Consider the following 144,179-nt stretch of genomic DNA (forward strand, 5'->3'; position numbering starts at 1 on the left):
ATGGTGCGAAAGGTGGCAGTTGACCCTGAATAAGGAAAAGTGTGAACTTATCACATGAGTAGTAAAAGAAATCGGTTAAATTTCGATTACGCGATAAGTCACACGAATCTGAAGGCTGTAAATTCAACTAAATACTTAGGGATTACAATTACAAATAACCTAAATTGGAACGATCACATGAATAATATTGTGGGTAGAGCAAACCAAAGATTGCGATTCATTGGCAGAACACTTAGGTGCAACAGGTCTACTTAAAAGACTACTTACACCACGCTTGTCCGCCCTATTCTGGAGTATTGCTGTGCGGTATGGGATCCACATCAGGTGGGACTGACGGATGACATCGAAAAAGTACAAAGACGGGCAGCTCGTTTTGTATTATCGCGAAATAGGGGAGATAGTGTCACAGACATGATACGTGAATTGGAGTGGCAGTCATTAAAACAGAGGCGTTCTTCGTTTCGACGGGATCTTGTCACGTAATTTCAATCACTAGTTTTCTCCTCCGATTGCGAAAACATTCTGTTGGCACCCACCTACATAGGGAGAAGTGATCATCGCGATGAAATAAGAGAAATCAGGACTCGTACAGAAAAATTTAAGTGCTCTTTTTTCCTGCGTGCCGTTCGAGAGTGGAACAGTAGAGATACAGCTTTAAGGTGGTTCATTGAAACCTCTGCCATGCACTTTGTTGTGAATAGCCCAGTAATCACGTAGATGTAGATGTAGATGGACTACGGTGTGGAGCAGTAATTCGCAAAGTGGTCGCCACGACAGAGATGGTGGTTTTCTGAATTTTGTCCACAAAATTTTTCTACGCTTACTTTTTATTTATTGTGCATGGTCTAATTTAAGATACTCTCCTCCACAATTGGTACACGCCTCCACGTCCGGAAACAGTCTCGGTACGCCTCGTGGCTGCATTTCACGAAGAGCCGTCTCCGAATTTTCTTTTATCTCGTCTATCGTTGCAAATCTTCGTTTTTTCAAGGGGGTTTTCATCCCTGAAAATAAAAGAAAGTCCGCAGGGACCAGTTCTGGAGAGTACGCAGGATGAGGCAGCCCAAGGATTTCGTTTTTTGTCCAATAGTCACGCACCAACAGGAATGATTGTGCGAGTGGTTTATTGTGATGCAAGAGCCACCAATTGTGTCGCCACATTTCAGGCCGTTTCGTTCTCTCAATATCTCGAAGGCGTCGTAACGCATCCCGATAGTACCATCGACTAACAGTTCGTCTGTGTGGCACGAATTCATGATGAACTGATCCTTCAAATTCAAAGATAACTATCAGCATGGCTTTGACATTTGGCTTGCCCGGTGACCGTTTTTTGGTCTTGGAGAACCATTGTGAAGACTGAATCTTGGTCTTAACATGATAACCGCAGATCAATTTCTCATCACCAATTATGATTCCATTATGGAACATCTGGTTCTCATTTGCACGATCCAAAACTTCTTCACAAATTGCGAGGCGAAGGTCTTTCTGGTCTTGACTCATGAGCAGTGGGAACTTGGCGGCAACACGATTTATTCCAAGACGCTTGTCATAATGCCATGACATGATGCATCTGAAATGCTACATTCTTCTGCAATCTCTTGGTCACTCAGTCTTCGAGTGTCGCGCACAATTTCGTTGACGCTCCTGACACGAGCATCGTAGGTAGACATGGAAGGGCGTCCTGAACGAGGGTCACCTTTAACTTCCGTCCGGCCATTTTTAAACCGTCTGAACCATTCTCAACACCGAGTACGGCTTAAGCACTCATCACTGTAGGCTTTCTGCATCATTTGTGTGTCTCTGTAAAGGTCTTATTGAATTCTTGCAAAATTTATCATAGACGCATTACTAATCTAAAGCTCCCATCTCGAAATTCCTGAACTGTACGACACATCGCATTACTCAGTAGAGAACTGTACAGGTAACAGACATACAACAATGAAACTTCCACCAGTTACACATTAAACACAGACTGAGCGAGGTGGTGCAGTGGTTAGACACTGGACTCGCATTCGGGAGGACGACGGTTCAATCCCGCGTCCGGACATCCTGGTTTAGGTTTTCCGTGATGTCCCTAAATCGCTCCAGGCAAATGCCGGGATGGTTCCTTTCAAAGGGCACGGCCGACTTCCTTTCCCATCCTTCCCCAATCCAATGAGACAGATGACCTCGCTGTCTGGTCTCCTTCCCCAAGCAACCCAAACCAACCCCAACACTAAACACAGTCGCGCGCAGGGATGCCAACCGCATTTTGCTCCAACACACCATTGGCGCGAAATTACGTATGTTCCGCATATGTGAAAATCACTCCCTCCCCCCCCCCCCCCCCACTCCCTCCGTTATCACGCCACAGTAGGCCGTGAAATAGAAGCATAGGCTCCTTTTGCTGCTTTGGATCACTTTCAGACTTCGCCGATTATTTGCTGTACGTCATACAGTGGTTCCAGCACGTACAGAAGAGCAAATCCATCTGCCACGCTGCGCTCCAAACGCAACGTTATGAAAAATGTCTCCGTGTTTCTCTTCACATTGGGAAGTTGCAGCATTAGATATGCAGGAAGATCTGCAGCGGGTAGGCACTTGGTGCAGGGAGTGGCAACTGACCCTTAACATAGACAAATGTAATGTATTGCGAACACATAGAAAGAAGGATCCTTTATTGTATGATTATGCGATAGCGGAACAAACACTGGTAGCAGTTACTTCTGTAAAATATCTAGGAGTATGCATACGGAACGAGTTGAAGTGGAATGATCATATAAAATTGTTAATATGGCGGGTGCCAGGTTGAGATTCATTTGGGGAGTCCTTAGAAAATGTAGTCCATCAACAAAGGAGGGACGGCTGAAGTCGCCATGCGGTTCTACGCGCTGCAGTCTGGAACCGCGAGACCGCTACGGTCGCAGGTTCGAATCCAGCCTCGGGCATGGATCTGTGTGATGTCCTTAGGTTAGCGTGGTGTGCGTACTGTAAGACCTTCGGTACACACACCATCACATTATTTGAGCTGTCGCTCTAACGAAGTAGGCGAGTGTCAGCAATATGTCTTGTGGTCTTATCGTGGCGTGTTTATCTTCTGCCGTTAGGTCGGACGATAGAAATGCCACTTGCACGCTTAGAGTAGCAGACTGACAGTGACCAACTCTAAACAGAACTTGATTAATTTTCACACACATTTATTAAATTAATAAAAATCATAGACATTACGTAACTTGATTCTGGATGCTGTTTACAATTGCCAATCTGAAGTTCCTTTAGTCTTGGTATGTTAATATCTCTGATACTTGACATAGTGTCTATTCATTTATCTTCATGGCTATGTACAGGAATATGGTAATCTTATTAGGCGCAGACTGAATCTTGACTATAGACTGGTACAGAGAAATGTAGAACTCGTACAGACTGGTGCAGACAAATGCAGACTGACTAATCGGAGGTTTGTACACTCGTTATATTACCTCGTGTGTTCATGTATCACTGCATGAGTGTGATCTGTGAGGAGAAAAGGTGCTACGTTAGCAGCAATCTCATTGGCTGCATGACATATTAATACGCGGATCGGCGGAAGAAGAATTTGGTCCGTCTCTAAGGCAGCGCCATCTCGTAGTGCGGAGACAGACGAGCGCTGCGCCTGCGCTGTTGTGCTTAGCGGGGCGCGCTCTAGTGGGAAAGTTGTGTACGCGCTGACTACGCGGAACTATGTACACAACAGTTAGTTAGGTTTAACTAGTTCTCAGTTCTAGGGGACTAATGACCTCAGAAGTTGAGTCCCATAGGGCTCAGAGCCATTTGAACCATTTTTTGAACAAAGGAGGTGTCTTACAAAACACTCGTTCGCCCTATACTTGAGTATTGCTCGTCAAGGTGTGATCTGTACCAGGTCGGGCTGACACAGGACATAGAGAACATCCAAAGAAGAGCGGCGCGTTTCGTCACAGGGTTATTTGTTAAGCGTGATAGCGTTACGGAGATGTTTAGCAAACTCAAGTGGCAGACTGCAAGAGAGGCGCTGTGCATCGCGGTGTAGCTTGCTGTCCAGGTTTCGAGAGGGTGCGTTTCTGGATGAGGTATCGAATATATTGCTTCCCCCTACTTATACCTACCGAGGGGATCACGAATGCATTTAATTAGAGAGATTCGAGCGCGCACGGAGGCTTTCCGGCAGTCGTTCTTCCCGCGAACCGTACGCGACTGGAACAGGAAAGGGAGGTAATGCAGTGGCATGTAAAGTGCCCTTCGCCACACACCGTTGGGTGGCTTGCGGACTATAAATGTAGATGTAGAACTGTCGTTTTCGACCGCGAAATGGTTTCATTGAGGTAGTTTATGCGACTTCCTGAGGCCTTTTCCAGCCGATTCTTAACAGCGGTGAGTTCGAATTTTTTTGTCGACGACTCATACGAAAATCGCGTGGCTTCAACTATGTATGCCGCTGTTCTGACCTCCATCGCAGAGCCGTCTAAACAAGGGATGGCATATGGATGAAAGGGGCTGTGACGACCTTCGCAGGGTGTCGGCGTAATTGTGGTAAAGTTTGGTGACGTCATTAACACACCATCTTGTCAGACACGGTTGCGGGACTCGGCTGTTGGATATAGCATGTCAAATGAAACACCTTTCAGCCGTATAGTTTCCAGACATTTTATTTGGCTAGCAGTTTCGGCGATTTACTACGCTATAGCAAGCAGAAATCTACTATTACATGTATTGCTGGCCCCTGGCTTGACCAGAACCGAGGTCGAATCTTCCTACACGCCCGCCAGGGGCCTGAAGATGACGTAGCAAATCACCGAAAGTGGTAGCCAAACAAATTAAGTTTGGAAACTAGAAGCCTGAAAGGTGTTTTGTTTGACACCGTTAACACACGTCTCAGCCTTTCTTTCGTATGTGTCGAACCCTTCTGTTTCAAGAGTCGTCGAAACTGACGCAGGGCACCATGCCTTTGCACTATTAGAAAGGAATGTTGCACGCACCTCTGACCCAAATTTGAAGCTTATGTGTAGCAAAAACGTGACTCTTTAATTCTACGGAGCAGTGCAGCTTTCCTTCAATCGGAACAACTCGATTCTTTAAGGAATCGGGGAATAACTTGCGTGGTAAGAGAGGGAACTCAAAATGGTTCAAATGGCTCTGAGCACTATGGGACTTAACTGCTATGGTCATCAGTCCCCAAGAAGTTAGAACTTCTTAAACATAACTAACCTAAGGACATCCATGCCCGAGGCAGGATTCGAACCTGCGACAATAGCGGTCGCGCGGTTCCAGACTGTAGCGCCTAGAACCGCTCGGCCACTCCGGCCGGCGAGAGGGAACTGTAGAGGAGACAAACTGTAGGGAAAGACAGACGTCGGATCATGGACTAAACAGTCAAAGAAACTGATACATGCCTAATATCGTGTAGGGCCCCTGCGAGCACGCAGAAGTGCCGTAGCATGACGTGGCATGGACTCGACTAATGTCTGAAGTAGTGCTGGAAGGAACTGACACCACGAATCCTGCAGGGCTGTCCATATATTCGTAAGAGTACGAGGAGGTGGGGATCTCTTCTGAACAGCACGTTGCAAGACATCCTAGATGCACTCTCTAATGTTGATGTCTGGGTGTAAGTAGGCTATTTAGGTTTCTATGTTGGTAACGCCACGTAGCGCTCTGTATGAATATCACTGACTGTGGTGTATGCAGTCTGTGGCTGGTTGGCATTGTTGGAACATTCGCTTTTGTTATTTAGGGATACTGGATGTGAACAGTGCGTAGCGTTGAGCAGTTGGAGGTGAGCCACCAGCAGTGGTGGACGTGGGGAGAGAGATGGCAGAGTTTTGAGAGCGGACGATGTAGACGTGTGTCCGTTAGGAAAACGAAATTTGTAAGACCGGATGTCATGAACTTATATATATATATATATATATATATATATATATATATATATATATATATATATATATATATATATAAAGACTTTTGAACACTATTAAGGTAAATATATTGTTTGTTCTCCATCAAAAGTTTTCATTTGCTAACAACGCCTGTCAGTAGTTAGTGCCTTCAGTAGTTTGAATCTTTTATTTAGCTGGCAGTAGTAGCGCTCGCTGTATTGCGGCAGTTCGAGTAACGAAGATTTTTGTGAGGTAAGTGATTAATGAAAGGTATAGGTTAGTGTTAGTCAGGGCCATTCTTTTGTAGGGATTATTGAAAGTCAGATTGCGTTCGCTAAAAATATTGTGTGTCAGTTTAGTGTTGATCAGAATAAGTAAAGCGAGTAATGTCTGAGTACGTTCAGTTTTGCTCAGCTATTTGACAATCAAATAACGTAAGAGGTTTACCAGCACCGTCATTCTTAATTTTTCTAAGGGGATGTTTCATAGGTAGTCTGGTGGCCAGAGCAAGTGTTTAAATTCAGTTGAGTGTTCCTGGAGCCACTCTGTAGCGATTCTGGACGTGCAGAGTGTCACATTGTCCTGCTGGAATTGTCGGTCGGTGTGGCCGAGCGGTTCTAGTCGCATCAGTCTGGAAACGCGCGTGCGCTACGGACGCAGGTTCGAGTCTTGCCTCGGGCATGGATGTGTGTGATGTCCTTAGGTTAGTTAGGTTTAATCAGTCTAGGTTCTAGGGGACTGGTGACCTCAGATGTTAAGTCCCAAAGTGCTCAGAGCCATTTGAACGATTTTTCCTGCTGAAATTGCACAAGTCCATCGGCATGCACAAAGAACATGAATGCATGGAGGTGATGAGACCGGATGCTTACGTACGTGTCACCTGCCAGAGTCGTATCTAGACGTATCAGGGGTCCCATATCACTCCAACTACACACGCCCCACACCTTTACAGAGCCTTCACCAGCTTCAACAGTCCCCTGCTGACATGCACGGTCCATCGATTCATGAGGTCGTCTCCATACTTGTACACATCCACCTCTCAACGAGGTGAAAGAAGAGGTTCATAACTTTCTGAACAGTATGGCGGCGAACTGGTATGACATGGGCATGCAAAAACTGCCACAGCTAAATGTTCAAGCTGTAAGCTGATGTAAACCATTGTAGAAATAAAGAGCTCTATGTACTTATAAAAAAAATAGTAGACCTTACTTCTGCGATTATCCTCGTAAACAACTGCGCCAGACACTTGTTGGCTTATCTGGGTGTAGCCGACCGCAGCGCCGTATTCTGCCTGTTTACATATACCTGTATTTGAATACGCTCGGCCATAGCAGTTTCTTTGGCGCTTCAGTGTATTAAAAAATAACTGAGGACGTATGTTGAAAGTGCCTCCCTGAGATGAAGAAGTCATCGCAAGAGATGCATTACTGGCGCGTAGCATCAAAACGCATACGACCACAATAGTAAACATTTGAGAAATTTGTAATTGTGCACAGTGCCACATTCTCGCGCACAATCTGTGAATAGCCGGCCGGAGTGGCCAAGCGGTTCTAGGCGCTACAGTCTGGAACCGGGAGACCGCTACGGTCGCAGGTTCGTATCCTGCCTTGGGCATGGATGTATCTGATATCTTTAGGTTAGTTAGGTTTAAGTAGTTCTACGTTCTAGGGGACTGATGACCTTAGCAGTTAAGTCCCATAGTGCTCAGAGCCATTTGAACCATTTGAACCAATCTGTGAATAGAGCAGGAAGGGGTGAATGACTGTGGTAAACAAGCTGTCCTGTGCCACACGCAGTACGATGACTTGCAGGCCACATATGTAGATGTACGTTCACAGACGTACACAAGAGTGGATTGAAAAAAAAATTACAAAATAGGAAGCAATTAGGAGCACATTGAGATGGAACAGGTTTTTCCTATTTCGCGTAATAGCTGCTGGAATATTGATGTCCGCTGGCGATCCCTCCCACAGTATTTTTTTCCCGTTTCTCATTACCCTTTATCAGTCCCATCTCTGAGGGCAATATATGTTTGACAGCGGCCGAATCCTATCTCGTATTCCGTGAACTGCGGAATGAATAACTGGTAGTGCTTGGTTGGTATAATCACGGGCCGAGACCAAGTGCACATTTCGCCACTCCTGACAAAATTCTGTTCGTCAACATATTTACACGTGGCGTCGCTACACTGCCGCGGCTACATCAGGGATGTACAGGGTGATTGTAATTAAACTTTCGAAACGCTGTAGAAATAACATTGGTCAATTTGGAACGGACTATTATCGGAGACGTGGAAAAAAGTATGTCAGAAGAAAGAAATTGATGAATAGATGGTTCTGTATGTGTCAGAATACGTAAATGAAAACACATGTCATGCAAACGACCCATTGAATTTGGTATAAACACGCGGGGTACACGGCTTTTCCTCCTTTCGCGTCTACATCTACATCTACATTTATACTCCGCAAGCCATCAAATGATGTGTGGCGGAGGGCACTATGCGTGCCACTGTCATTACCTCCCTTTTCTGTTCGAGTCGCGTATGGTTCGCGTTAAGAACGAATGCCGGAAAGCCTCCGTGCGCGCTCGAATCTCTCTAATTTTACATTCGTGATCTCCTCTGGAGATATAAGTAGGGGGAGGCAATATATTCGATATCTCATCCAGAGAAAGACCCTCTCGAAATCTGGACAGCAAGCTACACCGCGATGCAGAGCGCCTCTCTTGCAGAGTCTGCCACTTGAGCCGGCCTAAGTGGCCGTGCGGTTAAAGGCGCTGCAGTCTGGAACCGTAAGACCGCTACGGTCGCAGGTTCGAATCCTGCCTCGGGCATGGATGTTTGTGATGTCCTTAGGTTAGTTAGGTTTAACTAGTTCTAAGTTCTAGGGGACTAATGACCTCAGCAGTTGAGTCCCATGGTGCTCAGAGCCACTTGAGTTTGCTAAACATCTCCGTAACGGTATCACGTTTACCAAATAATCCTGTGACGAAACGCGTCGCTCTTCTTTGGATCTTCTCTATTTGCTCTGTCAACCCGACCTGGTACGGATCCCACACTGATGAGCAATACTCAGGTATAGGCCGAACGAGTGTTTTGTAAGCCACCTCCTTTGTTGATGGACTACATTTTCTAAGGACTCTCCCAATGAATCTCAACCTGGCACCCGCCTTACCAACTATTAATTTCATATGATCATTCCACTTCAAATCGTTCCGTACGCATACTCCCAGATATTTTACAGACGTAACTGCTACCAGTATTTGTTCCGCGAATACGTAGAAAGAAGTATCCTTTATTGTATGATTATTCATACAATAAAAGATCTTTCTTTCTATGTATTCACAATACATTACATTTGTCTATGTTAAGGGTCAGTTGCCACTCCCTGCACCAAGTGCCTATCCGCTGCAGATCTTACTGCATTTCGCTGCAATTTTGTAATGTTGCAACTTCTCTGTATACTACAGCATCATCCGCGAAAAGCCTCATAGAACTTCCGACACTATCTACTAGGTCATTTATATATATTGTGAAAAGCAATGGTCCCATAAGACTCCCCTGTGGTACGCCAGAGGTTACCTTAACGTCTGTAGACGTCTCTCCATTGATAACAACATGCTGTGTTCTGTTTGCTGAAAACTCTCAAATACAGCCACACAGCTGTTCTGATATTCCGTATGCTCTTACTTTATTTATCAGGGTATAGTGCAGAACTGTATCGAACGTCTTCCGGAAGTCAAGGAAAATGGCATCTACCTGGGAGCCTGTATCTAATATTTTCTGGGTCTCACGAACAAATGAAGCGAGTTGGGCCTCACACGATCGCTGTTTCCGGAATCAATGTTGATTCCTACAGAGTAGATTCTGAGTTTCCAGAAATAACATGATACACCAGCAGAAAACACGTTCTAAATTTCTACAACAGATCGATGTCAGAGATAAAGGCCTATAGTTTTGCGCATCTGCTCGACGACCCTTTTTGAAAACTGGGACTACCTGTGCTCTTTTCCAATCATGTGGAACCTTCCGTGTCTCTAGAGACTTCTGGTACACGGCTGTTAGAAGGGGGGCAAGTTCCTTCGCGTACTCTGTGTAGAATCGAATTGGTATCTCGTCAGGTCCAGTGGACTTTTCTCCGTTGAGTGATTTCAGTTGCTTTTGTATTCCTTGGACACTTATTTCGATGTCAGCCATTTTTTCGTTCGTGCGAGGATTTAGAGAAGGAACTGCAGTGCCGTCTTCCTCTGTGAAACAGCTTTGGAAAAGGGTGTTTAGTATTTCAGCTTTACGCGTGTCATCCTCTGTTTCAATGCCATCATCATTCCAGACGCTGTGACTGTCTCAATGTAGCATCACGCTCTAATTGTAAACCTGTATTACAAGGATGATGACTGTGCACCCGTAGCTCTGCATAAGTTCCGGACACTGAAGGATTTGCAAAAAGGCGTTGGTCCGATGACTGCCGTGGGTCTGGAGAAAACGATTTCCAAATTCGAAAGGACTGGTTCGTTTGGTGTGCAACCTGATAGAGGGAGGAAACGGATTGATTCGACGTCAGTGGAAGCAGTGGCCACAGCAATGCAGGGGGAGACGAGTGGTGGTGTACAAACCTGTAGTGCACGGAGAATTGCCCGAGCATTCGACATACCCGTGAGCACGGTGCGCAAAATCCTACGAAACAGCCTTCTTTCCTATCCATTCAAAAAATACCCGTGTGCACGAGTTGCTTCCCGTTGACCTGCCAGCAAGAAAGAGCTTTGCTTTAGAATTTCTTGTTCGCATGGAAGTGGACAATGATTGGCCGTGGAAGATTTTGTGGACAAACAAAGCCCACTTCCATCTGACAGGATATGTCAACACACAGAACTGTCGAATATGGGCAGCAGAGAATCCACACGCAAATCAACCAGTACCACTTCATCCTGAAAAGGACACGGTGTGATGCAAGTTAACTGCATCGTTTATCGTAGGGCCATATTTTTTCGGAGACGCGCGATTCCGGTCCTGTTACCTGTACCGTCACTGGTAAGCAGTATGAGTGTGTTTTTTTGTCTTTTGCTCAACCATGTCATTACAGCTCGCCAACAGCGTGGATGTGTGGACGGGTTCATTTTTATGCAAGATGGCGCACCTCCTCACATTAGAAATCCAGTTAAGCAGCTGCTGAAGCGCCACTTTGGAAATGCTAGAAATATCACCCGCCATTTCCCTACAGCCTGGCCATACCGATCAGCTGATCTTAATCCGTGTGACTTCTGGCTGTGGGGCTACCTGAAAGATGTTGTGTTCAGTGGTCCGATGGCAAACTTAGCTGCACTGAAGGCACGCACTGCGCAACACATTCTGAACGTGACCGCGGAAACACTTCCATCAGTTGCGCAAGATGCTGTTTCTCGATTTCAGATCGTTGGAGAAAACGGTGGACAGCATATTAAAAATGATTTGCGCCCGTCACACGTAAATTAATAATCCGATCTGATTTTGAGTGATGCTTTTTATGCGGTTTTTGTCTTCAGGACAATTAAAAACCGAAATGAGTTATAGTTTTTTTGCTCCCAAAATAGCAAAACTCATATACTACAGGGTGATTCAAAAAGAATACCACAACTTTAGGAATTTAAAACTCTGCAACGACAAAAGGCAGAGCTAAGCACTATCTGTCGGCGAATTAAGGGAGCTATAAAGTTTCATTTAGTTGTACATTTGTTCGCTTGAGGCGCTGTTGACTAGGCGTCAGCGTCAGTTGATGCTAAGATGGCGACCGCTCAACAGAAAGCTTTTTGTGTTATTGAGTCGGCAGAAGTGAATCGACGACAGTTGTTCAGCGTGCATTTCGAACGAAGTATGGTGTTAAACCTCCTGATAGGTGGTGTATTAAATGTTGGTATAAACAGTTTACAGAGAATGGGTGTTTGTGCAAAGGGAAAAGTTCTGGACGGCCGAGAACGAGTGATGAAAATGTAGCACGCATCCAGCAAGCAGTAACTGGACTACAGTATCTGGAGATGTTAGAGAATTGGCTGTTCCCTCAGCTCGAACAGCAAGCACAACAATTCATATTTCAGCAGGATGGAGCGCCACGACATTGGCACTTATCTGTCCGTAACTACCTGAACGTCAACTACCCGAGGCGATGGATCGGCCGCCAGGCAGCCCGTGACAGAGCACTTCATCACTGGCCTCCAAGAAGCCCTGATCTTACCCCCTGCGTTTTTTTCTTATGGGGGTATGTTAAGGATATGGTGTTTCGGCCACCTCTCCCAGCCACCATTGATGATTTGAAACGAGAAATAACAGCAGCTATCCAAACTGTTACGCCTGATATGCTACAGAGCGTGTGGAACGAGTTGGAGTATCGGGTTGATATTGCTCGAGTGTCTGGAGGGGGCCATATTGAACATCTCTGAACTTGTTTTTCAGTGAATAAAAAACCTTTTTGAATACTCTTTGTAATGATGTATAACAGAAGGTTATATTATGTTTCTTTCATTAAATACACAGGTTAGGTTAGTGTTGTTTAACGTCCCGTCGACAACGAGGTCATTAGAGACGGAGCGCAAGCTCGGGTGAGGGAAGGATGGGGAAGGAAATCGGCCGTGCCCTTTCAAAGGAACCATCCCGGCATTTGCCTGAAACGATTTAGGGAAATCACGGAAAACCTAAATCAGGATGGCTGGAGACGGGATTGAACCGTCGTCCTCCCGAATGCGAGTCCAGTGTGCTAACCACTGCGCCACCTCGCTCGGTCATTAAATACATATTTTTAAAGTTGTGGTATTCTTTTTGAATCACCCTGTACATTAAGTGTCTCATTTCATAATCTAATTTCCTCAGACTCACCTGATTTAATGCCACTACATTGCACTATCCTCGTTTTGCTTTTGTTGATGTTCATCTTATATCCTCCTTTCAAGACACTGTCCATTCCGTTCAACTGTTCTTCCAAGTCCTTTGCTGTCTCTGACACAGTTAAAATGTCATCGCCAAACCTCAAAGTTCTTATTTCCTCTCCATGGATTTTAATTCCTACTCCGAATTTTTCTTTGGTTTCCTTTACTGCTTGTTCAGTGTACAGACTGAATAACATCGGGTATAGGCTACAACTTTGACTCACTCCCTTCTCAACTTTTGCTTCCGTTTGATGCCCCACAACTCCAATAACTGCCTTCTGCTTTCCGTACATACTGTAAATAGCCTTTCTCTCCCTGCAGTTTACCCTTGCCGCCTAGCCCTTTATGGCCTAGAATGCTGAAATATAACAGAAGGGGTGAACTAAGAATCTCTGAAGTGTAAGGTAGCTATTACTTCTTGTCAACAACTCATGGTCGCTCCATCATTTAATGCTATGAAGGGAGAAGATGTAAATATGACCTCTCTATGAACACTGCTCCTACAGGGAGAACCTCAGACCCAAGGAAAACAAGACCCTGATCAGGGATATTTTCTGAGCATTCTGACTTCATAGATCCATAGTCACCTCTCGCTCGGTACAGAATAATTGCATTTCGTTCGACTTATTACTCCCACTTACCTTTGTATCAGTATATCAATGAAAATATCTTACAGCAAAGCTCCTCTACTTCCGCTGTGTCTCATTTCGTTATCTGATTCCCTCATCATCGCCTGAATTCAAATACATTCCATATCCCTTGTTTTACTTTTCTTATGTTCATCTTATGATCTATTTTCAAGTAGCTGTTCTTTCCATTCAGTTGCCATCCCAAGTTCATTGCTTTCTGTCACAAAACTGCAGTGTCATAGGCATTCCTCGAACTTTTTATTTCTTCCCCCTGAACTTAAATCTGCTTTACAAATTTTTCTTTCGTTTCCTTTACTGCTTGCAGAATGAACATTGAATAACAGCGGGGAGGTGCTTAAATCCTGTCACGTCTCCTTCATAACCATAGTTTCTGTTTCGTGCCCTTCGCCTCTTATAAGTGCCGTTCGGGCTCTGTACGAGTTGTGAGTAACCTTTCAGACCCTGTATTCCATCCCTGGTACGTTTAGTAATTAAATTAGTATGTGGAAATAACACTTTCGAAACCTTTCTCTACATCTACAAATGCTACGTGCGTACGTTTTTCTTACATTAACATGCCTTCTGAGACAAATAGTAGGGTCAGTATTGTCCATGGACCATGAACTGATCTTCCCCAAAGTCGCCTTCTACCAGGATTTCCAGTCTTTTGTACACAATTCGTGTCAATATTTTTCAACCGTGACTTATTAAGCTGTTGGCTTGACAGTATTCAAATCCGTCTGCATCTGCCTTATTTTGGATTGTCGATATTACAATCTTCTTGAAGTCTGAGGGAATTTTTCCCGTCTCGTATATCGTGTCCCCGAGCTGGAATAGTTTTGTCATGACTGATCCTCACAAGGATATAAATACTTCTGAGGGAATTTCGTCTAGTCTAGGAGACATTTTTGACTTTGGCATTTCACTGCTTTATAAAAAAATTTCTCGCCTTATCGTATGTCCTGTCTCATCTTCATCTACTTTCTCTTCCTTTTCTGTGTACAATATTTCCTTCAGCATCATTTTCCTTGTATAGTCTTCCCGCATATTCCTTCGGCATTTGACTTTTCCCCTCTTTGCTTTCTACTAGCTTCCCATCTGACATCTTCATATTCATGCACGTGCTTACTTACTCTCCAATGAATCCTGAATTCTTCTGTGGATGTTACCTGTCTTTCCCCCATTATACATGTTTCTACAGCCTTCTCTAGTCATTTTATTCTTAGCCAATTTCCGCTTCCTGCCACTGCTATTATTTAAACATCTATCGGGTGATCAAAAAGTCATTATAAATTTGAAAACTTAATAAACCACAGAATAATGTAGATAGAGAAGTAAACATTGACACACATGCTTGGAATGACATGGGGTTTTATTAGAACCACCCCATATTGCTAGACGCGTGAAAGATCTCTTGCACGCGTCGTTTGGTGATGATCGTGTACTCAGTCGCCACTTTCGTCATACTTAGCCTCCCAGGTCCCAAGACCTCAGTCCGTGCGATTATTCGCTCTGGGGTTACCTGAAGTCGCAAGTCTATCGTGATCGACCGACATCTCTAGGTATGCTGAAAGACAACATCCGACGCCAATGCCTCACCATAACTCCGGACATGCTTTACAATGCTGTTCACAACATTATTTATCGACTACAGCTATTGTTGAGGAATAATGGTGGACATATTGAGCATTTCCTGTTAAGAACATCATCTTTGCTTTGTCTTATTTTGTTATGCTAATTATTGCTGTTCTGATCAGATGAAGCGCCATCTGTCGGACATTTTTTGAACTTTTCCATTTTTTTGGTTGTAATAAAACCCCATGTCATTCCAAGTATGTGTGTCAATTTGTACCTCTCTATCTACATTATTCCACGATTTATTCAGTTTTCCAATTTATACTGACTTTTTGATCAGCCGGTATATTCCAGTTCATATGCTTCATTTGCAGCAATATTATATTTTCTCCTGTGGTCACTTAAGTGATATGTAAAATGGAATTAGCTATACATTTTTTAATTAACTTAAAAAGGGCGTGAAAATTCAGTTTCCCGACCTGCACCTAAAACATTTAATGACACTTATCTTTTGCTGGAGGTCAGTGTGATAAAAAAAACTGGCTGTTTCTGATCTCTACGCAATCACTAGACGGTAAAGACATCACTTAGTTCGGTAAATGTAGACTTCTCTCCAGGCACATTCTCCTCATTAGACAAGTGTTTCTTTTTTTGTAACTCACAATGGTACAGATAATCTAATGGACGCACTGAATGTGATGCGCAGTCCTGGCCAATAAGAAGTCCTCATGGACGTTTTTGAAGACTTGTTTAAGACACATACATTTAGAGAATGCTATCAAATTTCCGCCTTCGTGTTTCAAACTGAAATGGCGCTCTGGAAGGAGACAGAAAATTTTCACTATTTTCTCGCCATGGTTATTCCGTGAGGTGTATGCGGAGAGGAATTATACAGTCCCATTACCCCCTATCGCGCCTTCAAGTTTTCATAGATGGCCGGATTGTATTAATGTGGGATCACGGCAGAGGACTATTTCGAGGCAGTGTGACTGTTCTTTATTATTTATTCCAGAGCCTCTGTGTGTACACCATCCTTTTCATAATGGAGTGTGATTCTCCACCATGTATAATGTGACGTTTACTTCAAAATTACTGGCGTAATGATGATAAATGCACGTCGAAGAGCACCGTTAAGTTCGTCCGCTGTGGCAGAAATCTGTTTAACGAATCCCATAACACGTTGTCGCCAGATGGCAGATAAGGACTCCTGGTGTGGTCACTATAAAGGTGCAGAGAATCGGACAGAGCCACGTCAAATCCGTTTATCAGGAAACATCTCACTGATATATTCTCTAAAGGCAATAGCATCATGGGCTGGTGCTCCATCCTGGTAGAGCCATACACGATTGAACGATCTTCCATATTGCAGATGTTGGCTTAACCAATCAGATGACGCGGTGAAACATGCCAAGTGATTCACAGCACCGTCGAAGAAGTACTCTATTTTTAATTTTATAAGTCTATTTCCGTAGGACAAAATTGAGGAGAAAATTTCCCTGGTCATGGAGCGAGTCAGTACATGAAATTGCAACCGAAATGTAATAATAGACAAAATAAAATATTTATGAATACTAATCAGTACACAATCAGTTTGTATAAACGTAGTCACCAATGTAAGACAGGAATTACCTTAATTTCCCAAGGAACTTCTTGGCGGAATAGTTGTTGTTGTGGTCTTCAGCCCCTAGACTGGTTTGATGCAGCTCTCCATTCTACTCTATCCTCTGCAAGTTTCTTCATCTCCCAGTACCTACTGCAACCTACATCCTTCTGTATCTGTTTAGTGTATTCAGCTCTTGGTCTCCCTCGATGATTTTTACCCTCCACGCTGCCCTCCAATGCTAAATTGGTGATCCTTTGATGTCTCAGAACATGTCCTACCAACCGATCCCTTCTTCTGGTCAAGTTCTGCCACAAATTTCTCTTCTCCCCAATCCTATCCAGTACTTCCTCATTAGTTATGTGATCTACCCATCTAATCTTCAGCATTCCTCTGTAGCACCACATTTCGAAAGCTTCTATTCTCTCCTTGTCCAAACTATTTATCGTCCATGTTTCACTTCCATACATGGCTACACTCCATACAAATACTTTCAGACACGACTTCCTGACACTTAAATCTATACTCGATGTTAACAAATTTCTCTTCTTCAGAATTGCTTTCCTTGCCATTGCCAGTCTACATTTTATATCCTCTCTACGTCGACAATTATCAGTTATTTTGCTCCCCAAATAGCAAAACTCCTTTACTATTTTAAGTGTCTCATTTCCTAATCTAATTCCCTCAGCATCACCCGACTTAATTCGACTACATTCCATTATCCTCGTTTTGCTTTTGTTGATGTTCATCTCATGTCCTCCTTTCAAGACACTATCCATTCCGTTCAACTGCTCTTCCAAGTCCTTTGCTGTCTCTGACAGAATTACAATGTCATCGGTAAACCTCAAAGTTTTTATTTCTTCTCCATGGATGTTAATGGCAGAATAGAAGGAGCGACAAATGAGGAATACCTTCAGTTTGGTTTTGAAAGCATGCAGACTAATGTTAAGAGTTTTTAAAATTCTTGTGGTATCTTATTGAAAATGTACGCAGCCGACTAGTGCACACCCTTGTGCACAAGAGTCAGATGCAGATACGAAAATGTTCCAATGCGTGTGAATTCCTAAGGGACCAAACTGCTAAGGCCATCGGTCCCTAGACTTACACACTACTTAAACTAACTTATACAGCCACTCGGCAGATTCGATTTCTGCCTAGTATTAACTGAGTGTCAGCTGCTAATTCTTGAGAATAGGCCCACAATATTATCAAGAAACGACATTAAATAATATTTATATTGAGAGGCCAATCTCGGAATACCAAGACAAATGAACAGGGGTCGACAAGAGCTTTGCGAACTTACACCATGTATTGCCCGAACCGACCATTTCTGAGCCAAAAGTACCCTTTGACAATGAGAAGACTTACCCGAAAATATGATACGTCATAAGCGAATGAAAATAAACAAAGCAATTACTTTTCGTGTTGAACTGTCACGCACTTCAGATAGTTTTCTAATCTGAACAAGATCCTGAACTTGGCTCTCTACGATAGTTTACTATCCATTTTAGCACCTAGAATTCCCGGCGGGGTCGGGGATTTTCTCTGCCTCGTCATGACTAGGTGTTGTGTGATGTCCTTAGGTTAGTTAGGTTTAAGTAGTTCTATGTTCTAGGGGACTGATGACCATAGATGTTAAGTCCCATAGTGCTCAGAGCCATTTGAACTATTTTGAACCAGCACCTAGAACAGGGCTTAACAACCGGCCGGTTTTGAGCGCGAGTACTCGCGTCTGCTCAGGCACATGCTAGCGAGCAGGTGCAAGGTCGTGGAGTAGGGAGGGAGGGGAGGGAGGGGAAATGCGCGAGCACGTTTGAATGTGATCTCGCGTTCTTAGCAGATTTAACTAGCCATCTGAATGCTTTGAACATTTTACTACAACGTAAAGATCTGCTAATTACTCATTTCATAGATCGAATACGAGCTTTTAAAATGAAATTGACACTTTGGGTGAGTCAGCTGGAAACAGGAAACCTAGCTCATTTTCCTAAATTATCATCCATGCAAGATGTTCACAAAGACTGTGAACGTTATTCACATAGTTAAGTCAGCGCTTTCAAGATCTGACAGCACTGTTCTCTCCATATTCAGCGAATATTTAAGAGATTCTTCCTGAGCTGCAGCAAGAAATTATTCACCTGCAGTGTGACAGAGAATAGAGAGACAAATTTCAGAAGAAGAAAAACATTTTGGAATTCTACAGACACTTCCCTCAGGATAGATTTCCTCGTTTCCACAAACTGGCGGCTACAATAATATCAATGTTCAGTTCCACGTATGTTTGTGAACAACTCTTCTCTGCAATGAAATGTAACAAGACGCGCCTGAGAAACGCATTGTCTGATCGAAATTTAAACTGCACGCTGCGCCTAAAATGCAGAAGAACAATTACTCCGAACATAGACGCAATTGTAAAGGGCAAAAAGTACAAGATAACCGAGAATCCCACACTTCAGTGACACCTTTTATTGTGTAACGGTCCACAAATTAATGCGAATGTAGAGGCATAGACTAAGCTAATAAAATTATGTGGCATGTGTACATTCTCCTTTATTTGTTTCATTTGTCGCAGTAATAATTCGTGAGTGATATCCCTGCAGGTGGCCGCGGATTTACATTGACTGGCGGCAGCTGTTGTGTGCCCCACGTGACTTTCCCCACTCTCTGCTCTGGTCCGGTAGTGGGGGTAGCGTGCTCGCGCTGCTCCGTGCTCGCGCCTTGCTGCTCACAGCTTGCTCCGTGTATGTTGTGAAGCCCTGATCTAGAAATTAGAACTGTTCAGTCTTGTTAATTGTGTGCCCATTCTGTGTAATGATAATGTCAGGTTTTCTTGAATTGTGTGTTAGAAACTAAAAACCACGTCTTACTGCGATTTAGTGGTAGTTTATTTTCTACAGGCCATCATTAATTTATGGCTTGAAAAATTGGAAATTTGTGGTAAGGTCTTATGGGATCAAACTGCTGAGGTCGTCAGTCCCTAGGCTTAATCTAACTTAAGCTGACGTGCGCTAAGGTCAACACACACGCCCATGCCCGAGGGAGGACTCGAACCTCCGACAGGGGAAGCCGCACGGACCATGACAATGCATCTGAGACTGCGTGTCTAACCCACGTGGCTTATGTCTTGAACTGCAATATTCTAATGAGTGCGAACGTGTGCACAACATCCTTTACTACCGAGCTAGTGCCATCAGAAAAAAGAAATATTTCAGAATCACCTGTAATACTGAAGACATATCATTTATATAAATAAGGAACAGAAGTGGCCCCAACACTGATCCCCAGGGCACTTCCCATTTAAACATGCCCCATTTGGACTCCACGTCATGGCCATTCTCAGCACTGTGGATGTCTTTTGCTGTCTGTTGTTAAAGTATTGGATGAACCAATAACAATGGACTCCCTGTATTCCAACTTTTGGAGCAATATTTTGTGATCAATACAATCAAACGCCTTAGTTACATGACAATAGATTCCCGACGCTAGGAACCTTTTGTTTATTCCTTCCAGTACCTCAAAGAGAAATGAGAATATAATATATTTAACTGTTAAACCTCTTCTAAAACGGAACTATTCATTTGATAGCAAATTATGAGAAATAAAATGACAATTCATCGTTACATACACAGCCTTTTCAATAACTTTAGCAAACACTGATGGCATAGAAATAGGTCTAAAATTGTCTGCATCATCACTTTCTCCATTTTTGTAAAGTGGCGTTACTACTGAGTACCTTAATCGTTCACGAAACTGACTATTCTTAAAGGACAAATTACAAATATGGCTAAGCACAAGCCTAACATGTGCAGCGCAGTACTTCGATATTCTGATAGGTACTCCATCGTATTCATTAGAGTCCTTAGTCTTCACTGATTTAATTATTGACTCAATCTTCCCTTGTCAGTACCTCAAAGAGGAGTATTTCAGACATAGATGTTGGAAAGACATTTTCCAAAAGAGTTTTATGATTCCCTGGAGAGGCTAAGGTTTTGTTTAACTCACCAGCAACGACCAGAAAGTGATCGTTAAATACTGTATATATGTCTGACTTACCAGTAACAGAAATATTTTTACTAGCAACTGACTTTATATCGTTGACCTTGTCCTGCTTATCACACACTTCGTTCACTACTGACCATATGGTTTTAATTTTATGCCGAGAATGAGCTATTCTATTTGCGCTGTCACACACTCATTGCCTTTCTAATAACATTTTTAAGCGCCGTACGCTACTGTTTGTAATGGATTACTGTAGCTCGACTGTGGTTACTTGTAACATTTTGATATAATTCCGTCTTTGTTCTAAATGATGTCCTTAGCCCCCATCTAGCTTCCTATCAAGTGGGTAGCAGACATTGCAGCCCAGATCATGGTATATCGTGGTTTGCATTCAAGTTCTTCATTGAAGTAAATATTTCTCGGTTAGGCACTTCGATATTGCACACTCGTCCAAGAAAAGTAATTTCCGCCTTGAAGGCAGGGTTCTAAAGACATTGAGCATTGGCCACATGCATGGTAACGTTTCTGCACGTCATTATCACTCAATTCGTTTACAAACTAGGGTTTAAATCGCTGTGACCATTCTTGATTTGTTTTTGTAATGTCGGGTAGGGAACTCGCAAGCGTCCTCACACATTTCCTGTCCTGTTTGTCATAGTCCTGAGGGGGCTCATCTATTGTGCAACCAGCTGCAAAGAGCCTTATCTCCCACTGTGAAAGTGTTGGTTTTAGTGTGGAAAGGTTTCTGAAGCCCTACAGTGAAATTATGCTGAGTATCTCGCATTAATATTTATGAACCCACGCGCTCAAAAATGGTTCAAATGGCTCTGAGCACTATGGGACTTCACATCTATGGTCATCAGTCCCCTAGAACTTAGAACTACTTAAACCTAACTAACCTAAGGACATCACACAACACCCAGTCGTCACGAGGCAGAGAAAATCCCTGACCCCGCCGGGAATCGTACCCGGGAATGCGGGCGCAGGAAGCGAGAACGCTACCGCACGACCACGAGCTGCGGACCCGACGCGTCATTATAACCCGTTCCTCCATGGTGTAAGTAGACTCTTCAGCTGTACGTTGGATGTACAAGGGGCATTCAGTAAGTAATGCAACACATTTTTTTTCCCCGGTGGTTTTCGTCGAAAAAATGTGGAGTTTGTAATGGGACACAGTGGAATATTCTCGCTTCAGCCGCTATAGTTTTATGAAGCTCCAGTAGATGGTGTCACTACACATAGTTTCCAAAATGGCGTCTATAATGAAGGTGCGTTCCAGTCAGAGAGCTATCATCGAATCTCTTTAGGCGGAAGACCACAGCATCGCAGATATTCATAGGCGCTCTGCAGGCGGTCTACAGGGACCTGCCTGTGAACAGAAGCACGGTGAGTCGTTGGGCGAGGCGTCTGTTATCTTTACAACAAGGTGACACAAACCCGTCCAATCTACTGCCAGCCGACCAGCCGCAAACAGCTGTGACTCCTGCAGTGTTGGAACGTGCGGACACTCTCATTCGAGGTGATCGACGGATCGCAGTCAAATACCTTGCCACACAACTGTACGTCTCTGTTGGTACTGCTGACACATCTGTCCAACCATTGCGATACTCCCGAAGTTACTTTACACTTCACAGAAATTAGTCCGTGCTCTCGGTCGAAGTTTTGCTTAGAGTGTAGGTGTTTCTTGCCCCGCTCGGGGTAGCCGTGCGGTCAGCGGCGTCTTGTCACGGTTCGCGCGACTCCCCTCCCCACCCTCCCCACCCTCCCCCAGTCGGAGGTTCAAGTCCTACCTCGGGCATGGGTGTGTGTGTTGTCCGTAGCGTTAGTTAGTTTAATTAGTGTGTAAGCCTACGGACCGATGACCTTAACAGTTTGGTCCCATAGTCCTTACCACAAATTTCCAATTTTCGTTTATGTGCGAGATGTGTTAGTCTACTGCATCACTGTACGCTGCGATATTGTCACTGTATGAGCAGCTAGGAGAAGAAACGTTTTCTGCCAGACCGCCCTGAAAGCGATAACCCGATATGAGAGAAATGTGATGTGCGCGTGCGATACCATCTCCATCTCTCCACTGCCAAGGGAGATAAAGCAGCCATTGACGTCATTGGTCGCGCTGTCTGATCGTTTCTTCATCACAAGAGTAAGGGACGGCAAGGGAAATTGTACATAACACTCTTGTTTATCGACCACAGTGGCTGTTAATCAGATAACTGTAACTACGTCAAAGGATAAGACGCCGCTGTTGTTGGCTAGTTTCTGCACTGACTCACATCAGTATAGGGACGTGCGTGGTAATACAGTAGACTGCATTTCCCAAGCGTCACACGTCGTCCGTAGAGAATTATGCCGCCAATGGAGTTCATGAGATCTCACAAAATTCTCCGTTCGTGTTGCATTTCTTTCCCAAACGAAGAAAACAATATTGTGGGTGTTAATTCATCAGCCTTGTATTCTAATCGACATTATTTACTGCATTAAGGACACACAAAATGTATCCACAGGATGGTCTGTTATTGAAAAAGGGTGATGATCTCTCCTCTAGCAAAAGATTCCGGAGTAGTCCCCCCATTCGGATCTACGAGGCGGGCCGCGGAATGTAAGAAGCTAGACGTAGTACGGGAACTAGAAAATCTGAAAAGGGAAACGCAAAGGTTCGATCTGTACAGGGTGGCTCACTGATCGTAACCGGGGGCAAATATCTCACGAAATAAGCGTCAGACGAAAAAAACTACAAAGAACGAAACTTGTCTAGCTTGAAGGGGGAAACCAGATGGCACTATGGTTGGCCCGCTAGATGGCACTGCTATAGGTCAAACGGATATCAACTGCTTTTTTCAAATAGGTACCCCCATTTTTTATTACATATTTATGTAGTACTTCAAGTAATATGAATGTTTTAGTCGGACCACTTTTTTCGCTTTGTGATAGATGGCGCCGTAATAGTCACAAACGTATAAGTACGTGGTATCACGGAATATTCCGCCAGTGCGAACGGTATTTGCTTCGTGAACCATTACCCGTGTTAAAATGGACCGTTTACCAATTGCGGTAAAGGTCGATACCGTGTTGATGTACGGCTATTGTGATCAAAATGCCCAACGGGCGTGTGCTATGTATGCTGCTCGGTATCCTGGACGACATTATCCAAGTGTCCGGACCGTTCACCGGATAGTTACGTTATTTAAGAAAACAGGAAGTGTTCAGCCACATGTGAAACGTCAACCACAACCTGCAACAAATGCCCAAGTAGGTGTTTTAGCTGCTGTGGCGGCTAATCCGCACATCAGTAGCAGACTGCACGAGAATCGGGAATCTCAAAAACCTCAACATCGATTGCACCCATACCATATTTCTATGCTCCAGGAATTGCATGGCGACGACTTTGAACGTCGTGTACACTTCTGCCAGTAGGCACAAGAGAAATGACGGGACGATGACAGATTTTTTGCACGCGTTCTATTTAGTGAGGAAGCGTCATTCACCAGCAGCGGTAACGTAAACCGGCATAATATCCGCTATTGGGAAACGGAAAATTCACGATCGCTGCGACAAGTGGAACATCAGCGACCTTGGCGGGTTAGCGTATGGTGCGGCATTATGGGAGGAATGATAATTGGTTCCCATTTTGTCGATGGCTATCTAAATAGTGGAATGTATGCTGGTTTCCTACGTCATGTTCTATCGATGTTACTACAAGATGTTTCACTGCATGACAGAATGGCGATGTACTTCCAACGTGATGGATGTCCGGCATATAGCTCGCGTGCGGTTGAAGAGGTATTGCATAGCATATTTCATGACAGGTGGATTGGTCGTCGAAGCACCATACCGTGGCCCGCACGTTCACCGGATCTGACGTCCCCGGATTTGTTTTTGTTGGGAAAGTTGAAGGATATTTGCTATCGTGATCCACCGACAACGCCTGACAACATGCGTTAGCGAATTGTCAGTGCATGTGCGAACATTACGGAAGGCGAACTACTCGCTGTTGAGAGGAACGTCGTCACACGTATTGCCAAATGGATTGAGGTTGACGGACATCATTTTGAGCATTTATTGCATTAATGTGGTATTTACAGGTAAGCACGCTGTAACAGCATGCATTCTCAGAAATGGTAAGTTCACATGTATCACATTGGGACAACCGAAATAAAATGTTCAAACGTACCTAAGTTCTGTATTTAAATTTAAAAAACCTACCTGTTACCAACTGTTCGTCTACAATCGTGAGCCATATGTTTGTGACTATTACAGCGCCATCTATCACAAAACGAAAAAAGTGGTCCAACTAAAATATTCATATTTATTTACGTACTACATGAATATGTAATAAAAAATGGGGATTCCTATTTAAAAAAACGCAGTTGATGTCCGTTTGACCTATGGCAGCGCATCTAGCGGACCAACCATAGCGCCATCTGGTTTCCACCTTCAAGTTAGACAAGTTTCGTTCTTTGTAGTTTTATCGTCTGACTGTGCGGCTGGTACCGGCGGAGGTTCGAGTCCTCCCTGGGGTATGGGTGTGTGTGTTTGTCTTTAGGATAATTTAGGATAAGTAGCGTGTAGGCTTAGGGACTGATGACCTTAGCAGTTAAGTCCCATAAGGTTTCACACACATTTGAACATTTTTATATATAGTACGGGTCAGTGAAGTGAAATGGAAAGAAGGCAAGGATTTCTGGTCAGATGAGTACAGAGTAATATCAACAGCAGCAGAAAATGGTATATCGGGAATAGGAACCGTTATGACTTGGAAGGTGGGGCAGAGTGTGTGTTACTGTGAACGGTTCGGTGATAGGGTTGTTCTCATCAGAATCGACAGAAAACCAACACTGACAACTATTGTTCAGGTATACGAAGCAAGCTGAAGAGTTAGAGAAAGTGTACGAGGATATTGAAAGGATAATAAGGATAATACAGTAGAGACGATAATCTAACAGTCATGGGTTGCAGTTCTAAGGGGAGGAGTAGAAGAAATGGTTACAGGAGAATATGGGCTTGGGACAAGGAATGAGAGAGGAGAAAAACTAATTGAATTTTGTAATAAATTTCTGCTAGTAATAGCGAATCCACTGTTCCAGAATCACAAGAGGAGGAGGTACACTTGTGAAAGGCAGGGTGATACGGGAAGATTTGTTAGATTATATCACGGTCAGATGGAGATTCCGAAATCAGATACTGGATTGTAAGGAATACCCAGTAGCAGATATAGACACAGACCACAGTGTAGTAATGATGAAGAGTAGGCTGAAGTTTAGGAGATCAGTCAGGAAAAATCAATACTCAAAGAAGTAAAATACGGAAGTTCTAAGGAATCACGAGATAGGCTTGAAGTTCTCTAATTATATAGATACAGCAATAAGAATAGCTCAGTAGGCTGTACAGTTGAAAAAGCATGGATATCTCTAAAAAGGACAGTCACAGAATTTGGAAAGAAAAACATAGATACGAAGAAGGCAACTTAGAACAAACCTTGGGTAACAGAAGAAATACTTCAGTTAATTGCTGAAAGAAGGAAATACAAAAATGTTCAGGGAAATTCAGGAATACAGAAATACAAGTATCTGATGGAGGAAATTAATAGGAAGTGCAGGAGACAGAAAATGGATACATAAAAACTGTGAAGATATCAAAAAAGAAATACTTGTCAAATGTTAAGAAATACTTGTCAAATGTTCAAATGTGTGTGAAATCTTATGGGACTTAACTGCTAAGGTCATCAGTCCCTAAGCTTACACACTACTTAACCTAAATTATCCTAAGGACGAACACACACACCCATGCCCGAGGGAGGACTCGAACCTCCGCCTGGACCAGCCGCACAGACCATGACTGCAGCCCCCCTAGACCGCTCGGCTAATCCCGCGCGGAAATACTTGTCGGAAGGCCTGATTCAGCATATAGGAAAGTCGGAAATACCTTCGGTGCAATCAAAGGAAGGGTTAGGAATTCCACTGTTAAAAGCAGAAGAGAGAGCGGATAGGTTGAAAGAGTACAATGAAGGCATTTAGGAGGGAGAAGTTTTGTCTGATGTGAGACAAGGAAAAAGCAGGAGTAGATTTAGAACAGATAGGGGATCCAGTATTAGAATGAGAATTTAAGAGAGGTTCGGAGGATTTAAGGTAAATAAAACAGAAAGGAGAGATAACATTCCCTCAGAGTTTCAAAAATCATTGGGGGGGAGTGGCTACAAAACGACTATTCGCGTTTCTGTGTAGAATGTATGAGTCTGGCGATGTAGCATCTGACTTCCGGAATAACATCATCCATACAACTGACGATCAGTGTGGCTTTCGGAAAGGTAAAGGCATCAGAGAGACAATTCAGACGCTGCGCTTGATAATGGCAGCAAGCCTAAAGCAAAACCAAGACACGCTCATAAACTTCGTCGACCTGGAAAAAGCGTTCGACAACGTAAAACGGTGCATCATCCAGTTTAAATATGGATAAAATGGTGCAAGATGTTTGAAATTATGAGAAAAATAGCGGTAAGCTGTAGGGAGAGACGGGTAATATACAATATGAATAAGAGCGAAGAGGGAATAATAAGAGTGGACGACCAAGGACGAAGTCCTCAGATTAAAAAGGGTGTTAGCTGGGGATATAGCCTTTCGCTCCCACTGTTCGATCCCTACATCGAAGAAGCAGAGATGGAAATAAAAGAAACGTTCAAGAGTGGAATTAAAATTCAAGGTGTAAGAATATCAATGATACGATTCGCTGATGATATTGCTATCCTGAGTGAAAGTGAAGAAGAATTACATGATCTGCTGAACGGAATGAATAGTGTAGTGAGTACTCAATACGGATTGAGAGTAATTAAATATAATTGAGAACAAAAGGATATGTCCGATAAGTAGCTAATTTCTGTAAAATACACTCCTGGAAATTGAAATAAGAACACCGTGAATTCATTGTCCCAGGAAGGGGAAACTTTATTGACACATTCCTGGGGTCAGATACATCACATGATCACACTGACAGAACCACAGGCACATACACACAGGCAACAGAGCATGCACAATGTCGGCACTAGTACAGTGTATATCCACCTTTCGCAGCAATGCAGGCTGCTATTCTCCCATGGAGACGATCGTAGAGATGCTGGATGTAGTCCTGTGGAACGGCTTGCCATGCCATTTCCACCTGGCGCCTCAGTTGGACCAGCGTTCGTGCTGGACGTGCAGACCGCGTCAGACGACGCTTCATCCAGTCCCAAACATGCTCAATGGGGGACAGATCCGGAGATCTTGCTGGCCAGGGTAGTAGACTTACACCTTCTAGAGCACGTTGGGTGGCACGGGATACATGCGGACGTGCATTGTCCTGTTGGAACAGCAAGTTCCCTTGCCGGTCTAGGAATGGTAGAACGATGGCTTCGATGACGGTTTGGATGTACCATGCACTATTCAGTGTCCCCTCGACGATCACCAGTGGTGTACGGCCAGTGCCCGCATCTCGTGGTCGTGCGGTAGCGTTCTCGCTTCCCACGCCCGGGTTCCCGGGTTCGATTCCCGGCGGGGTCAGGGATTTTCTCTGCCTCGTGATGGCTGGGTGTTGTGTGATGTCCTTAGGTTAGTTAGGTTTAAGTAGTTCTAAGTTCTAGGGGACTGATGACCATAGCTGTTAAGTCCCATAGTGCTCAGAGCCATTGTACGGCCAGTGTAGGAGATCGCTCCCCACACCATGATGCCGGGTGTTGGCCCTGTGTGCCTCGGTCGTATGCAGTCCTGATTGTGGCGCTCACCTGCACGGCGCCAAACACGCATACGACCATCATTGGCACCAAGGCAGAAGCGACTCTCATCGCTGAAGACGACACGTCTCCATTCGTCCCTCCATTCACGCCTGTCGCGACACCACTGGAGGCGGGCTGCACGATGTTGGGGCGTGAGCGGAAGACGGCCTAACGGTGTGCGGGACCGTAGCCCAGCTTCATGGAGACGGTTGCGAATGGTCCTCGCCGATACCCCAGGAGCAATAGTGTCCCTAATTTGCTGGGAAGTGGCGGTGCGGTCCCCTACGGCACTGCGTAGGATCCTACGGTCTTGGCGTGCATCCGTGCGTCGCTGCGGTCCGGTCCCAGGTCGACGGGCACGTGCACCTTCCGCCGACCACTGGCGACAACATCGATGTACTGTGGAGACCTCACGCCCCACGTGTTGAGCAATTCGGCGGTACGTCCACCCGGCCTCCCGCATGCCCACTATACGTCCACGCTCAAAGTCCGTCAACTGCACATACGGTTCACGTCCACGCTGTCGCGGCATGCTACCAGTGTTAAAGACTGCGATGGAGCTCCGTATGCCACGGCAAACTGGCTGACACTGACGGCGGCGGTGCACAAATGCTGCGCAGCTAGCGCCATTCGACGGCCAACACCGCGGTTCCTGGTGTGTCCGCTGTGCCGTGCGTGTGATCATTGCTTGTACAGCCCTCTCGCAGTGTCCGGAGCAAGTATGGTGGGTCTGACACACCGGTGTCAATGTGTTCTTTTTTCCATTTCCAGGAGTGTAGTTATAATGTTCCCAGTGTTAAGTACGTCATAACATGGGCCTTACATAAAAGAGCTTTGCAACAACTGCTCGAAAGTACCGTGATCCCAAAATAGCGTAAAACATCTCGGATTTATTTTATGAGAATAACATGATGTCATAGGAGCAACGACGCACATGACGTTATCTACTACTAAAAAATCATTCATAAAGTAAGTCAAAGCGCGCCTAGCAAATCTACAAATATGGCTTGTTCCTACATAAAAATCACAGTGTCACTAATGTATGCAATGACACTTGAAAATGGGCTAAGGCCGAAATTGTACAATTGAACATGAAATAAGGAGAATGGCAGCTGAAGGCATCAAGAAATCTTTCAAAAAACTATCTAAATTGCTCAGTACAGTTTCTTTCATTATGTTTGTTAAGTACAGCTCAGACAAATTGTGCGTAAAACCATCAGTTCCATAAAACCTGAGTTTTTCTAACACTGTAACATGGTCTAACAGTGAAATACCCTGTATAAGTCATAACAAACTGCAGCTGGTGATGTTTTATTATTTATGGACTTCAATATTTGGTGGGTGAACGTATACATAGCATTCTCGTTGAGTAATAGTCCTGGAATCCAAACTGTGATATGCTAAGTAAGTGGTTTCTACTGAAATGTGGTACTACTCTCGAATGTATTATTTTTTCGTATATTTTGGAGAAAGATGACAGTAACGAAACTGGGCGATAATTATTTGAATTTTCCGTGTCACCTTTCTTACTGACAGGCTTAACAGCTGCATATGGTAACTTGTTTGGAAAAATCCACTGTGCCAGAGATTGCTTTGCAGATGTTACTAAGCACACTACTTGTAAGTTAGAATAACTTTTAAGATTTCTGTCCGAAATTCCGTCAATACCATACGAGCATTTGTTTCTTAGAGTTTTTATAACTCTATTAACTTGAGTGAAGTGTTAATAATTGAGGGGAAAGATGACAGTAACGAAACTTGGCGATAATTATTTGAATTTTCCGTGTCACCTTTCTTATTGACAGGCTTAACAGCTGCATATGGTAACTTGTTTGGAAAAATCCACTGTGCCAGAGATTGCTTTGCAGATGTTACTAAGGACACTACTTGTAAGTTAGAATAACTTTTAAGAATTCTGTCCGAAATTCCGTCAATACCATACGAGCATTTGTTTCTTAGAGTTTTTATAGCTCTGTTAACTTGACTGAAATGTTAATAATTGAGGGGCTTCTCTACAGAACCGTTGAGGAATGGAACGTATGGAAAACATCGACGAGACTAGGGGACAGTGTAACAGGACATATACTAAGACGTCAGATAGTAAACTCTATGGTACTAAAGGAGACTCTAGTGCGCAAAAACAGTAAGGAAAGGCAGAGATTGGAATACAAATAACTGAGTACGCAAGACGAAAGTGCTACTCTGAGATGATGAGGTTGGCGCATGAGGCGAATTCGCGTCGGACCAAAAATCGGAAAACTGGTGACAAAAAAAAGATAAAAATGGAAAGAAAATAAGGTTTAATTCTGAGCATACTTTGGGTACGTTGACTCGCCACACAAGCAACGAAGTGGACTCCTTGTCAAGGTCTAAAATCTAGGAAATTGACAGCGGTGGATGACATAAATTTCATACAGGTCAGACATGGGGTAAGTTTAACACCAGATTTAAAGAACATGTTATTTGCAAAGAGAACAATAATTCTATAATGGCAACACGTTTGGAAGAGACCGTCCACACTATTTCAATAGCCATCAGAGCCCTACAAATACGACGCACAAACAAGAAAAAAAAAAGACTCCTAGATGCACTCGAGGAAATGGAAGGAAAAAAAGAAATATTAGTAGACTAGGGATTAGAACCACTGTCCTCACAAATCCGTGTATTGTGTCTAAACCATATCGCCACCCGGCTCGTTTCATAATAATACTTACGGAGAGTAATTTGTACACAAGTGCCTGACATCTATTGTCCACGTGATCACTTGGCGTAATCGCTAGCCCCTGCGATGACAACTTATTATGTTATGGAGTTTGACAGAAGTAGTTTTATCTGTCCGAGATAATCTTTCTCGAGCAGCTGCTTCATTGCTCTGACGCAAACTGGCTGTCGTTAATTCCCTGCATCCTGTTCTCCAGACAACCATCTGTCTATCTTATCAAGATGGCATAAATTCCTCTGGGAACCTCCTACAGCTACAGACAGCTGCCTGTTTGCCCACCGAGCAAAGTCACCGTGCCCGGGACAGATCGCTGAGTCTTGCGCAAGGTAAGGCCGTTCGTAACAAACGTTATCTTACACCGAAGAGCCAAAAAAACTGGTAAACCTGCAGAAGTGCTGCAACAGCACGTGGATGGACTCGACTAATGTCTGAAGTAGTGCTGCAGGGAACTGAGACCATGAATTCTGCAGGACTGTCCATAAATCCGTAAGAGAACGTTGGGGGTGGAGATGTCTTCCGAACAGCACGTTGCAAGGCAACCCAGATATGCTCAATAATGTCCATGTCTGGGGAGTGTGGTGGCCAGTGGAAGTGTTCAAAATCAGAAGAGCGTTCCTGGAGCCACTCTGTAGCAATTCTGAACGCACGGAGTGTCGTCCTGCTGAAATTGCCCAAGTCCGTCGGAATGCACAATGGGCATGATTGCATGCAGCTGATTAGACATGACGCTTACGACTATGTCACCTGTAAGGGTCGTATCTAGACGTATCAGGGGTCCCATATCACTCCAATCGCACACGCCCCACACCATTACAGAGCCTCCACCAGCTTGAAACGTCCCGTGCTGACATGCAGGGTCCATGGATTCATGAGGTTGTCTTCATACCCGTACACGTCCATCCCCTCAATACAATTCGAAACGAGACTAGTCCGACCAGTCAACGTGTTTCCAGTCGTCAACAGTCCAGATTCGGTGTTGATGGGACCAGGCGAGGCCTAAGGCTTCGCGTTGCGCAGTTATCAAGGGTTCAGATGTGAGCTTTAGGTTCCGAAAGCCCACGTGGATGATGTGTCGTTGAACGGTTTGCACGCTGACACTTGTTGATGCACGTTTCTCTTCAGTCATTGCTGGTCTCGTTCTTGCAGGATTGTGGTGTGCGTACTGTAAGACCTTCGGTACACACACCATCAGATTAATAGACTTGTCGCTCTAGCGAAGTAGGCGAGTATCAGCAATATGTCTCGTGGTCTTATCGTGGCGTGTTTATCTTCTGCCGTTAGGTCAGACGATAGAAATGACACTTGCATGCTTAGAGTAGCAGATTGACGGTGAGCAACTTTAAACAGAACTTGATTAATTTTCACACACATTTATTAAAATAATAAAAAGCATAAAAATTACTTAACTTGGTTCTGGATGCTGTTTACAATTGACAATCTGAAGTTCCTTTGGTCTTGGTACGTTAATCTTATTCCCACATATCTCTGATACTTGACACAGTGTCTATAAATTTATCTTCATGGCTATGTACAGGAATATGATAATCTTATTAGGCGCAGACTGAAACTTGACTATAGACTGGTAGAGACAAATGCAGACTAATGCAGACGGACTAATCAGAGGTCTGTACACTCGTTATAATACCTCGAGCGTAAAGGTATCACTGCGCGAGTGTGATCCGCGAGGAGAAAAGGTTCTACATTAGCAGCAATCTCATTGGCTGCGTTACATATTAATCCGCGGATCGGCGGAAGCACAATTTGGTCTGTCTCTAAGACAGCGCCATCTCGTAGTGCGCAGACGGACGAGCGCTGCGCCTGTTTTGTGCTTAGCGGGTAGCGCTCTATTGGGAAAGTTGTGTACGCGCTGACTTCGCGGAACTACGAGGTGCATTCAAGTTCTAAGGCCTCCAATTTTTTTTCTAATTAACTACTCACCCGAAATCGATGAAACTGGCGTTACTTCTCGACGTAATCGCCCTGCAGACGTACACATTTCTCACAACGCTGACGCCATGATTCCATGGCAGCGACGAAGGCTTCTTTAGGAGTCTGTTTTGACCACTGGAAAATCGCTGAGGCAATAGCAGCACGGCTGGTGAATGTGCGGCCACGGAGAGTGTCTTTCATTGTTGGAAAAAGCCAAAAGTCACTACGAGCCAGGTCAGGTGAGTAGGGAGTATGAGGAATCACTTCAAAGTTGTTATCACGAAGAAACTGTTGTGTAACGTTAGCTCGATGTGCGGGTGCGTTGTCTTGGTGAAACAGCACACGCGCAGCCCTTCCCGGACGTTTTTGTTGCAGTGCAGGAAGGAATTTGTTCTTCAAAACATTTTCGTAGGATGCACCTGTTACTGTAGTGCCCTTTGGAACGCAATGGGTAAGGATTACGCCCTCGCTGTCCCAGAACATGGACACCATCATTTTTTCACAACTGGCGGTTACCCGAAATTTTTTTGGTGGCGGTGAATCTGTGTGCTTCCATTGAGCTGACTGGCGCTTTGTTTCTGGATTGAAAAATGGCATCCACGTCTCACCTATTGTCACAACCGACGAAAAGAAAGTCCCATTCATGCTGTTGTTGCGCGTCAACATTACTTGGCAACATGCCACACGGGCAGCCGTGTGGTCGTCCGTCAGCATTCGTGGCACCCACCTGGATGACACTTTTCGCATTTTCAGGTCGTCATGCAGGATTGTGTGCACAGAACCCACAGAAATGCCAACTCTGGAGGCGATCTGTTCAAATTCTCTCCACTTTCTCGATCATGTTGTCAGAGTGGCTTGTGTGATCCCGAGGTTGGTTTGGTTTGTTACCACACGATGTTCTACCTTCATTAAACTGTCGCACCCATGAACGCACTTTCGACACATCCATAACTCCATCACTACATGTCTCCTTCAACTGTTGATGAATTTCAATTGGTTTCACACCACGCAAATTCAGAAAACGAATGATTGCACGCTGTTCAAGTAAGGAAAACGTCGCCATTTTAAGTATTTAAAACAGTTCTCATTCTCGCCACTGGCGCTAAAATTCCCTCTGCTGTATGGTGCTGACATCTCTGGGACGAATTGACAATGAACGCGGCCTCATTTTAAAACAATGCGCATGTTTCTATCTCTTTCCAGTCCGGAGAAAAAAAATCGGAGGCCTTAGAACTTGAATGCACCTCATATGTACACAACAAGGATCTTGTTCGGGGATGTTCGAGAATGCCGCATAATGTACCAGAAGATTACAGAATCAACCAGAAGGTTCGAGAATGTACTAGCACGTTCTCGAATGATCCATATCCTCTTCTGGTGTGGATGCTTTCCGACTCGTATGTTCTAAAGTACTCCAGACGGTTGTAGATATTCCCGAAGTGCTCTTCAACGTCTTCTTGAGTGCTTTAGAATGTCCTGGAATCTTTCAGATAGGTGGAGAGTTTTCTTTAACGTCGCCTAGTGTTTATGAATATTTTCAAATCTTCTTGGAATGTTCTGTGTACAGAGTACTTATTTCAGATTAGGGTTTCGTTGAATACTTAAGCATATGAAGAGCATTTAACAGTATCTTTAACACTTCGAGAACATTTGAAAGCGTTAAATACTTTTTTAATGTACATTTTTTACAGTGTTCTAGAATGCTCGAGAGTGATATAGAACGTCCTCAGAATATAACTGAAAATAGAAACAAAGCGAATTGACTCTTTTCAAGCTAGTTTTAAATAGATGAAGATAATTAGTATTCATATGAACCCTCCAGTGTAGCCGAGAGCGCTAACGCGCTGCTTCCTGGACTCGGGTAGGCGCGCCGGCCCCAGATCGAATCCGCCCGGCCGATTAAAGACGGGGGCCGATGTGCCGGCCAGCCTGGATGTGGTTTTTAGGTGGTTTTCCACATCCCGCTAGGTGAATACCGGGCTGGTCCCCATGTTCCGCCTCAGTTACACGGCTCGCAGACATCTGAACACTTTCACACTATTCCATGTATTACACTGGACGCAGGCAGTTGTACACTAATTCCGTCCCGGTGGGTACGGGGTGGCGGCAGCAAGGGCATCTGACCACCCCTTAACCATCAACAAGCCAAATCCGATTAACGATGGCTGACCCTGCGTAACTGCGGGACAGGGCTCAAGCGATAGATAGAATAAGAACTCATATGAAATCCACAGAAATGTTACTGATGACTCCTATTAGGAAAACGATTTATTATAATACCTCAGTAGTTCAATGGCGTGTCTAGGTACTGTTAATTAGACAACACTCTGGAATTTGTTTGTTCTTAATCTACTCAACTAACCCTGTCGCGCAAAGGGGACCTATAGTTTGATGTGGAATTCGAACTACGTGTCTTCGTTGGCCAATCTTCACATCATGGAGAGTTACAGGTTATGTTAAAGGCAGACCGAAAAATTTCCGTAGTCCGACTGGATTTCGATCTCATGCTCTCTCATTTTCCATGCACACGGTATACCATTAGACCACCAGTACTAACAATATTTTATTAGAAATGGATACGATGTTGTTAGAGAAAAATGGAGTAAGTAAGTGGTCAGTGTGTCTGAGTTTGTGCAGATGGCCCGGGTTCAGTTCCTTGCCAGGGACTTTCCCTTGGCCGGAGCTACCTGAGTGAGGAGAAACGAATGCACGCCTCTCGATACCGCATCATGTGCAAAGGGTGACACGGCGGTCGGTCGACACCGCGTGTTCCTCTGGGACACACCCCAATCCACAGTTTTGTAAATGCCAGCTATTAAAAAGTACCAATTTTCGGTAATGTGTTAAAATATAAAGATTATTCGAACTTGGAAGCTTGAAATCAATATTTTGGTCAGTACCATCTTCCTGACTTCGACAGAGATCTAGATGGATGAATCGAAGGGCATCGGTGAGAACAAAGCAGAAGGCGCAGTAAACGTCACTGCATAAAATTATCAGGCCCTACATTTTCTACCTAGGCAGGGAACGATCTACAACGCAGAAGCCATTTGACTTATGCAGTGAGTGAAATATTACAGATCTTCGACAATGAGCATTATCGTGGTATCAACCGATTCCGTAAATGCAGTAAACAGCCTCAGGAAACCAAAATGGAACAAAAATATGTTGCTTGTAATTAAAGCCAGGTACAGGGTGTTCCAAAACACACCGACAAACTTCAGGTTCAAATGGTTCAAATGGCTCTGAGCACTATGGGGCTTAACAGCTGAGGTCATCAGTCCCCTAGAACTTAGAACTACGTAAACCTAACTAACCTAAGGACATCACACACATCCATGCCCGAGGCAGGATTCGAATCTGCGACCGTAGCGGTCGCTCGGTTCCAGACTGAAGCGCCTAGAACCGCTCGGCTACTAAGGCCGGCCGACAAACTTTAGGCAATGATTTCTTATACATAAGTTAAAAATGTCTACAATAATTTTATCTTAAATTTGTCCGTATAAATGATGCTGTGACGTATGCTAAATATGATTCAAAGCCGGCCGGCGTGGCCGAGCGGTTCTAGGCGCTTCAGTCTGGAACCGCGCGACCGCTTCGGTCGAAGGTTCGAATCATGCCTCGGGCATGGATGTGTGTGATGACCTTAGGTTAGTTAGGTTAAGTAGTTCTCAGTTCTAGGGGACTGATGACCTCAGAAGTTAAGCCCCATAGTGCTCAGAGCCATTTGAACCATTTTTATGATTCAAAGAACCCTCTGATGATAATTGTCCCAGAAATTAGTTTTGGGGGAATAAATAAATAAATATATAAATGACAGAAAGCGAATACGCAGTTCCATATTGTTGTAAAGATGTCTAGTGCATGGGCTCTAAACTATATTCCTTAAGAAGTATTGAGCAAGAGTTGAAACTTCCGGGCTGAGAGGCCTTCGTCGATATATAAAATTTCCACCTAACGTTTCGTCTCCATCTGTGGGAGACATCTTCTGAGGTCGTCCGGCTACTTCCTATAGTATGAAACGGATTTATTCTACTGCAAGGTCTTTGCTTTCTATATTTTGGGAGGAGGAAGCATTGACGAAAACAAGGGAATAAACGCCTAGTAAACATGGTATCAAAACGCATACTTTTAAAGCTATTCAGCTTGTTTTCATTTTCGCTAGTGTGAAACACATTTCTTCTACTGAACACGTGCTCACAGCACTTTAGTAATCCACCGCTTTAGAGCTATCGTTTACTACTTTTTTTTCCTTTTTTTGGCCCATATTACCTCTCCCCCAAAAAATGCAAAGCAAAGAACAGATGTGCCTCTTAGTATTGATTACGAACAAGTGCTCATTCATAGCTATTATGGTATCCTCCTTAGAGCCACTGTTTACAACTAATTTGCTAAGGCACGCGACCCTAAAGATTCTCGGTGTCTTTTTTTATTTGGGGTGAGGCTACAGGACACCCTGCACAATACTATCCGTGTAATGGTTAATGGTTCAAGGCCCCAGCAGCCGGATATCCTATTTATTGTTTTCCACAGACAAGAAAAAAAAATCATTTTCAGTACTTCATACAATAGTGTGTGTGTGTGTGTGTGTGTGTGTGTGTGTGTGTGTGTGTGTTTTGCATTAGCGGAACACAGAGCATGCAAATTACCCAGACTGTATTCGTCAAACATTTCAGAATGAAGTCACTTAGCGTCTTACAACAGACTTTACAGATAAGTTCCAACCTTTTCGGAGCATCTTCTCACTGACATCCCCACTCAGTAAATAAAGAAAGAAAAAAAGTTTCTCGCTTACTACAGTTTCTCTTTCCTCGCACCAGTCATGACATTGTAATTTATTACTTATTCACCACTGACTCTAGCCGGAACGAGGACTGTTGATATTTCATATCGGGTGTCCGATGTATCGATATTTAAGAGAATAGAATTATCGACACTCGATACACCGAAAAAGGTATCGAAATACAGATTCGTCGACGAAAATAAGAATGTTGTTGTTGTGGTCTTCAGTCCTGAGACTGGTTTGATGCAGCTCTCTATGCTACTCTATCCTGTGCAAGCTTCATCTCCCAGTACCTACTGCAGCCTACATCCTTTTGAATCTGCTTAGTGTATTCATCTCTTGGTCTCCCTCTTCGATTTTTACCCTCCACGCTGCCCTCCAGTACTAAATTGGCGATCCCTTGATGCCTCAGAAGATGTCCTACCAACCGACCCCTTCCTCTAGTCAAGTTGTGCCACAAACTCCTCTTCTTCCCAATTCTATTCAGTACCTCCTCATTAGTTATGTGATCTACCCATCTAATCTTCAGCATTCTTCTGTAGCACCACATTTCGAAAGCTTCAATTCTCTTCTTGTCCAAACTATTTATTGTCCATGTTTCACTTCCATACATGGCTACACTCTATACAAATACTTTCACAAATGACTTCATGACACTTAAATCTATACCTGATGTTAACAAATTTCTCTTCTTCAGAAATGCTTCCCTTCCCATAGCCATTCTAAATTTTATACCCTCCTTAATTCGATCATGATCAGTTACGTTGCTCGCCAAATAGCAAAACTCCTTTACTACTTTAAGTGTCTCATTTCCTAACCTAATTCCCTCTGTATCACACGACATAATTCGACTACATTCCATTATCCTCCCTTTGCTTTTGTTGATATTCATCTTATACCCTCCTTTCAAGACACTGTCCATTCCGTTGAATTGCTCTTTCAAGTTCTTTGCTGTCTCTGACAGAATTACAATGTCGTCGGCGAACCTCAAAGTTTTTATTTCTTCTCCATGGATTTAAATACCTACTCCGAAATTTTCTTTTGTTTCCTTTACTGCTTGCTCAATATACAGATTGAATAACATCGGGGAAAGGCTGCAACCCTGTCTCACTCCCTTCCCAACTACTGCTTCCCTTTCATGCCCCTCGACTCTTATAACTGCCATCTGGTTTCTGTAAAATAACAATATCCAATGCATATTATAAATATACTGCCGATTTTAAAGCTGTATATTTATGCATTCATTTATTTTTAGATACTCTGTAAATCAAGAAGCTAGCAATTCGCCTACCCCCCTCATAACAAGAATTGAAAAGAAAACGATGCACATTCTCGCTTGGCGATAACCACTGTGCTAACAATGGAAACTGTTCGAGCCCTCCCTCGGACATGTGTGTGTGTGTTGTCCTTAGTTTAAGTTAGATTAAGTAGTGTATACGCCTAGGGACCGACGACCTCAGCAATTTGGTCTCCTACGCACTTACGTCAAATTTCCAAATTTTTCCAGGGGTAACTGCATGTAAGAGGCATAATAAAAGGTGCCCGAGGGGTCCGTCGTTCGGTTCGTCACATATCCGGAACGCTTCATGTCGACTCCCCTGTTTTTTTTAATTTCTGCGAACGCCAACGACCTAACAGCTGTAGCGTAAAAATTGGGTGGCGAAGCTAAGTGTTGCAGTTTCTGTTGGTATCGCCGAGCGCCGATTACGTCAGCATTTCCGCTCACATGTCTTCGCCACCACGACGGCCAATCTTGTAATTCACACTTTTGTTCAGCGGTTTCGGCACCTGTTTATGAGGAACGCCGATACGAAGAAATAGCATACACATTGAGTCATTTTTTTTCCCCGCAATTTCAATGCTGTTTCATCAAATCGAAAATCTTGTTACGTCATTCACACCGTCACCGCCAGTACAATCGGATTACTTTTCTTGTGCCACCTATACCTGCTTCACACATTCAAAGAGAAAGACTGGACGTGATGAAAGCTCAACAATTAGTAAAATTCCTTCACGAAATGAAAGTAAAATAATGTTCAAGTACAATTTCACCACAAATTCCGATAATATACTGAAAATTATGAAAAAAATATTAATATAAAACAGAGACAGCAAAGGACTTGGAAGAGCAGTTGAACGGAATGGTCAGTGTCTTGAAAAGAGGACATGAGATGAACATCAACAAAAGCAAAACGAGGATATTGGAATGTAGTCGAATTAAGTCGGGTGATGCTGAGGGAATTAGATTAGGAAATGAGACACTTAGAGCAGTAAAGGAGTTTTGCTATTTGGGGAGCAAAATAACTGATGATGGTCGAAGTAGAGAGGATATAAAATGTAGACTAGCAATGGCAAGGAAAGCGTTTCTGAAGAAAAGGAATTTGTTAACATCGAGTATAGATTTAAATGTCAGGAAGTCGTTGCTGAAGGTATTTGTATGGAGTGTAGCCATGTATGGAAGTGAAACATGGACGATAAATAGTTTGGACAAGAAGAGAATAGAAGCTTTTGAAATGTGGTGCTACAGAAGAATGCTGAAGATTAGATGGGTAGATCACATAACTAATGAGGAGGTATTGAATAGAATTGGGGATAAGAGGAATTTGTGGCACAACTTGACTAGAAGAAGGGATCGGTTGGTAGGACTTGTTCTGAGGCATTAAGGGATCGCCAATTTAGTACTGGAGGGCAGGGTGGAGGGTAAAAATCGTAGAGGGAGACCAAGAGATGAATAAAAAGACTGCCTAAATGCCTCTGTACGAGCCCTAATCTCTCTTATCTTATCTTTGTGGTCTTTCCGTGAAATGTAAGTTGGCGGCAGTAAAACTGTACTGCAGTCAGCCTCAAATGCTGGTTCTCTAAATTTCCTCACTAGCGATTCACGGAAAGAACGCCTCCTTTCCTCTAGAGACTCCCACCCGAGTTCCTGATGCATTTCCGTTAACACTCGCGTGATGATCAAACATACCAGTAACAAATCTAGCAGCCTGCCTCTGAATTGCTTCTGTGTCCTCCCTCAATCCGACCTGATAGGGATCCCAAACGCTCGAGCAGTACTCAAGAATAGGTCGTATTAGTGTTTTATAAGCGGTCTCCTTTACAGATGAACCACATCTTCCCACAATTCTACCAATGAACCGAAGACGACTATCCGCCTTCCCCACAACTGACATTACATGCTTGTCCTACTTCATATCGCTCTGCATAGTTACGCCCAAATATTTAATCGACGTGACTGCGTCAAGCGCTACAGTACTAATGAAGTATTCAAACATTACAGGATTCTTTTTGTAGTGGACTGTTAAGGCAGCCAGTCCACAGTGACGGGTAGCCGAAAGGCACACGTACACACACGCCGACTGGCGTGAAGTCTGAAACAGGATACGTGATGAAAGCTATAAAGAAAAGAACGGAGCTTCTCGTATACTTAACTTTAATTTCTTGTTGTACATTGCTCTTGATAATACAAGTGAGACTCTCTCCAGATATGGTTAATGGCGCCTTGCTAGGTCGTAGCCATGGACTTAGCTGAAGGCTATTCTGTCTCTCGGCAATTGAGAGAAAGGCTTCGTACGTGTAGTCGCTAGCAATGTCGTCCGTACAACTGGGGCGAGTGCTCGTACGTCTCTCTAGACCTGCCGTGTGGTGGCGCTCCGTCTGCGATCACACAGTGGCGACACGCGGGTCCGACATGTACTAATGGACCGCGGCCGATTTAAAGCTACCACCTAGCAAGTGTGGTGTCTAGCGGTGACACCACACTTTTTCCTATTCATCTGAATTAATTTACATTTATCTATATTTAAAGTTAGATGCCATTCTTTACACCAATCACAATTCTTGTCCAAGTCATCTTGTATCCTCCTACAGTCACTCAACGACGACACCTTCCCGTACACCACAGCATCATCAGCAAACAGCCGCACATTGCTATCCACCCTATCCAAAAGATCATTTATGTAGATAGAAAACAACAGCGGACCTACCAGACTTCTCTGGGGCACTGCAGATGATACCCTCACCTTCGATGAACATTCACCATCGAGGACAACGTACTGTGTTCTATTACTTAAGAAGTCTTCGAGCCACTCACATGCTTGGGAACCAGTCCCATATGCTCGTACCTTAGTTAGGAGTCTGCAGTGGGGCACCGAGTCAAACGCTTTCTGGAAGTCAAGGAATATGGCATCCGTCTGATACCCTTCATCCATGGTTCGCAAGATATCATGTGAAAAAAGGGCGAGTTGCGTTTCGCAGGAGCGATGCTTTCTAAAGCCGTGCTGATGCATGGACAGCAACTTCTCTGTCTTAAGGAAATTCATTATATTCGAACTGAGAATATGTTCGAGAATCCTGCAAGAAACCGATGTTAAGGATATTGGTCTGTAATTTTGAGGATCCGTCCTTCTACCATTCTTAAGCAGGGTGTTACAAAAAGGTACGGCTAAACTTTCAGGAAATATTCCTCACACAGAATGAAACAAAATATGTTATGTGGACATGTGTCCGGAAACGCTTACTTTCCATGTTAGAGCTCATTTTATTTCTTCCCTTCGAATCACATTAGTCATGGAATGGAAACACACAGCAACAGAACGTACCAGTGTGACTTCACTTTGTTACAGGAAATGTTCAAAATGTCCTCCGCTAGCGAGGATACATGCATCCATCCTCCGTCGCATGCAATCCCTGATGCGCTGATGCAGCCCTGGAGAATGGCGTATTGTATCACAGCCGTCCACAATACGAGCACGAAGAGTCTCTACATTTGGTACCGGGGTTCCGTAGACAAGAGCTTTCAAATGCCCCCATAAATGAAAGTCAAGAGGGTTGAGGTCAGGAGAGCGTGGAGGCCACGGAATTGGTCCGCCTCTTCCAATCCATCGGTCACCGAATCTGTTGTTGAGAAGCGTACGAACACTTCGACTGAAATGTGCAGGAGCTCCACTGTTCATGAACCACACATTGTGTCGTACTTGTAAAGGCACATGTTCTAGCAGGACAGGTAGAGTATCCCGTATGAAATCATGATAACGTGCTCCATTGAGCATAGGTGGAAGAACGTACTGACGAAACTAAAATGAGCTCTAACATGGAAATTAAGTGTTTCCGGACACATGTCCACATAACATCTTTTCTTTATTTGTGTGTGAGGAATGTTTCCCGAAAGTTTGGCTGTACCTTTTTGTAACACCCTGTATACAGGCGTCACCGGCGCTTTTTTCCAGTCAAAAAGTGGCTCTGAGCACTATGGGACTTGACATCTGAGGTCGTCAGTCGCATAGAACTTAGAGCTACTTAAATCTAACTAATCTAAGAACATCACACACATCCATGCCCGAGGCAGAATTGGAACCTGTGACCGTAGCGGTCACGCGGTTCCAGACTGTAGCGCCTAGAACCGCTCGGCCACGCGGCAGGCTTTTTCCAGTCGCTCGGGACTTTACGTTGGGCAAGAGATTCGCGATAAATGCAAGCTAAAGTAGGAGCCAATGCAGTAGAGTACTCTCTGTAAAACCGAATTGGAGTCCCATCAGGACCTGGCGATTTATTTATTTTCAACCTATTCAGCTGCTTCACAACCCTAGTCCTGTCTATCACTATGTCCTCCATACGGGAATCTGTACGAGACTCGAACGGCGGTATGTTTGTACGATACTCCTGCGTGAAAGATTTCTCAAATGCTAAATTTAAAATTTCAGCTTTCGTTTTGCTGTCTTCCGTTCCCAGGCCAGACCGATGAGTGAGTGACTGGATGGAAGCCTTCGACCCGCTTACCGATTTTACGTAAGACGAAAATTTCCTTTGGTTGGTTCAAATGGCTCTGAGCACTATGGAACTTATCTTCTGAGGTCATCAGTCCCTTAGAACTACTTAAACCTAACCCACCCAAGGACATCACACACACCCATTCCCGAGGCAGGACTCGAACCTGCGACCGTAGCGGTTGCGCGGTTCCAGACTGTAGCGCCTAGAACCGCTCGGCCACTCCGACCGGCTTTTCCTTTGGTTTTCAGCAAGATATTTTGCTAAGGTATGACGGTGGTAGTGGTTGAATGCTTCGCGCATCGCTCTTTTTTACAGCGGCACGAATCTCTACCAACTTTTGCCTGTCCTCATTCTCCCGATCTTTCTTGTACCGCGAGTGCAACTGCCTTTGCTTCCTGAGCATTCTCCGAATTGCGCTGTTAAACCACGGTGGGTCTTTTACGTCCGTAACCCACTTTTTCGGCACATACTTGTCCAATGCGTGATTTACAATGTGTTTAAAATTTGCCCATAATTCTTCCACGTCCATCGTACCGGAAGTGCCAGTTTCTTTGGCTCTTCAGTGTATGTACCACACTTGTGCGCGTGAAGGTGAGGTAGTTCGGTGATGTGTTTGGGGTACTCTTCCCTTGCTGCATGCTATCATCTCCTACCTATGCATCGTGCTCACAAAGCTCTGTCTCAGAACATGGCCATTTTTTTTTTTTTTAAACTTCCTGGCAGATTAAAACTGTGGCAGATTAAAACTGTGTGCCCGACCGAGACTCGAACTTGGGACCTTTGCCTTTCGCGGGCAAGTGCTCTACCATCTGAGCTACCGAAGCACGACTCACGCCCGGTCCTCACAGCTTTACTTCTGCCAGTATCTAGTCTCCTACCTTCCAAACTTTACAGAAGCTCTCCTGCGAAACTTGCAGAACTAGCAGTCCTGAAAGAAAGGATACTGCGGAGACATGGCTTAGCCACAGCCTGGGGGGATGTTTCCAGAATGAGATTTTCACTCTGCAGCGGAGTGTGCGCCGATATGAAACTTCCTGGCAGATTAAAAATGTGTGCCCGACCGAGACTCGAACTCGGGACCTTTGCCTTTCGCGGTCAAGTGCTCTACCATCTGAGCTACCGAAGCACGACTCACGCCCGGTCCTCACAGTTATACTTCTGCCAGTATCTCGTCTCCTACCTTCCAAACTTCCTACCTTCCTTGAGTCGTGCTTCGGTAGCTCAGATGGTAGAGCACTTGCCCGCGAAAGGCAAAGGTCCCGAGTTCGAATCTCGGTAGGGCACACAGTTTTAATCTGCCAGGAAGTTTCATGTCAGCGCACACTCCGCTGCAGAGTGAAAATCTCATTCTGGAAACATTTTTTTTTTCTCTCTCTCTTTTGTCAGAGGGGCACTGCCCGCTTGCTGATGAACTGTCGGCTATCGAATAGCGATCTGTTCTTATCTTTGCAGGCGTCATTTCTCCGCGCGACCATCTGACGCAGGCGTCGGCAGCTGTGATAGCAGGCACGATAGCCGGGAGCTCATCTGTCGACGTGTGCGAGTCTGGAGGCTGCGACGCGCGAACCGCCCACGGAGTGCTCGGCTGGTGGGGACCACGTAAAGTGCTAAGCGACACCGTAAAATTCACCGCCGGGGCCATTTAAGGAAGTCCGCGCGACGTGTAGGTGTTCGTCGTGGAAGATCCTGGAAGCTGACGTCAGCAGTAGTGCAGTAGCCGCGTAGCGCTGTCAAAACCCGAAGAAGAGACACAGTTGTCGGAGGGAGCTTCAGACTGCTCCATTGCAGAAAACCTCTCCACACCTGACAACTGCTACGTTTGCTGTTGATTCTGACTTTTGAACCTTACATCTGTACGATACTGTTCTGGGTGAACTGCGCTAGCCATCAGTCTGTGTGTAGTTCGGTGACAACCTTGCGGCTGTGGAATAGGAGCTGCAAACATCACTGGAGAACGAGTCTCCACAAGGCAGTAGTCCCACGGGCAGCTCTCAACAAGTGTCTCAAGTACTCACACCCACTTCCGGAAACCAGTGTTCCATATTTTTCCACCAGCAGTGACTGCTTTTAACACAGGACCCGCATCGGATCTCTTACACAGGTGCTGGGACAATTTTTCATCAGATCTACTGCAAGGACAAAGTAGTCCGCATTGAACGATATAAGTGAACAGGCTTTTTTTTTTTTCTTACCCGTTTACGTGACTGAGTGTGACTGATACGTGACTCCAGAAGAGAGAGCGCAACCATATCGGCCAACGTGAAGAGGTCAAATACTGTGCACTGAAGACTGCCACATAAGTGTTGGGCTAATTTGTCATCAGCACCACCGTAAGGTTCTGAGGCAAGAGTTGTGGTCTTTATAATTTTTTGGACGTGGCGAAGTATCTGCGTTTGGCAAGTAGGTGAACTGGTGCTGCACGCTCACTTTTGAAGGGACGAAGTGGACGATTGAATAAAAGTGGCGTTTGGTGAAAGTTGGAGGGACCCGATCGACGGTAGCTGACCATGGTGGAGAAGGCGAGGTCGTGCGAGCGCTGGTTGCTGGTCGTGATGGTTGGGGCGCTGCTCTCCGCGAGGTCGTGCAACCTGCTGCCCGACAACCCCAACCTCGATGACGATCCCTCGGATGATGGGTAAGTCTCACCGTCACTCCATACTTCTTCTCATTCTCATTCTACTTCTCTTTCTTCTTCTTAGTCCTCTTCTTCTTCGAGAGAAGACTGGCATATTTAACTCAAAAACGCAGTTCTTTAATTTTTCTGTACCAGGTGTACCGGTATGAAATGAGCATTAAGATACAAATGTGTCGATAGGAAACGTTTGTTATGAACGAGCCTTAAATTTTTAAATTTAGTATACATCAAGTCATGGAACAAACAACATCATATGTTTTCATCCTGTTAACAATGTCGAATTTTGTACCAGAAAGTGATGATTTGCGGAAAGCATTAATTTTTTGTTTTCATTTGAAAAAATGTGCTGCAGAGTCGCACCGAATTCTTGTCGAGACATATGGCGATCATGCTCTATCAGAAGCAACATGCAAAAGATGGTTTCAACGGTTCAGAAATAATGATTTTGATTAAGAAATGAAGAACATAGAAGATCACCAAAAAAGTTCGGAGACGCCGAATTGCAAGCAATATTGGATGAAGATGATACTTTGAGTCAGAAGCAAATGGCAGCAATGCTAAATGTTGCACAACAAACAATTTGTGACCGTTTGAAAGCTATGGGAAAGATCCAAAAGTGTGGATAACGGGTGCCACATGAATTGAATGAAAGACAGATGGAAAAGCGAAAAAACATTTGTCAAATTTTGCTTCAAAGACACGACAGAAAATCAATTTTGCATCGAATTGTTACCGTCGATGAAAAATGGATTTATTTTAAGAATTGTAAACGGGAAAAATCATGGGTTAATCCGGGACAACCACCAACATCGACTACAAAACCAGATCGATTCGTCAAGAAGACAATGCTCTGTGTTTGGTGGGATCAGAAAGGTGTGGTGTATCATGAGCTTCTAAAACCCGGCGAAACTGTGAATAATAATCGCTACAGACAACAAATGATCAATTTGATCTATTCACTGATCGAAAAAAGACCAGAATGGTCGAGAAGACATGGCAAAGTAATTTTTTTACACGACGATGCACCTGCACACAAAGCAAAACTGCTTCAGGATACAATCAGAACACTTGGCTGGGAGCTACTACCCCACCCGCCGTATTCGCCAGACTTGGCCCCTTCCGACTACCATTTGTTTTTATCAATGGGACACGCGTAGGCTGAGGAACACTTCGATTCCTACGAAGAAGTCGAAAATTGGGTGTCTGATTGGTTTGCTTCAAAAGACGAACATTTCTTTGGCGTGGTGTCCACAAATCCCCAGAAACGTAGTCAAAATGTATAGAAAGCAATGGTCAGTACTTTGAATAAAATGTTTTCACTTTTCAATTCAAAATTAGTATTTCCCCAAAAGACGCTCATTTCATACGGGTGCACCTGGTACATGTCGTATTAGCATCAGTAAAAGTGCTGCATTCGGAAAAATATACTTTTAAACAGGTGGCTCAAAATTCAGAGTTGTGCAAACTGATCAGAAGTTGGACTGGGTGCCACGCATTATGAAACCTCTCAAACTCGTGTGCTCAGCAACATTTGCTCAACGTGCAGTTGCTGATTAGGTAACGGAAGCATTGGAAAATTACCTTCGTTTGCATACTTTCCATCATTACTGTCATTCAGAATGAATTTCTGGTGCAATACAAAGCATACGTACAAAATACCGGATGGTTATAATTAAACTGTCCCTATGTAACATGTTACTAGGTCTACAAATTTGCTTCCGCCGTTCTTTTTTTCTCGAAGTTCGAGGTTTTATTGTGAAAAACTTACAAAAAAATTATGTTTCATAGCATTGCTCATCGCTGGCCACTACATTCTCCCATCTTTCGGATAGCATACGAATCCAGTGGCAGAAGAACTGGGCGTCTTTTGTGGGGATCCATGAATCGATTCAATTTTGCACTTGTTCAGATGATCGGAAGTGCTGGTCAGCGAGACTGTATACCACTGATCGAAAAAGGTGGCAGTCAGAGGGAGCAACGTATGGAGGATACGGCGGGCGGGATAGGACTTCTCAGTTCAACGTTTCCATGTATATTTTGACGCGTTTTGCGATATGGGGTCGAGCACTGACTTGCTGCAAAATTACCTTTACGTGTCCGTCGCTATATTGTGGCCTTTTGTGTTTCAGTGCTGGGCTCGAACGCATCAGTTGCTTTCGATAATGATGTCCTGCGACTCTCTTCGTCTGTTTCAGTAGCTACGAAAACGTTCTGTCTTCCCCCTCCATGCCGGTCTTCGACATCAAAATCACCGTTCCTAAGGCGTTGCAAACATTCTCTGCACGTTCTTCCACTAATAGTTCGATCAGCACTGGTCGTACCCAGCATTCTAAGAGACACAACCGCAGATTTCTTCATGTTAAAGCAGAAAACTAAAACTTCCCGCAAATGGCGAGAAATACGTACGTAAGTTGACGTACTTATGATGCAATCACAAACCGACTAATATTTTTATGGCATTATATTTACAGATGCCTAAGCTTATTGTATTAACACCTATGACTAACCACCCGAACCCTACTTGCCGCTACTGCCATCTATTCCAAAACGGTGGAAGCAAAATTGTAGACACGAAAACTAATTTCTGCAGGCGTACCAAACTTCGTAGCATTAATTTCAAGGACATGGGGAAGAGAAATAATGCAGAATCAATTCAATTGAACCACTTGTAATGTGCTGCTGTGGTACATCATATCATTACATACCAGTATCATTGTTACTGCAAAACGGGCTTCGTATGGCGCCCATCAGTGTCCAGAGGAGTCTGAAAGTGTACGGTTGCATTCTTGACAGCAGGAAGAAACATGTCCCAGGCATGCTGGCTATCTCCCTTGATATGCTGCGCTTCAGATCAGGACATGTGCAAACGTTCCCCTGGTAAACCCTGTACCTCAGGTAGCTCGACGACCACAAACCACAGGGATTGAGATCAGGTGGTGGTGCCAGTTAAGAATTTGGAAACGATCGGCTTATAGTTGGGTCGTTTCCAAATGCGGTTCGGAGAAGCTGGTGAACTTCACCATCGACGTGCAGTGGGGCCCAATCTTGCATGAATACTGTTGAGCTTAATGCGTCTCTCTCCTGTAGGGCGGGTATGACATGCTGGCGAAGCATATCGTAGTAACGCTGGCCAGTCACATTGCACTTCTTTGCTCCTTGAGCGCCGGCCTGTTCAAAAAAGAATGGGCCATTGATGATCGTAGCCTTGAGACCACACAATACTGTGACAGGTTCACGATACACAGGACCTTCGAGCTCAGTGACTGGAGGTGAGGATCACCATACTCAGCAGTTCTCTGCGTTCACCTCACTCGTCAGACAAAAATGAGCTTCATCTGTCCACAGGACTGCCCAGGGTCAGCCCTAATCAATTTCAATTCTTGCGAGAAAGTGGAGAGCGAAATCGACCCATCGTTGTGCGTCCTGAGGTACAAGCTGCTGTACGATATGGATCTTGTACGGATACCACTTGAGAATAGCTCGAAGCACCTTCCGCACAGTGGACTATGGGATGTCCGACTGTCGTGACACAGCACGCCCAATGTCTGATGATTGGGAATCGCGCGCAGCGTTGTCTGACGTACCAGCAGGGATTTCGTCAACCACCTGTGGTGCAACCGGTCGTCGGTCCCTTCCCGGAGCGACGCCCAATTCTCCTGTCGATTCGAATGTCTTCGTCATGCTCCGTACAGCAGGTGGAGAAAGGGAACCCTTCCGTTATCCTTTCAGCAGGTGATATTCTCTAAGTGCAGCTGCTGCATTACTGTTTTTTTTTTATAATAGAGCTTCACCAATAATGCCCTGCTCCTTTTGCCCAAGCTAGTGTTGACACGTCGACAAGTGCACTGCAAGTGGTCAGGTGTGTGAGACTATGAATAACGGTGACTGAGCACGGCACCTGGTGGCCATAGCTGGATCTGGACCGTGCCGCCGGCCGGGGTGGACGAGCGGTTCTAGGCGCTACAGTCTGGAGCCGCACAACCGCTGCGGTCGCAGGTTCGAATCCTGCCTCGGGCGTGGATGTGTGTAATGTTCTTGGGTTAGTTAGGTTTAAGTAGAATGAGATTTTCACTCTGCAGCGGAGTGTGCGCTGATATGAAACTTACTGGCAGATTAAAACTGTGTGCCCGACCGAGACTTGAACTCGGGACCTTTGCCTTTCGCGGGCAAGTGCTCTACAATCTGAGCTACCGAAGCACGACTCACACCCGGTACTCACAGCTTTACTTCTGCCAGTATCTGGCAGTATCAGCAGAAGTAAAGCTGTGAGTACCGGGCGTGAGTCGTGCTTCGGTAGCTCAGATGGTAGAGCACTTTCCCGCGAAAGGCAAAAGTCCCGAGTTCGAGTCTCGGTCGGGCACACAGTTTTAATCTGCTAGGTTTAAGTAGTTCCACGTTCTAGGGGACTGATGACCTCAGAAAATAAGTCCCATAGTGCTCAGAGCCATTTGAACCATTTTTTTTCGACGGTGGCGCTGTGACGCATGGATATCATGTACTCCATACTCTGGAAATTGATGCTACGAAGTTTGGTACTCGTACAGTATTTAGTTTCCGTGTTATAACGCGTTAAATAGGGAGAAATGGTTCAAATGGCTCTAAGCACTATGGCACTTAACATCTGACACTTAGAACTACTTATCCTAGCAAATCTAAGGACATCACACAGATCCATGCCCGAGGCAGGATTCGAACCTGCGACCGCAGCAGCCGCGTGGTTCCGGACTCAAGCGCCTAAATAGGGAAAGTTTAATTATAACTACCCGGTATTAATTCCACGTAACAGTGTTGCATGTAATATCTAGTGACATTATGTAGGCAGATTCTAACATTCTGCGTGGTGTCTGTTTGTTCTAAGTTGTGTCTCCCTACCACTTTCGCGCAACGACGCTCTGAGCGTGTTTTTTAGGGATCTGACTAGTTTGAACCTGGGACCTGTTGCTGGTAAGGAGACGCCAGACCACACATGACATGTAGAGTTCAGAAGAGTTCAGTGAGACTAGCGATGATATAACCAAATACTCAATGATTTCAGCGTCAGCTCCACTGCACTCACTGTAAAAGAATCTTAATACTAACTAAATTTAATTGAAGGGGTTCAAGGCTTTCCTATTTTTAGTTAGCTGGTAAAATAACGTCGAAAAAGCAGTTAAGTTTACCATTGGAAATTTTATTCTACTCACAAAACACTGTTTATAAATTGCATAATTGATAAAAGGAAATGTTTTAATATAGGATGGTAAAAACCAACTGCGTTCAACAAAAATGTGAACGAATATTCCCTGAGTGGGTTTCGAAGTTCTACAGTGGATCGAAGGAAGACCTATGCCATATCACATCTATAATCTAGATTTAAGTTAAGTTTCATAAAAGAGAAAACTATCAAAATGGTCTACAGTGACCCTCAATTATCTTTAAATACTTCTCTAACTTGTGGTAAATTACAGTGGCTGATGTGGCTTCTCAATAGCTATATAACAGAAAAATCATCGCGTTTCAGATTTTTATTTCAAGTGGCAAATGTGAACACCATGAGCTTTAATTGACGATCGACACTAATATTACGCAAAAAGGGGGTGTAACAGATGAGACTTCTGCAGTTCTGAGTGAAGCTTTATGCGCTGTTATGCGGCATCGCGTGTGTTCATTACCCTGTCGGTGTTCGTCAGGGGGCGGCAGACAGCACAGCTCCGCTCACCTCGCCATCTCGGAAGCAACTCTGTCCTAATTTCTCCTTACCACAATTTACCGATGTTGGTTTTAGAAAAGCTATCTGGCTGTGTTTTCAACTGACCAATCAGGGTTTCAGTGTTAACCTTAAGCTCCACCTACAAAAATTCTGTCTATCCAATGAGAAACGTTATACTTTTCGTGGTGGGGCAATGTTTTTAAAGTTTGCAATGTAACAGAGACGCGAAAAAGTCTCACGCTAAAACTTGCAGCTGGTGTGGCCCTTTTAGTGTTATCGTAAGATCTATACTGTTCTTCTGGACGGCTCTATCTTTTAACATGGGCTGGGGGGTGGTCTTGGCGGTCGGCTGGAGACGTGGGTGTCTGTCCCTTATCGTAGGGCCTCATAGCCTACACGATTCTGCTCTCAGCTTCTCATTTCTCCCCTAGGAACTGCGTCTGTTTCACGGTGGGAAGGTATGACATGCATTTAGGCGTTCTTGTGTTAGTCTGTGGTATTCCATTTGCTCACTCGTTGATCGTATTACTTTGGTTAATTAAATGTCAGGATTTATTCGGAATTATGTGACATACTGTCGGATTTGCTATCATGTCAGGATTTTCATGAAAGGTGTCGGATTTGCCTGCCACCTTACAAGATGTTTCATAAATTAGGTAAGCAGTTTCACAATACATCTACGCTATTATGAAGTTTAGTATCATAAATTAGGTGCAATCTGAAAATGGTGGTAGTACTCAAAGATACAGGATGATTCAAAAACAGGGAGCGGATTTCGCTTGTTTATTATAGACAAACTATAAAGGATAAAAATACACTGCTCGTGGCGCTAGATCGAGGAAAGTTCAAAATTTTGTCACAGCTACATTGTTTTGCGTCAGCATGGAGCGGAAGAGGGGAACAACACGATCTTGTTCACCGCTTTTGGCCTCCTAGGTCACCTGACATCACACGTTGCGATTTTTTTCTGCGGGGGTAGACAAAAGACACAGATTAAAACTGTGTGCTGGACCGAGACTCGAACTCGGGACCTTTGCCTTTCGGGAGCAAGTGCTCTACCATCTGAGATACCCAAGCACGACTCACGCCCCGTCCTTACAGCTTTACTTCTGCCAGTACCTCGTCTCCCACCTTCCAAACTTTACAGAAGCTCTCCTGCGAACCTTGCAGAACTAACACTCCTGAAAGAAAGGATACTGCGGAGAAATGGCTTAGGCACATCCTGGGGGATGTTTCCAGAATGAGATTTCCACTCTGCAGCGAAGTGTGCGCTGATATTAAACTTCCTGGCAGATTAAAACTGTGTGGCCCTAGACTGTGACTAAGCCATGTCTCCGCAATATCCTTTCTTTCAGGAGTGCTAGTTCTGCAAGGTTCGCAGGAGAGCTTCTGTAAAGTTTGGAAGGTGGGAGACGAGGTACTGGCAGAAGTAAAGCTGTGAGGACAGGGCGTGAGTCGTGCTTGGGTAGCTCAGATGGTAGAACACTTGCCCGCGAAAGGCAGAGGTCCCAAGTTCGAGTCTCGGTCGGGCACAGAGTTTTAACCTGCCAGGAAGTTTCATATCAACGAATACTCCGCTGCAGAGTGAAAACCTCATTCTCAAAAGACACGGGTTTTGTCCCACCTATGACAGATACACTTGAAGAGCTGAGAAATCGAATTGTTCTAGCTGTCGATTCAATAACCAGGGACCTGTTGATTTGTGTGCGGAATGAAATGGACCACCGTTTCGATGTTTCTCGATCAACGCGTTCTCATGCTGAGTATGTGGTATAGTGTCTGTGAGAACATAAAACTCTGAACCGTCCTCTGTCCTGTGATATGGGCGATGTGTTTCCGTCTTTCACAGTTTGTCTGCAATGAACAATAGAAGTCTGTCCTTTGTTTTTGAACAAACCTGTATAACACTAACAATAAAAAACTTTTTCCATTATCCACAACCTTAACTCATAAAAAAATTTGTCATCCCCTTGCGTATTAAGGGTGCTAGAAGATTATAAAAGTTTTAAAAACCAAAATCCATTAATTCTTGCTTGATAACTCCCTCTATTCCATCGATACAGTTCCCCACAGTCGTTTAATGAACAAAGTAAGAGCATATGGACTATCAGACCAATTGTGTGATTGGATTGAGGAGTTCCTAGATAACAGAACGCTGCATGTCATTCTCAATGGAGAGAAGTCTTCCGAAGTAAGAGTGATTTCAGGTGTGCCGCAGGGGAGTGTCATGGGACCGTTGCTGTTCACAATATACATAAATGACCTGGTGGATGACATCGGAAGTTCACTGAGGCTTTTTGCAGATGATGCTGTGGTGTATCGAGAGGTTGTAACAATGGAAAATTGTACTGAAATGCAGGAGGATCTGCAGCGAATTGACGCATGATGCAGGGAATGGCATTTGAATCCCAATGTAGACAAGTGTAATGTGCTGCGAATACATAGAAAGATAGATCCCTTATCATTTAGCTACAAAATAGCAGGTCAGCAACTGGAAGCAGTTAATCCCATAAATTATGTGGGAGTACGTATTAGGAGTGATTTAAAATGGAATGATCATATAAAGTTGATCGTCGGTAAAGCAGATGCCAGACTGAGATTCATTGGAATGATCCTAAGGAAATGCAATCCGAAAACAAAGGAAGTAGGTTACAGTACACTCGTTCGCCCACTGCTTGAATACTGCTCAACAGTGTGGGTTCCGTACGAGATAGGGTTGATAGAAGAGATAGAGAAGATCCATCGGAGAGAAGCGTACTTCGTTACACGGTCATTTAGTAATCGCGAAAGCGTTACGGAGATGATAAACTCCAGTGGAAGACTCTGGAGGAGAGACGCTCAGTAGCTCGGTACGGGCTTTTGTTGAAGTTTCGAGAACATACCTTCACCGAGGAGTCAAGCAGTATATTGCTCCCTCCTACGTATATCTCACGAAGAGACCATGAGGATAAAATCAGAGAGATTAGAGCCCACACAGAAGCATACCGACAATCCTTCTTTCTACGAACAATACGAGACTGGAATAGAACGGAGAACCGATAGAGGTACTCAGGGTACCCTCCGCCACACACCGTCAGTTGGCTTGCGGAGTATGGATGTGGATGTAGATGTAGACGAATTTCTGAACCCATAGATACCATGTCCGCCATTGCGTTACGGTGAAGACATTTCGTTCTACAGTATTTTATAGTGCGCATTCCTTTTCTGTGATTCTGAAATCCATCGGTAGACTGAAACATCGCCAGGAAACATGATGCGTTGCTGGGTAGACTATCTCCCAGGTAGAACACCCTCCTTTACTAACATAAACTTGATGTCATGTCAGACTTTGGTTCATTGGTTGGTTAATCGGAATTGGAATTGAGCGTGTGGCATCGTTGCCCGGGAGGCCCCATCCGGGTAAGTTTGGACGCCAGCTGCAAATCTTTTATTTCACTCGACGCCACATTGGGCGACTTGCGCCCCGGTGATGAGGATGAAATGACGATGAGGACAAAACAACACCCTGTCCCCGAGCGGAGAAAATCTCCAACCGGGCCGGGACTCGAACCCGGGTCCGCTTGCATGGGAGGCGAGCACGTTACCACCCAACTAAGCAGGCGGACGGGATAAGCGGAAAAATATATTTAAAAAAAACACTAGAAACCCGCCTCGATTGCGTAAGAAGCACCTAGTGTTAACCTAGGTTTCGGCGTAGATAACTACACCTCCTTCAGAACAATAAACTGCAGTTTATGGCGGGTCATGGCCCATCGAACATAGGCCGGTGTGAGGTGGAGGTTACACCATTAAATAGTGGTTTAGACTGTTGTGGGTTGGCAGGAGAGCCAACACCGGTTTTGAGAGGAGGCCGAAAGGCACGCGTTTTAGCTCACGCAGGCTGGCGTGAGGTCTGGAACAGGACAAGGAAATTAGAATTCAGCAAAAAACGTACGTAGCTGCTGGAATACTTAACTTTAATCGATAAATGGTGAACATCGCTCTTGACGGTACATTATTCATAATCTCAATAGTAACTGGTAATGGCGCCTTGCTAGGTCGTAGCAAATGACGTAGCTGAAGGCTATGCTAACTATCGTCTCGGCAAATGAGAGCGTATTTTGTCAGTGAACCATCGCTAGCAAAGTCGGCTGTACAACTGGGGCGAGTGCTAGGAAGTCTCTCTAGACCTGCCGTGTGGCGGCGCTCGGCCTGCAATCACTGATAGTGGCGACACGCGGGTCCGACGTATACTAACGGACCGCGGCCGATTTAAAGGCTACCACCTAGCAAGTGTGGTGTCTGGCGGTGACTCTGCAGTCTGGACCCGCGCGACCGCTACGGTCGCAGGTTCAAATCCTGCCTCGGGCATGGATGTGTGTGATGTCCTTAGGTTAGTTAGGTTTAAGTAGTTCTAAGTTCTAGGGGACTGATGACCTTATAAGTTAAGTCCCATAGTGCTCAGAGCCATTTGAACCATTTTTTGGTTTAGACTTAGTACACATGTACTGTTTGTGTTTTCCCTTTTATTCGTTTATAAATGTATAGCTATGGTGTTCTTTTAATCATTGACAAAGGTCTTCTTAGGCACTTGTGGGTTTTATTGTTCTGAAGAAGGTGTAGTTATCTACGCCGAAACCTAGGTTAACACTAGTTGCTTCTTACGCAATCGAGGCGGGTTTCTAGTTTTTTTTAATATATTAACTAACGATTGCTGACGAACTGCGATGTTGAAGGTTCTTAAGCGGAAAAAGCTAGTCAAGAGACAATGGTGCGACTCGTCTTAGAATGTTTCCTCTATTGTGTAGGACCAGTACTTAATAGGACTAAATTGGTTCTCTGTTTCAGAAGATATTTTTATAAAATTTTATTTCCCTTTTCACCTTTTCAAGCTTCCCTTTTCATGTTTGACGATTGTGACTACTCTCCATTCGCAGTTACCTTTTGACTAGTGCGGTTTACGCTGTCTAAGGCAATTTTTTTTTTATAAATTACTTAAGTCAACAGTTACTTAGCAGCGATTAGACAGACTAGTGGTCACAACTTTATGTAATAGATACGTTGAAGTTAAAATTTTCTGGGTTATTGGGCCGAGTCATGTTTCTTCTAAAATGTTCGACGTTTCGACCCCTCTGCTAGGATCTTCCTCAGCATCTTTTGGTGTCCACTACTGCTAGAACACTCTACCAGTAGAGGACACCAAAAGATCATGAGGAAGATCCCAGCAGAGGGGTCGAAACGTCGAACATTTTAGAAGAAACATGACTCGGCCTAATAATCCATAAGATTTTAACTTCTGTGACAACGGCCATGAAAGCCTGCAGACATACATAAGTAGATACGTTATTGTTAATTTACAGAACTTCCTAAGATGGGCCACTAGCGCGAAACGTGTCAGTTTTAAATACCTACATCATACACTTACTTTCTATATGAAAATTGGGTTACTGTCGCTGAAACAGACCGGAAATAGAGTGGAGAAACATATTTGAGGGTAATGAACGTATACAGACATGCGCAACACGCATGGGCACTGGCTTGTTTGAAGCGTGGGAGAGCGCCACCGAAACACCAAGGAAATTAAACTAATACGCGCTTGAAGATAAACGGCGACTACAGAGCAAAATATATTTCTCGCGTTTCATAGGGCAATGATAGGGTAATGGAAAGCAACGAAGCCGGCCGGAGTGGCCGAGCGGTTCTAGGCGCTACAGTCTGGAGCCGCGCGACCGCTACGGAGACTACACAGCAAAATATATTTCTCGCGTTTCATAGGGCAATGATAGGGCAATGGAAAGCAACGAAGCCGGCCGGAGTGGCCGAGCGGTTCTTGGCGCTTCAGTCAGGAGCCGCGCGACCGCTACGGTCGCAGGTTCGAATGCTGCCTCGGGCATGGATGTGTGTGACGTCCTTAGGTTAGTTACATTTAAGTAGTTCTAAGTTCTAGGGGACTGATGACCTCAGAAGTTAAATCCCATTGTGCTCAGAGCCATTTGAACCAAAGCAACGAAGACCTCGCAACTGGTAGAAAGCACCCTCAGCCGTGCACTTCACATTCGTCTGCAGAGTACAGATGCCAGATGTGGATATGCATGGGTTACGAATGTGATGTGCCAATAGCTATGTTGCATTCGCATCAAATGAGAATCGAAAAAATGTATCCGGTTAGTGTAACAGGGAAGCCAAGGCTGTAGGCGATTACGTTATACTGGGGGTGCGACTCGCAGTAGGGGGATGGAGTGCGTTGGGGGAGGGGGAGGCGACGGGAGAGGGTGGAGATTCTGGGCAGGCGGCGATAGAATAAACAAACAAAAACAGAAAAAAAAGCAGATTAGGCCTCACGATCATGTGGACAATACTGTGTCCATTGTTCGGGCAGCGTCCGAGCGGCACTGAAAAAAAAAAGTAGGGTGGGCCCTATCCCCCCGCTCGAAAAAAACTTTCAATCACTGGCGAACAAAGCGTTCATTACAGCTCACTTCTAAATTATTCCAGCGAGCAAACAAAACCACTATACGAAACACGCGTGGCAACTGGCTCTTCAGATAACGGTGCTGCAAGCTATAATATGTGCTTGTGTACCACGATATAGTTCTCCAATAAAATGCTCCACAACGTTCGTTCCGTTTTTTATTTTGGGATAAGGTAGGAGCTCCATAGTCTTCATAATATGCGCATCATGTAATGAATCAGTACAATTTTCCCCTATGGAACACCCGCAGGTAGTTTAATTCCGCGTAAAGACTGTAAGCTGTAAAAATAAATAAATATATAAATGAATAAATTCAACACGCTGTAATGATATTCTGAAGCATTTATTATTTGGCTATTGCATCTTTACTCTGACCATGTTAGCGCCTTACGACTCTCTTCTACACTACTCGCCATTAAAATTGCTACACCAAGAAGAAATGCAGATGATAAACTGGTATTAATTGGACAAATATATTATACTAGAACTGACATGTGATTACATTTTCACGCAATTTGGGTGCATAGATCCCGATAAATCAGTTCCCAGAACAACCACCTCTGGCAGTAATAACGGACTTGATACGTCTTGGCATTGAGTCAAACAGAGCTTGGATGGCGTGTACAGGTACAGCTGCCCATGCAGCTTCAACACGATACCACAGTTCATCAAGAGTAGTGACTGGCGTATTGTGACGAGCCAGTTGCTCGGCCACCATTCACCAGACGTTTTCAGTTGGTGAGAGATCTGGAGAATGTGCTGGCCAGGGCAGCAGTCGAACATTTTCTGTATCCAGAAAGGCCGGTCCAGGACCTGCAACATGCAGTCGTGCGTTATCCTGCTGCGATGTAGGGTTTTGCAGGGATCGAATGAAGGGTAGAGCCAGGGGCAGTAACACATCTGAAATGTAGCGTCCACTGTTCAAAGTGCCGTCAATGCGGTGACCGAGACGTGTAACCAATGGCACCCCATACCATCACGCCGGGTGATGCGCCAGTATGGCGATGACGAATCACGCTTCCAATGTGCGTTCACCACGATGTCGGCAAACACGGATGCGACCATCATGATGCTGTAAACAGAACCTGGATTCATCCGAAAAAATGACGGTTTGCCATTTGTGCACCCAGGTTATTCGTTGAGTACAACATCGCAGGCGCTCCTGTCTGTGATGCAGCGTCAAGGGTAACCGCAGCCATGGTCTCCGACCTGATTGTCCATGCTGCTGCAAACGTCGTGGAACTGTTCGTGCAGATGGTTGTTGTCTTGCAAACGTACCCACCTGTTGACTCAGGGATCGAGACGTGGCTGCACGATCCGTCACAGCCATGTGGATAAGATGCCTGTCATCTCGACTGCTAGTGATACGAGGCCGTTGGGCTCCAGCACGGCGTTCCGTATTACCCTCCCGAACCCCCGATTCCATATTCTGCTAACAGTCATTGGATCTCGACCAACGCGAGCAGCAATGTCGTGATACGATAAACCACATTCGCGATAGGCTACGATCCGACCTTTATCAAAGTCGGAAAAGTGATGGTACGCATTTCTCCTCCTTACACGAGGCATCGGAACTACGTTTCGCCAGGCAACGCCGATCAACTGCTGGTTGTGTATGAGAAATCGACACCGGCGCCAACCTTGTGTGAATGCTCTGAAAAGCTAATCATTTGCATATCACAGCATCTTCTTCCTGTCGGTTAAATTTCGCGTCTGTAGAACGTCATCTTCGTGGTGTAGCAATTTTAATGGCCAGCAGTGTACGTCTGATCAGTAGCGCATACAAAATACAGGATGCATGTAAAAGAACCATCCGATTTTTTAAAAAATGTCGAAACTACACTCCTGGAAATTGAAATAAGAACACCGTGAATTCATTGTCCCAGGAAGGGGAAACTTTATTGACACATTCCTGGGGTCAGATACATCACATGATCACACTGACAGAACCACAGGCACATAGACACAGGCAACAGAGCATGCACAATGTCGGCACTAGTACAGTGTATATCCACCTTTCGCAGCAATGCAGGCTGCTATTCTCCCATGGAGACGATCGTAGAGATGCTGGATGTAGTCCTGTGGAACGGCTTGCCATGCCATTTCCACCTGGCGCCTCAGTTGGACCAGCGTTCGTGCCGGACGTGCAGACCGCGTGAGCCGACGCTTCATCCAGTCCCAAACATGCTCAATGGGGGACAGATCCGGAGATCTTGCTGGCCAGGGTAGTTGACTTACACCTTCTAGAGCACGTTGGGTGGCACGGGATACATGCGGACGTGCATTGTCCTGTTGGAACAGCAAGTTCCCTTGCCGGTCTAGGAATGGTAGAACGATGGGTTCGATGACGGTTTGGATGTACCGTGCACTATTCAGTGTCCCCTCGACGATCACCAGTGGTGTACGGCCAGTGTAGGAGATCGCTCCCCACACCATGATGCCGGGTGTTGGCCCTGTGTGCCTCGGTCGTATGCAGTCCTGATTGTGGCGCTCACCTGCACGGCGCCAAACACGCATACGACCATCATTGGCACCAAGGCAGAAGCGACTCTCATCGCTGAAGACGACACGTCTCCATTCGTCCCTCCATTCACGCCTGTCGCGACACCACTGGAGGCGGGCTGCACGATGTTGGGGCGTGAGCGGAAGACGGCCTAACGGTGTGCGGGACCGTAGCCCAGCTTCATGGAGACGGTTGCGAATGGTCCTCGCCGATACCCCAGGAGCAACAGTGTCCCTAATTTGCTGGGAAGTGGCGGTGCGGTCCCCTACGGCACTGCGTAGGATCCTACGGTCTTGGCGTGCATCCGTGCGTCGCTGCGGTCCGGTCCCAGGTCGACGGGCACGTGCACCTTCCGCCGACCACTGGCGACAACATCGATGTACTGTGGAGACCTCACGCCCCACGTGTTGAGCAATTCGGCGGTACGTCCACCCGGCCTCCCGCATGCCCACTATACGCCCTCGGTCAAAGTCCGTCAACTGCACATGCGGTTCACGTCCACGCTGTCGCGGCATGCTACCAGTGTTAAAGACTGCGATGGAGCTCCGTATGCCACGGTAAACTGGCTGACACTGACGGCGGCGGTGCACAAATGCTGCGCAGATAGCGCCATTCGACGGCCAACACCGCGGTTCCTGGTGTGTCCGCTGTGCCGTGCGTGTGATCATTGCTTGTACAGCCCTCTCGCAGTGTCCGGAGCAAGTATGGTGGGTCTGACACACCGGTGTCAATGTGTTCTTTTTTCCATTTCCAGGAGTGTATTATATCATTTGTGATGTGTGTGTGAACAACATACTGTTGGAAAGAGCAAACTCTCGAGTTTTACATGGTTCTCGACAGGCAGCAGCAATGTGCAGCCACTTCAGTTCTAGTAAAAATGGTGTCGGGACAACAGAAAGCGTTTAGAGTTCTACGTTTTACGCGGTGCGGCTCGGTAGTAACAGTTGAGCGTGACTTCGTACTAGATATGGTGTGAATCGTCCTGCAGCACAGACGATGGCATGAACAATTCCGAGAAACAGAAAATATCTTGAGACTTCCTGGTAGATTAAAACTGTGTCCTGGACCGAGACTCAGACTCGGGACATTTGCCTTTCGCCGGCAAGTGCTCTACCATCTGAGCTACCCAAGCACGACTCACGCCCCGTCCTCACATCTTTACTTTTGCCAGTATCTCATCTCCTACTTTTTGGTACAGCACTTGCCCGCGAATGGCAAAGGTCCCGATTTCGAGTCTCGGTCCGGCACACAGTTTTAATCTGCCAGGAAGTTTCATATCAGCGCACACTCCGCTGCAGAGTGAAAATGTCATTCAAGAAGTAGCTTTTTCGTGTAAAGGAAATTGGAACTATTTAATCTAACATACGCTAAGGACAACGCACACACCCATGCCCGAGGGAGGACTCGAACCTCCGACGGGGGCAGCCGCGCGTACGGTGACAAGACGCTTTAGACCGCGCGGCTACTTCGCTTGGACGTCCCCAAGTGTCTGACACAGAGGTCGAACGATTCCGCCATAGTTTCACAAGGAGTCCGCAGAAATCCGTTCGCCGTGCAGCTCGACAGCTCAACATGACTCCGACGTACGTCTGGCGAGTGTTGCGTCGACATTTATACGGAAGACCGTACAAAATTCAGCTACTGCAAGCTCTTCGTGAAATGACAAACAACAACGTGTGGAATTCTGTAATTTCGTTCTTGGCAAAATGGAGGATGACAGTTTTCTTTCACGCTTAGCGTTTAGTGACGAGGCAACATTCCATTTCAATGGAAACGTGAACCGTTATAATGTGAGAGTAGGGGGTACGGAACAACGACATGAAGTTGTACAACGTCAGAAGGACTCCCCAAAATTTAATGGCTTTTGTGCAGTTCAAATGGATCTGAGCACTGTGGGACTTAACATCTGAGGTCATCAGTCCCCTAGAACTTAGAATTACTTAAACCTAACTAACCTAATGACAGCACACACATCCGTGCCCGAGGCAGGATTCGAACCTGCGACCGTAGCGGTCGCGCGGTTCCAGACTGAAGCGCCTAGAACCGCTCGACCACACCGGCCGGCTCACAGGAAAATGTATATGGTCCATCTCTTTGCCGAGAACACTGTTGCACGAAGCACATATCTCGATATGCTTGAAGACTTCCTCTTCCCACAGATGAAGGCTGACTGGAACGACGTCATTTACCAACAGGGCACCGACATACTGGCGGCAATTTTTATATCGACGGATTACTGAACAATAGATCAGCCGTACTGGACCAAATGGTTGAACCTCACATTATTTGCCTCCAGATTCACCGGATCTGACTGTATGTGATTATTTCTTGTGGGGGTATATACAAGACTTTGTTTATGTGCCTCCATTACCGACAACGATAAAAGAACTGAGGCATCGCATAGCTGTAACTCAAGACAAGTTCGGTGCAGTGTGGGAACAATTTGAATACCCCCTTGACATACGACGTGCGTCGTAAGGGGGACATATATATAAATATATATAAATGACCTAGTAGATAGTGACAAACTGCCTATTGGCTTCTGTCTCTGGTTCTTCGGCCGACGTTCATCTAATGATTTTTCTGACGTTTCGCCAGCACGAGTGGCTGGCATTGTCAAAGCTTCACCCTCCATAGCCGGTGGTGAACTGGAGCCGAGCTCGCGGGCGCAGACTATATGTACCTGGCGCGCCAACGTCCGAGGGCTTCTCCGCGGTCATTTCCGGTGCGGTTCTCCTCTTGCTACCTGCGACGGTCGTTCGCTGCAGTACGGGAAGCCAGGATCCGTTTACCTTAAGGCTTTCCTCTTTCTTGTTCAAACTGTTCGCGTGTTTTTGTATTTCCACAGATTCTCTGAACAAGCGCGTGTGATAGTGCTTCTCTACAGCCAGAACTTCCGTGTCGGCGAATTTTATTACGTGGTCGGTCTCATTCAGTGCGTGCTCTGCCACGGCCGATTTCTCCACCTGCCCCAACATGCAAAGTCGCTTATGCTCTTTGATCCTGGTGTTAATGGATCATCCAGTCATTCCGACATAAACTTTTCCACATGTGCAAGGTATACAGTATATTCCCGACATTGCAAGTGGGTCTCTTTTCTCCTTCCTTGTCGGTTTGAAAATCGTCTTTACGCCGTGTTTGCGCAATATACGGCCGATTCTGTCCGTCACTCTGGGAATGTATGGCAGAAAGGCCGTACCTGACATTTCTTTTTGTGGTTCCTTACTTCGCCGAGTGTTTGGCTCTGTTACACTTCTAATGTAATTTGTGGAGTACCCATTGCTCCTCAGAACAGTTTCCAGGTGTTGCATTTCTCGTTTGAGGTGTTGAGGCTCACATATTCGTCCTGCTCTCGTTACGAGTGTACTAATCATGCCTCTTTTCTGGCTCGGGTGGTGGTTTGACAGTTTGTGCAGGTATCGGTCCGTGTGTGTCGGTTTTCGATACACGCTGTGTCCCAGGTTTTCGCCGTCCCTTGTGACCAGCACATCTAGAAATGGCAGTTTCTTGTCCTTTTCTACTTCCATAGTAAATGTTATGTTGGCATGGAGGCTGTTCAAGTGTCTCAGGAATTCACCGAGCTGTTCTTCACCATGGCTCCACACCAGGTAGCAAGAGGAGAACCGCACCGGAAATGACCGCGGAGAAGCCCTCGGACGTTGGCGCGCCAGGTACATATAGTCTGCGGCCGCGAGCTCGGCTCCAGTTCACCACCGGCAATGGAGGGTGAAGCTTTGACAATGCCAGCCACTCGTGCTGGCGAAACGTCAGAAAAATCATTAGATGAACGTCGGCCGAAGAACCCGAGACAGAAGCCAATAGGCAGTTTGTCAACAAGTGGCCACGAAAGCCTTAACAATTTTGTACTAGTAGATAGTGTCGGAAGTTCGATGCGGCTTTTCGCAGATGATGCTGTAGTATACAGAGAAGTTGCAGTATTAGAAAATTGCACAGAAATGCAGGAAGATCTGCAGCGGATAGGCGCTTGGAGCAGGGAGTGGCAACTGACCCTTAATATATACAAATGTAATGTATTGCGAATACATAGAAAGAAGGATCCTTTATTGTATGATTATATGATAGCGGAACAAACACTGATAGCAGTTACTTCTGTCAAATATCTGGGAGTATGCGTACGGAACGATTTGAAGTGGAATGATCATATAAAATTAATAGTTGGTAAGGCGGGTGCCAGGTTGAGATTCATTGGGAGAGTCCTTAGAAAATGTAGTCCATCAACAAAGGAGGTGGTTTACAAAACACTCGTTCGTCGTATACTTGAGTATTGCTCATCAGTGTGGGATCCGTACCAGGTCGGGTTGACAGAGGAGATAGAGAAGATCCAAAGAAGAGCGGCGCGTTTCGTCACAGGGTTATTTGGTAAACGTGATAGCGTTACGGAGATGTTTAGCAAACTCCAGTGGCAGACTCTGCAAGAGAGGCGCTCTGCATCGCGGTGTAGCTTGCTGTCCAGGTTTCGAGAGGGTGCGTTTCTGGATGAGGTATCGAATATATTGCTTCCCCATACTTATACCTCCCGAGGAGATCACGAATGTAAAATTAGAGAGATTCGAGCGCGCACGGAGGCTTTCCGGCAGTCGTTCTTCCCGCGAACCATACGCGACTGGAACAGGAAAGGGTGGTAATGACAGGGGCACGTAAAGTACCCTACCCCACACACCGTTGGGTGGCTTGCGGAGTTTGAATGTAGATGTAGATGTAGATGTAGATATTGAACACCTATAAAAGGAAGGAAAAGAACTTTTTGATTTTTCCATTCATCAAAAAACCAAATTCATTGTATATGTTTATTAGTTTCAGAAATATAGTTCCAAATCGGATGATCTTTTTTTCTGCACTCTGTATATTAGAAAACTTCCCGATAATAATAATATAAAGAGCTTTTAGGACGATATGGATTAGCATGTCACATTTGAAGCCATATTTAGTATAATCAGGAGCAGAATGGGTATAGGAAAACGAGAAGATTGAAATAATAGTGCACAATGGCTGTTAGGAAAGAACAGGATGTAAACAGAGAACTGTGCCGACAAGGGCACGAGAAAATTCTGGAGAGGGGGGGGGGGGGGGGAATTGGAGAGAGAAAGCTGCACAGATTGTAGCAGAGATGGCGATTGTGGCAGAAGGTGGACCATAAGATGTCTTTTGAAGTTATTAATATTTTGAGGAATATTGTCCAAAAGTTGGGTTCCTACTACAGAAAATGATTTAGAGAACATGCTAGTGCTATGTGATGATACAGAGAGACTTTCACTGAGAATGAGTATTTCTGCTGTGCTGTTCAGAAGGCAGTGAAAGAGTTGTAGAGAAATAGGAGGGAGTGCAGTGATTGAGAAGACGATGGAACAGACATAGAGTTGTGTCTACACTTATCGGCACGCAGCCACCATAATCGTTCGTAAGCTGCTGTGCTATTGTCAAAATACAGGTTGACGAGTACAAATAGAAGGCTACTATCAGGCCTTAAATTGTTCTGAATCTAAGCTCCTTTTATTTGGGCTCTCTTTAATATTCCTTCTGGCTTCTTTGTCTTCCGCTACAGTTTCTGCCTCGATGCCTTTACTACGACGAAATTCGTTCTCTGGGACCATAGATACGTACTTTTAGCTACCGTGGTCCTCCTTCTTGTTAAATTTTTCTACAAATTATTTACCTAGACGATTCCCCTCATTTATTGCGGTATCTCCCCATTATTCTTAATTTTCAAATGCGCCCATTTTCTTCTTTTCCCGTTTTTCAGCACAATTCCATCTACATCTACACATATACTCAGCTATGCACCAAGTGGTGTGTGGCGGAGGGCACAATTCGCGCCAAAGTCATATTTTGTCCGCAGCTCGTGGTCGTGCGGTAGCGATCTCGCTTCCCGCGCCCGGGTTCCCGGGTTCGATTCCCGGCGGGGTCAGGGATTTTCTCTGCCTCGTCATGACTGGATGTTGTGTGATGTCCTTAGGTTAGTTAGGTTTAAGTAGTTCTAGGGGACTGATGACCACAGATGTTAAGTCCCATAGTGCTCAGAGCCATTTGAACCATTTGAACCAAAGTCATATTTCCCCCCCTCTGTTCCACTCACGGATCGCGCGAGGGAAAAACGACTGTCTGAACGCCTCAGTACGAGCTCTAATTTCCCTTATCTTATGATCACTGCCCGATTTGAGAGTTGGTGGTAACAATATTTGCTGTACATCCTCGGTGAGAACCGGATTTCGGAATTTAATGACCAGCCCCTTCCGTTTAGTGCGTCTTCTATCTGCCAGAGTGTTCCACTACAAACTTTCTATGAGATTTGTAACGCTTTCGCGATAATTAAATGTACCAGTCATGAATCTTGCCGCTCTTCTTTGGACCTTCTCAATCCCTTGAATCAGACCCAACTGCTAAGGGTCCCATGCAGACGAATAATACTCCAAGACTGGACGAACTAACGTATTGTAAGCTATTTCATTTGTTGAAGGACTGCATCGCTTCAGGATTGTACCAATAAACCGCAATCTAGAGTTCGCCTTACCCGTTACTTGTGAAATCTGATCATTCCATTTGAGATCATTTCGAATAGTCACACCAAGATACTTGACGGACGTTACGGCTTCCAAAGACTGATTGTTTATTTTGTACTCATACATTAATGGGGAATTTCGCCTTGTTATACGCAGTAGGTTATACTTACTAATATTGAGAGATAACTGCCAGTCATTACACCACGCATTTATTTTCTGCAAATCCTCATTGACTTGTTCACAACTTTCGTGTGATACTACTGCAGCATCATCAGCAAACAGTCGCTGTCAGTACCATCAACCAGATCGTTTATGTAAATCGTAAAAAGCAGAGGACCTAGTGCTCTACCCTGGGGCACACCTGAAGTTACTTTTGTTTCTGTTGAAGTTACCCCGTTCAGGACGACATACTGCTCCCTGTCTGTTAGAAAACTTTCTATCCAACCGCATATGTCATTGGATAGACCGTAAGTGCGCACTTTTTGTACCAAGCGACAGTGCGGAACTGAGACGAACGCCTTTCTAAAGTCAAGAAATATGGTATCAACCTGGGAGCCGGTATCTAGAGCACGTTGTACATCATGCACAAAGAGGGCCAGCTGTGTCTCGCATGACCGCTGTTTCCTAAAACCGTGCTGGTTTCTGCAGATGAGCTTCTCAGAGTCTAGAAAGGTCATTATGTCTTAACACAAAATATATCCCATGATTCTACAACAAATCGATGTCAGTGAAATTGGCCGGTAATTATGTGCATCCGACTTTCCACCCTTTTTACAGATTGCTATGACCTTGGCCTTCTTCCAGTCCCGTGGAACTTTCCGCTGTTCCAATGATCTAAAAAATGGTTCAAGTGGCTCTGAGCACTCTGGGACTTAACTACTGAGGTCATCAGTCCCCTAGAACTTAGAACTACTTAAACCTAACTAACCTAAGGACATCACACACACCCATACCCGAGGCAGGATTCGAACCTGCGACCGTAGCGGTCACGCGGTTCGAAACTGAAGCGCTTAGAACCGCACGGCCACAGCGGCCGGCTCCAATGATCTCTGATACTTGATGGATAAGAATGGTGCTATATTTGTAGCATGGTCAACATAAAATCTTACGGGGATACCGTGTGGCTTCTAAGGATCTTAATTGGCTTACAATAACAGATACACTAAACACTATGTCAGCTATCCTTGCGTTTGTTCGATAGTTGAAAGGGAGAATGGTGCTGCAGACCTCTACCGTAAACGAGTTTTTGAAAGCTAGGTTTACAATTTCGGCCTTTTGTTTATCATCATCAGTACTGTCAGCAAGAGAAGGTATTGAATTATTTGTAGCGTTCATAGATTTTACGTACGACCAAAATTTTTTGAGGTTATTTTCCATGTTCTAAACGTACGTTCGCAGCTTTTTTCCCCTAGCGTAAGGTTTATGTTCTGTACTGTTATGCTTATCTTGGCCAGGAATGCCCTCTTCGCCTCTGTTAATCAGCCTCTTATGCCATCCTTGCTTCGCCCATTGTGCGTTATTTTGCTTCTACGGTGGCAAGGATTCCTTCACTTGTTCCAGCCAAGTTTTCCCCGAGTTTTCTGAGTTTGTCCCTTACCTCACTGTTCCTTGACACTTTATCTTTTTTGGCTCACTATCAATCCGTACTCTGCGACTGCACGTAAGGCAAAATGAGTAGTTATCTCAACAGGACTTTTGCGCCTACTCGCAAACATGCCACACTTAGGACTTCTTAGATTATGCATGATCCCTCAGTGTCCCAGAGAGAATTCATGAGGCCATCACTTCTTGGAATGCAGTTGTTACTGAGATGACCACCGGTGGCAGTTGTTTAAGTCGTCTGGACATATTCAAGGACATAATGGAAAATCAAAAACTTATAGCAAAACGAAATACACACTAAGACAAAAGGAAAACAACAGTGCACAAGGAAGGAGTAATCGGAATGAGACGGACATCGGTAGACGTGATATACATGTGCAGGCAAACAAATCATTACAATTTCGAAAAGAATTGCATGATTTATTCTAGAGAAAGAACTTCACAAATTGAGCAAGTCAGTAATCAAATAGTCCATCTTTGCCGTTTATGCGAGTAGCTGTTCATCTTGGCACTGATGGACTGAATTGTTGGATGTCCTCGTGAGGGATCATGACAAAGCCTTGCAGACAAACAAAAATTACGAGAAGCGAAATGTAGTGTGAGGAGGGCTCTGCGAGAGGCGTTCAATGAATTCGAAAGTAAAGTTCTATGTACTGACTTGGCAGAAAATCCTAAGAAATTTTGGTCTTAATGGTACTGAAACAGAGGATGACAGACTAAACGCCGAAATACTAAATGTCTTTTTCCAAAGCTGTTTCACAGAGGAAGATCGCACTGTAGTTCCTTCTCTAGATTGTCGCACAGATGACAAAATGGTAGATATCGAAATAGACGAAAGGGACAGAGAAACAATTAAAATCGCTCAAAAGAGGAAAGGCCACCGCACCTGATTGGATACGAGTTCGATTTTACACAGAGTACGCGAAGGAACTTGCCCCCCTTCTTGCAGTGGTGTACGGTAGGTCTCTACAAGAGCGTAGCGTTCCAAAGGATTGGAAAAGGGCACAGGTCACCCCCGTTTTCAAGAAGGGACGTCGAACAGATGTGCAGAACTATAGACCTATATCTCTAACGTCGATCAGTTGTAGAATTTTGGAACACGTATTACGTTCCAGTATAATGACTTTTCTGGAGACTAGAAATTGTAGGAATCAGCATGGGTTTCGAAAAAGACGGTCGTGTGAAACCCAGCTCGCGCAATTCGTCCACGAGACTCAGAGGGCCATAGACACGGGTTCCCATGTAGATGCCGTGTTTCTTGACTTCCGCAAGGCGTTCGATACAGTTCCCCACAGTCGTTTAATGAACAAAGTAAGAGCATATAGACTATCAGACCAATTGTGTGATTGGATTGAAAAGTTCCTAGATAGCAGAACGCAGCATGTCATTCTCAATGGAGAGAAGTCTTCCGAAGTAAGAGTGATTTCAGGTGTGCCGCAGGGGAGTGTCATAGGACCGTTACAATTCACAGTATACATACATGACCTTGTGGATAACATCGGAAATTCACTGAGGCTTTTTGCAGATGATGCTGTGGTGTATAGAGAGGTTATAACAATGGAAAATTGTACTGAAATGCAGGAGGATCTGCAGTGAATTGACGCATGGTGCAGGGAATGGCAATTGAATCTCAATGTAGACAAGTGTAATGTGCTGCGAATACATAGAAAGATAGATCCCTTATCATTGAGCTACAAAATAGCAGGTCAGCAACTGGAAGCAGTTAATTCCATAAATTATCTGGAAGTACGCATTAGGAGTGATTTAAATTGGAATGATCATATAAAGTTGATCGTCGTTAAAGCAGAGATTCATTGGAAGAATCCTAAGGAAATGCAATCCGAAAACAAAGGAAGTTCGCCGACTACTTGAATACTGCTCAACAGTGTGGGATCCGTACCAGATAGGGTTGATAGAAGAGATAGACGATCCAACGGAGAGCAGCATGCTTCGTTACAGGATCATTTAGTAATCGCGAAAGCGTTACGGAAATGACAGATAAACTCCAGTGGAAGACTCTGCAGGAGAGACGCTCAGTAGCTCGGTACGGGCTTTTGTTACAATTTCGAGAACATACCTTTTCCGAAAAGTCAAGCAGTATATTGCTCCCTCCTACGTATATCTCGTGAAGAGACCATGAGGATAAAATCAGAGAGATTAGAGCCCACACAGAGGCATACCGACAATCTTTCTTTCCACGAATAATACGAGACTGGAATAGAAGGGAGGACCGATAGAGGTACTCAGGGTACCCTCCGCCACACACCGTCAGGTGGCTTGCCGAGTATGGACGTAGATGTAGATCATGCCAAATTCTCTCCAAGACTGGCGCATTACATCCTCAAAATCCCGAGCTTTGTTCGAGGTCCCTGGCCGCAATGCTCTCAATATTTTAAATTGGGGAGAGATCCGGTTACCTCGCTAGCAAAGGTATAGTATAGCAGTAGAAACACTTGCCGTATCCGGGCGGGCGTTATCTTGCTGAAATGTGAGCCAGGATGGCTTGCAATGAAGTGTAAACGACACGGGGCACGTACGTCTAGATCCACATCTGCAGGATGGTCCATTGATCGTGACCGGGCCAAATATTTCACGAAATAAGTATCAAACGATAAAACAACAGAGAACGAAACTCGTCTAGCTTGAAGAGGGAAACCCGATGGCGCTATGGTTGGCCCGCTAGATGCCGCTGCCATAGGTCAAACGGATATCAACTGAGTTTTTTTAAAAAATAGGAACATCCATTTTTTTACATATTCGTGTAGTACCTAAAGAAATATGAATGTTTTAGTTGCGCCACTTTTTTCGTTTGTGATAAATGGCGCTGTAATAATCACAAACGTGTAAGTATGTGGTATCACGTAACATTCCGACAGTGCGGACGGTATTTGCTTCGTGATACATTACCCGTATTAAAATGGACTGTTTACCAATTGCGGAAAACGTCGATATGGTATAGCTATTGTGATCAAAATGCCCAACGGACGTGTGCTGTGTATGCTGCTCGGTATCCCGGACGACATCATCCAAGTGTCCGGACCGTTCACCGGATAGTTACGTTATTTAAGGAAACAGGAAGTGTTCAGCCACATGTGAAACGTCAACCACGATCGGCAACAAATGATGATGGCCAAGGAGATGTTTTAGCTGCTGTCACGGCTAATCCGCACATAACAGACAAATTGCGCGAGAATCGGGAATCTAAAAAATGTCGGTGTTGAGAATGCTACATCAACATCGATTGCACCCGTCCCATATTTCTATGCACCAGGAATTGCATGGCGATGACTTTGAACGTCGTGTACAGTTCTGCCACTGGGCACAAGAGAAATTACGTTACGATGACAGATTTCTTGCACGCGTTCTATTTAGCGACGAAGCGTCATTCACAAACAGCGGTAACGTAAACCGGCATAATTTACACTATTGGGCAACGGAAAATCCACGATGGGTGCGACAAGTGGAACATCAGCGTCTTTGGCGGGATAATGTATGGTGCGGCATTATGGGAGAAAGGATAATTGTCCGCCATTCTATCGATAGCAATCTAAATGGTGCACTATATACTGATTTCCTACGTAATGTTCTACCGATGTTACTACAAGATGTTTCACTGCATGACAGAATGGCGATGTGCTACCAACATGATGGATGTCCGGCACTTAACTCGCGTGCGGTTGAAGCGGTGTTGAATAGCATGTTTCATGACAGGTGGATTGGTCGTCGAAGCCCACACGTTCACCAGATTTGACGTCCCCGGATTTCTTTCTGTGGGGAAAGTTGAAGGATATTTGCTATCGTGATCCACCGACAACGCCTGACAACATGCGTCAGCGCATTGTCAATGCATGTGCGAACATTACGGAAGGCGAACTACTCTCTGTTGAGAGGAATGTCGTTACGCGTATTGCCAAATGCATTGAGTTTGACGGACATAATTTTGAGCATTTATTGCATTAATGTGGTATTTACAGGTAATCACGCTGTAACAGCATGCGTTATCAGAAATGATAAGTTCACAAATGTACACGTATCACATTGGATCAACCGAAATAAAATATTCAAACGTACCTACGATCTCCCCCCCCCCCCCCCCCCCCCATGAACCATGGACCTTGCCGTTGGTGGGGAAGCTTGCGTGCCTCAGCGATACAGATGGCCGTACCGTAGGTGCAACCACAACGGAGGGGTATCTGTTGAGAGGCCAGACAAACGTGTGGTTCCTGAAGAGGGGCAGCAGCCTTTTCAGTAGTTGCAGGGGCAACAGTCTGGATGATTGACTGATCTGGCCTTGTAACAATAACCAAAACGGCCTTGCTGTGCTGGTACTGCGAACGGCTGAAAGCAAGGGGAAACTACGGGCGTAATTTTTCCCGAGGGCATGCAGCTTTATTGTATGATTAAATGATGATGGCGTCCTCTTGGGTAAAATATTCCAGAGGTAAAATAGTCCCCCATTCGGATCTACGGGCGGGGACTACTCAAGAGGATGTCGTTATCAGGAGAAAGAAAACTGGCATTCTACGGATCGGAGCGTGGAATGTCAGATCCCTTAATCGGGCAGGTAGGTTAGAAAATTTAAAAAGGGAAATGGATAGGTTAAAGTTAGATATAGTGGGAATTAGTGAAGTTCGGTGGCAGGAGGAACAAGACTTCAGGTCAGGTGACTACAGGGTTATAAACACAAAGTCAAATAGGGGTAATGCAGGAGTAGGTTTAATAATGAATAGGAAAATAGGAACGCGGGTAAGCTACTACAAACAGCTTAGTGAACGCATTATTGTGGCCAAGATAGATACGAAGCCCACACCTACTACAGTAGTACAAGTTTATATGCCAACTAGCTCTGCAGATGACGAAGAAATTGAAGAAATGTATGATGAAATAAAAGAAATTATTCAGATAGTGAAGGGAGACGAAAATTTAGTAGTCATGGGTGACTGGAATTCGAGTGTAGGAAAAGGGAGAGAAGGAAATGTAGTAGGTGAATATGGATTGGGGCTAAGAAATGAAAGAGGAAGCCCTCTGGTAGAATTTTGCACAGAGCACAACTTAATCATAGCTAACACTTGGTTTAAGAATCATGATAGAAGGTTGTATACATGGAAGAACCCTGGAGATACTAAAAGGTATCAGATAGGTTATATAATGGTAAGACAGAAATTTAGGAACCAGGTTTTAAATTGTAAGACATTTCCAGGGGCAGATGTGGACTCTGACCACAATCTGTTGGTTATGACCTGTAGATTAAAACTGAAGAAACTGCAAAAAGGTGGGAATTTAAGGAGATGGGACCTGTATAAACTGAAAGAATCAGAGGTTGTACAGAGTTTCAGGGAGAGCATAAGGGAACAATTGACAGGAATGGGGGAAAGAAATACAGTAGAAGAGGAATGGGTAGCTTTGAGGGATGAAGTAGTGAAGGCAGCAGATGATCAAATAGGTAAAAAGACGAGGGCTAGTAGAAATCCTTGGGTAACAGAAGAAATATTGAATTTAATTGATGAAAGGAGAAAATATAAAAATGCAGGAAATGAAGCAGGCAAAAAGGAATACAAACGTCTCAAAAATGAGATCGACAGGAAGTGCAAAATGGCTAAGCATGGATGGCTAGAGGACAAATGTAAGGATGTAGAGGCTTTTCTCACTAGGGGTAAGATAGATACTGCCTACAGGAAAATTAAAGAGACCTTTGGAGATAAGAGAACCACTTGTATGAACATCAAGAGCTCAGATGGAAACCCAGTTCTAAGCAAAGAAGGGAAAGCAGAAAGGTGGAAGGAGTATATAGAGGGTCTATACAAGGGCGATGTACTTGAGGACAATATTATGGAAATGGAAGAGGATGTAGATGAAGATGAAATGGGAGATACGATACTGCGTGAAGAGTTTGACAGAGCACTGAAAGACCTAAGTCGAAACTAGGCCCCCGGAGTAGACAACATTCCATTGGAACTACTGACGGCCTTGGGAGAGCCAGTCCTGACAAAACTCTACCATCTGGTGAGCAAGATGTATGAAACAGGTGAAATACCCTCAGACTTCAAGAAGAATATAATAATTCCAATCCCAAAGAAAGCAGGTGTTGACAGATGTGAAAATTACCGGACAATCAGTTTAATAAGCCACAGCTGCAAAATACTAACACGAATTCTTTACAGACGAATGGAGAAACTAGTAGAAGCCGGCCTCGGGGAAGATCAGTTTGGATTCCGTAGAAATACTGGAACACGTGCGGAAATACTGAGCTTACGACTTATCTTAGAAGAAAGATTAAGGGAAGGAAAACCTACGTTTCTAGCATTTGTAGACTTAGAGAAAGCTTTTGACAATGTTAACTGGAATACTCTCTTTCAAATTCTGAAGGTGGCAGGGGTAAAATACAGGGAGCGAAAGGCTATTACAATTTGTACAGAAACCAGATGGCAGTTATAAGAGTCGAGGGACATGAAAGGGAAGCAGCGGTTGGGAAGGGAGTAAGACAGGGTTGTAGCCTCTCCCCGATGTTATTCAATCTGTATATTGAGCAAGCAGTAAAGGAAACAAAAGAAAAATTCGGAGTAGGTATTAAAATTCATGGAGAAGAAGTAAAAACTTTGAGGTTCGCCGATGACATTGTAATTCTGTCAGAGACAGCAAAGGACTTGGAAGAGCAGTTGAACGGAATGGATGGTGTCTTGAAGGGAGGATATAAGATGAACATGAACAAAAGCAAAACGAGGATAATGGAATGTAGTCGAATTAAGTCGGGTGATGTTGAAGACCACAACAACAACAACAACAACCTACGATCTGTATTTTAATTTATAAAACCTACCTGCTACGAATTGTTGGTCTAAAATTGTGAGCCATATGTTTGTAACTATTACAGCGCCATCTGTCACAAAGCGGAAAAAGTGGTCCAACTAAAACAGTCATATTTCTTTACGTACTACACGAATATGTAATAAAAATGGGGGTTCCTATTTAAAGAAACGCAGTTGATATCCCTTTGACCTATCGCAGCGCCATCTAGCGGGCCAACCATATCGCCATCTGGTTTCCCCCTTCAAGCTAGACAAGTTTCGTTCTTTGTAGTTTTTTCGTTTGACGCTTAATTCGTGAGATATTTGGCTCGCTCACGATCAATGGACCACCCTGTTTACTCTTCCAAAGACTGTGAAGAGCCCGGCAGAAGTGCGCCCACTATACTGCTTATTAGGGTTTCTTTCTGTTTCATTCACATATGGAGAGCAGGAAGAATGATTGTTTGAATATATTTGTGCGTGCAGTAATTGTTATAATCTTATCCTCATAATCACTATGTGAGCGATACGTAGGGGGTTGTAGCATATTGCTAGAGTCATCATTTAAATCCTGTTCTTGGACTTTGTTAAAGATTTTCTCAGGGTAGTTTACGTCTATCTTCAAGAGTCTTAAAGTTCATGTGAGAAAAGTGCGAGTCGGTTTTCACGTGATCGATGTTTTGGAAATCCATGCTGGTTGGTAGTAACAAGGTCATTCTCTTCAACGTACCTCTCTATGTTTGAACTCGGAATGTGTTCTAAGATTCTACATCGAATCAATGTCAAGGATATTGGACTATAGTTTTGTGGATCTCGACTACTACTTTTCTTGTAGATGGGTGGGACTTGTGCTTTCTTCCAGCAACTAGGCAAGGTCTTTTGTTCCAGGGATCTGCCATTGATACTAGTTAAAAGAGGGGTTAACTCAGCCGCAAAAATCAGCATAGCATCCGATACGAATTCCATAGAGCCCTGGAGCTTTGTTCAATTTTAACATTCCAGCTGCTCCTCCACGCTAGTGACACTAATACGTATTTCACTCATTTATGGAACGTTTGAAAACGGAGTTCAGCATTTCTGCATTGGCTTTGCTACCCTCATTTTCAATTGCTGTTTCCTACGCCAGTGGCTGGACGCTGATTTTGATGTCAGAAACAGCCTTCTCATACGACCAGAATTTCTTTGGGGTTTGTGAAAGAGGATTTGACAGTGTTCTGCTCAGTAGTCAGTGAGGTCTCCACACATGGCTTTTCTGACTTCTTTCCAAAAGCGTTTCATTCAGCATCTCTACATCCACAGCCCTATGCTTTGTTTTATATCTACTGTTCAGTATCTGTTTCTTCAAAAGTTCTTTTTACAGTGAATTTATTCTACAATATACATACACTATGTGATCAAAAGTAGCCGGTCACCCCCAAAAACATACGTCTTTCATATTAGATGCACTGTGCTGCCAGGTACTCAATATCAGCGAATTGAGTAGTGATTACACATTGTGTGAGAACAGAATGGGGCACTCCGCGGAACTAACTGACTTTGAAGGTGGTCAGGTGGTTGGGTGTCACTTGTGTCATACGTCTGTACGCGAGATTTCCACACTCCTAAACATCGCTAAATCCACTGTTTCGGGCGTGATAGTGAAGTGGAAACGTGAAGGGACACGTACAGCACAAAAGCGTACAGGCCGACCTCGTCTATTGACTGACGGAGACTGCCGACAGTTGAAGAGGTTCGTAATGCGTAATAGGTAGACATCTATCCAGACCATCACACAAGAATTCCAAACTGCATCAGGATCCACTGCAAGTTCTGTGACAGGTGGGAGGTGAGAAAACTTATATTTCATGGTGGAGCGGCTGCTCATAGGCCGCGCATCACGCCGGTAAATGACAAACGACGCCTCGCTTGGTCTAAGGAGCATAAACATTGGACGACTGACCAGTGGAATAACGTTGTATTGAGCGACGAATCACGGTACACAATGTGGTGATTCTATGACAGGGTGTGGGTGTGGCCAATGCCCGGTGAACGTCGTCTGCCTGCGTGTATTGTGCCAACAAATCTGAAGGCGGTGTTGTTATGGTGTAGTCGTGTTTTTCATGGAGGGGGCTTGCACACCTTGTTGTTTTGCGTGGCAATATCACAGCACAGGCCTACATTGATGTTGTAAGCACCTTCTTGCTTCCCACTGTTGAAGAGCAATTCGGGGATGACGATTGTATCTTCAACACGATCGAACACCTGTTCAAAATTCACAGCCTGTGGTGGAGTGGTTACACAACAATAACATCCCTGTAGTGGACTGGCCTGCACAGAGCCCTGACCTGAATCCTATAGAACATCTGTGGGATGTTTTGGCACACCAACTTTGTGCCAGGCCTCACGGACCAACATCGATGCCTCTCCTCAGTGCAGCACTCTGTGAAGAATGGGCTGCCATTCCCCAAGAAACCTTCCAGCACCTGATTGAACATATGCCTGCGAGAGTGGAAGCTGTCATTAAGGAAAAGGATGGGCCAACACCATACTGAATTGCAGCAAATACCGACGAACGCCGCCATGTACGTAAGTCATTTTCAGCCGGATGCCAAGATACTTTTCATCACATAGTGTATGTGTCCAGTTTATGGTCAAGTGTTCTTTTAAACTTGAGCCATAGCTCCTCCACATGCTCCTGTCCCGAGATAAGGGTTTTAAATTCCTCATAGAGGAAGGATGACGAACGAAAACTGTTGTTAATTAGCAGTCATGGCGAAGAACGGTACAGGGACTAGGGTGAATGTCTTCATGAGGAATCTGAGCTTCTGATGGCGCTAAACATGACACACACGAAGCGACTGAAGTTGAGTTGGTAGGGTTTATTTCCTTTCCGCTGTTGCAGGGATGGCAGTTTCTGGAGCCAGCGCTCATACGGTGGGTACGTGGACGACTTCCTGGTGAAACTGCGACACGCAGTCGTCGACGATGGCCTCGACCCGTTGGAGCCTCCAGATGAAGTCCAGGACATAGATGAGGTAAGGGCACCACTATCGAACCCTCCAAAGATTATCCTGTTCTGTGGTCTCCACTCCAAAAGCTGGTTTGGTGCAGCTCTTCACGCTACTCCATCCTGTGCGAGCCTCTTCTTCTCTGAACAACTGCTGCAACCTACATCCTCCTGCATCTACATACTGTACTCAAGCCATCTATCTGGATCTGCCACACTTCCTAGCAAGATCCATTTGGACTTCCCACACTTCCTGGAAGTATCAAACTGAGGATTCCATGATGCACCTGGATATTCCCCGTCAACCAATCCGTTCTTTTAGTAATGGCACGAATTTCATTTCTCCTCAACTGACTCAGTAGTTCCTCAGTACTTACTCAATCTGTCCATCCAATGCTGACATATTTTCTACAGCCTCATATTCCTAAAGCTTCTACACTGCCAGAAAAAAAGTACAAATGGAAGGAGGGTCGGATGGAGCGGCCGAGCGGTTCTATGCACTACAGTGTGGAACCGCGCGACCGCTACCGTCTCATGTTCGAATGCTGCCTCGGGCATGGATGTGTGTGATGTCCTTAGGTTAGTTAGGTTTAAGTAGTTCTAAGTTCTAGGTGATTGATGACCTCATAAGTTAAGTCCCATAGTGCTCAGAGCCATATGAACCAACCTGGAAGGAGGGAGTCAGTCTTCATCCAATGATGCATATGCCATGTGGGGAATGGGCCAACAACAGACTGGGGAGTGGCATAGCTACCAGAACGCTATCTGTGTCTGTGGAGTGCTCACAGCCAGAAGGCTCAGTGTGGCGTGAACATGTGAAGCAAGCAGGCGACCATGCCACAGAGTCACATTCGCGCTTCCAGTACACTACTCAGCGAGTTTGAAAGGGGTCAGATTGAGGCCTTGGGAGTGGCTGGGTGGCGCTTTTGGAGAATTACAAGATAAATGTGTTGCGTCAGCTGCGTAACGATACTGGAATCAGTGATCACTTGAACATTCTCACACTGATAGACGAGGTTCTAGATGTTCTCACAGTACAAACGTCCATTAGGATCGTCGTTGATCAAGGGCAGCAGAGGTAGATAGTGCAGCTGACTTCTGACACCACTTGTTATGACGCCCGCCGCTACTTTGTCGCAGCAGACACAGTGGCTGCGCCAAAGACTGAGACGGCATGGAGTTATACAATTATTTATTGAACTTTCTTTACAATTTCCCCCTCGTCGTCGCTGCCCAGCCCTGCGGATGGCTCCGCCTGGCTGCTGCTGTGCAGATTCTCCGACAATGAGCGCCACGCGCGCCGCTGATCGCACTCGGGAGCCTCAGGCCACCAGTGCTCCGCTGAAGCCAGGATGCCCTGAGGTCGAGATGAACTCGTCGCCGCTCGGCCACAGAGCCGCGTCGCCGTGAGGTCAGCTGGCGACACATGCTGCACTGGCGGCTGGGAAGCCGTCAGTCGCGATGTCCGCCACGCACGGACCATGAGCCGGGTTGCCATGAGCTCCGGGCGTCAGTCCCCGGCAGCGCCTGTGATCAAGACTGCGCTGCGGCCGATCCTGGAAGTTCTCCCTGTAGTTAGTCAGCCATAGTGCCGACCGAACTCGGGCCGACCCCCAGAGCTGAAGTTGACATCTGGCGGCGAGCTGGAACAGACTTGCGGAATCGTTACCTACGGAGATTGAACATTCGGACACGGACCACGCCCGTCCTCAGATCCGAACTGCTTCCTAATGGCTTCTCTCTGTTGGTGCCCGCGCTCCGCTATTTATATCCGGCAGGAGGACGTTTTTTACCCTCGGTGGTAGTTTTTTGTTATTACTCCCGCAGTATATTGCAGTGTAACGTGCTGGCCTCACTTCCCCTTACTCAGCACTCTCCAGGCTTCACTCGGCACTCGGTCTGTGTGCGTCCTTGTGTCAGCCTGCTAGTAGACTGCTGCTGTCAACAAGGGTACTAGTACCGCGCTTGCTTCGCAATGCCTCGGTCGCCGGCGTGCCTCTGTTTTGCCATTCTCCACTGCGTGAAGCAAAGCTTACTACATGCGACCGCAACACACACTATGTACAAGAGGGATCATGAGCCTAGGCCGGTCAACACGAACTGTTGCCAACCAGTTATTATCAGTGGGACTACTGGCACGCACACCTCTAGCCCGTAATCCACTGGCCTCACAGCACTGGCCTGCACAGCTCGTCTGGTGCCATCAGAGACCAACTTGTAAGGTGGAATGGTGCGTAGTGGTCTTCAGTGAAGAGAGCAGATTCTGCCTGTGCGCAAGTGACAGTCGTTCGTGCATGCAGTGAGTGCTGTCTCGTAGACTGTATTCGTCCAAGATACACTACGGGCCATTAAAATTGCTACACCAAGAAGAAATGCAGATGATGAACGAGTATTCATTGGACAAGTATATTATACTACAACTGACATGTGATTACATTTTCACGCAATTTGAGTGTATAGATCCTGAGAAATCAGTACTCAGAAAAACCACCTCTGGCCGTAATAACGGCCTTGATACGCCTGGACATTGAGTCAAACTCAGCTTGGATGGCGTGTACAGGTACAGCTGCCCATGCAGCTTCAACACGATAGCACAGTAGTTTTCAATTGGTGAGAGACCTGGAGAATGTGCTGGTCAGGGCAGCAGTCAAACATTTTCTGTATCCAGGAAGGCACGTACAGGACCTGCAACATGCGGTCGTGCATTATCCTGCTGAAATGTTGGGTTTTGCAGAGATCGAATGAAGGGTAGAACCACGGGTCGTAACACATCTGAAATATAACGTCCACTGTTCAAAGTGTCGTCAATGCGAACAACAGGTGACCGAGAGGTGTAACCAATGGCACCCCATACCATCAGACCGGATGATACGCCAGTATGTCGATGACGAATACGCGCTTCCAATGTGCGTTCACCGCGATGTCGCCAAACACGGATGCGACCATCATGATGCTGTAAACAGAACCTGGATTCATCCGAAAAAATGACGTTTTGCCATTCGTGCACCCAGGTTCGTCGTTGAGTACACCATCGCAGGCGCTCCTGTCTGTGATGCAGAGTCAAGGGGAACCGTTGCAATGGTCTCCGAGCTGACAGTCCACGCTGCTGCAAACTTCGTCGGACAGTTCGTGCAGATGGTTGTTGTCTTTCAAATGTCCCCATCTTTTGATTCAGGGATCGAGACGTGGCTGCACGATCCGTTACAGCCATGCGGATAAGATGCCTGTCATCTCGATTGCTAGTGATACGAGGCCGTTGGGATCTGGTACGGCGTTCCGTATTGCCCTCCTGAACCCACCGATTCCATATTTTGCTAACAGTCATTGGATCTCGACCAACGCGAGCAGCAATGTCTCGATACGATAAACCGCAAACGCGATAGGCTACAATCGGACCTTTATCAAAGTCGGAAATGTGATGGTACGCATTTCTCCTCCTTATACGAGGCATCACAAGAACGTTTCACAACGCCGGTCAACTGCTGTTTGTGTATGAGAAATCGTTTGGAAACTTTCCTCATGTCAGCACGTTCTAGGTGTTGCCACTGGCTCTACCCTTGTGTGAATGCTCTGAAAATCTAATCATTTGCATATCACAGCATCTTCTTCCTGTCGGTTAAAATTTGCGTCTGTAGCACGTCATCTTCGTGGTGTAGCAATTTTAATGGCCAGTAGTGTGTAATGGCCCAACCTCAGGGCTCACAACTAAAACCGGTTTGGATTACTTACAACTGGGAGACTAAGAACTCTTCAGTAAATTTGTATATTCGCTAATAACATTCTCTTTTCTGTGACGCAAAGTTAAATATAGCAAACATTAAACCAGTAAAGGCAAGAGACAAGCAAGACAGTACCGTAGCGCTCACGCGGTTGCAGACTGAAGCGCCTAGAACAGCTCGGCCACACCGGCCGGCCACAGTATTTCCGAGACCGCCAGAGCCCTACAAAGGTAGACATACGGATGCTCCAGAGCGAATGCAAATATTCACACATGCTTATAGAAAGGCGGACAATATGTTGAACGCGCAAAAAGAATTAGTAGCGGAAGGTTCTTACAGAGTTCAAGCCGAGTATTTGATGAAGTGAAACAGTATATGTACGCAGACAGCCTACATTTAAATCTGTGGCACCATATGACAATTTACAACCTCTTCATGCTTGTGAAAGTTCCAAATTTCGACTTTTTATGCCATTTTTTTACAATAAATTACTATACGACTCGACGAAGGACGCAGATATTTATGAGTGTGAGGTGGACTACATCTATGATAAAAATTTCAAAGAAACCACTAAGAGATGTACACAGAAGAGCCAAAGAAACTGGTACACCTGCCTAATTTCGCGTAGGGCCCCCGCTAGCACACGAAACTGCCGCAACACGACGTGACATGGACTTGATAATGTCTGAAGTAGTGTTGGAACTGTCACCATGAATCCAGCAGGGCTCTCCATAAATCCGTAAGAGTAGGAGGATGTGAAGACCTCTTCTGAACAGCACGTGGCTAGGCATCCCAAACATCTATAATGATGTTCACGTCTGGGCAGTCTGGTGGCTAGCGGAAGTTTTTAAACTCGGAATAGTTGCTGGAGTTGCTGGAGTCACTCTGTAACAAAATGGCTCTGAGCACTATGGGACTTAACATCTGAGGTCATCAGTCCCCTAGAACTTAGAACTACTTAAACCGAACTAACCTAAGGACATCACACACATCCATGCCCGAGGCAGGATTCGAACCTGCGACCGTAACGGTCACGCGGTTCCACACTGAAGCACGTAGGACCCTACGGGCACACCGGCCGGCCACTCTGTAACAATTCTGGACATGAGGGATGTCGCATTGTGCCGGCCGGTGTGGCCGTGCGGATAAAGGCACTTCAGTCTGGAAACGCGTGACCGCTACGGTCGCAGGTTCGAATCCTGCCTCGGGCATGGATGTGTGTGATGTCCTTAGGTTAGTTAGGTTTAATTAGTTCTAAGTTCTAGGCGACTGATGACCTCAGAAGTTAAGTCGCATAGTGCTCAGAGCCATTTGATGTCGCATTGTCCTGCTGGAATTGGCCAATTGCACAATGGACATGAATGGATACAGGTGATCAGACAGGATGCTTACGTACGTATCACCTGTCAGGATCGTATCTAGATGTATGAAAGCTCCCGTATCACTCCCACTGCACACGCTCCACACCATTACAAAGCCTTCACTAGCTTGAACAGTCCCCTGCTGACATGCAGGGTCTACAGGTTCATGGAGTTGTCTCCACATCCGTATACGTCCATCCGCTCGATTCATCTTGAAACGACACCCGTCCGACAAGGCAACACTTTTCCAGGCATCAACCGTCCAATATCTGAGTTGACGGGGCCAGGCGAGGTGTAAAGCTTTGAGTCGTGCAGTCATCAAGGGTACACGAGTGGGCCTTCCACTCCGAAAGCCCCTATCGACGACCTTTCGTCGAGTGGTTCGCACGCTGACACTTGTTGATGACCCAGCATTGAAATCTGCAACAATTTGCGGAAGGGTTGCACTTCTGTCACGTTGAAGGATTTTCTTCATTCCCGTTCTTCCAGGTTCATTATCCAGCCGCAGGAATGTGGGAGATTTGATGCTTTACTGGATTCCTGATATTCACGGTACATTCGTCAAATGGCCGTATGGGAAGTTGCCCCCTTCATGGCTACCTCGGAGATGGTGTGACCCATCGCTCGTCCACCAACTACACTCCTGGAAATTGAAATAAGAACACCGTGACTTCATTGTCCCAGGAAGGGGAAACTTTATTGACACATTCCTGGGGTCAGATACATCACATGATCACACTGACAGAACCACAGGCACATAGACACAGGCAACAGAGCATGCACAATGTCGGCACTAGTACAGTGTATATCCACCTTTCGCAGCAATGCAGGCTGCTATTCTCCCATGGAGATGATCGTAGAGATGCTGGATGTAGTCCTGTGGAACGGCTTGCCATGCCATTTCCACCTGGCGCCTCAGTTGGACCAGCGTTCGTGCTGGAAGTGCAGACCGCGTGAGACGACGCTTCATCCAGTCCCAAACATACTCAATGGGGGACAGATCCGGAGATCTTGCTGGCCAGGGTAGTTGACTTACACCTTCTAGAGCACGTTGGGTGGCACGGGATACATGCGGACGTGCATTGTCCTGTTGGAACCGCAAGTTCCCTTGCCGGTCTAGGAATGGTAGAACGATGGGTTCGATGACGGTTTGGATGTACCGTGCACTATTCAGTGTCCCCTCGACGATCACCAGTGGTGTACGGCCAGTGTAGGAGATCGCTCCCCACACCATGATGCCGGGTGTTGGCCCTGTGTGCCTCGGTCGTATGCAGTCCTGATTGTAGCGCTCACCTGCACGGCGCCAAACACGCATACGACCATCATTGGCACCAAGGCAGAAGCGACTCTCATCGCTGAAGACGACACGTCTCCATTCGTCCCTCCATTCACGCCTGTCGCGACACCACTGGAGGCGGGCTGCACGATGTTGGGGCGTGAGCGGAAGACGGCCTAACGGTGTGCGGGACCGTAGCCCAGCTTCATGGAGACGGTTGCGAATGGTCCTCGCCGATACCCCAGGAGCAACAGTGTCCCTAATTTGCTGGGAAGTGGCGGTGCGGTCCCCTACGGCACTGCGTAGGATCCTACGGTCTTGGCGTGCATCCGTGCGTCGCTGCGGTCCGGTCCCAGGTCGACGGGCACGTGCACCTTCCGCCGACCACTGGCGACAACATCGATGTACTGTGGAGACCTCACGCCCCACGTGTTGAGCAATTCGGCGGTACGTCCACCCGGCCTCCCGCATGCCCACTATACGCCCTCGCTCAAAGTCCGTCAACTGCACATACGGTTCACGTCCACGCTGTCGCGGCATGCTACCACTGTTAAAGACTGCGATGGAGCTCCGTATGCCACGGCAAACTGGCTGACACTGACGGCGGCGGTGCACAAATGCTGCGCAGCTAGCGCCATTCGACGGCCAACACCGCGGTTCCTGGTGTGTCCGCTGTGCCGTGCGTGTGATCATTGCTTGTACAGCCCTCTCGCAGTGTCCGGAGCAAGTATGGTGGGTCTGACACACCGGTGTCAATGTGTTCTTTTTTCCATTTCCAGGAGTGTATAACGCCACTTCAAACTGACTTAAATCTTTAATCTGCCATTGTAGCAGCAGTAAGAGATGTAACAACAGCCTCAGACACTTGTTGTCTTATATAGGCGATGCAGACCGCAGCGCCGTATTCTGCCTGTTTACATAACTCTGTGTTTGAATACGGATACCCATAACAGTTTCTTTGGCAGGGCAGTTCATTTATGCGTGTGAGGAGGACTACATCTAGGATAATAGTTTCAAAGATACCGACAAAAGACGTATAACAGTGAGGCATAGTGTCCCTCCCCGCCAGATATCGATGATTACCTTTTTACTGCCGTTTGCTGTGAAGTGCATGGTGTCGAATCACTCCTGTTAGAATAACGTTCTGTGCTATGTATTAAAAGTTGTCATGTTTAGAAACGTATGCCGCACGGCGTTAATGAATGTGGATCGTTGTTCTCGCTCGCGTTTTCTATAACAGCAGTTACGTATTAAAATGACAGATGTACGTTGGCATTCTCCCACAAACGGTGATGGCGTAAATTTACGCGTATCTATTGACAACTGAAATAGCAGAATCAGCTGATCTCACTGTAAATGGTAGTGACTGTATTGCAGCTAGATTGGATAATGAAATTGTCTTTCAATAAATTTGCGGCTGTGTCACTCGCCACGAAGCAATTGTTAATGGTCATGGCTGGTCAGACGCTGCACGAAGTACGATTACATATTTTGGCGTTAACTCGTGGCCCATTAAATAAACCCCTTGGTATGACCACGTGCGACATACTTTGTCGGGGTAAGATGTAATAAGGACATACAGCTGGATGTAGTTGCAGTGGCTGTGACAAGAGGACCATCACCATTACTACCACAACAACAACAGCAACATTCATTAAAAATCATTACACCTACATGGGAACTCTGCAAATCATATTAAAGTTCCTGGCAGAGTGTTCATCGACCCATCTTAACAATTCTCTATTATTCCAATCTCGTATGGCTCGTGGAAAAAACAAACACCTATATCTTTCCGTACGATCTCTAATTTCCCTTATTTTATCATGGTGATTGTTTCTCCCTATGTACACTACTGGCAATTAAAATTGCTACAACAAGAAGAAATGCAGATGATAAAGGGGTATCCATTGGAAAAATATACTATACCAGAACTGACATGTGATTACATTTTCACGCAATTTGGGTGCATAGATCCTGAGAAATCAGTAACCAGAACAACCACCTCTGCCAGTAATAACGGCCTTGATACGCCTGGGCATTGAGTCAAACAGAGCTTGCATGGCGTGTACAGGTACAGCTGCCCATGCAGTTTCAACACGAGCCAGAGTTCATCAAGAGTAGTGACTGGAGTATTGTGACGAGCCAGTTGCTCGGCCACCATTGACCAGACGTCTTCAGTTGGTGAGAGATCTGGAGAATGTGCTGGCCAGGGCAGCAATCGAACATTTTCTGTATCCAGAAAGGCCCGTACAGGACCTGCAACATGCGGTCGTGCATTATCCTGCTGAAATGTAGGGTTTCGCAGGGATCGAATGAAGGGTAGAGTCATGGATCGTAACACATCTGAAACGTACCGTTCACCGTTCAAAATGCCGTCAATGCGAACAAGAGGTGAACGAGACGTGTAACCAGTGGCTCCCCATACCATCACGCTGGGTGATACGCCAGTATGGCGATGACGAATACACGTTTCCAATGTGCGTTCACCGCGATATCACCAAACACGGATGCGACCATCGTCATGCTGTAAACAGAACCTATATTCATCGGAATAAATGACGTTTTGCCATTCTTGCACCCAGGTTGGTCGTTGAGTACATCGCAGGCGCTCCTGTCTCTGATGCATCGTCAAGGGTAACTGCAGCCATGGTCTCCGAGCTGATAGTCCATTCTGCTGCAAACGACGTCGAAATGTTCGTGCAGATGGTTGTTGTCTTGCAAACGTCCCCACCCGTTGACTCAGGGATCGAGACGTGGCTGCACGATCCGTTACAACCATGCGGATAAGATGCCTGTCATCTGGACTGCTAGTGATACGAGGCCGTTGGGATACAGCACGGCGTTCCATATTACCCTCCTGAACCCACCAATTCCATATTCTGCTAACAGTCATTGGATCTCGACCAACGCGAGCAGCAATGTCGCGATACTACAAACCGCAATCGCGATATGCTACAATTCGACCTTTATCAAAGTCGGAAACGTGATGGTACGCATATCTCCTCCTTACATGAGGCATCACAACATCGTTTCACCAGGCAACGCCGGTCAACTGCTGTTTGTGTATGAGAAATCGGTTGGAAACTTTCCTCATGTCAGCACGTTGTAGGTGTCGCCACCGGCGCCAACCTTGTGTGAATGCTCTGAAAAGTTAATCACTTGCATATAATAGCATTTTCTTCCTGTCGGTTAAATTTCGCGTCTGTAGCACATCATCTTCGTGGTGTAGCAATTTTAATGGTCAGTAGTGTAGGTAGATGCCAACAAAATACGTATTTTCGCATTCGAAGGAATAAGTTGGTGATTGGAATTTCCTGAGAAGATTCCACCGCAACGAAAAGCACCTTTTTCTTAATGAAATCCCCCATAAATCCTGTACCATTTCAGTGACACTCTCTCCCCTATTACGCGATAATACGAAGCGTGCTGCCCTTCTTTGAACTTTCTCGATGTACTCCGTCAATCCTATCTGATAAACATCCCACACCGCGCAGCAGTATTCTAAAAGAGGAGGGACAAGCGTAGTGTAGGCTGCCTCTTTAACGGATCTGTTACATTTTTTAAGTGTCCTGCCACTGAATCACAGTCTTTGGTTAGCCTACTCCAAAACATTTTCTATGTGTTCCTTCCAATTTAAGTTGTCCGTACTTGTAATTCCTCGGTATTATTTGAATTTACAGCTTTTAGATTTTACTAATTATCGAGTAACCGAAGTTTAACGGATATATTTTAGCATTCATGTGGATGACCTCACACTTTTCGTTACTTAGCGTCATTTGCCAATTTTAGCACCATGCAGATATCCTTCTAAATCGTTTTGGAATTTGTTTCGATCTTTTGATGACTTTACTAATCAATAAACGACAGCGTCATCTGCAAACAACCTAAGACGGCTGCTCAGATTGTTTCCCAAATGGTTTATATAGATAAGGAACAAGTAAAGGCCTATAACACTACCTTGGCGAACGCCAGAAATCACTTGTGATTTACTCGATGTCTCTCCGTCATTTACTACGAACTGTGACCTCTCTGACAGGAAATCACGAATCCAGTCAGATAAGTGAGACGATATTCCATGAGCACGCAATTTCACTCCAAGACGCTTGTGTGGTAAAGGGTCAAAAGTCTTCCGGAAATCCGGAATCAATCTGGAATCCCTTGTCAATAGCACTCAACACTTCGTGCGAGTAAAGAGCTAGTTGTGTTTCACAAAAACCATGTTTTCTAATTTTTGTTGACTGTGTGTCAATAGACTTCGCACGGTTGTGCCACCGCATATATATATATATATATATATATATATATATATATATATATATATATATATATATATATATATAGTTTTTCAAGCCAACGTCCCTATTTCTCAACCCATACTCGCCGCACACGAATGGTTCAAAATGGTTCAAATGGCTCTGAGCACTATGGGACTCAACTGCTGTGGTCATAAGTCCCCTAGAACTTAGAACTACTTAAACCTAACTAACCTAAGGACAGCACACAACACCCAGCCATCACGAGGCAGAGAAAATCCCTGACCCCGCCGGGAATAGAACCCGGGAACCCGAGCGTGGGAAGCGAGAACGCTACCGCACGACCACGAGATGCGGGCGCACACGAATGAATAATGCATAGTTAGAGAGGTTTCTTAACTGACTTCTAACACTACTTACTGGCTTAGCGCTAAAACTTCCTATTTGTGGAGAGTTTTAACATAAAAGGGCGCAACTTAACAAATATATTTTACTAAGCTAACGTATTAATCATGAATACGAAACTCCCTTTTCACAGTATCTTATCACAAATACTATATTATTTGTTTTAAAGTATTTATTAACTAGATAATTTGTATACAGCATAATCACAGATAATAACCGTCAACACTGCGGTCGTCCATTATGTAGTACAAAATAACTTTTCTAAACGACAACATACATATATGAATTGTGTTTCAGTTAATGTTACTGCAGCCTAATGTGCTTACTGTAGATGAAATTTTTATCGATTTAAAGCTGTAGGTGTCCCTACTGACAATCCATGATCTCTGCCCATAGTACAAGTTGGGAAAAACATTCCGACTGCACAAAAAACAAAAAACAAAATTACACGCAGGGAAATGTATATATAGAACGACGTACCATAATTTCTGATTAACATTTCACATCTTTCGATTCATTTTAAAGATGTTTTCTTTTCATTTCGACAACTACTCTTACACTATCGGCTACACTTATTATTTAAAACTGTTAAAGATAGAAAACTTCACACGTTTCCTCTGATTCTTGAGAAATGGCCGTTTCTTGTTAGGCAGCAGTTCAGGAGCAATGTCCTTACACGGCGAGCGTTCAGTAGACTTTCTTGCGATTTTTCCCTTCACAGCGCGCTAAATCTCGAGAATACGACAAACTGCGGCCCCCAGCGATTGTCGAACATCACGAGCCCGTATTAATGCGCGACCGCGCGGTGGACCGAATTTGCGGTGAAATCCAATAATACTCGACCGGAGGAGAATAAAACTAAAGAAAATAGAAGGGGAATAAAAATTTTTAAAAATAATGGAAGGCGTGGAAAGAAGGTCCTCGGGCAGCACTGCTTTGGGACATAACAGGTGCTCGCAGAGCTGCTCGTGATTAATGTTGGCAGCCCTGCTGAGCACTGCCCCGCCTATCGCTCGCATTCATTTGTCACAATACGCCGCCTAGCACGGGATATTGCAAATGCGGAATGCGGTAACTCCGCCGAGCGGTGAAGTAGTTCTCGCTTCCGGGAAAAAAGAAGATAATTAATTGCTCGGCTGTTATCTTCCTCTGGGTTTGTAGCTACGGTGAGACTTTCTCTTTTATCTCGCCGACGCGCGCCGATGCCGAAATGATAACACCGTATGCAGACAACGAATGAATTTCTGGTGCAATTTTTATTTAGAAGAGGCGCTCTGCATTAATAGTGTTTTTTCTTTGTGATTTAATCAGGGAGACAACCAGATGTCAAAGGAATTTCTGCATAATCCGTAGAAGAATTACTCGAAACCGCGGCCAAAATCCTCTCCTTAATAGAAATCAGTGAAACACATGAAGCCAAGGCAGAAACAAAAAGTAAACAGTTACCATTAATCTCTGGACTGTAAATAACAACACAGTCCAACTGCGAAAAACTATTTCAATGACAGTCATTTCCCAAGCATTTATAGCGTAGATGGGATTGTAGGCGCTCTGTGTCAGTGGTATGAAAACATTTGCCGTTTTTTCCTCGTAATTTTATCAGTGACACAACCAGATACAAAGGAATTTCTACATCATCCGTAGTAGAATTCTTCGAAACGACGGGCGAAATTCACTTCTTAACAGAATTTAGTGAAACACATCAAAACAAGACGGAAACAAATAGTAAACAGTTACTCTTAATTATTTGTATGGTAAATAACACAGCCCAATGACGAAAAAGTTTTTAATCACAGTCATTTCCCAAGAACTTCCGGTGTATGTGAGAGTGTTTTGAGATTTTTACTTCTATCCAGCTCTCTAACATAAGTTTAATATACAGGGTGATTCAAAAAGAATACCACAACTTTAGGAATTTAAAACTCTGCAACGACAAAAGGCAGAGCTAAGCACTATCTGTCGGCGAATTAAGGGAGCTATAAAGTTTCATTTAGTTGTACATTTGTTCGCTTGAGGCGCTGTTGACTATGCGTCAGCGTCAGTTGATGCTAAGATGGCGACCGCTCAACAGAAAGATTTTTGTGTTATTGAGTACGGCAGAAGTGAATCGACGACAGTTGTTCAGCGTGCATTTCGAACGAAGTATGGTGTTAAACCTCCTGATAGGTGGTGTATTAAACGTTGGTATAAACAGTTTACAGAGGATGGGTGTTTGTGCAAAGGGAAAAGTTCTGGACGGCCGAGAACGAGTGATGAAAATGTAGCACGCATCCAGCAAGCATTTGTTGGCTGTTCCCTCAGCTCGAACAAGAAGCACAACAATTCATATTTCAGCAGGATGGAGCGCCACCACATTGGCACTTATCTGTCCGTAACTACCTGAACGTCAACTACCCAAGGCGATGGATCGGCCGCCAGGCAGCCCGTGACAGAGCACTTCATCACTGGCCTCCAAGAAGCCCTGATCTTACCCCCTGCGATTTTTTCTTATGGGGGTATGTTAAGGATATGGTGTTTCGGCCACCTCTCCCAGCCACCATTGATGATTTGAAACGAGAAATAACAGCAGCTATCCAAACTGTTACGCCTGATATGCTACAGAGAGTGTGGAACGAGTTGGAGTATCGGGTTGATATTGCTCGAGTGTCTGGAGGGGGCCATATTGAACATCTCTGAACTTGTTTTTGAGTGAAAAAAAACCTTTTTAAATACTCTTTGTAATGATGTATAACAGAAGGTTATATTATGTTTCTTTCATTAAATACACATTTTTAAAGTTGTGGTATTCTTTTTGAATCACCCTGTATTTTCTTATTCCCTTTCTGAATAATGGGTTTCGCTTTGTATGTGCGTCAGTCATTTTCTGAAATTACAAGAACTAATCCGGAAAATTAAGGGATTTTTTTCCAAGGTGGGGCATAGTTATGTACCGAGGAGAAATATTCTGTTGAGTGTTAAAAGCGTCGTTTAAATTTAGACAACATTGTCTGCGGTCCGTAGCGATCTGGTGCAAAATTTTACTAAAAGAAGAGTCAAGATCGCAATAACATATGTTTAGTATTACAAGTTTCGCTTATGTTAAAGCCATCCTCAGATTTTTTGAGCCCCCTACGGCTGTTGCTGGCAGCTCCTCAGTCCTAAGAATCTGATGATGTCTTTGACATAAGCCGAAACCGCTGATAGGAAACAAATGTTACTGCGACCTCAACTGTTGTTTTAAGGAAAGTTAAAAGCGTAGCTATCAAGAAAATTTTGTCACCACTGTATATAGTCTCCTCTAAGTTAAATTATTACCTTACCACACATCAGTAATCTGTAAGTGCCGGCCGTTGTGGCCGAGCGGTTCTAGGCTCTTCGGTCCGGAACCGCGCGACTGTTACGGTCGCAGGTTCGAATCCTGCCTCGGGCGTGGATGTGTGTGATGCCCTTAGTTCAGTTACTTTTAAGTACTTCTAAGTTCTAGGGGACTGACGACCTCAGATGTTAAGTTCCATAGTGCTCATAGCCTTTTGTGCCAATCAGTAAGTGAAATCAAATTAGGCAGAAGTGTCATTAAAAACCAGTTGTTAAATACATTTCAGAACATAAGCTACTGGAAACTAAAACAAATTTCCATTTTTAGGCACATAAAATTTTTAAGATTTTAACGAAACTCAATTCATTTGCAAATATCGCACATTTCATGGCAAAAGACCGTATTCTGTTTCAAGGTAGAAGATGGTGCACGATCGACAGAATATGGCTTTACCGTCTGCCACGTTATCCAACCAGTTTTAAAAATATATAAAATTTACTTCCCGTGAAGTTGTGTGATTTACAAAATAAAAATACATCCCACACGGATGTAATATCTGACATACCACTAAAATGTGTTGTTGTTGTGGTCTTCAGTCCTGAGACTGGTTTGATGCAGCTCTCCATGCTACTCTACCCTGTGCAAGCTTCTTCATCTCCCAGTACCTACTGCAACCTACATCCTTCTGAATCTGCTTAGCGTACTTATCTCTTGGTCTCCCTCTACAATTTTCACCCTTCACGCTTTCCTCCAGTATTAAATTTGTGATCGCTTGATGCCTCAGAACGTGTTCTACAAACCGATCTCTTCTTCTTGTAAAATTGTGCCACAAATTCCTCTTCTCCCAAATTCTATTCAGTACCTCGTCATTGGTTACGTGATCTACTCATCTAATCCTTAACATTTGTCTGTAGCTCCACATTTCGAAAGCTTCAATTCTCTTCTTGTCTAAACTGTTTATCGTCCATGTTTCACTTCCATACATGGCTACACTTCATACAAATACTTTCGAGAAAGACTTCCTGACCCTTAAATCCGTACTGGATGTTAACAAATTTCTCATCTACAGAAACGCTTTCCTTTCCCTAGCTAGCCTACATTTTATATTCTCTCTCCTTCGAACATCACAGTTATTTTGTTCCCCGAATAGCAAAACATATCTACTACTTTAAGTGTCTCACTTCGTAATCTAATTCCCTCAGCATCATCGGATTTAATTCGACTACATTCCACTATCCTCATTTTGCTTTTGTTGATGTTCATGTTAAAGCCTCCTTTCAAGACACTGTCCGTTCTATTCAACTGCTCTTACAGGTCCTTTGCTAGCTCTTACAGAATTACAATACCATTGGCAAACTGCAAAGTTTTTCTTTCTTCTCCATGGATTTTAATTCCAATTTTTTCTTTTGTTTCCTTTACTGCTTGCTCAATATATAGACTGAATGACATTGGAGATAGGCTACAGCCCTGTCTCACTCCCTTCCCAACCACTGCTTCCCTTTCATGCCCCTCGACTCTTATAACTGCCATCTGGTTTCTGTAAAAATTGTAAATTGCCTTTCGCTCTCTGTATATGGAAAGATATAGACTGTATTTCCTCCCTTGCACCATTTACGAGGAAAGGGAATTAGTAGTGATATATGGTAACCATGTACCATTTGGTGGTTTGCAATGTTCGCATAGATGTAATGTACACTACTGGCCATTAAAATTGTTACACCACGAAGATGAGGTGCTACAGACGCGAAATTTAACCGACAGGAAGAAGAAGCTGTGTATCACTAGCAGTGGAGATGACAGGCATCTTATCCGCATGGCTTTAACGGATCGTGCAGCCACGTCTCGATCCCTGTGTCAACAGATGGGGACGTTTGCAAGACAACAACCATCTGCACAAACAGTTCGACGACGTTTGCAGCAGCACGGACTATCAGCTCGGAGACCGTGGCTGCGGTTACCCTTGACGCTGCATCACAGCAGGAGCGCCTGTGATAGTGTACTCAACGACGAACCTGGGTGCACGAATGGGAGCACGTCATTTTTTCGGATGAATGCAGGTTCTGTTTACAGCATGATGATGGTCGCATCCGTGTTTGGCGTATCACCCGTCATCATGGTATGGGGTATCATTGGTTACACGTCTCGGTCACCTCTTTTCCGCATTCACGGCACTTTGAACAGTGGACGTTACATTTCAGATGTGTTACGACCCGTGGCTCTACCCTTCAATCGATCCCTGCGGAACCCTACGTTTCAGCAGGACCGCATGTTGCAGGTCCTGTACGGGCCTTTCTGGATACAGAAAATGTTAGACTGCTGCCCTGGCCAGCACATTCTCCAGATCTCTCACCAACTGAAAACGTCTGGTCAAAGGTGGACGAGCAACTGCGTCGTCACAATACGCCAGTCAGTACTCTTGATGAACTGTGGTATCGTGTTGAAGCTGCATGGGCAGCTGTGCCTGTACACGCCATCCAAACTCTGTTTGACTCAATGCCCACGCGTATCAAGGCCACTATTACGGTCAGAGGTGGTTGCTCTGGATACTGATTTCTCAGGATCTATGCACCCAAATTGTAGTCACATGTCAGTTCTGGTATAATACATTTGTCCAATGAATACCCGTTTATCATCTGCATTTCTTCTTGGTGTTGCAACTTTAATGATCCGTAGCGTAGGAGCAAGATGCAGTATGTGGAAAGAGGTATCCAGAGTGGCTGGAGTGCGTGTTTTCGTATATGTTTGCAGAGATCTGGACTGTCAACGTGGCACGCCGACGTGAGGCTGGAGCCGAGGGACATGAGGGCCCTGAGGAAAGACAGCGCCGCCTTCGACGCCTGCCAGAGGCACGTGCAGCAGCAGGAGGACGACCAGGAGCTCGGAGACGTCTTGGTGAGTCCACCTCCGACTGGCCTCCCTGGCTTCATTCACTACACACACTACATGCAGGTAGAACAGTTAAGTCGCAGGATAAAATTAAAACCATATGGTCAGTCGTAAAGGAAGTGGCTGGTCTGCAGAGACAGGTCGAGGATATAGAATCAGTGCGTAGTGGGTTCAAATTGCTCTGACCACTATGGGACTTAACTTCTGTGGTCATCAGTCCCCTAGAACTTAGAACTACTTAAACCTAACTAACCTAAGGACATCACACACATCCATGCCCGAGGCAGGATTCGAACCTGCGACCGTAGCAGTCGCGCGGTTCCGGACTGAAGCGCCCTAACCGCGAGACCACCGCGGCCGGCAGTGCGTAGTGGGGATGTCCGTGTTACTGATAAGTCCCATATATGTACAGTATTTAATAATCACTTTCTGAATATAGCAGGTGAACTAAATAGAAACCTAGTCCCAACAGGGAATCAAATAGCGCTCTTAGAAAAAAGTGTTCCGAGACACCTGAAATGCTCCTCCCTGTTGCTGACAAGAGGGAGATTGAGTTAATAATTAAATCACTAAAGACCAAGAACTGTCATGGATATGACGGGATATCTAGCAGAATACTGAAGTATTGCTCTATGTATGTTAGCCCAGTGCTTAGCCATATCTGTAACTTTTCCTTTAGGAGTGGTCGGTTTCCTGGCCGATTAAAGTACTCGGTTGTGAAGCCACTTTATAAAAAGGGAGACATTGATAATGTTGACAACTTTAGACCTATTTCTATGCCATCAGTGTTTGCTAAAGTTATCGAGAAGGTTGTATGTACAAGGTTACTGGAGCATTTAAATTCACATAATTTGCTGTCAAATGTTCAGTTTGGTTTTAGAAATGGTTTAACAACTGAAAATGCTATACTCTCTTTTCTCTGTGAGGTTTTGGACGGATTGAATAAAAGGTTGCGAACGCCAGGTGTTTTCTTTGATTTAACGAAGGCTTTTGACTGTGTTGACCACAAAATATTACTGCAGAAGTTGGACCATTATGGAGTAAGGGGAGTAGCTTACAATTGGTTCGCCTCTTACTTTTAGAACAGAAAGCAGAAGGTAATTCTCCGCAATATTGAGAGTGGTAGTGATGTTCAGTCCCAATGGGGCACTGTTGAGTAGGGAGTTCCCCAAGGGTCGGTGCTGGGGCCACTGCTGTTTCTTATTTATATAAATGGTATGCCTTCTAGTATTACACGTGATTCAAAAATATTTCTGTTTGCTGATGACACCAGCTTGATAGTGAAGGATCTTGTGTGTAATACTGAAACAGTATCAAATAATGTAGTTCATGAAATAAGTTCGTGCCTTGTGGAAAATAATTTGATGCTAAATCACAGTAAGACTCAGTTTTTACAGTTTCTAACTCACACTTCAACATAAACCGATATTTTGATCAGACAGAATGGGCATATTATAAGCGAGATGGAACAGTTCAAGTTCCTAGGCGTTCGGATAGATAGTAAGCTGTTGTGGAAAGCCCATGTCCAGGATCTTGTTCAGAAACTAAATGCTGCATTATTTACCATTAGAACAGTATCTGAAATAAGTGACACTTCAACACGAAAAGTAGTCTACTTCGCATATTTTCATACACTTATGTCGTATGGTATTATTTTTTGGGGTAATTCTTCTGATTCAAAAAGGGTATTTTTGGCTCAAAAACGGGCTGTTCGAGCTATATGTGGTGTAAGTTCGAGAGCCTCTTGTCGACCCCTATTCAATAGTCTGTGAATTCCGACATTGCCTTCGCAGTATATGTTTTCTTTAATGTCGTTTGTTGTTAGCAATATTAGCCTATTCCAAGAGTTAGCAGCTTTCACTCAGTTAATACTAGGCAGAAATCCAATCTGCATGTGGAATGCACTTCCTTGACTCTTGTGCAGAAAGGAGTGCAGTATTCTGCTGCATCCATTTTCAATAAGCTACCACAAAAACTCAAAAATCTTAGCAGTAGCCCAAACTCTTTTAAGTCCAAACTGAAGAGTTTCCTCATGGCTCACTCCTTCTACTCTTTCACAGAGCTCCTGGAAGAGCTGAAAAATTAGGCAAATTCCAGTGTTACATTGTTGATTTTCTTTATTTAAACTTACGACTTGTCACCTGAATGTTTTTTTTATATATTTCATTTTATCTGTTTCTAATATCATGTTATAATTTCATGTATTGACTCGTTCCATGACCATGGAGACTTTTCCTTAATTTGGTCCCACGGAGCAATAAATAAATAAAATAAAAATAAAATTAAAAAAAAAACATACGGGGTGGGCAAAATAAAAGTGGCCCAGAAGATATTTCATGCACCTTAAGGTATGCAACCCAACTTACATTTTCCGCAACTGGGGTTGTGTATCTCAAGGTGCATCAAATATTTCATGGACCTGTTCTATTTTGGCTGTCATGTACAAGGGCTGGATATGGAAACACAGTTATAATTCATCCAGACTTTACTTAAAGACCTTCTTCATATTACACGCACTCAGGATAATTATACCATATCTTGATCACCTTCCCTCAACCATATGGGATCATCAGCATCTCTGTCGATGTCTCGCAAAGGCGATCCTAAGCACGAGTGATGTCTTCCACTGTGTTGTAATGGATGCCATGAAGAGCTTCCAACATTTTGGCAAAGAGGTCATAATCACATGGACTCATATTGTACAACCTCACATACGCAGGACTTCCCGAGCACAGAGTGGTGTCGTGCTTTGTCATGGAAGACAATGGGATACAGTCCACCGGTGATCCACACACAGCAGGAAGGCAAGCAGGTCAATTCTCGTTTCGGCCCCCGGGACAGCCCAAATGGGGCCAATCACTAATGACATCCCCACCATCACATGGTTCAAATGGCTCTGAGCACTATGGGACTTAACATCTGAGGTCATCAGTCCCCTAGAACTTAGAACTACTGAAACCTAACTAACCTAAGGACATCACACACATGCCCGAGGCAGGATTCGAACCTGCGAATGTAGTGGTCACGCGGTTCCGGACTGTAGCGCCTAGAACCGCTCGGCCGCCCTGCCCGTCTCCCCACCATCCCAAAACATTTTCACGCATCTCACCACCGCACGGTATGTCAATGCTGCAGTACTACAAGCTTCACGCAGTCCCTGAAAACACCGTTGCCACTCCAACCACGTGCCACTTCAATCCTGTTCCATTCATGTTGTTCACGTTTCCTAAAGATACTGTATGGGTGCTAAAACTACCCCCCTCCCCCCCACCCCCACCCCCACACACACACTTTTAGACAGTACACACAGCAACTGACTCAAACACAGAAATGGTTCAAATGGCTCTGAGCACTATGGGACTTAACATCTGGTGTCATAAGTCCCCTAGAACTTAGAACTACTTAAACCTATCTAACGTAAGGACATCACACACGTCCATGCCCGAGGCAGGATTCGACCCTGCGACCGTAGCGCTTGCGCAGTTCCAGACTGAAGCGCCTAGAACCGCACGGCCACAACGGCCGGCGACTCAAACAAAGCCATGACTGGTCAGTGCACTTGATAGTTGAACCACACTGCCCGCCGGCAGCGCCCTCGCTGGTGGGATAGCGGAACTCAGTCGCCCTCTGCTTTGCTGTTTGCCACGGCCGTCGACGCACTCTGTCGTCCTCGATTTGAGCAAATCGTGGAGGTGATGGGATTCCGTGCACTGACCAGCTGGTAGCCGCTGTCACGGTTTAACAGATTTTCCGTCAGTCGTATTTCTACAGATTCTTTAATAATGGAGTCCCAGAAAGACGTTGCTGTGGACAAGATCATTTTTTTCTCATACTCCATTGAATGTCCAGTAGAAATACAATGTTCAGCAATAGCGGACTTGCTTGGCTGCAAAAGGCGGGTGTAACGTTGATGTTCAGTGCAGCGTTCTTTCACGTTGGCACGGTATCTTGTAAATTCCGGCCTTTCGTAGTAACAGACTGTCCTTAAATGATCCCACAGGGTCGCAATCTTCGATGGTGGTCGGAAAACCACTTTTACCTGAAATTTTCGGAGGATTCTTGCTATTTTAAACGAAGTGTTGCCAACGAAAGGAAGAAAAGCTAAAGGTTGTTCCGGCATGTTCTCCTCTTTATTCACTTCCTGCTTCTTAGTTTTAACTGTTAGTGCCCTGCTAATCTGCCGGATTGAATACCCATTTTCGCTGAATACTGTCTTTAGATGGGCGAGTTCTTGAGGTAAGCTATGTAGATCTGAGACAGTATGAGCTCTATGAACAAGGTGCGACGGCTCACCTGAAGATGACTGGCAGGTGCCCAGTTGAAATATCGTGCGAAGTATTGAACGACGACCGGCTGCAAGCCCGAAATTTGTTTGAACAGTCAATTCGCCGGGAAAATTTTAAAATTCACAACAGCCATCACTGGTCAGTGCAGTCCTCTAGTTGTCCTGCCGCTTTCAGTTACTGATGGTGTGGATGCCATTTGGAACATGTCCTTCATGTTGAGATAGTGTCATGTCCATTATAATTATCCGGGCTGTTATGCCGTGGTCGGTTGATGAATTCTGTGTCGATTCCCAGCGTTTCGTCTTCGAACCACGACCCACAACAGAAGCGGGGTGTTATCACGACGTTAGCGGACAGAGCTAGAAATATTTGTGAACCCGAGTTGCTCGACGCTGAGATGGAACATCTCCACAATGCACTAATGAAGAACGGATATTCGTCCGCCGAAGAAACACGTGCGTTGAGGCAGCCACGCAGAAATCATACTGACGTACAGGCTACTGCAAAATCTAAGATTTTCCTGCCGTTTGTTAAAAATGTAACGGAAAGAATTGGGAGGATCTTGACGAAGCGGAATATTACCGTAATTTACAAGCCCACCCGGAAGGTACAGGAATACCTTAAGCCTGCCAAGGACGCTCGCAAACCATTGGAAAAAGCTGGACTGTATAGGATCCCATGCAGCTGTGGTGATGTTTATGTGGGTACCACTAAAAGAAGTGTTTCTAAACGTTTGGAAGAGCGCAAGGGAAATTGTAGAAGAGCAGGAACGGAACGATCAGCTGTTGCGGAGCATGCTTTCCAGCCAGCGAACCACAATATTCGTTTCGAGGAGACGCAAGTGTGGTGTCACCGTCAGACACCACACTTGCTAGGTGGTAGCTTAAATCGGCCGCGGTCCTCTAGTACATGTCGGACCCGCGTGTCGCCACTGTGTTATCGCAGACCGAGCGCCACCACATGGCAGGTCTCGAGAGACTGACTAGAACTCGGCCCCAGTAGTACGGACGACCTAGCAAGGCGCAGTTATCCATATCTGGAGAGAGTCTCACTTGTGTTCACCATAGAGATGTACAAGAAGAAATTAAAGATAAGTATATGAGAAGCTCCGTTCTTTTCTTTATAGCTTTTACCACATATCCTGTTTCAGATTTAACGCAAGACGGCGTGAGTTGACGCGTGCCCTATCGGCTACTTCATTGTGGACTGGCTGCTCTTGTCAGTCCACAACAGCAAGTACTAGCGGCCACAAGCGGATATTACGAAAGGCTCTACAGGGAGCCAATCGAAATCGCTTAACACCCAAATATTTTCAACCGAAAGGAGGAGGGCGTGAAATGAAACGGTATATGGATGCCGGTGTTGAAGAAGATGTGTACCACCCGTCCACTACTGGGTGATGGCAACGGCGATCGACCGCGACGGACAGCGGCCAATTGCACTGACGTTTTCAAAACACGTGACGTCACGCCGCGGCGCGGAAGCGCCCGGACAAGGAATTTAGCGGTAGTCAGTAGCGAGCCAGTGGGTATGTTGGACCTTCCATCGAGCTACAGGCCACAATGGCAGTTTCGCCCTTAGGGACATTAACAAGAGTTGTACTGCAAAAGTCTGTGCTTTACCATACGTCAGACACTTAAGGCTCTAATGATATATAGGGTGATCCGCTGATAGTGACTGGGCGAAATATCTCACGAAAGAAGCATCAAACGAAAAAACTACAAACAACGAAACTCGTCTAGCTTTAAGGGGGAAACCAGATGGAGCTATGGTTGGCCCGCTAGATGGCGCTGCCATAGGTCAAACGGATGTCAACTGCGTTTATTTTTAAATAGGACCCCCATTTCTATCACATATTCGTGTAGTACGTAAAGAAATATGAATGTTTTAGTAGGACCACTTTTTTCGCTTTGTGATAGATGGCACTGTAAAAGTCACAAACATATAAGTATGCGGTATCACGTAACATTCCTCCAGTGCGGACGGTATTTGCTTCGTGATACATTACCCGTGTTAAAATGGACCGTTTAACATTTGCGGAAAAGGTCGATATCGTGTTGATGTATGGCTATTGTGATCAAAATGCACAACGGGCGTGTGCTATGTATGCTGCTCGGTATCTTGGACGACATCATCCAAGTGTCCGGACCGTTCGCCGGATAGTTACGTTATTTAAGGAAACAGGAAGTGTTCAGCCACATGTGAAACGTCAACCACGACCTACAACAAATGACGATGCCCAAGTAGGTGTTTTAGCTGCTGCCGTGGCTAATCCGCACATCAGTAGCAGACAAATTGCGCGAGAATCGGGAATCTGAAAAACGTCGGTGTTGACAATGCTCCATCAACATCGATTGCACCCGTGCCATATTTCTATGCACCAGGAATTGCATGGCGACGACTTTGACCGTCGTGTACAGTTCTGCCACTGGGCACATGAGAAATTACGGGACGATGGCACATTGCACGCGTTCTATTTAGCGACGGAGCGTCATTGATCAACAGCGGTAACGTAAACCGGCGTAATATGCACTATTGGGCAACGGAAAATCCATGACGGCTGCAACAAGTATAACATCAGCGGCCTTGGCGGGTTAATGTATGGTGCGGCATTACGGGAGGACGGATAATTGGCCCCCATTTTATCGATGGCAATCTAAATGTATGCTGATTTCTTACGTAATGTTCTACCGATGATACTACAAGATGTTTCACTGCATGACAGAATGGTGATGTACTTCCAACATGATGGATGTCCAGCACATAGCTCGCGTGCGGCTGAAGCGGTATTGAATAGCATATTTCGTGACAGGTGGATTGGTCGTCGAAATCCCATACCATGGCCCGCACGTTCACCGGATCTGACGTCCCCGGATTTATTTCTGTGGCGAAAGTTGAAGGATATTTGCCATCGTGATCCACCGACAACGCCTGACAACATGTGTCACCGCACTGTCAATGCATGTGCGAACATTGCGGAAGGCGAACTACTCGCTGTTGAGAGGAATGTCGTTACACGTATTGCCAAATGCATTGAGGTTGACGGACATAATTTTGAGCATTTATTGCATTAATGTGGTATTTGCAGGTAATCACGCTGTAACAGCATACGTTCTCAGAAATGATAAGTTCACAAAGGTACATGTATCACATTGGAACAAAAGAAACAAAATGTTCAAACGTACCTACGTTCTGTATTTTAATTTAAAAAACCTACCTGTTACCAACTGTTCGTCTAAAATTGTGAGGCTTACGTTTGTGACTATTGCAGCGCCATCTATCAAAAAGCGAAAAATGTGGTCCAAGTAAAACATTCATATTTCTTTACGTACTGCAGGAATATGTAATAAAAATGGGGGTTCCTATTTAAAGAAACGCAGTTGATATCCGTTTGACCTTTGGCAGCGCCACCTAGCGGACCAACCTTAGCGCCATCTGGTTTCCCCCTTCAAGCTAGAGAAGTTTCGATCTTTGTAGTTTTTTTGTTTGACGCTTATTTCGTGAAATATTTGGTGAGGTGTTGACATAAGTGCCAACACCGTGTTTCTTGAGGAGGCCGAAATGCACGCTGTTAAAGCTCACGCAAACGGTCGTGAGGTCTGGAGCAGGTCAGAGAAATAAGACTAGCAAACAGGAGGTAACTGGTAGAATACTTAACTTTATTCCGTAATTGGAGAACATAGGTCCGACGGTATAGGCTTTATAAGAGAACCAGCAAAAGATAAATGCCGCCTTGCTAGGTCGTAGCAATTGACGTAGCTGAAGGCTATGCTAACTATCGTCTCTGCAAATGAGAGCGTATTTTGTCAGTGAACCATCGCTAGTAAAGTCGGCTGTACAACTGGGCGAGTGCTAGGAAGTCTCTCTAGACCTGCCGTGTGGCGGCGCTCGGTCTGCAATCACTGATAGTGGCGACACGCGGGTCCGACGTATACTAGCGGACCTCGGCCGATTTAAAAGCTACCACCTAGCAAGTGTGGTGTCTGGCGGTGACACCACATTTGGCCCGGTCATGATCAACTGACATATCTGAGATTTTTAACGATCTTACTGTCTTTAACGTAAACCCCAACAAATCAGTGCTCTTGTATGCTGTTTACAACTGAGACAGCGGGCATTTCGGGAGTGAGCACTGTTGGAAGACTCCTGCAGATGTGTAATTCACAGATAAAAGACGCCGCTCAAAAACCGTTGCCCGACGAATCGTTAAATGTTTTACGTAGTATCTTCCTAATTTTCTGACAGTAAAGTAGCAAGGACTCTTTGAAAAAATCGAGAACCTTCTCAGATACGACACTGCTTGAATACCGATATGCTCCTCCTCAAATAATCAGTACTGATGCCTCTCGAACTCCCATGGGAATCATATTGCTATCCACCCGACCTCACACGAAGGAGGGTGTCCCGATATCGTTTTCCTTCCTGCCGGACTGGCTGTATTGCCTTGCTCGCACCAACTCTGCGATGTTTGTACACTTTCTGCTTTAATATATTTTCATGTTCATGTCGCCACTCTGCGCCAGCTGAAATCGTGTCATGTAGTTCTGTCAAGACGAAACCACCATGCCTTCGTTGTTGTTGTTTGTTGTTGTGGTCTTCAGTCCTGAGACTGGTCTGATGCAGCTCGCCATGCTAGTCTATCCTGTGCAAGCCTCTTCATCTCCCAGTACTTACTGCAACCTACATCCTTCTCAATCTGCTTAGTGTATTCATCTCTTGGTCTCCCTCCACGATTTTTACCCTCCATGCTGCCCTCCAGTACTAAATTGGTGATCCCTTGATGCCTCAGAACATGTCCTACCAACCACAATACCTTCTTCTGGTCAAGTTGTGCCACAAACTCCTCTTCTCCCCAATTCTCTTCAATACCTCCTCATTAGTTATGTGATCTACCCATCTAATCTTCAGCATTCTTCTGTAGCACCACATTTCGGAAGCTTCTATTCTTGTCTAAATTTATCGTCCACGTTTCACTTCCATACATGGCTACACTCCATACAAATACTTTCTGAAACGGCTTCCTGACACTTAAATCTATACTCGATGTTAACAAATTTCTCTTCTTCAGAAACGCTTTCCTTGCCATTCCCAGTCTACATTATATATCCTCTCTACTTCGACCATCATCAGTTATTTTGCTCCCCAAATAGCAAAGCTGATCTACTACTTTAAGTGTCTCACTTCTTAATCTAATTCCCTCAGCATCATCCGACTTAATTCGACTGCATTCCATTATTCTCGTTTTGCTTTTGTTGATGTTCATCTTATACCCCCCTTTCAAGACACGGTCCATTCCGTTCAACTGCTCTTCCAAGTCCTTTGCTGTCTCTGACAGAATTACAGTGTCATCGGCGAACCTTAAAGTTTTTATTTCTTCTCCATGGATTTTAATACCTACTCCGAACTTTTTTTTTTGTTTCCTTTACTGCTTGCTCAATATAAAGCTTGAATAACGTCGGGGATAGGCTACACCCCTGTCTCACTCCCTTCCCAACCACTGCTTCCCTTTCATACCCCTCGACTCTAATAACTGCCATCTGCTTTCTGTGCAAATTGTAAATAGCCTTTTGCTCCCTGTAGTTTACCCCTGTCACCTTCAGAATTTGAAAGAGAGTATTCCAATCAACATTGTCAAAAGCTTTCTCTAAGTCTACAAATGCTAGAAACGTAGGTTTGCCTTTCCTTAATCTTTCTTCTAAGATATGTCGTAGGATCAGTATTGCCTCACGTGTTCCAATATTTCTAATGAATCCTCGAGGTCGACTTCTACCAGTTTTTCCATTCGTCTGTAAAGAATTCGCGTTGGTATTTTGCAGCTGTGACTTATTAAACTGATAGTTCGGTAATTTTCACATCTGTCAACACCTGCTTTCTTTGGGATTGGAATTATTATATTCTTCTTGAAGTCTGAGGGTATTTCGCCTGTCTCATAAATCTTGCTCACCAGATGGTCGAGTTTTGTCAGGACTGGCTCTCCCAAGGTTGTCAGTAGTTCTAATGGAATGTTGTCCAGGGGCCTTCTTTCGACCCAGGTCGACACTAACGTTTCATAAAATAGCCAACAAACAATAACTCAAAGCGAATACGTAGTATGAAAGTTACTTCGGCAAAAGCAGGGGACATAAAAAAATTGTGGGTTCAGCGAACCCCCCCTTAGGCGTCCTAGGGTTAACATGTCAGAGTAGCTGGTAAGTGCAGTTTCTGATTGCTACATCCATCACTGAAAGTATCCTCAAATCTGAAAATTGTGTTTAGCCATACGATTTACTGTCGTGATGAATGCATGATTTAATGGATGAAGCAGTCAGTGGTGTGAACACTCCTTCCTTCCTTTGTCCAGCTGAGCTACATGTTCCTGGGGCGCGTGCTGCGAGTGGCACCTGTTGGCGACATCTTTGGCCAACAGGAGGAGCTGAGGACGAGTATCGAACGCTGGGTCGAAACGCTGCCCCTGCTGGTGGACACCAGTCCCTGGTCAAATGGCCACGCCAGCCGGTTCATACACATAAGGTGAGTCACCTGAAGCTAGAGCTGTAACACCACCATCGACTATCACGAGTGATGTAGGCTGTGGAAGTTTTCCTAGTAGCTTTGGGCAGCTAAGATCATAAATGTGTCACTTGTACATTAGGTGTGTTGCATACCTATTGGGCGTTACCTAATTTCTATCACTTTGTTCACGTATTCGATCACCGTCTTACTACCAGGTGATCAAAAAGTCAGCATAAATTTAAAACTTAATAAACCACGGAATAATGTAGATAGAGAGGTATAAATTGACACATATGCTTGGAATGACATGGGCTTTTTTTAGAACCGAAAAAAAATTCACAGAATGTCCGACAGATGGCGTTGGACAGCAAAATGTCAGTGACTGCACATGACAATCATGTATAAAAGAAGCTGCAATGAGGGAGGGAATATCCCATCCCCCACGTGGATCCTCTATGACCTCATTCCTTTCCCCCATCTGCTCCTATTCCTCGAACATATCCGCATCCTCTACACCTCCCGCCGCCTTGAACCCCCTACCCCCTGGTTGCTCCTCTCCTCTCCCATCCCCACCCCCTGTCATGTGTCCCCCCTACCCTCCATCTCTACACCATCTCCTTTCCCAAGGTGGCTTCCATCAACTCACCCTCCTGGATGATGCCCTCTCTCCCTCCATTTATCCCTCCTGTCAATTCTGATCCTCACTCCCCCTCCTTTCCTCTGTCCTTTTCCCGGGCTCTCTCTCCCCCCCTTCCATCCTCTTTCTTCCCCACCTCCCCTCTTTGTCCTCTTCTCTCCCCCGAGTCCTTTTGCATTTCCCTCCTCTGCCTCTTCTCGTTCCCTCTCGCGTCTGCCCTGCCCCTCCCCCCCTTTATGAGTCCTCTCCCTCCTTGGTTCCCCCCGTTTTCGTTTTTTCCCCTCCTCCCTCCTTGTTTTATTCCCTCCTCCAGGTCCCCCCCCCCCCCCACACACACACATCTGCCTTTGGCTCGGGAGTGTCATATTTGTGCCGCCATTTTCGCGCAGTGTTTTACAGTGAGTGTTTTTACAGTGAGTGTTTTTACAGTGAGTGTTTTTACAGTGAGTGCTCCGTGTTGCGTCTTTTGGGAAGTGTAGTGAACAGCCATCATACTGTCGCTGGGTGTGATTTTTTATCTCTTGCGAACAGAAACCAGACTGTCGCCATATTTTTTAATTGTGTGTCTACTATGTTACTTGTCTGATTCCTGTGTATTTTATCAACATTGCCAACCCCTTTTGCTTTCTGTTTTCACTCTCCGCATTTTTCCGCCATTTTACAATTTAAGTCACCGTTTTATCGCCTGTTTTTCTTGTTTCTTTCTGCTTCCTTTTTTTAAAAAATGTCTGTAGGCTGTAGAGCAGCGTACTAAGCTGCTGCCAGCCCGCCCCCTTCGGGGGGAATTGAAAGTCAATAAAGAAAAAGAAAAAAAAAGGGAGGGAGTAAGATGTGCCAGCAGTCGCAGCATGTTGACATTACCTGAAAAGGCGCTTTTAGTGAAGCTGTATTATCAGAATGGGGAATGTGCTTGTTCAGCTTTACGATCCTATCGCCTTAGGAAGGGGATTCAAACGGGTAAAGGTCCGTTGACAAATGCAGCTGTGGCGAGAATGATGTCGAAGTTCGAAGCCGCGGGTTGTTTAGACGATAGACCCCGTAGTGGCCGACCGAGCACAGGGCGTAATGCTGCTGAGACGGTACAGGAAGAAATGGAGACTTTAGCGGGTTCGTCTATGCACGGGGAAGTCAGCGCTCGTGCAGTCGCACGTCGCACCGCCATTCCATACACTACTGTTTGGTTGGCACTGAGGCGTACCCTCCGATGCTATCCGTACAAAATCCATCGGCATCATGAACCGTTACCTGGCGATATAGTAAAGCGGAGGGCATTTGCTGTGTGGGCGTTTCAAAAGATGGTGGAAAATGACGATTGGTCGAGTCACGTGTTGCGGACCGACGAAGCTTATTTCACTCTCCGAGGGTCTGTCAACGCCCACAACTGCAGAATATGGGCTGCCGAAAATCCTAGAACTGTCGTGGAAACTCCATTGCACGACGAGAAAGTCACGGTATGGGTTGGATTTACAGCTTCTACCGCTATCGGGCCTTTTTTCTTCGAGGAAATGCGTGATTCTGGTTTTGTAACTGCTGTCGTGACGGGTGAGAGGTACGCCGATATGGTACAGAATCGCATCATCCCCAGCCTCGCTGATAAACACCCGCTGGAATGTACTATGTTTATGCAGGATGGCGCTCCACCCCATATTGCTAGACGCGTGAAAGATCTCTTGCGCGCGTCGTTTGGTGATGATCGTGTGCTCAGCCGCCACTTTTGTCATGCTTGGCCTCCCACGTCCCCAGACCTCAGTCCGTGCGATTATTGGCTTTGGGGTTACCTGGAGTCGCAAGTGTATCGTGATCGACCGACATCTCTAGGGATGCTGAAAGACAACACCCGACGCCCATGCCTCACCATAGTTCCGGACATGCTTTACAGTGCTGTTCACAATATTATTCCTCGACTACAACAATTGTTGAGGAATGATGGTGGATATATTGAGCATTTCCTGTAAATAACATCATCTTTGCTTTGTCTTGCTTTGTTATGCTAATTATTGCTATTCTGATCAGATGAAGCGTCATCTGTCGGACATTTTTTGAACTTTTGTTGTTGTTGTTGTAATTAAACCTCATGTCATTCCAAGCATGTGTGTCAATTTGTACCTCTCTATCTACATTATTCCGTGATTTATTCAGTTTTCAAATTTATACTGACTTTTGACTAGAGATGTGCACGAAGCACGATTTATTGCAGAGTGAAAAACAATGCAGCTTAGTGGGCTTGTGGCTTTCACGAATCTGCGGGAATTACACTGCGTGCGTAGGTGGTTCTAAGGAAAAAATCGAAATTAATTGTATTATTCTGCAAAAATAATTTCTAATTTTCACTCTTTTCGTTTTGCGTTTCTTTTGTAAATTTTAGGTATGTGGAACATTTGCTGTAAATCATTGTCAGAAAACTGTATCGTCTTCACAAGCAAGCTTATAAAAAAAGGAACCCTTACTCTTTTAAGATCAGAATTACTTTCGAAAAATATTTCTTCCAGGACATTTACGAATATATCTCCTGGAATTATTGTCCGTTGCTATGAGAGATTTGTTTTAAATATGGCCGCGCGGGATAGCCGCGCGGTCCAGGGCGCTTTGTCACGGTCTGCGCGGCTCCTCCATCGGAGGTTCGAGTCCTCCCTCTGGCATGAGTATGTGTGTTGTTCTTAGCGTAAGTAAATTTAAATTAGATGAAGTAGTGTGTAAGCCTAGGGACCGATGATCTCAGCCGTTTGGTTCCATAGGATCTTACCACAAATTTCCAAATTTTTTAAATGTGATTTTTAAGCGAATTTTTGTGCTATCTGTGTGACGAGACAGAGGTTTCCCATCAGAAAAGCACGGAATATACAGATGTAAAATGTTGTCAGAACAGGTCTCATTTCACACGAATCAAATCCTGTGTGTGGGCTGGCTGTTCAAGCGTTATCTGTTTTGTTGTTCACAGGAACCGACAGCTTACCAGACACATCCCATTGACGGCTTTTGGGGCCAGAAGTGACCACCAGCGCAGACATTTTAGGAGGAGGTGACGAGGCGACACGGGATCACTACTGTGCGGTCACTACCTCAGGAACGAAGAATGTGAACCGCCCCGCTCTGGACAAAATGAGTGCTCGAATGGACACAACTGAGGTGGACCACAACTGCCTCACATCGCTTCAGACTGGACCGCTTCACCTCTCTCCAGGTTCCCGTGGGGACCATGAGACTGAAATCGTGTCTCTTATAGAGACCTCTTACGTCTATGTGGATCATTAATGCACAGAGGTTGGACAAAATAACCGGATCACACACCTAGTCTCTTGCAGGACTGCTTACGAACCGCCCTGGTACAAATGGAAAACAAAAATGATGAAATTAAATTTCTTACAGATGGTCCATAGAAAGAAACCTCTGGGAAGAAATTGTTGTTTACACTAGGTTGTCCACATTGTTTTCAGTTTCCCATAGTGGACACACTTTGATACAACTGCATATTAGACTGACCGCTCCAAAGAAGGCATACAGAGTGGTTGTCATAGATATATTGTTCTATTTATATTTATCATTTGTGTATCTGTCAGATTGTTTGTGTTCTTATATTTAACTATTTATAAACAGTGTTTTCAAATATAATGAATATGTTTGTTTGTGTTGTGATATTTAACTATTTATACACATCCTCTAGAGATATGACAAATAATTGACACATACGTACCATATGTTATGTATAAAATAAATTACTAAAATTACCCACTAAATCACTAAGCCTTTTGTATTTATACACATATTTTTGTTTGCGTTGTTATATTTAACTGTTTATACACATCTTGAGACATGACAATAAATAAATGACACATATGTACCATATATTATGTATAAAATATATTATTAAAATTACCCACTAAATCACTAAGTCATTACTATTTATACACATATTTTTTGTGTTGTTACATTAAACTATTTATACACAGCCTGCTGAGACATGACAATAAATAATTGACACATATGTACCATATCAAGTCAGTAAAATAAATTATTAAACGTACCCAGTAAGTCACTAAGCAAATACTATTTATACACAGCCTCTTTAGATAAGCTACAAAATCATTGATACATATGTTCTGTATGTTATCTGATACATAAATCATCAAACGTACCCATTAAGTCACTAAGCAATTACTTTCTGTGACTAATTTACTGTTCATGCAAGTGATCATGTTTAGAAGTGCGTCACTGTACACAAAAGCGTGTGATTTCAATATCAAATTAATCGCTACCTTTCCATTCAAATCAACACAGCTAGACATTACTTTCATTTATCGGTTCTTCCAATATTGCGACTGGTCTTTTTCAGCTAGAATGCAAACCACTTGGTTGTGCATTGAGGTCACTAATATTTTGTTGTTGTTATACACTTTAGTCTTATTTCTTACCCAAGTTTATGCAACTAACCAATATATATAGCCATCTAGGAGATATTAAGGCTTCGATATAGACTGCATAACTGCCTCAATTAAAAAAAAAAAATTTTACAATGCTTTTTCCTTAAAGAATGGTTTTCTCATTTTTTATACTTCTCTGAAACAAACACATTAAAAAGCTGCCTTAATTTTAACGATATTTTATTTCTCAAAAATTGCAAAATTTCTTGTTTCCTTGTTTCCATCGCTTTTAAAACATCTGCAGTTCGAAACTCTTTTCAGGTCTCAGATATTGAAGAAAATACATTTTTAAATGAACGGTTTTAAAACCCAGTGTTAAAAATAAACGAGAACTGTGTATTGAAATAGGAATCGTCAGTCGCAACTTTTCTAAGAATTATATAGTTACAGTGTATTAGTAGTTGTCAATTACGATGTGTACAATCCATTCACTTATGTTACGATATGGCATCAAAATCTACATTTCACCGGAGAGTACAAACAGGTACTTAAAAACCAACAACATATGTTTCACAAAACGCCTTTTCCATTGCCTAGGGTCTCGGTAGAACCTTCACAGTGGGGAAAATAGTTCTACAGCGTTTGGAATAAAATTTAGATAAATATGAGGCCATCGGAAATAAGTGTTTCCCTTTATTGCGTTGTTCTTCCATTTGTGTTTTAGGCCCACAACCTGTTTCGTCCCGAATTACAGCATTGCTTTCCCCTTAGAACAAGAAGCATTTCAATGTTTCGTATTGGCTTTCTAATCGACCGCCTATATAATTATTCAGTCTTTTCTCACTCTGTTGAAATGTTGCCCCTACATCAGACATGCTGGCCCTTTTTTCTCCCTAAACTTTCGCTCTAAACTTTTCATCTTTTACATTGTCTAAGTGACCTGGGAGGGTACACGTTGTACTTTTCGCAGTAATTTTATTTCATTCCACTGCAAAATTGTGAAAACTGTCTATGACCCTGGAAGGTAGTTATGTTATGAGAGGTGCCAATTTTGTGTCGGATGTTTACTACAGCAAACACCTCTCCTGAATTTATAAAGAAGATACTATGCATTCTAGCGTTTATATTATAGCCGAGTAGTCAGTACACGTGGCCAAGAATTAGGTATCAAGAGTTCGGGAAAGTAGACGTGTGTGCTGGTGTGACATCCGAATGCTGTTGTTACCACTTGGAACTAAGGAAAGTGTTTTACGACGCCTTCTCGCATTGCAGAAAGTAGGATGTGGTATTTAGGGACCATTTCTTATTCTGACTAGTTAGGAAGAAATGCAGAAGATAAACGGGTATTCATTGGACAAATATGTTATACTAGAACTGACATGTGATTAAATTTTCACGCAATTTGGGTGCATAGATTTCAGAAATCAGTACGCAGAACAACCACCTCTGGCCATAATAACGGCCTTGATACGCCTAGGCATTGAGTCAAACAGAGCTTGGATGACGTGTACCGGTACAGCTGCCTATGCAGCTTCAACACGATACCACAGTTCATCAAGAGTAGTGACTGATGTATTCTGACGAGCCAGTTGCTCGGCCACCATTGACCAGACGTTTTCAATTGGTGAGGTATCTGGAGAATGTGCTGGCCAGGGCAGCATTCGAACATTTTCTGTATCCAGAAAGGCCCGTACAGGACCTGCAACATGCGGTCGTGCATTATCCTGCTGAAATGTAGGGTTTCGCAGGGATCGAATGAAGGGTAGAGCCACGGGTCGTAACACATCTAAAATGTAACGTTCACTGTTCAAAGTGCCGTCAATGCGAACAAGAGGTGACCGATATGTGTAACCAATGGCACCCCATACCATAACGCCGAGTGATACGCCAGTATGGCGATGACGAATACACGCTACCAATGTGCGTTCACCGCGATGCTGCCAAACACGGATGCGACCATCATGATGATTTAAACAGAACCTGGATTCATCCGAAAAAATGACGTTGCAAATCGTGCACCCAGGTGCGTCAAGTACACCATCGCAGGCGCTCCTGTCTGTGATGCAGCGTCAAAGGTAACCGCAGCCTTGGTCTACGAGCTGATAGTCCATGGTGCGGCAAACGTCGTCAAACTGTTCGTGCAGATGGTTGTTGTCTTGCAAACATCCCCATCTGTTGACTCAGGGATAGAGACGTCGCTGCGCGATCCGTTACAGCCATGCGGATAAGATGCCTGTCATCTCGACTGCTAGTGATACGAGGCCGTTGGGATCCAGCACGGCGTTCCATATTACCGTCCTGAACCCACCGATTCCATATTCTGCTAACAGTCATTGGATCTCGACCAACACAAACAGCAACGTCGCGATACGATAAACCGCATTCGCGATAGGCTATAATCCGACCTTTCTGAAAGTCGGAAACGTGATGGTACGCATTTCTCCTCGTTATACGAGGCATCACAACAACGTTTCACCTGGCAACGCCTGTCAACTGGTGCTTGTGTATGAGAAATCGGTTGGAAACTTTCCTCATGTCAGCACGTTGTAGGTGTCGCAACCAGCGCCAACCTCGTGTGAATGCTCTGAAAAGCTAATTATTTGCATATCACAGCATCTTCTTCCTGTAGGTTAAATATCGCGTCTGTAGCACATCATCTTCGTGGTGTAGCAATTTTAATGGCCAGTGGTGTATGTATGTACGGTGAAGCACCAAAGAAACTGGTATACACATGCGTATTAAAATACAGATTGAAATACAGAGATATGTAAACAGGCAGAACAGGGCACTGCGAGTATCGTTTCACTTTGTATCGAGTGGATGGACGTGCACGGGTATGGAGACAACCTCACGAATCCATGGACCCTGCGTGTCAGCAGGGGAGTGTTCAAGCTGGTGGAGGCTCTGCAATGGTGTGGGGCGTGTGCAGGTGGAGTGATATGGGACCCCTGATACGTCTAGATACGACTCTGGCAGGTGACACGTACGTAAGCATCCTGCCTTGCAAATTTGTAAATTTGTCGTAAGTTCCTATGGGACCAAACTGCTAACCTCCCCATCGCACCCACCTCAGATATAGTTATAAATTGGTACAGTGGATAGGTCTTGATAAACTGAACACAGATCAATTGAGAAAACAGGAAGAAGATGTGTGGAACTGTGAAAAAATAAACAAAATATACAAACTGAGTAGTCCATGGGCCACATAGGCAACATCATGGAGATTGTGGGTTCAGGAGCGCCGTGGTCCCGTGGTAGCGTGAGCAGCTGCGGAACGAGAGGTCCTTGGTTCAAGTCTTCCCTCGAGTGAAAATTTTACTTTCTTTATTTTTGCATAGTTATTATCTGTCCGTTCGTTCATTGACGTCTTTCACTGTATACGTTTAGTGTCTGTGTTTTGCGACCGCACCGCAAAACCGTGCGATTAGTAGACGAAAGGACGTGTCTCTCCAATGGGAACCGAAAACATTTGATTGCCAGGTCATAGGTCAACCGATTCCTCCACAGGAAAACACATCTGATATATTCCATACGACACTGGTGACGGCATGTGCGTCACATGACAGGAATATGTTGTCGACCCACCTAACTTGTACACTTGGCGAATGGGTAAAAAGATTCTTCTACCTTGCCCGATTTAGGTTTTCTTGTGGATCTGATAATCACTCCCAAAAAAGTGATGAAAACATAAGAGTTTGTCACATAAACTGAAAATAAAAAATTAAAATTTTTACTCGATGGAAGATTTGAACCAAGGACCTATCCTTCCGCAGCTGCTGACGCTACCACGAGACCACGGCGCTCCTGCGTTCCCTCTTTCCTTGATGTTGCTTATGATATGATGAACTATTCAGTTTGTATATTTTGCTTATTTTTTCACAGTTCCACACTTCTTCCTGTTTTCTCAGTTGATCTGTGTTCAGTTTTTCAAGGCCTATACACTGAGCCAACTTATAACTAAATCTGAGGGGGGTGCGATGCGGAGGTTCCCTTGTAAGAACATCGGTCTCTAGCCTTACACACTTCTTAATCTAACTTAAACTAAGGGCAAAACACGTACATAAGCCCGAGGGAGGACTCCAACCTCCGAAGGGTGGCCGCTGGAACCGTGGCAAGGCGCCCTAGATCGCGCGGCTGTCCTGCGCCATGCTGTCTGATCACCTCCATTCATTCATGTCCATTGTGCATTCTGACCAACTTGGGCACTTTCAGCAGGACAATACGACACTCCGAACGTCCACAATTGGTACAGAGTGGCTCGGGGAATAGTCTTCTGAGTTGAGACACTTCCGCTGGCCACCAAACTCCCCGGAGATGATCCTCATTGAGCATATCTGGGATGCCTTGTAACGTGCTGTTCAGAAGAGACCCCCACCTCCTCGTACCCGTACGAATTGATGGACAGCCCTGCAGGATTCGTGGTATCAGTTCCCTCCACCACTACTTCAGACATCAGTCGAGTCCATGCCACGTCGTGTTGTGGCACTCCTGCGTGCTCGCGGGGGTCCTACGCGACTTTAGGCAGGTGTACTAGTTTCTATGGCTCTGCAGTGTAGAACGAGAGGCAGTTCTCATTTACAATCACTCAGGAAAAACAATACAAAAATGTCAAAAACGCAAAACGTCAGTTCATATCAGGGGATAAAATTGTATAATAAACTGCCAAACGATGTCAAACAGGTGTAACGTCCCCTTAGAAAAATTATACATGACTGTGCTTAAACTGACACACAATATTTTTAGCGCAACGCAATCTGACTTTCAATAATCCCTACAAAAGAATGGCCCTGACTAACAATAACCTATACCTTTCATGAATCACTTGCCTCACAAAAACCTTCGTTACTTGAACTACTGCAATACAGCGAGCGCCAATACTGCCAGCTAAATAAAAGATTCTAACTACTGAAGTCACTAAATACTGATAGCCATAGTTAGCAAATGAACGATTTTGATAGAGAACAAACCATGTATTTATCTTAATAGTGTTCAAAAGTCATTATATATATATATATATATATATATATATCATGACATCCAGTCTTACAAATTTACTCTCTCTGATGGACACATGGACATGTCCAGATCATCCGCTCTCAAAACTCCGCCATCTCTCTCCCCACATCCACCACTGCTGAGGGCTCACCTCCAACTGCGCAACGCTACGCGCTGTTAACAGCCAACTGCCCAACACTACGATAGCAAATTCCAACAATGCAAACCACCCACAGACTGCACACAGCACAGTCAGTGATTTCCATACAGAGCGCTAGGTGACGTTACCAACATAAAAACCTAAACAGTCTACTTACACAGGCACCTATAACTTCGCCGGCCGCGGTGGCCGTGCGGTTCTGGCGCTGCAGTCCGGAACCGCGGGGCTGCTACGGTCGCAGGTTCGAATCCTGCCTCGGGCATGGGTGTGTGTGATGTCCTTAGGTTAGTTAGGTTTAAGTAGTTCTAAGTTCTAGGGGACTTATGACCTAAGATGTTGAGTCCCATAGTGCTCAGAGCCATTTGAACCATTTGAACCTATAACTTCCTTTATAAGTAATACATACTGGACAATTAACGATTATACAGGGTGAAAAGTATTTAAACCGACAAACTCTGGGAGGTTGTAGGGGACATCAAAACAAATATTTTTCCCTAATGTCATTTTTTCCTATGAGGATTATTTAAACCAGTGGAGGGCGTATTACGCTCTTCAGTTGTAGGCAACTGCTGTCCACCAGTGTAGTAGTGCATTGTCTCTGTTTACTAATGGAGCGACACACCTGGAGTGAGTACACTGATATGGTTGGTGCGTACTACGTAGCGCACCACAACGGACGAGCTGCACAGCGGGTTTATCAGCAACAATATCCTAATCGCCGTATCCCGCATCATACGACCTTTGCTGCTGTGTACCAACGTCTGCGTGAGACCGGGTCATTTCGCAGATTACCTGGACAGGGACGCCGTCGCACGGTATGAACGCTGCAATTTGAGGAAGCTGCCTTACAACATGTGGAGCGGGATCCTTCAATCAGCTCTCGTGCAATTGCACGTAACACGAGGACGAATCAGACGAATGTAAGAACAGTCCTTCGAGAGCAATTGCTACGTCCATTTCACTTACAGCGTGTCCACAACCTGGAAGCGGTCGATTATCCACCCAGAGCACAGTTTTCGCAGTGGTACCTGGAACAGTGTGAAATGCATCCTACATTTCCATCCTCTGTGTTATTTACCGAAGAAGCAACGTTCGGGCGTGATGGAGTCTTCAACATGCACAATTCGCATGTTTGGAGTGGGGATAACCCACATGCCACAGTTACTAGCGCTCATCAAGTGCTCTTCTTCGTTAATGTCTGGGTCGAAGTTGTTGGGGACTGTTTAATTGGGCCGTATCTGCTAGCTAGGCCATTATATGGCAGGCACTATTACAATTTTTTCGCCAGAGCATTGCCAGAATTTCTGTAAGACGTCCCGCTCCCTACAAGACAACGCATGTGGTTCCAACATGACGGGGCGCCGGCACATTTCAGTCGTGTGCTTCCATTCCTGGACCGACGGTTCCCAGAAAAGTGGATTGGCAGAGGTGGTCCTGTACCGTAGACTGCTCGATCCCCAGATATGTCCCCTCTGGACTGTTTTGTGTGGGGAGAGATGCGCAACCTTGTTTACGCAACTGCTGTTGCATCAGAAGAGGATCTGGTTGCACGGACAGTAGCAGCAGCAGGAACAATTCAGGATACTCCAGGGATTTTTGCCCGTGTCAGAAAGAACATGATCCGACGGTGTATAACCTTTGTTTACGTGTCAATGGAGGCATTTATGAAAATCTACTGTAAATGAAACTGGGTTGTGTTAATCTGTTGTTTCTTGGTCATAAAAAAATGGAAAATGTTTGTTGGTTTAATTGAATTGGCGCCAGAGAAATCTTCCTCTACCGATTCAAATACTCCTCATAGGAACAAATGACATTAGGGAAAATATTTGTTTTGATGTCCCCTACAACCTCCCAGAATTTGTCGGTTTAAATACTTTTCACCCTGTATAGAGAGAGTAGGGAGTGAAAGGCTATCTACAATTTGTACAGAAAGCAGATGGTAGTTATAAGAGTCGAGGGGCATGAAAGGGAAGCAGTGCTTGGGAAGGGAATGAGACAGGGTTGTAGCCTATCCCCGATGTTATTCAATCTGTGTATTGAGCAAGCAGTGAAGGAAACAAAAGAAAAATTCGGAGTAGGTATTAAAATCCAAGGAGATGAAATAAAAACTTTGAGGTTCGCCGATGCCATTGTAATTCTGTCAGAGACAGCAAAGGACTTGGAAGAGCAGTTGAACGGAATGGATAGTGTCTTGAAGGGAGGATATAAGAAGAATATCAACAAAAGCAAAACGAGGATAATGGAATGTAGTCGAATTAAGTTCGATGATGCTGAGGGAGTTAGATTAGGAAATGAGACACTTAAAGTAGTAAAGGAGTTTTGCTATTTGGGGAGCAAAATAACTGATGATGGTCGAAGTAGAGAGGATATAAAATGTAGACTGGCAATGGCAAGGAAATCGTTTCTGAAGAAGAGAAATTTGTTAACATCGAGTATAGATTTAAGTGTCAGGAAGTCGTTTCTGAAAGTATTTATATGGAGTGTAGCCATGTATGGAATTGAAACATGGGCGACAAATAGTTTAGACAAGAAGAGAATAGAAGCTTTCGAAATGTGGTGCTACAGAAGAATGCTGAAGATTAGATGGGTAGATCACATAACTAATGAGGAGGTACTGAATAGGATTGGGGAGGAGAGAAGTTTGTGGCACAACTTGACTAGAAGAAGGGATCGGTTAGTAGGACATTTTCTCAGACATCAAGGTATCACCAATTTAGTATTGGAGGGCAGCGTGGAGGGTAAAAATCGTAGAGGGAGACCAAGAGATGAATACACCAAGCAGATTCAGAAGGATGTAGATTGCAGTAGGTACTGGGAGATGGAGAAGCTTGCACAGGATAGAGTAGCATAGAGAGTTGCATCAAACCATTCTCAGGACTGAAGACCACAACAACTGTGGTGTCACAGCCAGACACCACACGTGCTAGGTGGTAGCTTAAATCGGCCACGGTCCTGTAGTACATGTCGGACCCGCGTGTCGCCACTGTGTGATCGCAAACCTAGCGCCACCACAAGGCAGGTCTCGAGAGACTGACTCGAACTCAGCCCAGTTGTACGGACGACAGAGCTAGCGACTAGACGTACGAAGCCTTTCTCTCTCATTAGCCGAGAGACAGAATAGCCTTCAGCTAAGTTAATGGCTACGAACTAGCAAGGCGCCATTAGCCTTACAGTGATTGTAATTAAAGTCTCACTTGTGTTCACCATAGAGATGTACAAGAAGAAATTAAAGATAAGTATATGAGAAGCTCCGTTCTTTTCTTCATAGCATTAACTACGTATCCTGTTCCAGTACTTCACGCCCGTCTGCGTTAGTCTCGCGTGCCCTTTAAGCCACCTCTATTTACAAGGTGTTGGCCCAGCTGCCGACACATCAACAACAACAAGAGAGAGTAGTGAATAGTAACAATGAAAGATGGTAACTACACCACATTGCCGCATTTCAAGGCGTGATCGTAGTTCACTATTTTCACAAATTAATCATGTGTCATGATGTAAAATTCATTACAGCGTAATTTATACGTTGTTTCGTACCTCTTTTTATCGATTCTGCGTTGGATTGATTTAACTTGGTATCATATTATGATTTTGCTTGTTTTCAATTCTGTGGAGTGACACCGATTCCCAGAGGAGGTGTGCACGTAACCTGTCTTTCACTTTAATTTTCAATTTACTTTCTTGATCACCAAATTCCAGTTCTGTGCCGATTCACTGCAGAGCATGACAATGGAAGTTAAGCTCTGTCTTGGTGAGGGTGGAGAAGGAGGTTCCGTTAGCTTTCACGGCACAGTACCAGGATGGGCACGCAAATAAAAAAAACTTAAAAAAACTGGATGAGCACCCAACGGCACTTTCCCGAGCGAGGTAAGTGACTGGTGTGCGCACATGGAGAAACGGACCTCCCCACTGTAAAGGTTCTTTATTTACGTGGCCATTACGGCACTCCAACCGCAGTTCTCGATACCAGTAATGTCGTACTACTTTTCTGGGAAGTAACATACCTATTTTTGTGACAATATTCACATTTGGTTTTATTAATGTATAGGTACTCCGATGTATCGATATATTACAGTGATATGGTTCTTGTGTGTATTCATTTCTACATCTACATTCTACATTTATACTCCGCAAGCCACCCAACGGTGTGTGGCGGAGGGCGCTTTATGTGCCACTGTCGTTACCTCCGTTTCCTGTTCCAGTCGCGTATGGTTCGCGGGAAGAACGACTGCCGGAAAGCCTCCGTGCGCGCTCGAATCTCTCTAATTTTACATTCGTGATCTCCTCGGGAGGTATAAGTAGGGGGAACCAATATATTCGATACCTCATCCAGAAACGCACCCTCTCGAAACCTGGCGAGCAAGCTACACCTTGATGCAGAGCGCCTCTCTTGCAGAGTCTGCCACTTGAGTTTACTAAACATCTCCGTAACGCTATCACGTTTACCAAATAACCCTGTGACGAAACGCGCAGCTCTTCTTTGGACCTTCTCTCTCTCCTCCGTCAACCCGACCTGGTACGGATCCCACACTGATGAGCAATACTCAAGTATAGGTCGAACGAGTGTTTTGTAAGCCACCTCCTTTGTTGATGGACTACATTTTCTAAGGACTCTCCCAATGAATCTCAACCTGGTACCCGCCTTACCAACAATTAATTTTATATCAGCATTCCACTTCAAATCGTTCCGCAAGCGTACTTCCAGATATTTTACAGAAGTAACTGCTACCAATGTTTGTTCCGCTATCATATAATCATACAATAAAGGATCCTTCTTTCTATGTATTCGCAATACATTACATTTGTCTATGTTAAGGGTCAGTTGCCACTCCCTGCACCAAGTGCCTATCCGCTGCAGATCTCCCCGCATTTCGCTGCAATTTTCTAATGCTGCATCTTCTCTGTATACTACAGCGTGACCCGCGAAAAGCCGCATGGAACTTCCGACACCATCTACTAGGTCATTTATATATATTGTGAATAGCAATGGTCCCATAATACTCCCCTGTGGCACGCCACAGGTTACTTTAACGTCTGTAGACGTCTCTCCATTGAGAACAACATTCTGTGTTCTGTTTGCTAAAAACTCGTCAATCCAGCCACACAGCTGGTCTGATATTCCGTAGGCTCTTACTTTGTTTATCAGGCGACAGTGCGGAACTGTACCGAACGCCTTCCGGAAGTCAAGGAAAATGGCATCTACCTGGGAGCCTGTATCTAACATTTTCTGGGTCTCATGAACAAATAAAGCGAGTTGGGTCTCACACGATCGCTGTTTCCGGAATCCATGTTGATTCCTACAGAGTAGTTTCTGGGTTTCCAGAAACGACATTATACGCGAGCAAAAAACATGTTCTAAAATAATACAACAGGTCGACGTCAGAGATATAGGTCTATAGCTTTGCACATCTTCTCGACGACCCTTCTTGAAGACTGGGACTACCTGTGCTCTTTTCCAATCATTTGGAGCCCTCCGTTCCTCTAGAGACTTGCGGTACACGGCTGTTAGAAGGGGGGCAAGTTCTTTCGCGTTCTCTGTGTAGAATCGAATTAGTATCCCGTCAGGTCCAGTGGACTTTCCTCTGTTGAGTGATTCCAGCTGCTTTTCTATTCCTTGGACACTTATTTCGATGTCAGCTATTTTTTTCGTTTGTGCGAGGATTTAGAGAAGGAACTGCAGTGCGGTCTTCCTCTGTGAAACAGCTTTGGAAAAAGGTGTTTAGTATTTCGGCTTTACGCGTGTCATCCTCTGTTTCAGTGCCATCACCATCCCGGAGTGTCTGGATATGCTGTTTCGAGCCACTTACTGATTTAACGTAAGACGAGAACTTCTTAGGATTTTCTGTCAAATCGGTACATAGACTTTTACTTTCGAATTCACTGAACGCTTCACGCATAGCCCTCCTTACGCTTACTTTGACATCGTTTAGCTTCTGTTTGTCTGAGATATTTTGGCTGCGTTTAAACTTGCAGTGAAGCTCTCTTTGCTTTCGCTGTAGTTTCCTATAATTGTTATTGAACCACGGTGGGTTTTTCCCGTCCCTCGCAGTTTAACTCGTCACGTACCTGTCTAAATCGCATCTTACGATTGCCTTGAACTTTTTCCATAAACACTCTACATTGTCAGTGTCGGAACAGAAATTTTCGTTTTGATCTGTTAGGTAGTCTGAAATCTGCCTTCTATTACTCTTGCTAAACAGATAAACCTTCCTTCCTTTTTTTATATTTCTATTTACTTTCTGTGAGGCTGTCATAATCTTTGACTTACTTGTAACCGTTTTGGCGCGAATGCGCACAGAGCAGTCTTTGTTTCACTTTGGAGAAGTTAAGTTGTTATTTCGCTTTGTAAAAGAACAGTCAAGTCTGGTGTTTGGTTAAAGTGGAAATTAAATATATGAAGATTGATACAAAACTGTTTTCTTGATGATGTGACAATTAAGAAGTATATTTGAATTTACAAGAAGTTTAATAAAAATGTGGATCGTGAACACCAACTCAAAAATTATTTCTGCCATACCATTTTTCTGATCTGGGATTGTTTGATCATTAAGAATTTCCTGAAAAACACATTTATTAGGTCTTCAAATATTGCTAAAATACAGATCTGGACCTTCTAGCTGTCAAAGTGGAATCACCTTAGAATCAACAAGATGAGCCATAACAACTCGACGAAATCTACGTGGGAATCCACTCAAGATAAGTGCCAAAATTAATTTTTTTACAGTGACGTCAATATATTCTGACGATACCATCAACAGTCAATAACTTTGCTGTTGCCCGATAAAGCGAACATGTGCTGCGTGAGCAACATTATTCGTCTGATTTATAACCTACTTTGCAAGTGGTGGTATTGTTAGACCACCAAATTTGCAGGAGAGGTGTTTTATTGGCCCGTCAGCTCCTACAAGCTCCTGGTAGCTTCCTCTCGGCGAAAGGGCGAAAAAATAATGCGTATTTCTACGCGCTCTTCTCGGATTGGTCAGTACTGCCATGAAGATACGCGTGACAGGCGGCTGGTCTGTAAGGACTGCGAAAAAACTCGGGAAAAGTGGCGTCTTCGTCGCTGAAGTGAATGCAGATAGTTTTGAGCTTTAGGGGCGAGAGTGGGGAGGCCGTTTTAGCTTTGGTAGAGCGAGGAGTTCAGTCGAGACGGCTTTGGGGTTGCTGAAAGTGCAATCAAATATTCGTGTAGTTACACAACGTTCAGTCAGGCTGCGTTGGGACGTTATAGAGATCATGAGGAATAATTTGGTTGCTGACCAGTCAGATAACAGCTGAGAGTAATTACGACTTGAAATAATATGGTTTGAAACTTTTCAAATCCAATACACAGTGGCTGTTCTTGCTTATGCTAACTTTCCAAATGAGAGTTTTTACTTCAGATATTTAACTTACTGTGTACAAGATGTAATTTCATGATCACTAGTAGCTGGATGTGGCCATTATTTTTACTGCATATGAAGCTTCTGTGTTCGAACACTTGTAATTTCATACAGTTTATTCAGTGCTTATCTACGCTTCTGCCTGCCACATGATAATATTATGTTGCTGCATAAACTTTACAAGTAGCTAGCTGCAATGCCCAGGTATGTATTTATTCCAGTTTTCTACTAGTCCATCACCTCATTTCTGCTCTCTGTTCCATCTCCTCCTTTATCCCCTCTCTGTCCATCATCTGTATCCCCTCTCTCTGTCCACCTTGATTCTCCCCCACTATCTGCCGATCTATTGCTGCCTGGCCATCCCCTCCTCTCCCCTCTAATCCCACTCCCCCCTCTATTTAACATCCCCCCCTCTGTCCTGTCATCCCCTGTTCCTCCCTCTCTCTCTGCCTTCTTTTCCTCCCACTGTCACTTTTCTCATCGTCTTTCCTTTCTGGGCCCATCTCATCCCTCTTTGCCCATCTCCTTTCTCTTCCCACTTCCTTCTCTCTCTTACTGAACACCTCCTCATCCCACCTCTCTCACCTATTTATTCCTCCCCCTGCCTCTATCCATTTCCTCTTCCTCCTCTTTCTGTCCATCTCCTCCCCTCTCATTCCCATGACTATCAGTCCATCTCCTCTCGTCTTTCCTCTCCATGTTACCACTCTCACTTGAATACGAGGCTGATTGTTCTTACCCCACACTATTTCTAGCTGCTAATTTGGCTGAAATCAATCCAGTATTGTAGAATGAGCTTTTACGCCTTTATCTGCCTACGTATGCACCAGAAAAATATATTTCACATACATTTAATATATTTCTCACATATTTCAATACGTGTTTAACCTGTATCTCTAATGAATTCCACCTTGCAGTTTCATCTTCACACAGCCCCATGTTTCTAACAACGTATCTCCTGAACTTTGTGGTGTACAGTGATACAATTTTTCAGGTACATTCTCCAGCAGATGAAATTACCGTATGCGAAATAAGGAGTTAGTAGTAAAGAAGTAATAAAATGACATGTTATGCATGTTGTGATAGTTTTTCACGTATCTCAGTGTTTATGACGTCGTATCTTCTGAACTATGTGACGTAAAATGTAATGATATTTCTGTTACGTTCAGTGGCACATCGAACAGCCAAATAAAGTGGTACATCTGCCTAATATAGTGTAGGTCACCTTCAAGCACACGTGGCCGAGCGGTTGTAGGCGCTACAGTCTGAAACCGCGTGACCGCTACAGTCGCAGGTTCGAATCCTGCCTTGGGCATGGCTGTGTGTGATGTCCTTAGGTTAGTTAGGTTTAAGTAGTTCTAAGTTCTAGGGGACTGATGATCTCAGAAATTAAGTCCCATAGTGCTCAGAGCCATTTGAACCATTTTTTTGAAAGAGTACGAGGCTGTGGAGATCACATGATCAGCACGTTGCAAAGCATCCCAGATATGCTCTATAATGTTCATCTCTAAGTGATTTTGTGGGCAGTGGAAGTGTTCAGTGTAAGAAGAGTGTGCCTGGAGCCACTCCGTAGCAATACTGGATGTGTGAGGTGTAGCGTTGTCCTGCTGGAATTCGCTAAGTCCGTCGGAATGGGCAATGGATATGAATGGATGTAGGTGATCAGACAGGATGCTTACCTATGTGTCACCTGTCATAGTCGTATCTAGACGTATCAGGGTCCCACTCCAACTGTCATGCAACGTCCATAGTGTTGTGACTTAGCCAAGTCACAACGAGAGGAAGCCGAAAGGCACGCGTTAAGCTCACGCAGATTGGCGTGAGGTCTGGAACAGTTAAAAGGAAATGAGAACTTAGAAAATGGACGCAGTTGCTGTAATACGTAACTTTAATCCACATTTGTAGAACATCGCTCTTGTACAGATATAATCTCCATTTCACTATACACTGATAATGGCGCCTTGCTAGGTCGTAGCAAATGACGTAGCTGAAGGCTATGCTAACTATCGTCTCGGCAAATGAGAGCGTATTTGTCAGTGTGGCTTCGCTAGCAAAGTCGGCTGTACAACTGGGCGAATGCTAGTCAGTCTCTCTAGACCTGCCGTGTGGTGGCGCTCGGTCTGCAATCACTGACAGTGGCGACACGCGGGTCCGACGTATACTAACTGGCCGCGGCCGACTTAAAAGGCTACCACCTAGCAAGTGTGGTGTCTGGCGGTGACACCACAGGCACTACACACTGAGAGATGACGTTCACCGGGCATTCGCCATACCCATCCTGCCATCGGATCGCCGCATTATGTACCGTTATTCGTCACTCCACACAACGTTTCCCCACTGTTCAATCGTCCAATGCTTACACTCCTTACACCAAGCGAGGAGTCTTGGTATTTACCGGTGCGATGTGTGGCTTATGAGCACCCACTCGACCACGAAATCCATGTTTTCTCAGCTCCCGCCTACCTGTCGTAGTACTTGCAGTGGATCCTGATATAGTTTGGAATTCCTGTGTGATGCTGTGGATAGTTGTCTGCCTGTTACACATTACGACCCTCTTCAACTGTCGGTAGTCTATGTCAGTCAACAGACGAGGTCGGCCTGTACGCTTTTGTGCTGTACGCGTCCCTTCACATTTCCACTGCACTATCACATCGGAAACAATGGACGTAGGGATGTTTAGGAACGTGGAAATCCCGCCTACAGGCGTATGACGCAAAAGACACCCAATCGCCTGACCGCGCTCGAAGTCCGTGAGTTCCGCTGAGCGCTCCATTCTGCTCTCTCACGATATCTAATGACTACTGAGGTCGCTGATATGCAGTACATGGCAGTAGGTGGCATCACAATGCACCTACTATGAAAAGCATATGTTTTTGGGGGTGTCCGGACAGGTTTAATCACATACTGTACCTCTGTATTTGAATATGCATGGCTATACCATTTCCTTTGTGGCTTCAATGAAGAACCCTCAGTGAAGAAGGTATTATTACAATTCTAAAGAATCTTTTAGTTTTGTAGGTAATTCAGGTTGCTCACTGACGAGCATGGCAATGAGTGAAGTCGAAGTGGAGAATGAACTTGGCGAAAGCGAGATTAGCAAAGCAATAGGATTCTCATAAAATTTAGCCACAGTATGAAACGTCCCCTTTTAAACAATTTTACACGACTGTGCTTAAACTGACACACAATATTTTGTTAGCGCAACGCAATCTGACTTTCAGAATTCCCTACAAAAGAATGGCCCTGACTAACATTAAACTATACCTTTCACAAATCACGAAATCACTTACCATCACTTACCATGATTTCTACCTCACCCTTTATGGTCGTCCTATCCAACTCACCCCCACCCTGAAATACCTTGGCCTCACCCTTGACCGACACCTCACCTGGACCCCTCATCTCCTGACCATCCAGCAGAAAGCCCATTCCTGCCTCCGCCTTCTGAAACTCCTGTCTGGCCGGACATGGGGATTGCATCCTTCTACCATCCTCCACACCTACAAATCCCTCATCCGTCCTATCCTCTGTTATGCCAGCGTCGCCTGGATCTCCGCCCCCACCCGCTTTTACAAGGCCCTCCAAATCCTTGAACGCCATGCGCTCCGCCTTGCCTTCCGTATCCGCCTTCCTTCCCCCACACGGCTCCTGTATGAACTGATCCCCTTCCCCCACCTCCTCCTGTTCCTCCAACATCTCCGCATCCTTTACATTGTTCGCAGGCTTGATCACCCCCACCCTCTGGTTTCCTCCTTCCTCTCCACCCCCCCACCCCCGTTGCCGCGCCTCTATCGCTGTATCCCTCCCTCTCTCCACCTCCACACCCTCCTTCATCAGGGCAATTTCCAACGCCTCCCCCTCCCGGATGACGAACTTCGCCATGACATCTACCCTTCCTTCCAACTATAACTTGGCCTTGTTCCCCCCCCCCCTCCCCAGGGCCCCCTTTTCCTCTTTCCTCCTTCTCCCAGAGCGGATTTTCCTCCATCCCCCCTCCCCTGAGACCCTGCACCCCATACTTGCCTCTTTCCTTCCCACATCCCTCCCTACCTGGCCCTCTTCCGCGTGCCCCCCGCTCACCTCCCCCATCTCTTCCCCTCCCTCCCTTCTTCAGGTCCCTCCTCTCCTAGCGCCTGGCAGGTCCTCTGTATTGCTCTTCCTCACTGTGCCACATCGGTGTTGTTTAGTGCTGTTTCTCGTGTGCGTCAAGAGGTGTGATTTTAATTGTGCCCTGCCTTGAGGTTCGCCGTCAGTGTTACGTTATGTGCTATGCCATCCATCGCTACCTTTATGCTCCAGTCATACTGTGCCTTGTGTTCTTTTAACCGTCGCAGTGTGTGGCTTTTTGTGTGTGCTACTTTTAAACAATTTTTTATCTCCATTTTACAGTCACCCCGTTTTTTGTCTATTGCCTTCCATGATGTTCCCCTTTTTTATATCTATGTTCACCTTATTCTCTCCTTTGCTGTTTTTAAATGTCTTCTATTGTTTTGTTCTATGTCTTTCGGCTGAAGAGCAGCGCCTATGCTGCTGCCAGCCCGCCCCGATGGGGAATTGAAGTACAATAAAGGAAAAAAAAGGGAAAAGAAAATTAACACTAATACCAAGTTGCGATACTACAATGAATAAGAGCGCGGAACATCGTCTCTTTGCTGTTTACCGTTTCGAATTACTTCAGTGTTGCGCCTGTTGTTGGTAGTATTATACTTCTTGTGTAAAGCGGGTAATATGCAGTAGGTACAAGAATCAGGAGGGAAGAATAAAACCAATTTTTCATGACTTAGCACAGCCAGAATTGTTACACAAATGTCTACACGGAAAGACGCAGAATCCTAATGAGAGCGTAAACAATTTGATTTGGAAAGTGATTCCTAAAAGGGTGTTTGTAAGCATAAAAACACTGCACTTTGGCATTTATGATGCAATAGCAACCTACAACCAAGGGAACAGTGTGAAGTGTGAGTTCTGAGGGCATTAGGATTTACAGCTGGGGTGAACACTGTACGAGCACTAAGAAATATTGACAGAGAAAGGATAAGAGGAGCAGAAAGAAGAGAAAGGCATATGACGTATGATGGAACAACAGGCCAGAAAAGAAGACAGAAGAGGAAGCTTTTGGAGGATGAAGAAGAAGACCCTGATAATCCATCCTATAGTGCAGGAATGTATTGAGAAACTTTGATAGCCATTTCCCGTAAATTAGAATTTTTCGAATATAAGGAACATTTTCTCAAAATCCACTCAAGCTAGAGAGATGAAATTTTTATACAGCTCTCCTAGTGGTCAAACTTACATTGTAACACAGCAATTTGGCAATATGTTCAGTAGTTTCATTTCAGTTTAATTATAAAGCAACTATTTGTAAAAAAAATTTGGGTCATTAATAAAAATAATAATTGGAAGGAAACTAGAAAAGATACTCCAAAATCCCTTTCTCATAACTGCAATACTAAACCAATCTATATGTAAAAAAAAATTCAAATTTTTTTATTTGGTAGTTTATTCATAAATGTTCCTCAAACTTAGTGATTTTAACATGGGCAGCATAGGCACCTCCGGCTCCCCTTAAGTCCCATAGTGCTCAGAGCCATTTATTTATTTATTTATTTATTTATATTTACGAGCAATGTACGTAAATAGTGGATCGGCAAAGTACTGGGAAACACAGAAAAGGTTTCCTTTCCAGTCATAGCGACTGAATCGGCCTTAAATCATGTGGCAGAAGCAACTGTGTTATCCGTGGCCAGATAAGCACCAGAATCAATGCGTACACCAGGCAATGTAAGGAGCAACACACAGTATGGCAAGTGGAAAAAGAGAAGGTAAGGAAGAGGGAAGTGATACATAAGTGCGAAAGATAAATCCCTTCCATCAAAAATACTTCTCTTCTTCTTACCTCCTCTGTGTTACACAGATGACGTGTCACTGATCTCATTTGTACTGAGATTGCAGTACACACGAAGTTCCTATTTGCTTTCACCACCCTGAGCGGAACGCTTAAGTTCTAATAAATGTTCACCAGCCAGCAATCTTCTGTAGTTGTTGTCCCCTTCGCAGAAACCAGCTTGTAGATCGTGAATCCGTAACCTTGAGGTTGTAAGAAACTCATTGCAAGAAACCGTTATTCTAGAAATGATTAAATTTCCTATCAGTTTGTCTATACGGGACGCCACTCGCTTGTTATAGGCGGAACACGAGAAACTGCACAATTACATTCCTTTTCAGCCACAAATGATTTCTACTCTTCAACAAACTAATGAACTGCATGTTTCCATAATTAGTATCTCACTGTGTTGAACATGGAAGCAGAACTCTTGTCGCTAGCAAGGTAAAGATGTTAAATAAATATGATTTTTGATTTGCCAGCGCATTAGTGTAGATGAGTTGGCTAATAATTGGTTGAGTAACCCCAGAATGTACGTAAACAGATTTGACGTAAAGGTCACTTAGATATTTCCCTTTTGTAATGTTTCTAACTTTTGTTAACAGAGCCATATATAATTTGATGATTTTGCATTTATGTTGGATTACTGAGGTTAGATAATACTTGCTGTATAAATCTCATTGCTCGTGAATCAATTAGTAAATATGATGAATTTCTCTGACTAATCTAACTCCAATTGCCAGATGTTTTTGAAAAGACAAACTTAACTTGTAATATAATTTTGCTAAAAAAAGGTCAGTGTTAGTAATTCACCACAATAATTACGCCTCCCTGTTCACATCATATGTTTCTCAAAGAGGTTGGACTTTTCTTATATTTTCTCGTTTGTCACTAAAAAAATGTCATGTACATTTCAAAGCATTATGGCCAGCATTGCACACCGCTCTGCCTGTAGCTAACGTATTTATATTTTTTATGATAGAGAAGAATATATCTTGTTGCACGGTTGCTGCTTCAGAGGTAAGACAATTTAATTTATTTTTTATGTGCACAGGGACAAAAATTATCATTTTTGAACGGGCCCAGAGGATTCAGTGCCTAAGGTTCAAAATGGCTCTGAGCACTATGCGACTTAACTTCTGAGGTCATCAGTCGCCTGGAACTTAGAACTAATTAAACCTAACTAACCTAAGGACATCACACACAGCCATGCCCGAGGCAGGATAGTGCCTAAGGGGCTAAATGTATTTTGCATTGAGTGAGTGTATTTATTTATTGGTCTTGCGAGTTGCACTCCCCAATCAGTTCCTATAAATTAAAACAGTAATGCAGAGTAACAACACGACTTGCAGTTACAACGCGCTACACGATAATTCGAGTTTAGTATCCATTCCACAGTTCAGACATTCATTCAACATAATTATCAGCTTTAATTTTCTTAAATAACATTGCAAACAGTCTGAGATGCCCTTCTAAAGCCGCAGGACAGGACAGGTAGTTTAAATTGTGGAAAGGGGCCAAAATAAGCGGATGTCAGTTACACTCGAACATACAATTTTACTTATTAGACCAAACATTACAAGAGCGAAGAAAACTTAAAAAAAAAACACAGCATTAATTTTTGGAACTTAATTACCGGTTGAATGAGCCATACAATCTCATGCCTTAAGGGCAAACCACGTTAATTTAAAATCGGCTGAAAGTCAATAACTTTAGACTCAAACCAAAATGAGAAATCTAAAAAGCAGAAGGTCTTATCTTCAATCAGTTCTTTCAATTAGGCTGAAGGCCCAAACAATCTGACACCGAAAGACAATTTAAAAATCGGCAGAAAGCCCATCACTTAAGACTCAAACCAAAATAAACTTTTAAAAGGCTAAGGCCTTATCTTAAAACTTCTTTAGATTAGGCTGAGCTGGCCATTCTTTGAACTTTTTCGATGTACCTCGTCAGTCCTACCTGGTAAGGATCCAACACCGCGCAGCAGTATTCTAAAAGAGGACGCACAAGCGTAGTGTAGGCAGTCTCCTTAGTAGGTCTGTTACGTTTTCTAAGTGTCCTGCCAATAAAACTCAGTCTTTGGTTAGCGTTCGCCACAACATTTTCTATGTCTTCCTTCCCATTTCAATTGTTCGTAATTGTAATACCTAGATATTTAGTTGAATTTACAGCTTTTAGATTAGACTGATTTACGTGTAACAGAAGTTTAACGAATTCCTTTCAGCACTCATATGGATGACCTCACACTTTTCGTTATTTAGGGTCAACTGCCACTTTTATAAATCATTTTGCACTTTGTTTTGAACTTTATTTTATTAGTCGATAAACGACAGCGTCATCTGCAAACAACCGACGACAGCTGCTCAGATTGTCTCCAAAGCCGGCCGGCATGGACGAGCGGTTGTAGGCGCTACAGTCTGGAACCGCGCGACCGAAACCTGCATCGGGCATGGATGTTCGTGATGTCCTTAGGTTAGTTAGGTTTAAGTAGTTCTAAGTTCTAGAGGACTGATGACCTTATAAGTTAAGTCCAATAGTGCTCAGAGCCATTTGAACCATTATTCCTTTTTTTGATTAGGCCGAAGATCCGAACAATCTTACACCTTTAAGGGCAAAACAACCTTCATTTAAAAATCGGCTAGAAGCCAAACAAATAGAAACAACAAGAACAAATAGGAAAAGGCAGTACACCCAACGTCGCTCAGAAGTTTCCGAGGGTCGGCCTGGAATTCAAACACTACCGCTCGCTTAGGTGAGACAGGCATTCGGCCCAACCATTCTCGATCGGACGAAACATCCGTACCCAAAGACTGAAAAGTTGCACAGGTCACACCAATATTCAAAAAGGGTAGTAGGAGTAATCCACTAAATTACAGGCCAATATCATTATCGGTGATATGCAGCCGGATTCTGGAACATATATAGTGTTCGAAAATTATGAATTGCCTCGAAGGAAACGGTCTATTGACACACAGTCAACATGGGTTTAGAAAGCATCGTTCCTGTGAAACGCAACTGGCTCTTTATTCACATGAAGTGTTGAGTGCTATTGACAAGGGTTTTCAGATCGATTCCGTATTTCTGGATTTCCGGAAGGCTTTTGACACTGTACCATACAAGCGGCTCGAAGTGATATTGCATGCCTATGGAATATCGTCTCACTTGTCTGACTGGATTCGTGATTTCCTGTCAGAGAGGTCACAGTTCGTAGTAACTGACGGAAAGTCATCGAGTAAAAGAGAAGTGATTTCTGCGTTCCACAAGGTAGTGTTATAGGCCCTTTGTTGTTCCTTATCTATATAAACAATTTTGAAGACAATCTGAGCAGCCGTTTTCGATTGTTTGCAGATGACGCTGTCGTTTATGGACTAATTAAGTGATCATGAGATCAAAACAAACTGCCAAATGATTTAGAAAAGATATCTGAATAGTGCGAAAAGTAGCAATGGACCATAAATAACGAAAAGTGTGAGGTCATCCACATGAGTGCTAAAAGGAATGCGTTAAACTTCGGTTACACGATAAATCAGTCTAATCTAAAAGCCGTAAATTCTACTAAATATCCAGGTATTACAATTACGAACAATCTAAATTGGAAAGAACACATAGAAAATGTTGTGTGAAGGGTAACCAAAGACTGCGTTTTATTGGCAGGACCCTTAGAAAATGTAACAGACCAACTAAGGAGACTGCCTACACTACGCTTGTCCGTCCTCTTTTAGAATACTGCTGCGCGGTGTGGGATCCTTACCAGGTAGGACTGACGGAGTACATCGGAAAAGATCACAGAAAGGCAGCACGTTATGTATTATCGCGAAATATGGGAGAGAGTGTCACAGAAATGATACAGGATTTGGGCTGGACATCATTAAAAGAAAGGCGTTTTTCGTTGCGACGGAACCTTGTCACGAAATTCCAATCACTAACCTTCTCCTCCGAATGCGAAAATATTTTGTTGACACCGACCTACATAGGAAGGAACGATCACCACGATAAAATAAGGGAAATCAGAGCTCGTACGGAAAGATATAGGTGTTCATTCTTTCCGTGCGCTATACGAGATTGTAATAATAGAGAATTGTGAAGGTGGTTCGATGAACCCTCTGTCAGTCGCTTGAATGTGATTTGCAGAGTGTCCATGTGGATGTAGGTGACTGACGCATCCACCTGTCTCAGGAGGCAAGCAATGAGCAAGTCGTATAGAGCGTATTGCGTCAGTTGTGGGGTGACTGGTGCATTGTAACACGTCCGCGGGTACAACTGTGACATATAACCGATTTAAATTGAGCATTGCGTGAAAAAGACTGGAATATGTGAAACCTTCCCGTCTCCTCTATACCTCTTTTGTTAATGATAACCTTCCCTTTTACAATAACCTATGTAACCTTCCCCCATGAACCATGAACCTTGCCGTTGGTGGGGAGGCTTGCGTGCCTCAGCGATACAGATGGCCGTACCGTAGGTGCAACCACAACGGAGGGGCCAGACAAACATGTGGTTCCTGAAGAGAGGCAGCAGCCTTTTCAGTAGTTGCAGGGGCAACAGTCTGGATGATTGACTGATCTGGCCTTGTAACATTAACCAAAACGGCCTTGCTGTGCTGGTACTGCGAACGGCTGAAAGCAAGGGGAAACTACAGCCGTAATTTTTCACCGAGGACATGCAGCTTTACTGTATGATTAAATGATGATGGCGTCCTCTTGGGTAAAATATTCCGGATGTAAAATAGTCCCCCATTCGGATCTCCGGGCGGAGACTACTCATGAGGACGTCGTTATCAGGAGAAAGAAAACTGGCATTCTACGGATCGGAGTGTGGAATGTCAGATCCCTTAATCGGGCAGGTGGATTAGAAAATTTAAAAAGGGAAATGGATAGGTTAAAGTTAGATATAGTGGGAATTAGTGAAGTTCGGTGGCAGGAGGAACAAGACTTTTGGTCAGGTGATTACAGGGTTATAAATACAAAATCACATAGGGGTAATGCAGGAGTAGGTTTAATAATGAATAAAAAAATAGGAGTGCGGGTTAGCTACTACAAACAGCATAGTGAACCCATTATTGTGGCCAAGATAGACACAAAGCCCATGCCTACTACAGTAGTGCAGGTTTATATGCCAACTAGCTCTGCAGATGATGAAGAAATTGATGAAATGTATGACGAGATAAAAGAAATTATTCAGGTAGTGAAGGGAGACGAAAATTTAATAGTCATGGGTGACTGGAATTCGTCAGTAGGAAAAGGGAGAGAAGGAAACATAGTAGGTGAATATGGATTGGGGGGAAGAAATGAAAGAGGAAGCCGCCTTGTAGAATTTTGCACAGAGCATAACTTAATCATAGCTAACACTTGGTTCAAGAATCATAAAAGAAGGTTGTATAGCTGGAAGAATCCTGGAAATACTAAAAGGTATCAGATAGATTATATAATGGTAAGACAGAGATTTAGGAACCAGGTTTTAAATTGTAAGACATTTCCAGGGGCAGATGTGGATTCTGACCACAATCTATTGGTTATGAACTGCAGATTGAAACTGAAGAAACTGCAAAAAGGTGGGAATTTAAGGAGATGGGACCTGGATAAACTGAAAGAACCAGAGGTTGTAGAGAGTTTCAGGGAGAGCATAAGGGATCAATTGAAAGGAATGGAGGGAAAAAATACAGTAGAAGAAGAATGGATAGCTCTGAGGGATGAAGTAGTGAAGGCAGCAGAGGATCAAGTAGGTAAAAAGACGAGGGCCAGTAGAAATCCTTGGGTAACAGAAGAAATATTGAATTTAATTGATGAAAGGAGAAAATATAAAAATGCAGTAAATGAAGCAGGCAAAAAGGAATACATGTCTCAAAAACGAGATCGACAGGAAGTGCAAAATGGCTAAGCAGGGATGGCTAGAGGACAAATGTAAGGATGTAGAGGCTTGCCTCACTAGGGGTAAGATAGATGCTGCCTACAGGAAAATTAAAGAGACCTTTGGAGAGAAGAGAACCACTTGTATGAATATCAAGAGCTCAGATGGCAACCCAGTTCTAAGCAAAGAAGGGAAGGCAGAAAGGTGGAAGGAATATATAGAGGGTTTATACAAGGGCGATGCACTTGAGGACAATATTATGGAAATGGAAGAGGATGTAGATGAAGATGAAATGGGAGATAAGATACTGCGTGAAGAGTTTGACAGAGCACTGAAAGACCTGAGTCGAAACAAGGCCCCGGGAGTAGACAACATTCCATTAGAACTACTGATGGCCTTGGGAGAGCCAGTCATGACAAAACTCTACCATCTGGTGAGCAAGATGTATGAGACAGGCGAAATACCCACAGACTTCAAGAAGAATATAATAATTCCAATCCCAAAGAAAGCAGGTGTTGACAGATGTGAAAATTACCGAACTATCAGTTTAATAAGTCACAGCTGCAAAATACTAACGCGAATTCTTTACAGACGAATGGAAAAACTGGTAGAAGCGGACCTCGGGGAAGATCAGTTTGGATTCCGTAGAAATGTTGGAACACGTGAGGCAATACTAACCTTACGACTTATCTTAGAAGAAAGATAAAGAAAAGGCAAACCTACGTTTCTAGCATTTGTAGACTTAGAGAAAGCTTTTGACAACGTTAACTGGAATACTCTCTTTCAAATTCTGAAGGTGGCAGGGGTAAAATACAGGGAGCGAAAGGCTATTTACAATTTGTACAGAAACCAGATGGCAGTTATAAGAGTCGAGGGGCATGAAAGGGAAGCAGTGGTTGGGAAAGGAGTGAGACAGGGTTGTAGCCTCTCCCTGATGTTATTCAATCTGTATATTGAGCAAGCAGTAAAGGAAACAAAAGAAAAATTCGGAGTAGGTATTAAAATTCATGGAGAAGAAGTAAAAACTTTGAGGTTCGCCGATGACATTGTAATTCTGTCAGAGACAGCAAAGGACTTGGAAGAGCAGTTGAACGGAATGGACAGTGTCTTGAAAGGAGGATATAAGATGAACATCAACAAAAGCAAAACGAGGATAATGGAATGTAGTCAAATTAAATCGGGTGATGCTGAGGGGATTAGATTAGGAAATGAGACACTTAAAGTAGTAAAGGAGTTTTGCTATTTAGGGAGTAAAATAACTGATGATGGTCGAAGTAGAGAGGATATAAAATGTAGACTGGCAATGGCAAGGAAATCGTTTCTGAAGAAGAGAAATTTGTTAACATCGAGTATAGATTTAAGTGTCAGGAAGTCGTTTCTGAAAGTATTTGTATGGAGTGTTGCCATGTATGGAAGTGAAACATGGACGATAAATAGTTTGGACAAGAAGAGAATAGAAGCTTTCGAAATGTGGTGCTACAGAAGAATGCTGAAGATAAGGTGGGTAGATCACGTAAGTAATGAGGAGGTATTGAATAGGATTGGGGAGAAGAGAAGTTTGTGGCACAACTTGACTAGAAGAAGGGATCGGTTGGTAGGACATGTTTTGAGGCATCAAGGGATCACAAATTTAGCATTGGAGGGCAGCGTGGAGGGTAAAAATCGTAGAGGGAGACCAAGAGATGAATACACTAAGCAGATTCAGAAGGATGTAGGCTGCAGTAGGTACTGGGAGATGAAGAGGCTTGCACAGGGCAGAGTGGCATGGAGAGCTGCATCAAACCAGTCTCAGGACTGAAGACCACAATAATAATATAATGTTACCTTCCCTTAGTAACCTTCCCTTAGGATTTCTGTTTCTTGCTTAGTAATAACAAATGAAATGTTCCCTTTGAAATTTATTCTCTTTCTCAATCTTCGCATACAAATTTAATTGCTGCTTATTAAAAGTGATTTTCTGATTTTTTCGACGAAACATAGAATGTGTCGTCATCGTGGCCTTCAGTCGTTATCTGCAATAACCCAAAACTGTTCCTTACCTTTTTTACTGTTACTGGATTGCGATCTGACTGCTACATCGAACTGCGACATGAATATACTTACTCTGTTTTACTATACTCTATTAATTGCTGGTGGGCTGTGATAATAAGCGGCTGTATTTACTACCAAAGCTGACGTTATTCTGTAATTGATTTAGCTGAAGTTACGTAATTCATAGTTACACTTTTTCTTGACAACAATAAAATATTGCAAAGTTTTACGTTCATGGTTTTTGGGATGGATTATAATTAGAAATGCAATATTGCTGGCAAAAGTTAATTATATTCTGAATGAAATGATTTTACAAACGTTCAAATGGGACTTACTTTTTACAATAATCTTACAACTAGCAATGCGCAAACATACCTTCAGTAGTCTTGAGTTTCTTAAAAAAATTAATTCAATAATATTAGTTCCTCTTATGATAATAGTTAGCTGATGTCTCTGTACATCCGTTTATAATCTCTTGTAACTCATAGCTGGTGGCTGGTAGGCACACCTCTCGCTTCAGACTGCTACCGACTCGCTTCACTTCTCGCTTACTACTGACTTCCTACGAACGCTAAAGTGCGGTCTCTCCTGCCAACAATGCTTTCTGGTGCAGACAATCCCTGCTACGATTACAAAATGGATCAATGCGCGGTCTTTGCCGCTCTTTTCTTAAAATGTATCCATACGCGGTCTCTCCCGCCCTTTTTAAAATTATATCAATTTGCGGTCTCTCTTGCCAACAATAATTTGGTGCAGACATTCCCTGCTACCACATTTATTTCCAACATGACAAATATTAATTATTCCTACTTAATCCTATTAATAAAGTATAAACATCTTTCATAAATTGTGATTTGACAATAGACAATAGAAATATACATGTCTTACATATGGAATAAGGCAACACAAAAAGTCGTATTGCTCGATAATACCGCCCCCTCACACACAATAAAACGGGTCGGGAAAACGATCGAGGCGTTCAGTTCGGAAATACTAGGATATGCGGCTACTTGGATCAGTTCGATTTTCATCTGTTTGCAACATTGAGACACGCTCTCGCTGAACAAAGCTTCAGTTGCGTATGAAAATGTACGAATATGGCTCGCTGACTGGTTCGCTTCAAAAGAAGAACTTTTTATTTGGCGTTGCATGTATAGCTTACTGGAGAGGTGACAGAAATGTATAAATATCAATGGAGATTATTTTGAGTAAAATATTGTTTATCAGTTTCAAACAACAGCCGTGTAATTATTGCTTTTTTTTCCTGTATTGAATTTCAATTCCCCCCGAAGGGAGTGGGCTGGCAGCAGCTTAGTATGCCGCTCTTCAGCCTACAGACTTTGTTAGAAAGATGAAGAGAATAAATAATATAAACAGGCGATAAAATCGGAGACTTAAAGAGTAACATGGCGAAAAGAAATCGTGGAACTTAAAACAAAGAACAGAGGGATGATGACGCTAAGAAAATACATACAAAGCAGACAGGTAAAACAATAGACAGACAATTAAAAAAACACGGCGACAGTCTGGTTTCTGTTCGCAAAAGACATAAAATTCACACCCAGCGAGAGCATGGTTTCTGTTCGCAACATGAGAAAGACGAACAACACTGAACAGTCACTGGAACACTGCACTAAAAAGTTGTCAAATGTGACAGACCACAGCCGAGAGCAGGTGGGGGGAAACTGGACAGATGATGGGAAAATAAAAACGGGGGGTGGGGGGGAGCCGGGAAAGGTGCTGATGGAGGATGAGGACCCATAAGAGGGGTGGGGGGCCGCTGGGCAGACGCGACAGGGAGTGGGGTAGGCAGAGGAGGGGAATACAAAAGGACTCGGGGGGGGGGGACGACAAGGGAGGTAGGGAGAGGTTTAGTGGGGAGAGGACAGAAGGGGGGAAGAGGGAGCCCAGGGAAAGGACAGAGGAAAGGAGTGGGAGTGAGGATCAGAGGTGATAGGAGGGATAAATGGAGGGAGAGAGGGCATCATCCGGGAGGGGGAGTTGATGGAAGCCACCTTGGGAAAGGAGATGTAGGGTGTAGAGATGGAGGGTAGGGGGGACACAACGGTGAAGACGTGGCAGGGGGCGGGGATCGGAGAGGAGAGGAGCAACCAGGGGGTGAGGGGGTTCAAGACTGCGGGAGGTGTAGAGGATGCGGATATGTTCGAGGAATAGGAGCAGATGGGAGAAAGGAATGAGTTCATAAAGGATGGGGGACGGGAGGCGTATACGGAAGGCGAGACGGAGTGCATGACGCTCAAGGATCTGGAGGGACTTATAGAATTTGGGGGGGGGGGGCAGATATCCAGGCAGGACTGGCATAACAAAGGATGGGACGGATTAAGGATTTGTAGGTGTGGAGGATGGTAGAGGGGTGCAACCCCCAAGTCCGGCCGGAGAGGAGTTTGAGAAGTCGGAGGCGGTTGTGGGCTTTGGATTGGATGGAGCGGAGATGAAGGATCCAGGTGAGGTGACGGTCAATAGTGAGGCCAAGGTAGGTGAGAGTGGTGGTTGTAATTATTGCAACCAAATACCGGTTTCATACTTCTACACCTAGTATGTTCGCAAGGAGAGCGGCCACAAATTAGCATTTCACTGCCACGTCTGAAATAGAACTTTTCAATCCGAAACTGCTATGTGAGATCGAAGAACTACGCTTTTGGTAAAGACCAGAATGTTGCCCTCACTACTGGTGAGGGTGATATTACGGAGTGTGGTGCTTTTTGAGACATTCAATCTCCTCTCAACGCCATGTTTACTTCCCTTTAGGCTTATACGTAGTTCACATAGATGGCACCATGTAATCAACCAATGTGTTCTCCATAGAGCCCGCCTTCCGCAAACAGTAGTATTCAATGAACTGGAGATGAAGCTCGACCAACAGGCATTACATACATTGATAAAAAGTGATATGGTATGTAATACACAAACCATATGAGTTAAGCCATTACCTGCAAATTTTTATGACATCATCTAACTATGTACCACTTGTATTCTTAGCATTGAGAATGGCTAGTTTCTAGCTGTAATCTGGATCAGCCAATAAAATTTAAAACGGACGAATGATAGCTGAAATCTATTATTTACAAGTCAATATAACAGTCGCTGAGTGCAATAGACTTCTGAATGGAAGGTAACCTGATGGAGATTTTGTCTAGCTGGGCCAGCACTATGTTTTACAGGTACTAGAAACTCGGGATAAAGCTGGCGGCCAGTATCCACCATATAGCATTAGGCAAAATGCGAATTTCTAAAAAAGTTCACGCCGAGGTATGTACAGTCACAGTTCAACATCAAGAATACAGTCGAATGGCACGATGCAGGAGGAAATTTGAAGTAGTTATAATGAAAAGTGAGATCAGGGCTCTGTTTGTGAGAAAACAAGTGATCAGTGACAGTTTCTATGGCTTATATTTTGAACTCGCTAGTGTACTTTCATCTTTAATTTTCGGTTCAGTGCTACATAGTGTGCGGAACACAGTCGATAACATACTACACAAAGTAAAGCGAAAACATCATAATAACATTCTGAGTTAAGAAAATAGGGTAACAGCGGGTAATAATTTATGTGTGTCAGATTTTAACTTCTTCCCAAGTGTGTTGAATTTAACGAACATTGTTTTTGATCGGAGTGAAACTGACATGCTTAGTAAGGGTATGAAGTATAACATCAATAAGAAAGTGGATCGTAAGGCTATAAAAGACACGGTAGTCCTCGCTAAGTATGCGATTGACTAATTGCGAATACCAAAACTTGATCAGAGTAACGTTTGCTTAGCGAGTAACAAGATTATTACTAATCAGCTTAGTAAACCTGTCTCCAATTTTATAACAGAGAAGAGAGTCGTTGGAAATATTAATTTCAAGCTTTGGAAAATGACGTCATAGTAAGTAAGGCAGACAAAGGAGGAACAAATGTGATCATTACTAAAGAAGTCTGTGTTGCCAGAACTTTAAAATTCTTTGAAGATAATAAGATTAAGAAAATCGATAAGGATGCAATGTCCTAAGCCCAGAAGAGATTGCTAGATAACTTAAAAACTTGCAGCGAGATAATATCGCCAAAGGAGGCACCGAGGCTAAAGTTTATGAGCCCTATGGCACCCACGCTTAGAAAACAAATACCGGTACACAAACAAGGCTATTCGATATGCCCGGTGGTGGATGGTAGGAGTAGTCCTTTCTATAAGGTAGCTGGCAAATAAAAATAAATTCATTAAACAATTTTCCATTAAAAATAGTCTCGAACTTATCGATAAAATTAGAAATACACCAATAACTGACGAAATGAAATTTGTTTCTCTAAATATCGTCAACTTATACACAAATATACCTATTGAGAAAACCGTGCAGATCATTCAGCGCAATTTAGTAGGACAAAACAAGCTTTCTATGAGGGAAGTAGATGAATTCATTGGGCTACTTGCCATAATTTGGAAGTTTAACTACTTTAAATTTAATCGGGACATTTATTCCCAACAAGATGGTCTCAGTATGGGGAGCTCAATATGGGCAATGCTGGCAGACATCTTTATTAAATATCTAGAAAACAAATTCTTTTCTAAAAATCCTGGGTTAGCGGACAAAATTGTGTACTCCTTTAGGTAATAGACGACAAACTGCTGCTAATACATCGTAACGACGATATCATCAACACCATAGTGGCCTTTTTTTAATAATTTGCTGCAAACAATTTAATTTGCTCGAGAGGCCGAAATAAAAAAGTCTATTACTTTTCTAGACCTATCAATTCGAAATGAAACTGGCAGGCACACATTTGATATATTCCGTAAAGAGACTTGTACCGATGGTATTGGGATTTTATTTCAAACCACCCAGTCCAACATACAAATCTGGTTTTCAATTTTGCTTTCAGTCGGTTGTTTAATATTCCGCTGTCAAAAGACGAACACGATGAGGAAATGACAACAATAAGGCACATTGCAAAAGTAAATAACTATCCGTCAGTCTTTGTAGATGCTATACATAAGAACATAGCTAGTAAATAAAAAACAGGATGACCCTTTACAATAATAATACGGCTTCTAAAGAACATAGTAAGTTTGTCAGCTTATCTTACTACGGAAAAATGAGCACTAGGATTGCAACTGTCCTTAGAAAATACGATATGACATTGTCATCTGGTACCAAGTGGTTAAAATTGTTCTGAGCACTATGAGACTTAATATCTGAGGTCATCAGTCCCCTAGAACTAGTTATACCTAATTAGCCTAAGGACATCCCACATATCCATGCCCGAGGCAGGATTCGAACCTGCGACCGTAGCAGTCGCGCGGTTCCAGACTGAAGCGGCTAGAACCACTCTGCCACAGCGGCCAGCTTTTGGCACCGAAAATAAATTCGTATTTATTTTGCAACACTTTGTAAACGCGAAAAACTATTTCATGCATATGGAGTTTATAAAATTGATTTCCCAGACTGTAAGGCCTGTTATGTTGGTCAAACAAGAAGGGAAATCAGTTATGGGGAACACGTCGCATTGGGAAAGAAACCACGGAAAAATCGAGTATGGCGGCACATTTTCTAACAACAAAACATAAGGTACCGACTTTCACATCCAATATGAAGTTGATGCATAAGTGTGAGAAGGGCTGATTCCTTGACCTCCTGGAACAGCTCGAGATCTTCTATCATCACAAAACTACCGGTAGCAACATCATTAATTATCAATGTCATGTGAAAAATGCACTGTCCTGCGAGTTATTCGAAGACTTGTTGCTGGGAAACGGCGTGGGTGTTTGACTCAGGGAGAACTAGGTAACATCTTTTTTTTTTTTCTTTATTGATTTTCAATTCCCCCCGAAGGGGGCGGGCTGGCAGCAGCTTACTACGCTGCTCTACAGCCTACAGACTTTTTTTAAATAAAGGAAGAAGAAACAGACATGGTAAAACAGGCGATAAAATGGTGATTTAAAGTGTAAAATGGCGTAAAATTGAAGAAAGTTAAAACAGAAAGCAAAAGGGGTTGGCAATGTAGATAAAATACACCGGAATCAGACAAGTAACATAGCAGACACACAATTAAAAAACACGGCGACAGTCTGGTTTCTGTTTGCAAGAGATAAAAGGCACACCCAGCGACAGTATGATGGCCGTTTGCAACAAGTCCCAAAAAACACAACACGGAACACTCACTGTAAAACACGCATTATAGAACACACACTGGAGAACACTGCACGAAAGTGGCAGCACAAAGATGACACTCCCGAGCCAA

General features: G+C 44.4%; 1 protein-coding gene across 1 annotated transcript; it reads left to right on the forward strand.

Moving 5' to 3' along the window:
* Nucleotides 1–31,329: 31,329 nt before the first annotated feature.
* LOC126215295 (uncharacterized) lies at nt 31,330–110,876 on the forward strand. Its single transcript, XM_049941981.1, has 6 exons — nt 31,330–31,356; nt 44,964–46,146; nt 78,576–78,708; nt 95,738–95,881; nt 106,502–106,671; nt 110,229–110,876. The coding sequence occupies exons 2-6, from the start codon at nt 46,019–46,021 to the stop codon at nt 110,311–110,313; spliced, it is 660 nt and encodes a 219-aa protein (XP_049797938.1). The 5' UTR covers nt 31,330–31,356; nt 44,964–46,018; the 3' UTR covers nt 110,314–110,876.
* The last annotated feature ends 33,303 nt before the right edge of the window (nt 110,877–144,179 follow it).

Source organism: Schistocerca nitens, chromosome 12, assembly GCF_023898315.1.
Source record: "Schistocerca nitens isolate TAMUIC-IGC-003100 chromosome 12, iqSchNite1.1, whole genome shotgun sequence".
Lineage (NCBI taxonomy): Eukaryota > Metazoa > Arthropoda > Insecta > Orthoptera > Acrididae > Schistocerca > Schistocerca nitens.

Coding starts and splice junctions, on each gene's coding strand:
- LOC126215295 (XM_049941981.1), top strand. CDS start 46,019: ATGGTGGAGAAGGCGAGGTCGTGCGAGCGCTGGTTGCTGGTCGTGATG. Junction 46,147..78,575: donor GACGATCCCTCGGATGATGG/GTAAGTCTCACC, acceptor CCGCTGTTGCAG/GGATGGCAGTTTCTGGAGCC. Junction 95,882..106,501: donor AGGAGCTCGGAGACGTCTTG/GTGAGTCCACCT, acceptor TCCTTTGTCCAG/CTGAGCTACATGTTCCTGGG.